This window comes from Dicentrarchus labrax, unplaced genomic scaffold, assembly GCF_905237075.1.
Source record: "Dicentrarchus labrax unplaced genomic scaffold, dlabrax2021, whole genome shotgun sequence".
Taxonomy (NCBI): domain Eukaryota; kingdom Metazoa; phylum Chordata; class Actinopteri; family Moronidae; genus Dicentrarchus; species Dicentrarchus labrax.
The window spans coordinates 22,677,750-22,821,928 of record NW_026136720.1 but is presented as its reverse complement, the minus strand read 5'-3'; the positions used below and the strand labels follow the sequence as shown (position 1 = coordinate 22,821,928).

The 144,179-nt window shown below is 38.7% G+C and overlaps 6 protein-coding genes and 1 non-coding gene across 15 annotated transcripts; 2 read left to right on the top strand and 5 right to left on the bottom strand.

The window, feature by feature from the left end:
• Positions 1 to 44,598: 44,598 nt before the first annotated feature.
• Positions 44,599 to 68,117, bottom strand: tmtc3 (transmembrane O-mannosyltransferase targeting cadherins 3). Of its 3 annotated transcripts, XM_051381174.1 has the most exons (15): positions 67,746 to 67,885; positions 66,801 to 67,014; positions 66,309 to 66,527; positions 62,381 to 62,480; positions 60,227 to 60,342; positions 59,847 to 60,019; positions 56,386 to 56,638; positions 53,367 to 53,515; positions 52,931 to 53,051; positions 52,597 to 52,708; positions 50,931 to 51,034; positions 50,094 to 50,263; positions 49,344 to 49,570; positions 46,838 to 47,620; positions 44,599 to 46,324 (listed from the first exon to the last, which is right to left on the bottom strand). In XM_051381174.1, the coding sequence occupies exons 2-15, from the start codon at positions 66,987 to 66,989 to the stop codon at positions 46,320 to 46,322; spliced, it is 2,721 nt and encodes a 906-aa protein (XP_051237134.1). In that variant the 5' UTR covers positions 66,990 to 67,014; positions 67,746 to 67,885; the 3' UTR covers positions 44,599 to 46,319. The 3 variants fall into 3 exon arrangements, with proteins under 3 accessions (XP_051237134.1, XP_051237133.1, XP_051237132.1); XM_051381173.1 differs by lacking the exon at positions 67,746 to 67,885 and adding an exon at positions 68,047 to 68,117 and having other exon boundaries at positions 44,599 to 47,620; XM_051381172.1 differs by having other exon boundaries at positions 44,599 to 47,620.
• On the top strand, positions 67,920 to 101,728 carry cep290 (centrosomal protein 290). 6 transcript variants are annotated; one of them, XM_051381165.1, is made up of 54 exons: positions 67,920 to 68,673; positions 69,132 to 69,209; positions 69,407 to 69,476; positions 69,580 to 69,626; positions 70,173 to 70,307; positions 70,769 to 70,822; positions 71,010 to 71,024; positions 72,242 to 72,388; positions 72,611 to 72,793; positions 73,007 to 73,096; positions 73,794 to 73,916; positions 74,847 to 74,970; positions 75,391 to 75,563; positions 75,909 to 76,071; positions 76,190 to 76,290; positions 76,386 to 76,449; positions 77,209 to 77,318; positions 77,867 to 77,942; positions 78,179 to 78,312; positions 80,507 to 80,671; positions 81,456 to 81,599; positions 81,700 to 81,815; positions 81,908 to 82,010; positions 82,923 to 83,153; positions 83,939 to 84,112; positions 84,231 to 84,342; positions 84,675 to 84,880; positions 85,276 to 85,427; positions 85,734 to 85,845; positions 86,127 to 86,582; positions 86,717 to 86,881; positions 87,181 to 87,288; positions 87,445 to 87,579; positions 87,671 to 87,940; positions 88,246 to 88,353; positions 88,643 to 88,842; positions 90,542 to 90,755; positions 91,334 to 91,471; positions 92,206 to 92,427; positions 93,219 to 93,341; positions 93,467 to 93,609; positions 93,842 to 93,997; positions 94,451 to 94,574; positions 95,185 to 95,238; positions 95,508 to 96,257; positions 96,571 to 96,705; positions 97,345 to 97,431; positions 97,820 to 97,984; positions 98,090 to 98,212; positions 98,450 to 98,619; positions 98,908 to 99,049; positions 99,517 to 99,590; positions 100,325 to 100,419; positions 100,755 to 101,728. In XM_051381165.1, exons 1-54 carry the CDS (start codon positions 68,560 to 68,562, stop codon positions 100,997 to 100,999), a joined length of 8,118 nt encoding a protein of 2,705 aa, XP_051237125.1. In that variant the 5' UTR covers positions 67,920 to 68,559; the 3' UTR covers positions 101,000 to 101,728. The 6 variants fall into 6 exon arrangements, with proteins under 6 accessions (XP_051237125.1, XP_051237126.1, XP_051237127.1 ...); XM_051381166.1 differs by lacking the exon at positions 71,010 to 71,024; XM_051381167.1 differs by lacking the exon at positions 95,508 to 96,257 and having other exon boundaries at positions 67,923 to 68,673.
• Positions 101,729 to 101,734: 6 nt separating this feature from the next.
• Positions 101,735 to 105,890, bottom strand: cunh12orf29 (chromosome unknown C12orf29 homolog). The gene is made up of 7 exons (XM_051381175.1): positions 105,679 to 105,890; positions 104,447 to 104,564; positions 104,208 to 104,303; positions 103,988 to 104,104; positions 103,135 to 103,332; positions 102,433 to 102,602; positions 101,735 to 102,195 (listed from the first exon to the last, which is right to left on the bottom strand). Exons 1-7 carry the CDS (start codon positions 105,766 to 105,768, stop codon positions 102,010 to 102,012), a joined length of 975 nt encoding a protein of 324 aa, XP_051237135.1. The 5' UTR covers positions 105,769 to 105,890; the 3' UTR covers positions 101,735 to 102,009.
• Positions 105,891 to 106,260: 370 nt separating this feature from the next.
• Positions 106,261 to 110,446, bottom strand: lyve1b (lymphatic vessel endothelial hyaluronic receptor 1b). 2 transcript variants are annotated; one of them, XM_051382931.1, is made up of 6 exons: positions 110,312 to 110,446; positions 109,563 to 109,725; positions 108,713 to 108,852; positions 108,148 to 108,555; positions 107,277 to 107,355; positions 106,261 to 106,863 (listed from the first exon to the last, which is right to left on the bottom strand). In XM_051382931.1, exons 1-6 carry the CDS (start codon positions 110,394 to 110,396, stop codon positions 106,671 to 106,673), a joined length of 1,068 nt encoding a protein of 355 aa, XP_051238891.1. In that variant the 5' UTR covers positions 110,397 to 110,446; the 3' UTR covers positions 106,261 to 106,670. The 2 variants fall into 2 exon arrangements, with proteins under 2 accessions (XP_051238891.1, XP_051238890.1); XM_051382930.1 differs by having other exon boundaries at positions 109,563 to 109,728; positions 110,312 to 110,442.
• A 3,012-nt stretch (positions 110,447 to 113,458) lies between these two features.
• LOC127352901 (uncharacterized) lies at positions 113,459 to 123,461 on the top strand. The gene is made up of 8 exons (XM_051381729.1): positions 113,459 to 113,817; positions 115,572 to 115,712; positions 117,815 to 118,015; positions 119,516 to 119,703; positions 121,657 to 121,870; positions 122,218 to 122,316; positions 122,399 to 122,466; positions 122,564 to 123,461. The coding sequence occupies exons 1-8, from the start codon at positions 113,551 to 113,553 to the stop codon at positions 122,721 to 122,723; spliced, it is 1,338 nt and encodes a 445-aa protein (XP_051237689.1). The 5' UTR covers positions 113,459 to 113,550; the 3' UTR covers positions 122,724 to 123,461.
• Positions 123,460 to 138,936, bottom strand: eif4g2b (eukaryotic translation initiation factor 4, gamma 2b). The gene is made up of 21 exons (XM_051383613.1): positions 138,852 to 138,936; positions 138,109 to 138,217; positions 136,128 to 136,193; positions 135,440 to 135,565; positions 131,581 to 131,683; positions 131,285 to 131,416; positions 131,048 to 131,114; positions 130,791 to 130,942; positions 130,484 to 130,594; positions 130,081 to 130,263; positions 129,543 to 129,684; positions 129,055 to 129,218; positions 128,825 to 128,938; positions 128,217 to 128,345; positions 127,899 to 128,003; positions 127,227 to 127,442; positions 126,622 to 126,880; positions 126,240 to 126,444; positions 125,784 to 125,992; positions 125,452 to 125,573; positions 123,460 to 124,967 (listed from the first exon to the last, which is right to left on the bottom strand). The coding sequence occupies exons 1-21, from the start codon at positions 138,934 to 138,936 to the stop codon at positions 124,902 to 124,904; spliced, it is 2,865 nt and encodes a 954-aa protein (XP_051239573.1). The 3' UTR covers positions 123,460 to 124,901.
• On the bottom strand, positions 128,432 to 128,599 carry LOC127353972 (small nucleolar RNA SNORD97). The gene has a single exon (XR_007881408.1). It is a non-coding gene; the product is annotated as a small nucleolar RNA SNORD97 (small nucleolar RNA).
• Positions 138,937 to 144,179: the final 5,243 nt, after the last annotated feature.

Here is a 144,179-nt window from a genome sequence, read left to right as displayed (position 1 = left end):
CTGAATAGCGTGTGGACAACTGTGGGATTAGTGAGAAAGTTGCTAAATGAAGATGAAAGCTATGAGTGTTTGAGCAGAAGTAAATGATGTATGTATAGCTGGGGTAGCCAGTCGCTGTAATTAAGAATATAACAAAATTAAATGGGTTGAGCTATAGCAGCAAAAATACACGGCCAGTGAGTTAAGCCCCAGCACCCGGAAATGAGAATTATTGGAGCACGTCCGAGAGGGTCACGTCTTTTGGTCAGATCAATGGTACGTTAAAAGGGAGGTATTATGCTTTTCCTTATAGTTTCTGTCATATATATATATTGTTACCATGTCAGATGTTGATATCAGACAAAGCCAAAATGTAAAATAATGAGATAAATGTATGTAATAGAAATCCCTGTAAGCAAAATTTAGACTGCTATGAATGCAACATAGTCTTTTGTCGTGGCTAGTCCCAGATTTCTTTATATAGTTATCTGCTCCAAGTAGAGCACAGCTGAGCATGCCTACGTAGTATAGGGATCTAGTGCCGGCCCATGGCGCAGGCAGTATAGGCAAACGCTAAGGGCGCCATCCATCTAGGGGGCGCCACAATGGGGGAAGAAAGAAAAAAAGGTGCAACTTTCCATATTTTTATACTAAAAGTAGTTGGTGCTATTATTTCTTAGTATGAAAAAAATAAGCCCACATTAATTTAACTGCATAGCAAAGCCTATTAAACAATAATAAGACTTTATTAACCCCCCCCTTCCTCTACCTGCTATCTAACAAACTATTAACAATGGCAAAACGACCAAAACTTCCCGGTGCCCAGGGAAGGACAAAAATAAAAGAAGAGGAGGAAAAACGTGACAAAGACAGAGTGAAGATAATGTGATGAAATGATTTGTCTGTTGCAGAACGATAGTAACCTTTAGCCTAACACGGTTTGTTAATCAGTAAATAGCGTTAGCTCGTTTTAACGTCAGTTCATGTGATGGAGGTCCTAACAGCTGTTATGGAAAAAAGTAATACTCCCACCTTATATTTCTCAGGGACATTTGTAAAGATTAGATCTATTCAGCAGGTGTTTACATTTGTCTACATTTTTATTTTTATTTATTATTGGTTAGCTAACGTTTGCTCTGCTTGTAACAGTCAAATGCTATTCCTTTCACACACCTTTATATATTAGAGTTGTAAGCCTTGTTGTTTGTTGTGTTACAGTGCAGTATTGTCTAAAGTGTGTTTATAGTGTTAAACTTTCCATCCATGTTAAAGTGCACATCATTAATGTTAATACATTCCCATATGTTATATTATACTGCAGTTTACATTCTGCTAATCAGCCTTTCACTGTAATGACAATAAGATTCAATCTAATCTAATTTGCATATCAGAAAAAATTGCACTTCATATCATTCATGTACAGTACAGTGAAAGTAATGTATCTCTTAGGTTTTTCATTTTTATTATTTAATTTTATTCTTGTTATCATTTCTTTTATTATTAGACTGTAACACCCAACGGTGTCACTCACTTACTGCGCTGTTGAAATATCTAAATCCACCTCCTGCAAATCCCGGGCCATCTACAGTCATCACCGCTTCAACAGCATCAAGTGGTCCTCCTGTCGCCTCCACCTCAGAAGAACCCAGTGATGCAGCATCAGGAATAAAGGCTGCATCAATAGAGCCTGCTGACTGGCCATCTCCTCTAACTGATGACGTACGAACAGGGTTAGTTCACAGAGGTCCATTTGTGTAGGCTATTTATATTACATTTTTTGTATTATTTATTTCTCATTTATTATTTTCTTGTTAACTGTTTTGACTGAGCAACTTGTTTCTCTAAAAATAAAATAAAATGTCAAAGACAAAGGTATTCAGTTTCTTGCGTGAGTATATGTATGTATATAACTGACAGTGGAATTTACTGCGATGCAAGGGGGGCAACACCTGAAATCTTGCCTAGGGCGCCAAATTGGTTAGGGCCGGGCTGTAGGGATCCGCTCAGTGTGTCTAATTTATCCGACTGTTTGGTTCAGGTGTCAGGATTAACCCCTCAAATGTCTGCATAAAGTGTTTTTTGGTTGTGAAGGAAACATATTTTTAGCGGCCCTGGAGCTTGAGGCACAAGCATTCCTGGTGGTCCAAAGTTCCGGTACTATAGATGTAATGTGAAAACCCAACACTAATTAGCAAATAAAGAGGTTGTATTCTGAGCTGAAGGTGACTGACATGATATCATGTAATATTTGAATTATAGGGCAAGAGCTGCTGTTATTATTTGTGATGACTGTAAGCCTCCAGTAGTTAATGTGCTTGGATATGTGCTTTGATCCAGACTGAATCAATGAGGAAAGAAAACAGAGTTTTTGAGGGAGGAGAGATATGAGGATAAACTCTTGTGTAAAGGCTTTGTGAAAGTAAACCTGTAAGGTTAGGTTCATAGGCCTCATCTCAGTGTCTTTTGCTAAACCCACTTTCTGCAATACACTCCAGAAAGACTTGTGGTTAACATATGTGGAATGGAGTTTGACTGCAAGAGACGGCAATGTGAAGGGATGTAACTTGCAGGCTGCAGATGGATTCTTTTGGTGCTTTGGCGTGAGAATTGTTTAGGTAGCATTAGAGCATGACAAGGAATGTGAAAGTGTGTCACATGCCAGAAGTATGAGTTCTGGCAGCCCTGCAGCTACTGCCCAGTAGCAGTGACAATGCTGACAGAGACGCTACTGTGGGGACCAGGGACCCTGCAGTGAACACCTTCCCATTGGCTGTATGGGCTGTAGCTGAATTTGTGGTGCTTTCAAGCACTATAAATGATATTATTTTCATGAACAAGCTTTAAAAACTGTGTAAAACAGCTATAAGCTATTTCCCTGAGCAGGAACGCTGCTCCCTGTTGTATTTTACTCTGCCGTTCGTGTTCACCATTTCCACCACTGACTATGGCTGTATGTACAGTATCTAGTGTAGAAAAACTGTAATGCAGTTGCTGTATACATGTGTCCACAAATGCAGAAACCTGAAGAACTTTTTCAGCATATGCTCCAGAAACTTTCATTGTATAGACTGGGGCGCCGTTTTGGAACATGACATCCAGTTCTCTATCTCATTACATCAATGTTTAAGATCTCAGTGAAGAGGCCTCTTTGTTTTTAAAAGATCTAAGACAAACTCATCAGGCAATTGAGCCTTTTCCTAACATTCCCGCTTTCTTTGGAATAAACCCCCCCCCCCACATCTCTTTTCTGACCTATTGCTGTCTGCAATGCACCCTGCAGGCATCCTCCCTGCTGGTTTGCGGCATAGCTGGACCTCCTCAACCTTTCAAGTTGCCCCACCCTTACTCCACCAAACTGCCCACCTTGACATTATCTGTTAAAAAATCTCTAAACTTCTCTGACTTAATCAAAGTACAATGAAACTGTGACCAACTGCTAAAAGACTTAATCACTGACTTCATTTTACATATTGGGAACAACACATTATGTAATAGCACCACATTATGTAATATTTATAGCTTGACTAAATTGAATAAGTGTTCACTTCATTATGTTGTAACAATCTGCCACATTTTGTAATACAATGAAAAGTAAATATTTCATGAAATGACTGCTTTTATGTGGCTATTTAGACTAAGATCAGAGGCAACTATAAAGCCAAGCCTCAGACGTCTAATTTAATATTTGGAAAGTTTAATTTTGGTAAATTGTTTGGACTGTGTTCCGAGCCTACAATGAGGAAAAGGCAGACTCTGTCTTTACACTGATGATGCTTGGTGCTCAAACGCAGTCAAAGCGTTTTTTTATCTGAAGGTGAAACCATATTGTCATCACTATCTTGTTGCTGCTGTTTACTTTCATTTAGATGCCGATTGAAAAAATGCACTGCAGAATTATTTTCTGGGAATATGTATATTAATAACTGTATATATTGTTTTATTTTATTTTTATTTTATTCCATTGTATTTATCTATTATGTTATTATATGAATTAGATTTTCTTTGTCTGTGTGTAGCATGAAGGAACTACAAACTTTCATTTCGTTATACAGCCTTGTGTTGTATAATGATAAATACATTTCCTGAATTCCTTAAATATTACATATTGAATTGAAATTATTTTCTTCCAGTGACCTGCCATGTTTCAGTGAAACATACCATGTAAATTCAGCTGTTCAGTCACAGCTGTTTGCATTTAGGTGGGTTGAGATTTCAAATGTATTCATATGAAGAAAGGTAATTTAATTTTACAGCTAAGGTAGAATTTATGTGTGGAATCTACTGTTTGATCAATTTATTACAGTGATTATCAACAAGGATCAATTAACAATGCAAAGAGCGATCCTGCGGGGCCAATAAATCATTGTGATAGCAGATTGACAGTAAGGACTAACAGCCTGAGGCATCAGGGGATCAAGAGATAACTGAAATGCTTCTTTCTTTACTTTTTTTCTTTTGCACATTTTCAAACAGCAAATGTTTACCATGGTGGTGTCTAGATGACGTTTAGACTAGACTAAAGGAATATGTCATGTAATACTGAAAAGCCCAGACAGAGACTGCACCACAAACTTTGAACTCCCACTTTCTGTGTTTGATCTGACTGACAACAGTTACATGCCTGTGCCTTGGGCATCAATTAATTAAAGCACTATGAGCTCCTTTTGTCTGCAATTAAATACGAACAGGAGCCAAACATATAAAAGCAACTGTTTAGCTCAAAACAAAAAGTAATTGTCTTGATAACTGATGCATAAAAGAAAAATCTATCTTATGCTGCACATTATAAATACCCCATTTTGCAGTTTTTAAATTAAGGAATAAATCTTATTCAGCAGTGGTACAACTAGTGTGACTCCTACGCCTGGTTTAGGTAAGTGTGGTTTATTGTGGATTACTCACACGTACATTTTCATAACCATATTGCCACTATACATGGATTAAAAATGTTTCTAATATTTATTGTGTTTTACATGGACAACCACAGGTTGGAGGATATAGATGGCTAGCTTGATCAATAGTACAGCTAAGGGACATGCTATATGTAGTGTTTTTCCTTTAACAAGTATTCCAGTTTCCTATTTTTTTACATAGAGAGTGCTTGTGCAGTATGCAGTCCATTCATCTGTTGATGCTGAGGCTGAGGTCAATGCTGGTCTGCTGTCTCCAGGCCCCTCACCACCTGAGGAGGATGCACACTTACAAACATGTACATACAAGTATGGAAAAATCAATAATTATGTAAACAGTTAAGATGCAGCTCCTACAATATTAAAGAGATTAGGTTTAGTGAAAGAAAAATATATATACATAAGTATATAAATATAAATATATATATACATTTATTTATTAGAGAAGTGTGTTATTAGCACTTCTAAAGTTCAACTTTGTCTATCAGACTTGAGTTTAAATGTGTTTAATATGTACACATTACTGCTGGTAGATTTTGGGACATTTTCAATGCTCCAGTGTTAATTCGGTGTTAATGTGTATACTGTATACTTTGATGGGTATCTGCGGTTGTCTAGAACATGTGCTATTATAACTTTTCAATTCAATTCAATTGTATTTGTATAGCGCCAATTCATAACAGAAGTTATCTTAGGACACTTTTCAAATAGAGCAGGTCTAGACCGAACTCTTTAAAACATTATTTACAGAGACCCACGAGTACCACCATGAGCAAGCACTTGGTGACAAGGGCAAAGAAAACCTGCCTGTTAAGAGGCAGAAACCTAGGATAGACCCTTCGGCTCTAGGTGGTAACTAGTACATGTTCAGTGTTTGAAAGCACCTGTGGGTTGATGCCAGATTTTTACTCATCTTTACCTGCAGGCACCTGTGGACAGCTGTGGAATGTGGAGTATTATACCTCATGCAATACGGTACTTATGTCAACCTGTTCGCCTCAGAAACATGCAGTATGAGATTTTATCTCTATCTGTCAAGAGAGGTCTGAGCTCTAGTTCCCCTAAAGACTGTCTTGAGGCACCATCCAGCATGCAAGGGAAGACTTAAAAATGTTATCCAGTTATTGATTGATTAAATCATGTTCTTTTGAACTTCAGAAAGTATTCATGTACTTGTACAGAGCACCATTTTTCAAACAAGAAGGCAGCGTGGTTACTACCATGAAATTCAGTAAAAAAAGTGACTTAAAAAATAAAAAATGCAAATAATCTGCCTCATGTGCAAAGAGTATAATAAATCTAAAGGCATGAAAACCAGTCAGGGGTGAAAAAGGTGATAAGGATATTACCCCTCTAGGGGGGTCCGGGGGCATGTTCCCCTGGAAGAAAACTTTGAATATTCCATATTTCAAAGCATCAATCTGATGTATTTTGAGATGCATTTTTTGCCAACCTGGGGAGAGCTGGAGAAACTTAACTTCAGCCATGAGTCAAAAATATTATGGCCTCCTTACTAAGTATTGTGTAAGCCATTGTCAGCCAGCCTGTCCCTGGGTCTAACATTTACAGTATCTGAGGCACAATGAGGCTTAATGCATAACCCCCACAAGAGATGGTGGACATGCTGTAACTTAACTTGTCTACTCTTCCATCATGATTGACAGCCAATACAATGTTATGTAATTCAGATTTTAATACATTTTATTATTTCTTTTTTGTGATTTACCATTATCTCACTATCTCAACAACTCTTAGATATACCAGAAAATATTAAAACATGAGCGAAGCGAACTGCTTGTAAACCAATCAGGTAATGGTATTCCACCCCACCTTCCCAGAGAAAGAAACTGGTGATGCAAGGCCCTTCGCGCTAATATTTCCATGCACTCGTGCTCCCGTCTGGCACGCGCACCTGTTCGCAGTTCACTGAATTTTCTGGTACCTACAGAGACGGGGGGCCCGTACCTACACCCCCCCTTAAACATTTTCTCATCGAGTCTACACGATTCACGTAGGTCACCTATTCTGGTTTCAAAACAGCGAATTTCGCCGAAAGGTGAGTGATTTTCATCTCACATAATTCTTTCCACGTTGGAAAAAGGACAACAAGTATAAACAAATTATATTCATACGTATTTGTCTTGATAACATAAATAATAACAGGTATAAAACAAAATCTACCTTCAGACATAAATAAACATTTCCATTTAGTTTCTACTATTATACAGAATTACAGTGGTTGAGCAGGTAAATATGTTACAATAGATAGTTTGCTACCCAGACAAAAAAATATGGACTTTTCTGACAAACAGGTACTTGTATTCTATGTACCCTATATTTTACAACTGTATTTTTCAATTTTCATCATCCATCCTGGGAAATGGCTTGGCTGGTTGTCATGTGGTGGGATGTACCTCCACTTCCAGTTGTCACTTTGGTTTCTGGTTGTGAGGTGTTTGCATGTGTGCCAGAGCTAGTGCTGGTAATGGTTAGTATGACAAAGTGAATGATGAAGCCTTGTTGTCCCTCACGGACTGTCCACTCTCTGTCCCTAATGCAGAGTTAGAAGCAAAACAGCCGGCTGATCTTTACATTAAATTAGTATTTGAACAACCTGTGAATGGTGAACCAGTTGAGCATTAACTTATCAACCTCTTGCCCTCTTTGTAGGTCTAGTGCAAAATTCCTTTTGTGTACTGGTCTGTTGGAACCTGATTTGTGTTTTGAGTCGTGTGTGATTTTAATGTGGAAATGATTCTTTTGTTGTGGAAAAAACATAAACTGTTGACAACGGCTGCACTGTACAAGAAAGCATAAAACAGGATCAAATCGGGTCAATATAGCTCAATATAGCTGATCAGCTAAAAAAGCTCATGATCGGTTAAAGCTATCCCTAGAACTTGAAATGGAAGTGGGAATACCAAATTTCTTAATACACCACAGGTGAAAAAAAAAATTAATTTTGTTTATTGTTGTAACTATGCAGCAGTGTTTAAATCTATAGAAATATATACACATTAATATTTTACATTCAGCAAGGCAAGGCTATTTTGTTTTAATAGCACAGTTTATTACAAATAAAAAGAATTGTATTGCCGGCAAATAATGACATTCAGTGGCCAAAAAAACAAACAAACTCAAAAATAGGGAATTCCATACTCCCTGTGTGTCTTTAATTAAATCTAAATTATCAATCAACACAGTCATAACAATGGTGGTAGAAAAATAGTGTATTAATTCAACTCTAGTAATGGGTTTTGAAGATTGAATTTACTCCAGCTGACTCACAAAGCACTCTCTTTTGGATCGTCAAAAAAAAACAATATTTTGATGATGAACATAAAGCCGATGGGGGTATGCTAACCCTCGCAACATTCCTTTTTCTGACCATACTTTGATCGCCTGATCAAACTCCTTGCGCTTTCGAAGAACCTCTGCTCATAAATCAGAAGCAGTTTGATTGTAGAATAAATTCTTTATCTCTGAAGGCTCGGGATATGGTTGTAGGGAGCAGCGAACTTACTCCAGCTCAACTGGTTTCACCAGGGGGAGTTTGAGGCAGCATTTGCCTTCCTTCCGGCTTTTCTGTTTTCTAGATTGTCAGTCTAAGAATCCAGAGTTTTTATCAGTTTTTCCGTTTGTATGATATTTAAGTCTTAATCCTCTCTTCTGCTTCATCCGTGCACTGCAGTTGGTTCTCAACTTACTTGGTTTGTTACACAGGACGTAGAGATCCTAGCTCAGATATTATCAGGGGAAGAATGGATTTTGCTCTCATGAGAGTCGGCCACAATAACTGTTTGGTCCTTGAGATTTTGGTCCTTGTGGCTTTGTTTGTTTCATTGGGTCTGTCCTTTTACACCAGGACTCTTTTCTAAAACCTTTACTGAAGGCTTAAATCCAAATGGAAATTTAAACTTCAGCTGAGTGGATGTAAAAACCCAAAAAACGAATCACAGATGCAGTGCCATCTTGTTTCCTCGGCCTATTGCAGTTCTGATGTAACTGATGCTAGCAGCCTCTTCACTACACTAACCCCTGTGCGCTGTAGACTACACTAACTGCTGTAGCTGCCAGTACTCCCTCAAAGGGTACTGATTGTTCCGCATATTGAAGCCTAGCAAGATGGATTCTCCTCCAATAACTTGTACACCCTTTCTCTACCTCATTGTATTCTAAAATTTTAAACTTCTTTGCACTCTCGTCTAATGTGTATCATATTTATATATATATATATATATATATATATATATATGATATATATATATATATTTATGGAGTCTTTATTGTATGCTGGAATCTGTACAGCATACAACATCCTCTATACTTCAACAGTACATTAAGGAAGTTTACAGCCTATTATACTGGAGGTATGGAACTGAACCAATCAATGTTTTTATGTACTTGCAAATTATTTTGTAGGTATTTATTGTATTCTTATTAGCTATTATTCTCACGTTGCAGCCAGTATAAAATACATTTTACATTTGTCAAGGTAAGGCAATTGCATTTTTATAGGCTACTTCATATCCTGACTGTAATGGCAGCAACTGACTTGGCTTGTGTGTTGGCATGTATCCAGCAGGTGTGTCTCATTATATACTAAACTAATCCGTGTTTTTAGAGCCACATCATCTTCCGCCAGGGCACTTTTTGATGTTGACAGTATTCATTTATTTACTTTTATATATATTCAAGAGAATTTTTTGCGGCTTATTAACAATTTATTGCTGTAACTATGCAGCAGTGTTTAGACGTAATAAATATTTTACATTCAGCAAGACAAGGGTATTTTGTTTTTATAGCACATTTTATTACACACCAATATTGTGCAACAACAGCCACCCTCCCATCTACCCAAAGACAGACATGAACTCACAGCCACCTCACAGGCATAAAGCACAAGTAGACTAACAAGAGCCTGACAAACAATCCTGCAAAGCAGTTTGTTCAGTTTCATTTTGAAAGTGACACAGTTGTGACAGATTGGTACAGCATTTAGCATTTTTTAACTTTGCCCCTGCACTACCAAACCAACTTGAGCACAAACACAGGCCAAAGTCTGTGGGCGGTTATTTTAATACCTGCTCCAAAATCAGCTCGAAAGGAATTGGAACATGTTTGTGGCCTCGGCTCATAATCTTTGGAACAATGTCCCTACAGGTATGAGAAACACAGATTTTGGTGGGTGGTAAAATCTCTAAAATTGCTTGCTGTCAATTTCAATGTTCCTTTGTATATGCTCTCTTTGTGTGTGCTCTTTTGTTGCTATAAAAGCTTTTTTTTATTTTTTTATTTGATACATTAAGAAAAGTGCTACATTTTCAAAGGTTCTTTGGTATGAACAAGGAAACCTATTAACCTTGAATTCTTTTGATTGTGCGCAGCATGTATTCACCTCAAAGTGATGTTGTCTGGGTGGCCCTAATTCTTCCATAATGGAACGAGTTGGGTTCATGAATAACCAAAATATGTTCTTGACTGGCAAACCTACAGAGACAAGGCAAGCCAGTAGTATGATTCTGCCACTGAAGCTCAGCTTTAAAAAAAATGAACCTTACAAACTGAATCTCTGCTGTATTTTTCTCACTTGTGACTGTCTCTTGAAAAAGGCCCCAATACAGTTTATAGCCCTCTTCCCATTACCTTTCCATAATCTGAACTTTAAAACAAGTTTTAAGCAATAAAATGTTGGCAAATATGCTTATTCACTTTCTTATTTGATACCACTTTCATATCTGTCCATTAAATGTGAAGCTATAACCAGCAGCCAATTAGCGTAGCTTAGCATAGAGAATGAAGACGGGGGGAAACAGCTTGCCTGGCTCTTAAAGGTTAAAAGCTCACCTAGCCGTACCGCTAGAGCTTCACTGATTAACATGTTGATTCTTGTTTGTTTAATCTGCGCAAAATGTCTTCCTGGTGTCTTGACATGATCGTGAAGTTGCCTGGCAACCAGCAGAAACTCTGGGAAGTCACTGCGCTAGACAAAGAAATAGTCACATAATCCCCCATGAAACAATGCATTCTTTTTACACTTTGTTTTTTTGATGGATTAAACAAAAGAAACATACTGCAAGAGAGACTGCTGTAGAGGTGCTGTCGGTGGATTTTTATTAACCCTTTCCATTCTTTATCCTAAAGTAACCTATCCGACTGCTGACAGTCGGATGACATGGATGGCTCTTTCAGAAACGACAGAGGTGTCAATGCTCTCGGCAAGGAAGTGTATAAATAACCTTACACATTTTGTCTTTAAAAAATCAACATCATGACTGATCATGCCATAAATACAACTTTTAGTAGTTGACAACAATTGTCATTGTGAAAAGTGATTATTGTTATTTGATTTTTTTCAAGTTTAATCCAGAGCATTGCTAGGGCTGACACAAGCTGGGCAGTGACCTAAAACAAAATCCAGCACATTTTTTTATTTTCTCTACTGTCTGTGTTGTGATTATTTTTCTATAATCTTGCTGAAATTATTCCCCGGCACTGTTTGGCTGTCTATTGTAACCCAATTTCTGCCATACCCTGAGAAATCTTCCAGTCTACCTTTTAGTTTCTAACCACTGACTCCAACTCCCTCTGAATGGCCTCTTCCCCCCCCCCCCAATGGAGGACCTAAAGAGGACCTAGACCTTTATTAGTCCAACAAGCATTCTCCATTGATCTTTTAGTAGGTCTATTGGTTGTTCTGGTTGATACAAATAGTAACATGATGGAGATGAAGCAAGATGAATCATTAAGAAGATTTTAGCTGTAATGAAAATCAAGTAAATAATCTTGCTATTGTTATGTGTTTGGAGCGATTAAGAAACAAAAAAAAGTTTGGGATTGAAAGAGAGCTGTACTCTCTTGGCCTCCTTTAAATCTTATCTGGGATTAAGGATAAATGTCTATCCAGCAGATTACATGATCTCTGTACTTTTTTTTTTTTTTTTACTGTTTCAGACCATCCCAGATTTAATCTACAAAGCAGAATTAACATTCTTCTGACTGAGGGGTTAATTGGATATAATAAAAACCTGAGGATGTGAGTAAAATCAAGTACTCTGCTTTAAATAATGGGTTGATTCATAAAGCCACCAGACTTGTGTGTCACAGTTTGCTGCTCAGTCCCTCTCTTCAGCCACAATCTCTCACCTGCAACTCATTCTCTCTTCAGCCACTCACCATGTAAGACAGTCAGCTTCCATTGTTGTTGTTACTGTGTGTGTCCTTTAGCATCTGTTGATCTGTTTCCTATGTTTTTATGAAAACCTGTTACCTGCCTGTTTTTGACCATTTGCCTATTTTGTTGACATTCGGATTCCTCCTTGCTCCTTCTGGATACATTTGCCTGTTTTCTGGTTTTGACCCAAAAAGGTTTGTTTTATTTTTATTTTTCATTTCTTCAAATAGCTTTTATTTATATAACTCCAGAGACAATGGTGTGCCTAGGCTATATTTCAGGCACTATGGACAATATAATCTGCATTCAAATGTCCAAATGTTCATTTGACACATACAGTTTATACAGTTCTATGCAGTTATGTATTAAAGCCACTAGGGATGGCTTTAGTGCACTATATATAAGGAATACACTGAAGTATTTGGAGTACTGTAGTAAAACAAATTACATACAGATGTTGAAATGCTAAATATACACATGTATCAGCCATAATGTCATAATAATGTGATACAAGCCCATAGTTTATGTGTCATTATACATTTTTAATACAGTCTATAATGGTTTCCCATTTAGACTGCCAGTGTACAACTTAGTTGGTTAGTATGGTATACTGATCAGTATACTAACAATGATTTATTATAACACCAAATATTGAAAAAAATGTTGATAAATAAATGACTAACTATGGCTGACTGAGCAACCTTAATGGTTGTCTTAATATCATAAAATGTAATGAGTTATAAAATGCAAGAATGTGTGGCAAAACGTCATGTTCAGTATTTGTTTTTTAAGATGGGAAAGTGTCCCAGAGACTCAACACAAACGGAGAGCTACTCAGTGTAGCTGAAATCACAGCTCAGGATTACAATCCCACACAGGAGAAAGTCACGTAGCCTCCGTCTCACTCCCACTGGACAAACTCCCAAATGGAAACACCAGCAGTTTTGCAGTAAGAAACGCAGACTGGTCCACTCAACTTCCAACTGTGTGCTTGTAGTTCGGGGAAGGACCTTTCCAGTCAAAAAATGAGAATGCCCTTGTGCACAAAGCCAGGTCTATAAAAACTTTTACTAGTTGCCTGTGAATGCACTAGCCGAGCATTCAATTATATTTGACAGCTACATCTATTGCTATTGTTCAGTGACAATGCAGGGCTCTGTCTGGGTGGCTCTGGACACAGCGTTATAATAATGTCCACCTTTGTATTAATTGTATCTATTATCTTGCCCATACCTTATCCAAGTGTGTTAATTGCCTACTCTTAACCATAGTTTATTTGCCATAATCACAATCCTTCCCTAAGCTTAATTGTACCAAAGTTGTGCCAGAAATTATAGAAAGCGAGAATCCTGCAAAAGCAGTCTCGCCTGGCGATAGGGTTGGGAAAAACTGAGGCTAAGGCCTGACCTCCATCGAATCCGACACCTTTGGGATGAACTGGAATGCCGACTGTGAGCCAGGCCTTATCACCCAACATCATTGGCTGACCTCAGTGACTAAATGGTTCCAAACTCTTGTAGAAAGCCTTACCAGAAGGATCTATGCTATTAAAGCAGCAGATTATGTAGTGTTTATCGAGGTTCAGTTGATAAGCATGAAAGGTAACAGCAGTCATACATTTTCTCTACAAGATCATTTTAGTTACATTACTGTGATAAATAATGAATTTACTACTTTACAATTGCTTTACAAGTGTGGGGTATGTCATTTAAATTCATGGTAATTTAATTGTTTATAAGTTAATAATAAACCCCATTATTTACAGACTTTGTGTTTAGTTACCACATCTCTACATTACATGTACTTCACAGCTGCCAACTCTCCCAAAGCACAAACACGGTCTTAAATCGGCAGGTGGAGTTTTTAAGACCTGTTCCAAACTCCAAATTCAAGACCAAAGCAGTTTGAACAATTGCGGTCTGGAACCCATTTATCTGAAGGCATTGGAACTCTAGTTGGTTAACATAAAACTAAATTGATTTCTATCAATGTCAGCGTTTAGATATTTTCCTCATTCTGCTGCTTGTTTTGGCTTTTCTCAAAACTGCATAAATGAAAATATGATTGTTATGTTGGACTATTCCTTTTTCCTCTCCAATGAATTGAGACTCTTTGCAGCATTAGTATCAACACCCTCAATGAAGTAGATGCCTTGAAAATATAGTGTTGAACGATTCCACTGCGACATGGTGTCCTATTGTGACATGTTCACAAGCAACAACACTGAAAATCTGGATCCAGCTTATTTTGACCTTTCAGTGCATTTTCAAAGCAACCACAGCTCTGTGTGTTGTTTGCCACTGGCATGGAGAAGGTTTTGTTTCGTGAGATTTACATCAAGAGTTCAAAATTTTTACTTTCTGCCATAAATAACGAACTCTTCTACTTTAAATAAGCCAAGCAGTATGAACCAAATACTGTTTCTCTCCTTCATACAACACTTCATCAATGATGAAGATTCATCACCATGCCTGCATCCTACACTGAATGCAGCACTTGATTCCTGTCATGTGAAAAGTTTAATGTAGTTAAGTCATGTGTTTCTGGAAAGGAACAGCCTTTATAATTATTGGATTAAGTGTTCAGTTGATGGTTTACTAAATAACATACCATACTAATAAGAGAAATTAAACGATCGTCTGCCGTTGTCAGTTTAGTTCTACTTCACATTATGCAAGATGTAGAAAAGGCCAACACAAAGTGGGTTGAATGAATCTGTAAAGAATGTTCAGGGTTTTGAACTTTGACTTTGAACTGAATTTGAGGTCCTTGTCTTACATTGGCCATATGGAATGCACTACTATATTGTTTATGGCTGAAGGCCAAATACCATTAAAACAAAGGAGAAAGAAATTCATTATTGATGGTTACTTCAGTGATTATTATTATATGGTCATGAAGACAGCATATTAATCAATCATAGGATTTCTTTTAGAAAAAATAAGTACGGTAGTCAATTGAGACCATTTTTTTATCCTGTCTGAATTGGTCCATGAATTAGAAGTATGATGTTTGTCAACGACAGGACATGCCACTTTATTGTCAGTGGTGAAATGTTGTGAGTATTTACTCAAGTTGTGTGCTTAAGTAAACTTTTATGGTACTTGTATGTATGTATGGTACTTTTCTTGCATATTGCAGGAAGGAATTCAGAGGACATTTGTTACATTTTCATGTTGACCTACTATGATTTGAGTTGTGCCCATTGGTTGCGCAGCTTATGTGCGCGTCCATAGAGGAAACCGTGGCAGCTTGCCTGGTCACACACAGTCTCGTATTACAGATAAACAGTATACCAAAATGTGTTTCTGAAAACATTTGAGGCAAGAAACAGGAAATGCAGTAACAAAATCTGCCTCATTTGGCAGTTTAAATGGGAGCATAATTTACAGAAAGAAGATCATGCTGTATGGAAGAAGACTTGGAACTAACGATTGAGAAAAATAAAATCAGTAGGAAACAGTTTTATTAGAACCATTTATAAGATTTATTATTATTATTATTATTTATTATTATTATTAGAAAGAATGCAGGTTTAAAACCCACGTTGGCCCACAAGCTCTGTCCACTAATTATAAATTGAAATGAGACAGAGAGAGATGCACAGCCACAATAATAGTAACAATAACAACTATAATAGTAGAAATATGACTAATAATAACAATAATAATGATGATGATGATGTCAGGGATAAGAGCCATAATAATGAGGATGATAACAATAATATTAGCAGTGGGAATCAAACAGTACCACGGCAGCAGGCCCAATCACAATCCCTGATTCCTTCTACCAATCCTGCTTTCTTACGCTCTTTGCAAGCAGGAAAGTGTTTCTTCCCATAATAGCTCACAATTAGACTGGAAGATTAAGCTATACTTGGCCCAAATAATCAGTGTTCTACACTCGAGGTGTTTAGGCATTTGTGGTTTTTTTAAATGTTTTAATCACAATATTCTATAAACTGAAATCAATCAGGAGTACACCAGTTTAGTTTAGGTTAAAACTGAGATATACTTATCATTAATTAATTCATAAGTAAGATTATAAATCTCAGGCATATGAATCTTGATTCTTTGCTTAGGCAGATAGTCCTCCCTGTGTTAAAAGATTATAAATATGTAATACATCTTGATCGTGAACATGTAAACCATCAGCAGCTGCGTAATGTGTGCCCATCTGTTGTGCAGAGATTACTGAGATTGAGATCGTCCATGTAGAATCAGTGTTATCCTGCTAAATTTAAATCACTGCTCTATATACCAGTGTCCAGCACATCAGTAGGATTGGCAAACGCTGCAACTTCCTCTTTCAAATGATCCCCTTGTGTGAGAAAAGCTATATTTAGCCACATGATCACTGGCCTAGTCTGAAACAAGAACAATTGTGGGAATTTAGTAAATAGAAGTTGGAGCAGAGAGGTCTGCACTCATAGCCAGAGGTCAAACTATTTCAGTGAGTGCTAGTTTTAAGTGTTTCGTAGTTATCTTTATTATACATGCAAATATGTACTTTAAGTATAATTACAGTAATTATTCAAATGTTATCTTTATCATACTGATCCATTTAGATAGTTTAGACCAATTTTGAAATAAACACTACCAATCAAATGACAAATTAAGCAAAGCAGGATAATAAGTCAATCTGTTTAAATATTTTCATTAACCAAAACAAAAACACCAAAATACTTATATACTCTTTGGAAATGAAATCTCTAAACTAGAAATCCCAACTCGACTTCACCTGAATTCACTCGCAAAGTCTGCACGAGTTTAAATGTTAAACGTTTTGAGCAAAAAAACAAGTGTATGTCCCGTGGCTTTATGATTCATGACCACACAAAGACTAGAGGGAAAAGGAGAGAGGAGAGAGGGGAAATAACAGAAAAAACTGGAGTCTTCACTTTGAATTATCAGAACAAGTTTTCAGCTATGATTTTACCAATTCCCCTGGTTAAGTACAAAAACATGGCCTCTTGTACTTATCTACACTTTCTTTGCTCCAATAAAATTATATAGATAGCCAATAGTTTCTCCAAAATGTACCCCTAAACCACCTAAAGGGTTTCTCTCTCACCATTTTAAGTCCATACAGTGGAAAAATATATTTGTGTAAAGAAAAAGACAAAAAGACAGCCGATGCTTTACTGCCAGCTTGTCTACTCACATCCATTCAGCTTTGGCTATCTCTCTCTGTGTGTGTGTTTGTGTGTGTGTGTGTGTGTGTGTGTGTGTGTGTGTGTGTGTGTGTGTGTGTGTGTGTGTGTGTTCTGCTGTGCATGAAAAATTACAAAGTAGGCCTAACACATATAACTGTCAGAATTGTAATGGATTGGCAATTAAATGTATTCAGGGTCAGAAAGTCAGAAAGGAGTGTGGTTGAGGAGGGCGAGCATAAAAGTGGACTCCCCAATCTTCTTTGATCTAACGATTTGGTTTGTAAATTAATTGCTGTGTAGAACTCCTCGGTGGCCTCTCTACTGTTCTCCTTCACTCCCTCTCTGGCTTCACATCATCCATCTCTCCTCCTCACTCAGTACTTCACCCTCTTATCCCACACATGTGCATCCCATAGAAACCTCAATTTGGCCTTTCACATTTCCTCTGGAACTGTCATCCATCTCTCCCTGAGTGAATCATATGACTGCTTCTCTTCTTGAATTGAGTAGAGCTGCACATTGACTTTCCATTAAAGCAGGGATGGGAATCAATCAAACTACTGGCTGCGCTAAAAAGGATTTCTAACTTGCCCTCTCATCTTGCTGAAGACAGCTCCCGACTGGGCGGCTGTGTGTTGAATTAGCTGTCACTTAGAAAATCGCTTATGCTTGGATGTCTCAGGATTATATTTAATGCGCTAAAAAAAAGAGCTGTCAGCTTTGTTGTTCATTCCCAAAGCCCATTATTGTGGATTGTTTTGCAGTGACCCTGCCAGTGAAAAGCAGTACATCAACATTCAGGTCAAAACAGCAGTTCGTGCAATCCATGTGATTAACCTGACTTTAAACCTCAAAAAAATATGAGCACAGTGAAATCCTATGTTTAAAAACTTCAACACTGCATTAAAAAAAAAAAAAAAAGGACTAGTACTATTTTAATGTCTGGTTTACTTTTATTTAACTAGTTCCTTCTTGGAAATCTAATGAGTCTACAAACATGCCAATAGGTATTTGGTGATAAATTCAAAAATAATTGACCTGATGACATTAGATGAAAGGTCAGAGGGTCAAAGTTATTACAATTCATTCTCTGGAAACCATGAATGTGTATACTGAATTTCACAGCAATCCCTCCAATAGTTGTCGAGATAGTTCAATGAACAGCAAAAATGTCAACCCCATTGTGGCACTAGCGGTAAAGTTAATGGTACAAGTCAGAGGGAAAAGTCAGAGGATCTCCAAAGTCATTAGGATACATTCTTGAATATCTGTACCAAATTTCATGGTAGTGTCTATAATAGTATTTTCACTCTGAACCATAAATATTTATCCTTATGCTTGGTGACGCTAACCACCAAAATCAGTAGGGTTCATTCTATGGGGACCATGAATAACTGTAAAATAATAATGGCAGTCCATAAAATTCTTGTTTAAATATCTGAGTATGAACCAAAGTGGTGGACAGATGGTACCTTAGTACCATGAAATGTGTCTAGAACCAATGAGTAGCACAAGAGGTGTTTTTTTGTTTGGTAAAAGCATTAAGCTCGTGCTCATATCTATTCTGCTATAAAATGTATTCAGCTATATAATTTAAGGGTCTTGCTGATTACTTATCAATGAATAGTGTAACCCATTCACATTTATGTTTATATCCATAATTCAGCAACCTTGGTTAGCCATAAAACTTTATTAACCACAATAACTAGAATAAGGAAGCGGGCAGCGTTATATATCCACAGTCTGTTGTGCCGACTGGATCCGATTGGTAGCTTCCTTATCAGACTAATCCAGTCTAAGAATAGTCAGTGAGCACTGCAGGATCCCTATGACAAGACCGTGGATAGACTATTGTCGGCCCTCAGAGATGAAACTACCGCTACTGCTGCAAAATTCTCCACTGCCACTGTCACTTTGTTCTCAAGCTTAAACACCCAACTGTAGGAACAAGAAGAGAAATATACTTTTGAGTGGATAGGAACTTTAATATTGAACAATTCTTGATAGCATGTCTGTGGCTAAGATTTATTATTGTTGAAGGTAGTGAAGGCTAACAAAATAATTATTTTATCTTTGATTTAACCAAATATTACTGTCCAGTTCAACTGTAGCTCATAACCCCCAGCATCAGATTTTCATTTGGAGGAACAGTCAGTTAGAAAATATGCTAAGCCAAGGAACAGAGGCTAAGAAGGATGTATGGGATGGGACTTTGGGCTTTACATGATAAAGAGTGTGGCTCTTTGCATGTGAGTGTATTATGATAACTTGAAAAAATCCAGACTTATCCTTAATAGCAGAGAAAACAAAATGTTTATCTTGCTCACATTTACTTAAACTTTCCCAGCTGTGAGCAGCTCTTGCATTTCCTGTTTTCTTTGAAATACAAACAAAATGTTCTTGCAAAACGAAAGGAAATTGTGGTACTATTTTTAGAGATAGCGTATAATTTCTGTCCATGTTTGACAAAAGTACAGTGTTTAACGAAACCAAAAACGTAAGATGTATGAATTGGTTATTTGTCTGTAATATGCAGCATTTGGAAGGCAGTGTAGAACAAAGTGTGGAATTTCTATTCTAGTATTGAATATGGTTTGATAAAAAAAAAAAAGGGTGACAGTTTTAAAGAACAAAATGAGGATTTTGCAATGACAGAAGACACACATCTGAATGTTTACAGGGAGTGAAGTGAAAACATGTTTATCTGTCTGTGACCTCATTCCCTGGTTACGGTTTAGCTGTTTGTATAACAATATAAAAAAGTGTTTCTCCACTGCAGCACCATTCAAACAATCTGTAATCCTTGAAGGACAGGTATGACTTTTTTTCTCATATTTACAATAAGAATATTATGAGTCAGATATTTGACTTTGTGTTTTATAAGAGTTCACCTTAAAGTAAGGCAAATAGTTTTGAAGTGACCAACACACCATCAGTGCCCTGATTCACACATCTTAAGACTGTGCTCTTTCCTCTGCAGGTTCAAACATAACTCAAAAACAGGTTATACTAAATCAACACTGCCTCTACTCACACAAAGTTTCAATGCAGAATGAGTAGGATTTGTGGGTTGAGGTTAGTAAACACAACATTCAAAGTTGGCCTCTCCTCCACAGGTCACCAGAAAAACACGCCTTGGAAGAATACTTGGCACCTGGGCCCTGTTTCAGAAAGCAGACTTAACAAACTATGACCCTGAACTCTGAGTTGATGAATAACAAAATGCAACTGAACTGAAGATGAAAATATGGATCAAACAGATAAGACACAGTTTACTTATGGACCCATGGTTGTAAAGTCATGGTTTTGGGGATTTGTAGTTGAAAATGTGTCTATAGGTTAATCTGATTGTTAGATGCTCAACAGCATTTATGACTATATTTCGACGTGCGTCAATATTATAGCATGGTCACTTAAATGCTGTTTATATGCAGCCTATATTCAAAAACTGACTTTTAAACTACATTTAGTCCAAGTCCTTTCAGCTGCAGCACAACCATCCTCACTCAGAAATATTCACATAATTTACAACATGACATGCTAACTAAGGAAGAAATGTTCTGTCAGTGCAACCAATCCGACAAATGGTTTATCATTGATTGGTCTCAGCTTTAGTTTTAACAGTGATTGCTACAGTAATGTAGGGTAAATGTTTTGGTGCAGGGGAACTGACTGACAATCTCACAGCTGCCTTATGTCCACAGACTCACACTGTTGTAAAGATGGACAATGTATAGAGTTTATTCTGAGGTGAGGTCCAGAGATTGCTGTCTCTGTCCTTGCATTGATGACAGTTTGATCATAAAAGAGGTTATGATAAAGACAGTACTTGGGAAATTAATTAATATCTAACCTGGATTTCAATGTTTAACGATGCTAATTCAGTATTTTTTACATTTTAAAGTTAAATGCATCAATCTGGTGCACTTTGAAAGCAAAATTAAGAGGCTAGATCCATGAAGAACTGTGTGCTCTTGTAAATAATTTAATCATAAACACATTGGTTGTATTGATACAAATGGTGTAAACACAAAATCAACTAGAGCATACATTTGAGCCATCAAAGAAATTAAGCAAAAGTGGTTACCTGTGTTGAACTAGTTTATTTTTTAGCAAAGAAAATAATAAATAATTAAACTGTAAACTAAATTGTAATATAAAATGAATTGGCTTCGGAGGGTACATCATCAGTTGGTCATTAGTTGCAGCCTTAAGGGGAGACATGGATGGCAAAAAACATTTGGGGTTATTTTGCTTCCATAACATGTCTTCTTTCAGACTAGTGGAAAGAAAACATCCAAAATACACAACTCTCCCTACATCCCTATTTGCAAACTTTGCACCCCGAATTTGGACATTTAATTTTCCTGGGCTTTGAAAAAAATCTAAAGCCCTTTGGTAGTTAAATTGATGGAGACCCTCAGACAGCCAGCCAGGTGCTCTCCTTGCAGCCTGTTACGAAGGTCTGATTTGACCTGAAAATGAAGGTAACTACAATTAACCAAATGAATGAAAATATTTTGAGCACACTGCTCTTTTAGTTAAGAAGAGTATGCAGAAGTGCAATGGGTTAAATGTTTGGCACACATCTCAGCAACATATTTATATGAAACTACTCTGACCTGCTGACCCTTTCTCTGCTGTTAAACTCACCTGCTGTCCCTCCCTCAGGGGAGGCCGTCTCCCCTGCTGTCCCTACGTGAACTACCTGCCCTGCTCTCTCAAAGTCTGTCCCTCTATGAGTCTTTTTTATGAGTCTTACTGAAAATACGTTATTTACAAGGCTTAACTTACGTTGTCAGAGCCGCTGGTAATATATACATTTATACTTTCTGAACCGTCTCTGGTAATAACATTAACGTTAGATGATTAGCTAACGTTAGCTAGCTAAATATAATGTTACATACTTTTTCACGGCAAGCAGCCGGATATATCAGTCGACATAATCGAGACTGACAGCTAACATCGCTAGCTAACGAACGTTAACGTTAATTATCAATAATAAACTTTTGCAGTAACGTTATCTGTTTGCTGTCGTACATTGATCAGGATAAAATTGTGTTTGAACTAGTGGATACTGTAAAGTTTGTTAACGTTTCTTACCTCAAACGATGTGGTGTCCTAAAATGCCTTGACGTCTCGGATGCTGTCAGGTAACGTTATATATTCCAGTGCGTGTGTGTGTGTGTGTATGAGTGTGCGCGCACCGCGTACAGCAACGGGGGGGGAGGGGCCGACTGACTGGGAGTGAGAGATGCTTTGCTGAAGCATCGGCGCGAAACATAAGTTACAGATCTTTAATGTTATTATGAGAAGTGTAAGAATTTTTTTCGGTTCATTCTGAGACTGTGGCGGGACAAATTAGACCGTGGCGGGCCGCCACAGTCTAAGTAATTAATGGGAAACACTGTAATCGAAACACATATATTTGTAACAGACAAATGAATGTGTTTAGATATTTAAACAGTCCTTCCTTTTTTTGTGATTGTTTCAGGCAAAAATCCTTGATTATGCGGCACGTTTTCTTAAAAAATGCGATGGAATATGCAGGATATTTATGCAATTTGATGCGATGAAATTGCGGGAACTTGCAAAAACTGCGGTTTGATGAAAAAGAGAAAAAAAAGTGATTCCCCCAAAACCCTGTTCTCACTAGGCTACTACCTTAATGTAAAGAGTCATTTCTTATTACTTCCTATGATAAGCAAGCATACTACATTACATAAAGTGCTGGGAATATTTAAGTTCTCATCTTGTTTTATTTCAGACCTTAACAAACACATGGCTCAAACTTACAAAACATTGATGAGTCAAACAAGTTCTGTAGCTTTACAAAATGAATATGCTATAACTTCTGTAAAAATGAATAAATAAAATATGAGACTGGTTTGCGGGCTTCATCATGGCTTTATCGCGGGGTTTGCAGCTTTTCAATGATGTTCACGTCGCGTAATTAAGTCACTTTTCTGGAGGGACTGTTTAAATCGACTGTATGAATAAGGAAACGAAACAGTTTGTCAGACAGCTCCTTTAGGCTCATCAGGAGGGGGAGTGGTCAGAGTCAAATTTAGAGTTTGTTGATGAAAACCTGCCAGTGAGCAGGTTAGATTCATATAGTCAGTTGCCATGGTAACTGACCCAGAGTTTGAGACAAGTCTCTTTCTTAAACAGGAAACCCAGAGTTTTACCTCATCTCAGGGTCAACAAACTTTCTGAAACAGGACCCTGGTCATCTACGTTTTTAAAGAGTCCTGCTCTTACACCCTGTGCACTTTAATTGGCTGAACACAGCAAAATAAGAAAATACAGGCAGAGGGAAGGCTGTAGATGGATTATGTTTGTAGTCTATACATAGTTTTTTAGGAAAATTGTACTCATTCTTTCACTCATGACAGCCTGCAAATGTTAAGAATGCACTTGGTTACAATGAAAAAAACCCTTATGTAGCTCCTTCAGCTGACTTTATTTTAGTCACAGTCTCATGAGTATAATGTCAAAAGGGTCAAAAACCTGACTCATAATATTCTTCCAAATTTGAGAAAGAGCCAGAGTTCCCTTTAGAGAATTACTGGCTATTTGAACTGCTGCACTAAACAAATAGTTTTTATAGAGACCATGTTTCATGATGGTACCTCAGCCAAGCATATCTTGCCAAGTGTAGTCACAGCAGTTTGAAATAGCTAATTTTAATAGTTTGAATTTAAACCAGTAACAGATGTACCACATGGGTAGGATGCCATAACGGCACTGAAAAAAAAAAAGATCAGTGATTCCACTGTGCAGAGGAGGCCTTTTGTGTCCATCCAGTCAGTTCTTTCATCATCCGTCCATCCATCAGATGATGAGATTTTGACAAAGCTTAAAAGAATTATATATCTCTCCACTGTACTCCAGCAATTTCAAAACACTAACTGGCTCAGGTGGTGTCGTAAAATCTATATGCAAAGCCTACAAACTGAAAGGTCACCAATTGTCACTATATAATAATAGTAGTTTAGTTATTCATTTTCATTTGTCCAATTGTTTTGTGAAAGAAAATAATCCATGCAAAGCATACAGCACACACACACCCACACTCACAGACCACCAACATACGCAGAAGAGAAGTTGATCAGTGAGTATTAACCAATGATGTAGTAATGCAATCGACCATTAAGCACATTTTAGCAGATGATCTAATACAGTAACCATTACGGGCTCGCTCACCACAGTCGTCAACTCTTTGGCAGGAATGGTGACTGGTCCCTGCAAGTTGCAACAGCTTCTGTGTCTGTGTTAGGTTTTATTTTTGGTGGATAGTTGACATATGTCATACTGGTTAATTCACTTTACTGTCGGTTGAATTGCCATGACATTCATGGTCCCCACTGAATCCCAGACTTTGGTGATCCCCTAACTTTTGAACTCTGACCTAGACCTTCCTGAAGTTGATGTTTGTAGTTTTAAATGAGTCTTCACAACTATTGGGTGAATTGTTATGGAATGTGATATAGACATTTATGTTCCCCTCAGATTTAATCAGACTAATTTTGGTGATCTCATTGGAATTCATATCAGCCTCAGTTGGAATATTTGCTAGATCATTTGCTAATTAGAACTAAAAATAAAATACACTAAGATGTGAGAATGGTAAAATATATATATATACATACGTAACAGTAACATCAGCATTGTCACTGTGAGCATGTTAGTATGACGTTAGCATTTAGCTCGCACTGCAAGTAGCCTCACAGAGCCAACTCCAGACTCTTAGTCTTGATTTTAAAGCCCCAGTCACACCAGTGTCAGGAACTGGCTCACGGTTCAGACAAAAAAAGGAGGAAGAAGACACACGCAATTTAAACAAAAAGTCAAATGAAGAATGGTATATGCGTAAAACAAAGCAAACTAAAGCAAAGACGACCACGCCGAAGCTGGGAGAGGGACTGGCCCAATCCCTGCCTGCACCCTAAGGCCAAAGCACTAAACCCTAATGCACTTAATTGGTGTCACCTGTGTGTGCAGCTGTAGTGCTTGAGATAATTTACATTAGAAAAGAAAGAAAGAAAGCCCGCCCGGTATGTATCTGACACCACTGCAGGACTTTCTAGTTTTTGTCTATTAATGAGACGATCAATGCGCCTATGAGACCAATGCAAATGCCAATTCTTAACATCATCCAGGCTTTTGCCTTGCAGAGTACATTTATTATTTCCTATTTGTTATGTCTATAACATAATTATATCACAATCATGGTTTGGGATATCATTTAGTAAGTCCTTATTTTTGGCTGGCACATAGGGTGTCTGGTGCCTTAATAAACTGATGTTCTACCTATCATACCACCACTCAGAATACTCTTTGAGGAACTCCACCACTTCATTCTTTCTTTTTCAGTCAGTGCTGTGGATGGCCCTTGGCTATTAAATTTAGAGGCCTTGTTGAGCCTCTCTGCCCCAGGGCGTCATGCATGAGCTGGAATTTGCACCTCCCCACTTTCTGTGCCTGAGCCTGTTTTAAGTATCAGTTCCTTTTTAGAAGGCAAAATGACTAGGGAGCAACGGGAATCAATGTCACTATGAGTGTAGAACCATCATTAGCCCACATGTGACCCAGTGGCCTGTATGCAAGAGCATACGAGAATAAAATAATTCAACTTTACAACTTATACATGTTTTTCTTTTGCTTTTCCCATTAAGTTTATGCATGCTGGCTTGTGCCATTTGAACCTGTCAATAAACTTTAGAGCTATGGCCTAAAGCAGCTTTAAGAGGGTCTGAAAATATGACATGTCAGGTTCTTGGGCCTGTTTGACAAAAAGTGAAAGTTCATTGGGTTAAGGTATATTTCTGTGACAGAGGTCCAAGCAGCTGCATTGGGGAACTCATTACTTCGTTTGGTTGTTTATTTTGTCATCAGGAAACTCTTCACTTCAGTTTCTTTGTCTCCATATTCAAGAAAGCCAACAGCATCAGCTGACATCAGTTGACATTTTCAAAGTTTTGATCCAAGTCTGTGCAAAAGAACTACCCTACTGAATCTTTCTCTTTTCTTTTCACCTACACTGGGTGCCACCCTATTTGACCTTTTTCTTTTAAATCATCCCTGTAATTTAGTTGATGAGCAACCAATTAAGCTCATAAAGCAAATCTTTTCATGAGGGACCACCCTTAAAAACATCATCACTTCTGACATTTCTTCCACAGCTGAATGACAGCTTTGTTCATGGTGGATTTATTGCACCAGTAAACCTGTATACTTTATGTTTAAAAGGAAGCTGCATGTGACCCGTAGAGCGTGTCAAGGTGAAGATAGCATGCTGAACTCACAGATGAAACAGTCAACTATTTTCACCAACAATAGGTGCCACCCTATTGAATCCTCTTGTGAATTATCCAAGTAATAAAGCTGATTAGTTGCCAGTTAAGCTCATTTTCAAGTTTTACATAAAGTATAACTTTTACAAACACATTTGACGTTTGTCCACATTGTGGATTCCCACAGCTCAATGACAGCTTAAATCTTGGTGGATTTATTGCATCTCTAAACCTGTAGTGTATTATGGAACCCAGCTGAGTATGACTTTTTTGCTTTCAATTGGCTATAATGGAGGTCGTGCAGCATTTAAACATGACTAAATGTCTGATTCTGAACAGAGAAGAGACTTCAACTCTGTAGCAACCACCTACGAAGGAATAACCAGCCTGCCGAAAAGCTTTGGTTTACTGCTGATTATTATTCATTCAATAGTTAAATGTGATATGTGTGAAGGACTACCAAAAGCACATTCATATGAAGTGTCTAATTCTTCTGATATAGTGAAGGATCTCTCCCAAATTTGTCCTTTAATTTCACATTTATCAATCTGTCTATCAGGTTTCTCTTTACATTTGCAAAAATCAGAATCAGAAGCAAACATTTCTGACTATTTGTTACACCTCCCCTCATTAAAGACTTCTAACTAAGCTTATTCACTAAAGCATTTTTAAAACTCTAGCATGTCTAAACTCTATAACATAATAGATTATTCCTTTGACCTAATAAGTGCTTCCCATTTGCTGGAAATAAGGATGTGAATCGAGAATCAGCAGAATCGTACACCTCTGAGCTTATCAGTTCCTTTCATCAATGCCAGCATGCTTTTCAGAAAAACAGTGACGTCAATCTCATGCGTCTACACAGCTAAAAACCTGTGTAGGCCCAGTGTTTTCCATACAGAAAATGTATCAGGAATCAGTAAGGGAATCAACAAAGAATCAGAGCTATAAACAGAATCAATAATGGTACTGGGATCAATATAATCTTATCTATTCTCATCACTAGCTGGAAGGATTTCACTTTTGACTGGATTTTCGAAATGTCATGTTTCTTTATCTTTTATCATGTTAACCTTGTGTATAAAAAGTTGTAAGTAATATCCATGTCTCCCAAGATCTACCTTAAGCTCAAGGCGTTTTATTTCTGACAGGCTGCTGGCTCACTCTGACATCTCAAAAAAACAAGGAATGCAGCACCCCTTCATTTCTATGAATCGTTATCAATAACATGCATTGACTTCTAAAAATCTAAACTGTCCATTAAATATCTTTAGGTAGAATTATTATTTGCTTTGGAATCTCAAAAAAGAAGTAAATGAAAGTAAGAATATCATTTTATTGATTTATCTAGTGGAGAATCAGGACCCAGTATGTCTGACGTATTATTTCCAAATCTGACCTTACTCCAGCACATTACTGCTCTTCTGCTTTGCTGTTTCTCTGCCGTAATTCTTATTTCTACCCTCTTCTGGGATATGTGGCCTCTGAGATCAGAGTGCCGTAATATTAACAAGACATGGCTCTGTTGTTGTTTGTTTTTCATCTTAATATAGTTTGATTAAATCAACATGTACCAAGTGAATAATAGTCACATCTGTATTGGTATCAGCTATCTTGTTTAAAAATTTAATCCAATCTGAGCATTTTGGTGATTAATAAACCAAATTTAAAAAAGCAGACACACAAATACTTGTTTTAAGAATCACTCTTGATGTCAGTGGAGCTGTTGAGAGAGGGGTTTGGAACTTGATTAGCAATAATTTGTGGATGCCAATTACGTCATCTGTCTTTGAGCACTAAACAACCACACAGCAAGTATTCCTGCTTAGTTCTAGTTTCCTGAAAAAATAAAAGTAAAGGCTGTAGAGATTAAGAGACAGTCTTTTGTAAGTTTGCCTTTGTTGCATAATATAAACACACTTCATTTCTTTTCTTTCTAAAAAAAAGAATATGTAGTGCATGTATTTTTCACATCGGTAACTAGCTTGTTTCATGCTACTCAAATGAAAAGCATCGGGATACTCAGGAAATTGCAATTAAGAGATTTTTTAACTCAATATAATCCCAAACAGACTTTGTTTTTGTTTTGCTGTTTTGGCATGAAAAGCATTAAAGGAAGCATTACTTGAGATATATGACAGTATGAAACACAAAGCAGGTGCTCCTGGTGCTGAAGTGAGAAAGAGAGGAAATGAATTTCCCAGGAAACTGGTCTACAGTCGACACAAATTGATTGCTTGCTTTTAATCATGTAACCATGTCAACAAAGACTTTTTTTTATATTTTAATCTAACAGCTTGTCTTGGATTTTGTGGGAAATTAATTTCCTCTTTCATACAAATGTTTGACATGATTTGTGCAAATGAAATCTGGCAGTATTTTGGGCTGATTGCATTGGGCTATAACAATATTGAGCCTTGTCGGTCCATTAATTCTAATGCAAAATTAGGTTTGATTAGCTGACGTTTTTTTTCAGATATCCAAGTCAGAGATTTCTGCTACCGCACCAATATAATGTAATATAATTTTGTTTGTAGTGCTTTAAGCAATGAATACAGCAATAAAAATAATGTTCTATGTAATCGATATAATCCACAGACCTCACTGTGAAGAGTTTTCACTGGAACCATTTACTCCTGAAGACACCGTTCCAAGGAAAACTCTTCACAGAAACGTTTATTTCCACTGGAAACTAAATTATCTTTATTCTTTTCACATATCTTGAGAAACAAAATAAGAGTTTAAGACTCAAGATAGAGTTTCCTTTTCCAACATAGAATCAAGATGGACAATATTTTCAGTGTATGAAACTACAAATATCTCACGACTCCTCATGTAGTTTCTCTTGGCAAGGATATTTTTAAAGTGTGAATTCAGAGTTTGATATTTTTTCAAAAAGTACTGTGTTGTTTTAGTTGATTTTCAGCTGAGTGCCAGTGTGTTTTTGTTGGTGTGGAACAGAGTCAAACGATCAAACACAAGAATTAGTTGTTTAGTTTTGAAGGTAATATGAACTGGCCTCCACCTTTCCACTCCCCATGGGCTCATTTAACTCTCAGGCTGGAAGTGAGCACCATCCTCCTCCTGGATCTGCTTTAAAACCTGACTGGGCAAGTTCATAAATTGTTATATTAAAACACATCTTCAATTTTAGTTTGTTTTTTCACCAAGTCCCCCTTGTTACCTTAGTGAAAGACACAACATCTTTTAAAGACTTTTTATGTTTCTTTGCTCTTCCCTGCGCTCCATGTGAAAGCAAAGGACACATCTGAACTTTAGTCTGAATTTTCTGCTGAACTGTTTACTTACACCTCATTCCAGTGATTCAGTTAGTTGGAATACTTTGATATAATGCAGTTGTTGTGCCTTCAAGCTTGGAGTGTCCTGAAGGGTTTACCATGACACTTTACCTTGAGTTCACATCTGCCAGGACCCTCAACGTAGTTGACACGGAGAGGCAGAAGATTTTCGCCTTAGAGCCAAATTCTTTGCATAATTCTCCAAAGAATACTTTTACACCAACATTCAAATATAGCCCACGTGACTCACTACTGTATGTCCAGATCTTCTCTGAACAAGTCTCCACGTGCAACAGTTAATGATTGAGTGTACAAAATAATGGACAAAATGGACGCAAACATTACCAAAGGTACAAATGCATCCACCGTTTATTAAACTTGGAGGGGTTTGGACATAAAGCTCTCTTTTATAAGAGGGACCTTGACAAGTCTCTCTCTATTTAATATGCTTTAATGGATGGCATGAATGTTAGAAACAAATATTGCTAAAGCATTAATACTTAAAACAACAACAAACAATAAACACAGTTCTAAAAAAAGTAAAAGTAAATACAAAATACAATTAATCAAGAATACATTTCATAAAATACTATTCATTAAATACAATACAATAAGTAGATGAATAGAAACAACAAGAACAATTTAAAATAAAACAGAAAATATGTGTGTGATATTATTTTAATGTCTGTCCCTCAGTTTTTTACATGATAGATATAGATAAGTAATTATTGTCAGTGAGCAGGTTAGAAAATTAATTATTGAATTAAATTATGAAAGTATTCCAATCTGATACTGTTTTCCACATTTTAAAAGAAAGTGCATCTCTGTCTCAACCTCACCTGTCTCCAGAGGTGTATAAAGTACTTGAAAAAAATAACTAAGTAAAATTACAAATACCATAACTGAAAATGACTTTGGTAAAAGTTAAAGTCACCCATAAGACAATCACTTGAGTAAAAGTCTTAAAGTAGCTCACATTAAATGCACTTAAGTATCAAAAGTATCTTGTGAAAAAAATATAGGCTCCTCAAGTATCAAAAGTACAAGTACAAGTAAAGTTTTATAGTACGCATAAAAAGAAGCAAAACAACCAAAAATGGTTCTCCCCTTGTTCTCTTTATTTCACTTTCAGGTGAACACGCCCATTCCAGATAATCCTTTGAGGATTCATTATATTTCTATTTTAATTTGTAATGAGTAACGAGGTGGCAAACGTCAAAGTAACGGAGTAAAAGTATGTTTTTTAACTTTTAAATATAGTAGAGTAAAAGTAAAAGTCTTGATTTAAAAAAAAACTCAAGTAAAGTACAGATCCTCAAAAAAACGACTTAAGTAGTGCAACGAAGTACATCTACTTCGTTACTATACACCTCTGCCTGTCTCCCTCTTTCTCCCTCTTTCTCTTTACTTCTTCTTAATCAGCTGACTATGGGTGTTTTCTTTTTCAGTTAAGTTTAATTTTACCAAGATCTCCATCAGCCACAATGGAGATCTAGTGAGGTGGAGGACATTTGTCTGTGGCCTCCGCTCCCGAGAGCAGCAGCATGCTTCAATCTAGTAATTCAAGTCCCTCAGCCAATCATATCGTTGCTGTAAAACTTTATATCTGTTCTCTTGTTTGTCGCTGTCCCTTCAACCCCACCAGTGTCAAGACTATATCGGGGGGGGTTTCTATACTAATCATGGTTTCAGCACCCCCTCAAAATATAATGACGTCACAAAAGACTATTCCCAATTCTCATCTCTCATCGTGTCTCTGACTGAAATGTTTTCTTCTGTGGAGTCTGATATTCATACAGTATATCAGCACAACTCACAATATAACTAATCACTAATCACACCAAAAAAAAAAAAGGGAGACTTTGCTTAAATCTTCATCCTGTGAGTATGTTTGCTGTCTTAAGGTTACAATATAACTTTTTTGTGTGTGTGAATTTAGGTTGCTTGTTTACATCTAATAATTCTCATCCTTTTCATACATTGCTTTCTCTTACTTTTTCTCCCTCTTTTCCTGTTAAGAACTTTATAAGTAACAAAATTATTATCTGTTTTGGATTCAGTAATTTAGAGGGACCCCAGGTTAAATTGCGTCCTTTCAAAAATAAATACTAACTGATGCCACCAGAAGACTGTGAACAAACAGGACAACTAACAACCTTTAGCAACATAATAGAATTAAAAATACCTGGAGTTAGCAAGCTTTTCAGTAATAATATTAGTTATAGGCTTGCACTTTTGTGAGACCAGTCAGTTAGCTGGTAGCCATAGAAGATAGAGACAAGTGTCCTGGCAGATTATATTACATGGATATAAACCACTTCGCCTCCATTGAGGTAAGAATAATGGGCCCTTCAAACAGCGTGACCCAAGTCTGTCTGTCTGCATCCGTGGCTCCTGAGGCTTAACTGATGGCTTAATGGCGGCTGTGACTTTGTCTAATGATTTACTGGCTGTGCAGTTGTTGATCTTATGTTAAAGTGTGCCTGGCTTGTCTGTACACTGAAGCTGCAGTTTTATTGCCTGCAGTCTTCCCATATAGACACAGTCAGCATGGACAGAGCCTGCTGGGGCTTTGAATAAATGTGGAATTTCCACAGTTTTGCTATTCTCTCTAGTCAAGACACCTATTCTTTATGTGTGATTTGTGGTTGTGCCTAACGTTAGCCTGTGCACAAAGCCTGTTTGCTTTTGTTTCTAAGCTGGACTGATACTGAATAGTTTTAATAAGTAACTGAATAATACTTAAATCACTTCATTGGCTTCCCATTCAATAGATAATTCACTCTAAAACCCCCCTATAGTTTTTTAAGGCAGTAAATGGTTCAGCTCCCCAGTGTATTTCTAACCTGCTCACCAACTATACATCCATCAGACCTCTCAGGTCTTCAGACAGAGCTTTCTAGTTGTACACAGAATAAAATCCAGAGCTGTTAAAGGTGCTTTTCATTTCCGTGGACCTTCCCTCTTTGCCTGATATTGTAATCCATAAAAACTGTATCTTCATTTAAAGCTAAAGTCAAAATCTTTCTGTTTTCCTTATGAGCAGTGTTAGTGTGGTTGTGTAGGTATGTCTTTTTATTGTCATTTCATTGCGTTGCATATGCTTGATGTTTCTTGGACAGTGGGTTTCTTTGTAATGCAATGGACTCCAAAATGAAGGCTGCCTTGCCTTTGCATTTTTATAAGGACACAAACGATAGATGAGAACAATGTATAAGTTATGTATTTGATACATGCATTCATATTTTTTCATGTGAATACAAAAAAAGAGTAGCCTTAAGCTTTGCAATAATGTAAACACACTCAGTTGCGTGTTGTTTTAGGGTTGGGTATAATTATGGTTATTTTGGAGGAATTGCACTGAGATTAATATTTTATGGGTAACCAAAATATTAGAATAAACTGGCAACTTGTGTATTTTTGTGTTGCAAGAAGATAGATAAGAGATGTATATTGTGAACAAAATTCTTCTTCTAAAAATGATCCTGTGGTTTACCAATTGATTGCTGTTTGGATTGTTGCATTAGACCACCTTGCAAAGTAATTCTGAACGTTACAAGTTGACTTAGTTGGTAAAATGACACCAGCAGTGTCCTACTTTACTACCTTATTTTGTTAAATGACCTGTCTCACTTGGCTTCCTTCCTTCCTTAAAACACTACTTTTAAAATGCAATGCTTACTTTTAGGCTTATCAGGCCACTTGTGACAGAAGAAAAAGGTAGATTGTGTTCATGTTGTCAAGGAAATTTATCATTAAGCAGAAGCATGTTGCCATGGTTACATGTAGTTTAATTAATATTGTTAACTGATTTTGGAGGCTTGAAGTGGCTTGATTTTAAGGCACCTCCCAATCAAAATACCAAAGCATTTTCCATTTGGCATGAATAGCAAGCCTTTAAGAAGTTATCAAAACAGTGAAATAGAGCAGGAAAACTAAAGATAAATTGCTGGATAATGTTTTCTGGGGAAATCCTCTGCAATTCATCCCAGTAAAAAAGGAAAGGGAGAAAAAAGTGAAAAACTTAGAACCTAAAAAAAGTTCATAAAGCAAAGGGCGAACCCTCAGTTATGGCGGACCAAAAAAAAAAGGGACTTTGACAGCTTGTGAAGTGAGAGAGTAAAACAGGCTCTGGCCTTCACTAAACATGACAAAGGAGCTAAATTAATGAAGATACTTTTTACAAACTGAGAAACAACAGACAAAATCAAATATTGCATTTATTAAAAATAATGTGGTTAATAAGACGTAAACATAAACAGGAGATTGCGGAAGAATTTACTGAGACAGTTATATAGTTCAGACAAAGAGGTAAATGAAACTCAGCTGAGAAGTTATAAGGTTTGAATCTGTCACAAGTGACTGATACACAGAGTCAAGGCCTCACTGCACCAATTACTATCGAAGAGATATCAAAAGTGAGACTAACGCCAGACAAGCGCCCAGGCAGCGATGCCTTTCTAGTCAACTCAAAGCGCTTTAACACTACACCATATTCACCAATTCACACACTGGTGGCAAAGCATAGCACAGCACTGGGAGAAATTTGGGGTTCGGTATCTTGCTCAAGGTTACTCAGACATACGGCGGGAGGAGCTTGGGACTGAAAACCGCCAACCTTCTGATTAATGGAGAACCCGCTCTACCTCTGACCCACAGGCCTGTAACTGTTAATTGTAGATCAAAATCTAATAAGTAGTATTAAGGAGTAAACTTATACCGTATATTATAGACTTAGACAGGATTCATTACAAATTAGACAATTATCAGATTATGTTAGACATATACAGGCTTTCATTTTTATCAAAGCTTTGGCTTTAGTAACATCTTTATTTCGTGGTAGTAGGGCCGTGTATGGAGTCTCAAAAGATCAAGTCAGAGTTAATGGAACACTATCAAGTCTCTTTGAGCTTAGACAAGACACAAGACAGGGGGATCCTGTACTGAACTACTGGCAATGAGTTCTGGGAAAAATTAGGAAATATAAGGGTCAGAGATGGCTTATGAAAGCAGTACAAGGTGAGCTGATTGTCACAGTTTGTGCTCACTGACTAATTATACTCTCCCCTCAAGTGCAGAAGCATGCCAGAACTAAGATGGCTGCTTCACATATATACCAATGACAGACTAGTCAGAGATTGTTTCCTGGAATTGTTTTGTTGAACTGTGGGCCTTAGAAGTCGGTGCATGATAAAAAGGAGTTTGTGTTAAAATGTGTCAGTGTATGTAAAAGGACATTGTCTGTGAGTGCATGGTCGTGTCCGTTTTGTGTGCCGAGAGAACTCACAGTGGCAGCATTAACTAGCAGTACCTGCAGACATTATACTATACTTAACACAACCAGAAAGTACTCTTCCAGATTCAATGAAGACTAAAAAAGAATGTAAGCACCATATCGGGGATACATTTAAAATGCAAAAATGTGAAGTGATCTTTACAGAACTAAACAATAATATCCATGGAAATGGCACAGAGAAAAAGTGATATCTCAGACATTTAAAGCCAATAGACTGCTTTTGAATTAGTTTGAATTGAATAGTTTTGGATGAGGCAACTAAATATGGGTAGCACATTCTTATATCCTTTTTTATTTTTATTTTTTATTTTTAAGTATGAATATGCTTATGTACTAATTCCTGTGATTTTTTTCTCTCCTTTCAGTTGTATTATGTTTATGAAATTAATTTTGATTATGTATAACTTGTACCTTAGCTTTTTATTTATTAGAATTCACCCTTCCCTAATGGTATTTCTAATTCAACTTGTTCTTATGATTGAGCAACTTGCTTTTGGTGGTGGGGTGGATGAGGGAAGTCATTATACTTGGGTGGAATGTTGTGGGATTTGGAAGGAATATAAAGGTGCATATGTTGCAGGTTATCTTTTTTTTATATATATAATATCTGTAAACTTTTAGGGTGTTTCATGTATTGAGGTTGTGTGTCCAGTTATTTTTTTTATTTTGTGTATTCCTTTATTTGCTATTTACCTTGGTTACATGTCATGATGCTGCCACACATCTCGAAAAAATTAAATTGTAAAAAAAAAAAAGTTTTTTGAGAAAAAGCGGGAATAAATCACATTACATTCCTTTTCAGTTGAACTGAATTTAATGGACAACAGATGAAAAAGCACGTAAAAAGTGGGTAGGCTGAGGTTTTTTAAACACACATGTTTGTACTTCTATGCTAGCCAGGACTCTCAGCCCGTAAGCCTAACCTTAACCCCAACCATTACTATTATGTTTGCCTTTTTCTAACCTTTGCCTTAATTCTAAAACCTCAAACAGCCCTTTGATGAAAAATCAATTATCAAGGTCATAAAAATATATGTACAAGAACAGTCACACAATGCAGATGCACTGTTATGTCTATAGTAGAGGAAGGATTTATCAGTCAGACAAAAGAAAGCAATATTGATTACATTTATAACATTATCTTATCAATTGCTGCGTGCATTGTAAATCCTTATCTGACAGCCTACCTGTGCCTTGTTGGCATGTGGCTAAAAATAAATCTGTCTGAAATTGTGGCATGTTTCAGTTACGATGATGAGATTTTCATGTGATTCAGTGAGACTATCGGGCACCATGCGTAATCACTGACATTCCATCATGTGACATTTTCAAGGACTTGAGACAGAAAGAAAAATCCCATAGTCAAGAAAAGTTGCTCCACAGTGACCGGAGGCATCAGTGTGGAAATCTTGATAAGTGTTAGTTGTCAACACAAAAAGGAGGATGAAAGAGCGGGAGTAAAACCTGGCTGACTCTTGTGTTCTGTCTCAAATAGATGTCACTTTCAAAAACGTTAAGTGAGGCATTTTTTGTGTTATAAGTAAAGTGTCTCTCAGCGTGAACCTCTATTATCCGTCATCTTTAGCCAGGTAACATCTCAGCGGATGTTCTTTGAAGTCACTCCTCTGCTAACATCTGCAAAGTGAGCAAAGGCACGGAAATCTGATAATATGGCGCCGTGAATAGCTGTGAGCATCTGTTTCTCTGATGGTCATGATCTTCTTAATCCTCAGTTGTCTTTCATTTGTGTAGGAACAATGCATATACTGCGCATGTCTGCATGTTTATTTGTGATGAATCTGCTCTTCTCTGAGCTGCTTGGATGTTTTTTATTAGTGTCATTCCTTTCTCTACTGTTATCTGATCTGCAATAGAACCAACTAATTTTCATTATTGGGTCAGCTGATTATTATTATTTTTTTATGCAACAATAAAAATATTTCCCATTACAATTTTCCGAGTTCGACTTGTGATGTCTCCTTCTGTTTATTTCCAGCCAACAGTCCAAAACCCAAAGATGGACTATGCATGTGTGTGTGTGTGTGTGTGTGTGTGTGTGGTCAATTCAAATAAACTGAAGATTAAGTTGAAGAAATCATCGCAGAAGCTGCAACCAGAAAAACATAATTTTAAATATACCTTTTAATCATTGATTTATTGTTTTATTTAAGTCATTTTTAAGCAAAAAATCACAAGTTAAAGTTTCCTAAGTTTGACAATCTGCTGTTTGTTTTTGTTCTTCTATATCTTTTGTTGGTCGGACAAAAAAAGCAGTTTGAACACATCATTATTCGACTGTTGGAACTTAGGATGGGAATTTTTCAGCCATATGATTAACTAATTGTTCATGACCTGAAGTGTTAATTGAAACCCCCACGTATATAGAAATAAAAATAAAAAGAATAATAATCAAAATAATAAGTAACTAAAAAATATAAAACATAAATGAATAAAGAATAAATACAATACAATTTAATAAATAGATCATTAAAACAAAATGTTTTCACTTGTATCCCTGGTATCACTGCTTTTCTTTGAGCCATCATATTAGATATGCAAACCAAATGTTGGTGTGCATTCCCCTGCCTCACACAGCAGGTTCAGAGATCTCTGTCTTTGCGTTGCAGTGTGAAGTTTACCACCTAGGGTCAGAAGGAGCCGAGCACCCAGGTGGCGAACTCAGCTTTAAAGAGCACGAGGTGAGGAGTCACGTTTGCTCAAGGACTTAAAAGTCCTTTTAGTTGGCAGGCTTCACTAACACTTGAATGATGTATTGTCTGCTGTCCAAAAATAAGCTTATCTGGCTTGTTTGCATGCGCCTCATCAATGAGCTACAAATGTACCGGGGTCAAAGGTACCAGGCCGAGTAAATAAACAGAGGTGACAACAGTGGCCTTTCACCATGCGAGCAGAACTACTGTTTGATGGTTGCTGGGAAACTGGACACCACCTCCAGAAGATAATACTTTTAGTTTGATCCTCTGGGCAGTGATGTCCATGTCATGGCAGGCTTGAATCAGTGTTTGAAATGACACAAAAGAGAAACACAGTGAAGCATAGAATCTTCATGCAATGGAGATCAATAAAGATGGTACAATAAAAAACAACATAAAAAACTGGAAAAAAACACAAAATTAAATTAAATTCAAGCAGTAGGCTACTTGAATTGAGTGTGAAAAGTGTGCAACTTGAAATATTTCTATCACCTCAGGAAGTTGCAGGGAAAAGGGAAACCGAAACCATTTGTGTTTACATTTGCAATAATGTACTGAGCAGCTGTGTAGATATTTTAGAAAAAATGCATACACATGCATGAAGAAAAGGTCATACAGAAAAAAGAGGATAAAATCAAAGAGAAATTATCAGAAACATTTAATCAGTGTGTAGTTAAAGTTAGAAGATCATCCAAAAGCCAAGGAATACAAGTGGGATTTACAGATGTTTGTGTTTTGACAATCTCTGAGACTTTGTAGGAGTCCCTTTAGATTTAATAAGCAATGACCTTCAGGTGTACGGAGGAAGCTCCCGTGTTTATAGAGTGGTTTGAAGAAGGCAGGAACAAAGCTAATTGGACACTTAAGGTTACACATAAAAGTTAAAATTGATAGTTATAAATGCCGGAGAGGCAAAAAATTCAGGAGGGAAGACTAACAATGTGAATTTGAGGGGAACAATGCAGAAACTGTCCTCAAGTTGATGTGTTAGAAGTAGGAAAAATGGGCAGCGTGAGGACAAGGGCCACATTGTGATGGTTAGACGATTGGGTCAGAGCATCTCCAGAACTGCAGCTCTTGTGGGGTGTTCCTGGTCTGCAGTGGTCAGTACATTTCAAAAGTGGTCCAAGGAGTGAAGGCTGGCCTGCGTGGTCCGATCCAACAGACGAGCTACTGTAGCTCAAACTGCTGAAACAGTTCATGCTGGTTCTGATAGAAAGGTATCAGAACACCTTTGTTGGTATGGGGCTGCAGAACATTGTGACCACCAGCGTGCCCAGGTGATATGATATGGTTGATCGGTGAACATTTGCTGTGTAGTTGTTCTGCATGTCACTCTCACAATGCTGTGTAGACCACACAGCAGTCATTTTGACATGAAATCGTAGGGTAAACACAGGTAACTAATACTACTAATTAAGGCGCCATTCCATTTAGCCTTTCCAGTGAGCCAACATGCACAGTAGCAGCACCCTGAGTCTGTTTGACCTAAATGTAACAGAGCCTTACTCAGTCTCACTGTCTAAAAGCCCTGGCAGTTTCCTAGATTTCAGCAGTTTCTTCTTTTTGACAGTTCAGTAAACAGTCCTGTATTCAAAGCTTTTAATACTTGTAATGAAGACAATAGTACTAATGCTAGTAATAATGTTTATTTGTTTTGTCTTTAACAGTTATTTGTTCAAAAGAAGTTACAACAGCTTCACAGTTAGAAATGCTGAACTGAACTGAAAGCCCGAAGTAATTAAAACAGCACACACACAAACATGTGGTTTGATCTGGAAAACAACCCTGTTCTTTGGTTTGAAGGACATGATGCAAATGCACAATCATCTTTAATCTTAGTACTAAAAGTATAACGATGCATTCTGTGCACATTCGTCGCCGTTTTTCTATGTTCTATGTCGCTTACTTCCAAATAAGGCAAATCTTAATGCCACAGCATAGGATACAATGATGTTTTAGACTATAATGTTCTTTCAAACTGTGTGCCAACTGTTTTGGGAAGGCCCTTCAACATGAAAACGCTTCTGTGCACTAACCCAGTCTGGTGTGGTAAAACCTGACTGGCCTACGCAGAACCCTGACCTCAACCCCATCCAACACCTTTGGGATGAACTGGCTGCAGCCAGTTCTAGTAGAGCATACCTTGAAAGTAATCTGTAGAAGAAGTCTTTTCAAGAATCAACTGAAAGCCAGTTCAAAAGGTATAAAAGGCAAGTCGCGTGATCTCTCTCATTTGTTCTGGTCTGCTGTTTGACTGCATTCTTTATCAGTTGGGTCTTTGTTGTTCAGACAGGTAAACAGAGAGCTTACAGTAATAAATTCTAGGAAAACTTTCTTCTTTTCAAAAAAATTCTAAAAAAAAAAAAAATCCCCTAATTTCTTAACAATTCTAATTTGATAAAGACATTACTTACTTAAATTGCTTGGCATAACATATTTATACTGAAGCAGTGCTTGATTTGGTCCAGTACCCACTGTTACAGAGCAGTGATGAACAAAATGTGACTGCTCAAATAAGTTGCAAGAAGACGCAAAAATAGATAGACGGCAAAGTGTAATTTTGTCCAGTGTTGTTACTCCTGCACATTTTTTCTAAATTAAGTCTCTTATTTTGAGGCGAAGCAGAGACAGTGACTTTGAAAAGACGCCAGTAAGTGTTGGTGTTTTTTTAAATAGCTCAAGGCTCATCATTAGACAGGCATGTACTTAAAAGCCATACAACCATCTATAGCAGATAACATCTTAGATAAATATTTCTCCGTAGTTAATACAAAATAGATTAACTATGCAAATTTATTGTTTCTCAGAAAATGATGCCTCATCTGCTGACACTTTCATGTGTGAGAGCTGCAAGGCGCAACCACTGATTTAATCTCAGGCTGCGTTGTGTTCTTCATCAAGGGCACACAGAAATTATTTACTCAGAGAAAGGGAGAGTCTAAAGATTCATCCAACTCAGTCTTCAAGCCCTTTTAGAAACAATTTAGAAAAAGAAAAGTATAAGCATTAAGCTGAAATTGGACCATTAGTTGTTCAAACTCTAGGGTAAGAGTAATTGCCTGGAGCGTTTTCTTCTGAGAGAATGCTTTGGTTGTTGATTGATCGACAGACCCCTTCAGCAGCGTGTGTCTCAACAGCACTACATACTGCAGGCTTACATTTCTCAAATTTAAAAAGACAAAAAGACAAAAGCAGATGGTCAGAACCTATAACTAGAGTCAGTCATTTATTCAGCGTCTGTTTTACCAGCATGCTTACACAGACACTGTGCACGTAGCCTATGTGTGTGTGTGTGGTTTTGTCATCAGACCTGTTTGTTTGTTTTTGGAAGACTGAAAATACAGTACATTTTAAAACACAAGATAGAGAATGCTGTCTATTTTCAGTCTAAAATAAATAATTGGTATTTGGATATTTGCATATTTTAAATATGACACATAATGGATTAATTAACCCTTTAAGGTACGCACCAAGAAAAAAGCAAAGGAAAAATTATTTCTTTGCATTTTTTATTCAATTATTATAACAACAACAATCAATAGGTTTTTTTTTAAATTAGACCCTACAGTATTTCAGATACAGTCCTCTACCAAACGGTTGAGATGTCTGTTCATAATAAAAGAACAACATTGAGAACAAGTCACTTTAAGTGCAATTTCTTGACCAATATTACTCACTCACAAATATTTTTGGGTGGTCGTGCAACAGCACAAATGGGTTTTGACCTGTTGTGCAACTGCACTAATGATTTTGGTCAGGGATGCAACTGCAGCGGTGCAACAGCACTTATTTTGCCTTTGGCCACTCATTTCTGATGGTATGCTGCAAAGTATTCCTGCTTTGCATTCATACACAGGAATACATCACATTTCTGTCATTTCCATCTCGACACTCCCTTTGGACAGAGGTTGCATTGCCCCCGATTGTTAGATTGAAGTGGAGGACACTTGAGGGCAGTTTAGCATGCGTTTTGGCTCCCAAGAGGGCACTTTAGCACACGTTTTTCAACAATTGGGCCCCCCCGTGCACACCACTGATTTGGCGTCCATCTATCATGTCTAAAACCATTTGTATTACAAACCATGTACTCTTACAATGCTAGTCATATGGTAATACACAAACATAGTCAATTTTAAATTATGAAATTAATAGTTACACCAGAATTGGTATTAATTCTTCAAATTTATTCTTGATATTTACCATATACAGCACAGAAATGGTAAAAAAAAAAAAGAAATATTGATAAAATATTTTTCTTTAAATATGTAATTGAATAACATTAAATTAATAATTTGAACAACACTAACCCTTTTGTTCATTGTAAATAGCTCATTTTACCAACATTAGCTAGCTTCTCTACCCGACAATTATAAGACTTATTTTTGTTGAATTAAGTTACATAATTCTGTTTAACAACTCCTCTGAAATGATAAAATGTCAACAAAATAGTCCTTTGAAAGTCCCGCTGATATGCGTCATCAAAGGACGGGTGAATTTTCGCTATGTCACTTCTGTTTGAAGGAACACTGAAAAGGCACACTGCTCACAGACACAGTGCCATCTAGTGGATTTTTTTAGCATTGCACAACTACGCCAAACGGTAGAGATGGCTCATTCAGGTTTTCGTTAAGCTTGATGCATTTTTCAATGAAATATAGTGACTTAAAGTGTGGTCTACCAAATGGTTGAGTAGTACCTTAAAGAGTAAAGTAACATAAAATCCTTGCCGAAAATCATATTGCTGACCACCAGGGGTTTAACTTAAAGAGGCGTACTCCAGGACACTGGGACATATGTGTTTGGTGTGGTTACACATGCAACCAAGCATACCTCTGACCACACCACTGACTATATATAATAAATACGTTTCTCAAATATCAGCATTTGCTGCTTCTCTGTTTTTTAAAATAGTTAATTGAATATTGGTTGTTGGTCAGACATTTTAACAGGTTTTTTGTCTGACAATATATAGACTAAATGATTAGTCAACAAAATCATCAATAATGAAAATAGTCCTTAGTTGCAGCCCTCATTTTTTCCACAGTAAAATGGCAGAAAATTCTAAATATCTGACAACCTTGAAGCAGATATGAGAGTCCAGCCTGCTGTTAGTGGCACGCAGGACAGATGCATAGGAGCATGCATAATAGTGTTAATATTTCAGTGCCATCAAATGTGACTCCTAACAGCTATATTTGAATGCCACAAACCTTTAACATCAAGGAAACCGTATAAATGTACAAATTTTTCCAGCACTTTATGGTGATTTATGGTCTCCATGTCTGTATAAACTAATGATTTCTCAAGGTTTTTTCTTTTTTAAGAAAGGAAGAATAACTGGAGCAGAGCCTGACCAGAATGTAATTTGTCTTAAAGTGCATGCAACATTACACATACCGTCTCCTGGCAAGAAAGCAACAGATGATAACAGCACAGCGGGTATGTGTGACAGCAAAAGCCCTTAAGCAAAGTGTTCCGGCCAATAGCATATCACGCTGCATGAAAGGCACATTGTGACTGACAGCTTGACAGTTACACTCTGCTCCAGTCAAGCAGACAAATCAGGTTCTGGCCTGGCTCATGGTGTTGACGAGTTCTCCCTTTGATTTCCTGTGATGCTTCGACACGTCTCCCACACTGCTCAGAAGTAATTACCAGAGTTTTTATGCATTGGAATTTTGTTAGACATTGACTCCCAAACCCTGTGTTCATAGTGGCTGCTACATGTTTCCTCTTTGTCCCAACAGAGGAGATACCCCGTCACCAGCCACTCAATACTGCAGACCGATCCGATACATGGGGGACAGCAAAAAAGGGTGTGACTTGATTCACTGATTCACGTTTTTAGAAGATGCAGTACATCTGCGTCTGTATTTCTTGTTCATTTGTGTGCCTGATCCTTCTATGGTAGATACTTAAAGGCTCAGTTCTTCTAGCCGTGCAGATTGTTTTATCTGTCCATGTGAAATACCCGGTTTCTGCATCCATCCCAATACAATTGAGATGAATGACATTTCATTTGTATTACAAAAATTAAATAAAAATAAGTCTTTCCAGGAACTGTGTTCTTCTACCTTGGATAATCAGTCACTGTGGACAACTTTCACAATTACTTTCTACTGAAAGAATAGACCCTACCCTACTTTCATCGTGTGTTCTGTGAATCGTCACGGTGATGGATTCTGATTCTTGAAACAGATGCTGCGGTTAAATGCTTTTTTAATGTAATTTTTCACTGTTAAGAGCAACTCAATTCTGTACATGTTCAGTTTAAGTGGAGTGGAAGCAGAAATCTCAGACAGATCTCCCAAATCAAATCACCTGCATACCACTTGAGGTACATGGAAAACTGACCTTTGAAAACTAAAGCAGTACTTTATTCCTACATCTTCAGCTTTATCCAATGCTGTAATTAGAGAATAGTAAACGCATTGTTACAAACAAAAAACCTTTAATTTATTATACATTTCCTCAGAAACACTGCATCATTGCAAGTAGTCAAATCATGTCATGGGACAGATCGTTGCATTAGATGCAGTATATTTATAAATGACATTACATCGAAAATTTAATTGGTCAGAGAGACTAACAACAGCATACTTTTGGAACATTGGATTTCAATTTGGAACTCAATTTGGGATTTCAAATTGGATTGGAACTGGGCTTGACATCCTGTGAGGGACGGCATGATGTGCCTGTGGTATGAAATGAACTACAGCACATGATGCAGAGCAACAGAACACTGCAAATAGACACAGCAGAACAAAAGTGATGAGTTTTCATTTCACTTTATTTAATAACCTAGACCCCCACCACCAAGGGCTATTGCATAAAAAAAAAAAAAAATCTTAAATCGTACAAAAATCTGTCACTGAGCGAAAACGAGGAAAATATTGCAAACTGGATGCTTTCTCATTCAAAGCTGTACCTACTTTTTGGGGCAGACAGTTGATTGGATATTTCATACATGTTAACACTGACATGGTCTCTGTTGTTTGAAAGTGAAAAACATCTATGGCATGTTTTACTAGTGACAGTAGACAGATTAAAAATTAGTAAACACAAAATAATGCACCATGAATTTAAAGCATACCGTCAGTGGCAAAAACAAAAACACCTACAGCATTTGCAGTGCATATAAAAATAAATAACACTGGATACGAGTACACTGTAAATATACTGTATGTACATACAATTTCAGGGATAAACAAGGTCAATGCATAGCAAGGCTCCCTAGTACCACCACAGTGCTCCTAACTTACAGTAATTAGTCTTTTTCCACTATCAAGAATTGCACTGAGCAGACAGTCATTGTACTGAAACAAATTATTGCACCATGAAGCGAAAACAGGAACATCATGGGAGCTGTGAAGACATTAACATCAGCTCACAAGGAAGAATATCAATGACAGTTCTACTTAATTTGTTAAATTGTGAAGAATTGAACACTGCTGACCTGCCTTCCAGCTACAATCACCGGTCTACTCATGTTAACTTCATGACTATCAGGGCTAACCATTTGTGCGGAAACAAAAGCGTTTTTTGATGATCAAATATTGGCCTTTTATTTTTTGGCAAGAGAATTGTTTAAATCATCAGACCTCTTGGAAACGAGCCAATCAAGCGGCAGCACTGGGCTGTATAGTGGTGCAGTGATAGAAGAGAAAGGCCTGAGGAAACAGGAGCAGTGGAGATTTGTGCATTTCGGATTTTCTTTTCAAGTTTTAATTTGTGTACTCGCCCGCAGCAGTTTTAAATGCTGGTAGGTACAGAGAGATGCAGAGTAATTTTGATTCAGTGATCACAGCTATAAATGCTGAAGAAAGCGAATACAAAGGGCTACTACACAAACTTGAAAATGTGGAACATCCCAATTATGTTTTAGTGCCAGTAAGCTAAAACAAGATAATCACTGTGGCGAAACATGAAGGAGATCGGTTTTCTGCAAATGTGCTGTGACAGTTCCCCCTGTGAAGTGGAAGGAACTTTGGAAAATGAAGAACACATGATGAAGCCTGACGCTGACGAAGAGTGTGCGTCATTGTTGACCGTCACATAAAACGGGTGTTGCCCGGGTCAAAGCGGTGTGTATGGGGTAGTTTACCGAGAAAGGCAGGGGAAAAAAAACAAAAAAGCATTCATCTCTAATGTGGCTGTAGTGTCTAAAGGATGGGAGACCGCCATGGAGATGTGCTGGGGTAATGTGACAAAGGGAGTGAGATAATAGTCTTCAGATGAGATCACAATGAAATTTTGAGGTGAAGGCAGCTGTGAAGCGCAGAGGCCAATGATGTAGTGGCAGGAAGAGCTGAGTGAGATCAATAGAGATTAGAAGACGTTGCTGCCACGGGAACATAAGCCTAGTGTTGATGTAGAGTTGAGGGTTATTCTGCTCCTGCTTTGGGTTATTCTGAGGCGCAAAGTCTGCAGATATCATCCTGCCTTGAGGAAATCTGGGGAACGCGTCATTTCCTTTAATTGTCCATGATACAATCATTCTGTTTTTAAAAACAATAACACAGGAGTGAGTCACATCTTAGTGAAAAAGAAATCCAGTGATAAACAATGACTACGCATGGAGAAAAAATATTTATAACTACTGCAGATCTACGATATGTGAAATCACATTCAGATGAAGCACACGCATTGGCATCTACAATCTGCCATACGCTTTAAATAGATTATCCCAAATTGGCTTTGTGCTTATTGTTACATGAGTTCCATGTGCAGATCAACATTTCCCTTCTTTACATGATTAGTGTTAAAACAGCAGGACCATGCAGACACATGAATAAATCAAAGGAAATAAATGACAACTGATTAAGAATACACATTTCTAGGGGGGGGAGAATGCAGTCTTATCCTGGAGCATTTAAGAACTCTATAAAAGTAGTCCAGCTATAAATTACAACAATGTCAATCACCACTTAATATGCGCTCAATCTCCTCTAGTCTCTTCAAGGCAGCTGCCCTTTTTTCCTCTATATCTTTAATCTCTTTAGTGGACTTACCCTTAGTCTGCTTGTCAGACTGGCTGCTGTCCAAAGACTCTGATTGGTCCACGCCCTTACCCCCGAGGCTTTCTGCAGAGGATTTCCGCACATTCTTCTCATCCCCAGCCCCCTTTCCAACAGCATCAGCACCCCTCCCTTCCTCCTCACCCTCAGCAATCTCCTCTGCCCCCTCCTTAACTCTCTTCGGCTTTTCCTCCTTAGCCGACATGGTGGCTCCCTCTGCTGAAGTAAGCGGTTGCCCTGCTGCGCTCATGGCAGCCATTTTACCGCGTACAATGCTCAAGTGACGGCGTACATACTCCTCGTTTGGTGCCAGGGCCAGTGTTTCCTCCAGACAGCGCTCGGCCCTCGGAAGGTCGCGCTCCTCAAAGTAGACCACGCACAAGTTGTGCTTGCCTTGCACATTGGTGGGGTCCATGTGCAAAATGCGCTCAAAACAGGCCTTAGCACCACGTGTGTCCTTCTTGTGGTTCATGAGGATGTCACCCTTCAGGATTAGGCCCTTGATGTGCTCTGGGTGGTGGCGCAGCAGCTCGTCCAACACAGGCAGCGCATCTATCTCTCGTTTGGACTGAGAGTAAAGCAATGCCAGGTTAAAGAGGGCGCTGCGGAAGCCGGCCTGCAAACCAATAGCTTTACGCATCCAGCGCTCAGCTGCAGGATTTTCATTGGCGTCCATGGCCAGCATGCCAAGGTTGAAGTAGCCGTTGGCATCTTCAGGCTCCTCCTCCACGTAGGTCAGGAAACGACGGTTGGCCTCCGGCCAGAACTTTGGCTCACCTGCCACAGAAAGAAGAGACATTTATTTTCATTATCCACTACTGACATTCGACAACATAGTATGCAGATATTTAAAGTCTGGGTTATGGGTAATGTTAGGAATTAATGTTTCAATTAAAGTCAGAGTTGGGGCCTAAAAAGACTCCAGGAACAGGTAACCTACATACTTGAAAAATACCTGACATATTTTATGACAAAAAGCTGGTAGTCATAGGGGAAGGGGGAATTACAAAGTAGAGTTTTGATACAAGAGGAAATACTGCATTCACACGTAGCACACACAGCTGCTTTTCCTGGTTTCCAGCTCTGCTAAAAACCTAGAGTGGAAGTTAAGAGAGAGTCCCACTTCTTGTTCAGAACCTGATTCTGTCTTTGGTTGAGAAATTTAAACTTCCCCAAAAGAAGGCAGACTCCACAATTGCTACAGGCAATTCATGTAACTGAGAAAGCTAAAGATGGACAGTAGTGGAAGTAGAAATGTAAGGAATGAGAAGAAAAGGATTAGCAGAATGCCTGGAGGTCAGCCTTTCAGCTTTCCAACCTGTGTGCCACTTGGCCACCTGCTGCGATGAAACCTGAGAAGAATCAGGTGAAACAGAACCCAGCTCAGACTTACTGCAAAGCATTTCTGGAAGAGCTTGTCCTGGCCGTTAGTGTCACACTCTGTAGTGCTGCAGTATACTGTCAGATGACCCTTTGTTGAACTTGTCACCTGATTTGTCATCTTTATATCTCAGATAGCTGAGAATAAACAATGGACTATAGAAAACTACTGGAGAATGTAGTGAAAATGTAAAAACAATACTATCACATGGGACGTTCTACATGTGTTATTTATCCACATTTAAAGTATGTAATTACGCACACAATGCTGTGTTTTATGTCCACACAACCTCATATGACAGTACTTAATGAGGAGGAAAAGATAATAAAATCTTTAGAATGGAGCTGACTGTATGTTACGTAATATAATTTAGAATGTGTTTTTTTTATTCTAGGTATGAATAATTTTAAGTGCAGATACCACTTTTTTTTAAATGGTGGAACAAGCTGCAATGAAAAACCTTTACACCTGTGATGACTTCATATCAAAGGTCACAGAGACACGCTGAAGTGAGCTTTTCCAGGAAAAGAAGAACGCACAAGAAATTACGCACAACGCACAAGAAATTCAATTATTCACAAGAAATATTGCTTCCTAAATGACTCACCTCTTTCTTGTTCATTTTTTTTCAACAAACGACTAAGAGACATGTCATCTGTGATGTTCATAACCTCAATTAATACATACCTTTATTTTTGTTTGCACTTGTCTTAACCTTCTGCAGGAATGTGCTGGTAGTAAAGAGTGCATGAACAACTGTGGTGAGGTTTACAAAAGCAAAGAAACGTGGGTGGAAAAGCTAACATGAAGTGCATAAATCTCCAGTCAAACCTGCTGCAAATGTACTGCTTATTAAAAGTTTTTATTGTCACAGAGTTGATGAAGCATGATCCTACGTGACTGGTTCACTGCAACAAAAAGTACCTTAAAAACCTGGCTACACCCTAAAGGTAATAACAGGTAATTTCCTTTGTTCATACCAGTTAGTGTGTAAAAATAAAAATAAAATAAATGCCAAGTAGTGCTTTCCATTAGCAAATGTGTTCTAGTGTTACGGAGAGACTGGATAAGATTTCGACTACTGACTTCCTCATTGCAGACCTGGCAGACCTCACTCACCAGACTCCTGCATGAGAAGTGCTGAGTTGAAGAGTGCCAGCTTGTGGCGTGGGTTGAGCTCGAGGGCGTGGTTGAAGTTTTTCAGGGCTTCTGATGGGTCCTTCATCTCAATGTTGACGATGGCCAGGTTGTACCACAAGTCAGCATTGGTGCGGTCCAGATCCAGGGCTCGGAGGTAGGCGTCCCGGGCTTCTGTGAGCTTGTTCATCTTCAGCAACAACTCCCCTCTAAGTCAAATAGAAAAATGTAATAAAAATCAATAAATTAAAAGCACACAAATAGAAGTCAGGAGTCAAAATGTGTTAATTGTATCTTTTACATATGAATAATTTACAGTAAAATCTAACTAACACCATTTAATTGAATTTGAATTAAAGAATTTGTGTGCTATTTTCAGGGTCATTTGGATTGATATGGGTGGAATTAATCCCTGTTGACCAAGTGAACTTTGGGGGGATTTTACCCCAATTTCTAAAATAAAAAGTGTCTACAGAAAATAGTAATAGAATAGTGCAACTACAATAGTTACATGGAACCTCCAACCCTAGAGTTCATCAAGTTTAATATTTTAATATTTGAGCCTGATATTTTAGTGATGTGTGACTCCAGAGGTTTGAAAACATATTTTAGAAAAAAGGCCCAATAAGGACAAAACAAACAAAAAAAACCATTTCTGATTGAAGTAACTGATTTCCTGATAAATCATGCTCGAAGACTAAAATCTGATGAGTACAAAGGGAAAAATCCTGCCTGCTGATATAGGCCTGTTTGAAGTCTGGTCTCATGCTGATTGCTTGTCGATAGAGCTGATCGGCCTCCTCCAGCCTTGATTCGTTGGCCCGGATCAGATTGGCCAGGTTTATGTAAACGTTCAGATGGTTAGGGGCCACACGTGTTGCATACTTCTTCCCAGGAATAACCTGATGAGTGATCAAGAGAGAAGTCATTGGTCTCACTGCTGTGATAACCTCTGACAAATACAGAGAATTCAAAAGAACCATGTTTGATGAAAATACGTGTGATCACAGTATTACAAAAAGTTCCTGTTTGAGAGTAACAATGCAACAAAAGGAGAGTCGCTTCTAGGGTATAGTAAAGTTTTGGGTGCTGACTCCATCTTGGCTCAATGTCCCTTGTCACTATATCTCACCACTCTCATTCTAGATGCTGTCTTGGTTGAGGTGGTGACATCTGGATGTTAAAATCAGCTCCAGCTGCTAAGTCAGTTAATGGATTGATGGGTGAACAAAACCAGGTGGGAGTTCCCTAAAAGGTCCGATTTGAATTCCAGTGGGTGCTTGCCAAAACTAACTCAGAGCCGGAGTCAGCTCTTGGTATTAAATTGCGGTGTCCCGTGGCATTTGCCAGTTGACCTGTTTGAACTTAGATGCCAAGACTGACAATACCAACACACACACACACACACACACACACACACACACACACACACACACACACACACACACACACACACACACACACACACACACACACACACACACACACACACACACACACACACACACACACACACACACACACACACACACACACACACACACACCATCTGTGGACTGTACGTGATACCTGTGGCATGAGGGATTTGGCAACCAAGTAGGCATCTTCTGCCTCTTTGGACTTGTTCAAGTTCTTGTAGGTTCTTCCAACATTCATGTGAGCGCCGATGTCATCTGCAGAGACATTGTGCATGTGTGTGTGTAAGAAAGGCAACAGAGACAGAAGTATGCATAGTCTGTGTGTTCTTTTCAAGTGAATTCTTACCTCACCCGACCCCTGATTATTTCCAATGTTTCTAATGTTAAGTATAAATGATGAGAAATAAAAACCTTAATGGTGTATTCAGGAGAAAAATGCAACTGTATTTTGAGGAGCCCAGAAGCAAAACAAAATAATTCTGAGCACTAGTAAGAAAAGTGAAGCGTTGAAAGGGGGTCAATCAGGACACCTGATGATTAGCATAGCAGGAAATCCTCATCGGGTGAATGTGTTTACATCATTAATCTTGGGGAAACACTCTTGGGTGGTGAACCTGCAAAAGTGTTGATGTATAAGGTGACGAAAGGCTTCTTGAAAACTAACCTGTGAAGCAAAACAGAAATGTTGCAAGAGGCTTAACTTACTCTAACTGCACATTTTATCCATTCAAATGAAATATCAAATGACAGTTTAGTATATGTTTGTTGGGTGCAAGCAGTCGTGGATTCTTGGAGTAGAATTAATTAAAGGATTCATCAAATAATAAGCTTGCGACTAACCATGTTAACTAGAAAGTGAAATTACATTAACTCCTGGAGAAAAACATTTTTTTTGTTGCATGGTCTATATTCAATGTGTCTTTGGTTTTAGTTTAGTTATTGAAATATTTCAGCCTTGACTGAGATTTTTTATGTCTTAATTTCCTTTTACTTTTGATGTATTTTATACTTTTCCTGTCCATTTTGTTTTTGTTCAATTGTTGACCATAGGAAAACTAGCATATGCATTAACAGAAGCCATTAGTGATCCTATGAACAACTGTTTTGTTTAACCTGTTTCGAGATTCACAAGGGATGAAAGCCTTAATTAACAGGGGGTTGTGCAATTTTGAGGTTTTAGAACAATGTGTAGTATTGTTAAGCAACTATAATATTTCAGTGTTTGTGACAGACGCTGCTATAAAGCAGACCGTGACTACCTGGCACCTTTTACTTTTGTAAGCTTCCTTGTGTTTCCGTGAGAACAAGAGGAAAATTAATCAATCCATGTTATTGCACTTGTGTAATTTACAGTAGTCGCTGCATGCATACTACATAAAAACATGAAAACCACACTGACAAACACAAGCAGACCCTGACAGAAACAATGACTAAGAAAAACCCCTAAAAGGGTACTTGCTTAAAAACTCAATCAACCTAGAGTTTTATAAGCACATTTGACAGTCTCAAAAAACAAATTAGTATTTTACAGCAGGGTCATTGTATTGCAAGATGTTTATTTTATGTGGTCTAGCTCCCAGGTGTCTGCACGTATGTTACAAAGAACTGGTAGGACAGATTCAAATCTGATTGTTTGACAGGTGATAAATTGCCAACATTACAAAACATTATGAGAAATCTCACAGTATGACCTTTAATGCAGTTAAAAAAATTGACAAGCCCTGGCAGAAGAATTTCCTTCACATTTGCGATACCATCGTTTCATTCACGAACATCAAAATCTTGGGATTTATGAATGACTGATTTATGTTTCTTACCTGGCTGGACACGAGTGGCCTGGAGAAAATACTGCAGTGCCTTTGCGTAATTGTTCTGATTCTCTAGAGCGTGGCCAACATTGTTCCACAACTTGGCATTGTTCTTGTTCACCTTAAGTGGCAGACAACATGGGAAATGTGACAACAAGCTTGTTTTGTTTTGTAAAGACCAATCCATCAACATCATCATCATTCAGAAAACATGATTTATTCAGGCCTTTTATCACAAGGTGAGAAAAGATGTGTTCTCACATTTGAAAACCACATGTACAAACAGGCATGGTGGGCCAAAATACGCTGGCAAAGCTGCCTTTAATTTTTCTTTCCAGCTTACCTTGAGGGCAGAGGTGAATAGAGTATATTCTGACTCCCAGTCCCAATTTCTTTTGAACGTTTTCACTGCATGTGTAGTTAACAGCACTCCAATTATCAACCAGGAAATCTTCTTCAAGTGTCTGCAAAGTAAAATTAAAACAGTTATTAAGTATATTGATTTGGCAATACAATAACCCAAATACTTACTTGTGTAAGAGAACCTGATTATTTTGTGAGTAATATTAGGGTGTAGTGTGTTCTTTAAATGAACAGCTATGACTTTGTACATTGTAGTAACAGTTGCTTCTTGAGCAAAATGTGCTCACAAAAATATAAATCATGTATTTTGCTATTTCTGTTTCCATGAAGCAGAGGGGTGTGAGTGATCTGATTATGTTTGGATCATAGACAGATTATAGTTCAAGGCAGTAACATCGTTTTGGACAAACACTCACCCTTTTTGTGAGACAATCTTGAATCCATGTGCAACAAGAACACAGAAGCCCATACTGGGCACATAAAGTACTCTCTCTGCCACAACAAAACCCACAGGGAAGAAGAGGTTGGATGCAGGAATAAAAGGCAGGACAATCAAAGACAGGGCCTGAAGGAGAAAGACAGATATTACCTCAGTCCATATGAGCCTTCTCATTTCAGTGCACTTGTAACTGCGGTTAAGTAAGTAAGTTCATGCTTAAACATGTGTAACAGACAGGCTAGGGCTGAAAAAATTTGTCAATGGTTGACTGATTGGCAATTAGTTTGAAAAATCTCTTGAACTGGTTCCAGGTCCTCAAATGTGAGGATTTGCAGCTGTTCTTTGTTGGACAAAACAAGCTATTTCTAATTTGATTTCACCTTGGGCTCTTGGCATTATTTAAAATATATTTTCTGATCCTGATTTCTTTTGTAGACAAAGGGATAATCGAAACAAATCTGTGGATGAATCAATAATAACAATAATTGTTAGTTGCAGTCCTACAATTTGCTTCTAAAATTGTTACTCACAATAAGTGTCTACATGAAAAATCCACTGATGTTCAGTGGTGAGGCAATAATCTGGTTATTATATAATGTCCTGTTGTGGGAGTTGCATGGTTTTTATATATGGGATAGTGGCAGTGGAAAATAATTACTTGTATTCTAATTACTTAGGTATCTTCTATCTTCTATTTCTAAAATATATATTGAGCAGTATCGTTGGCAATTTTCTCCCACCCCAAAACGTGCATGTAATAAAAACTCCTGCCATCCCTCTCAACAAAAGGCACTGTTCTCAGAACTGGAGATGGTCCCTGCGTGTGTGCTGACTGCCCCCTAAAAGGTGGGATAGTTCAAAAGCATGGGTGAAAATGTACCCACAAGGATCAATGCAGTACAACTCAAATACAACCCACTGAAAGTTTAACTTCTGTATTGTCGGTTACAGTGGTGGGAAAACTCACAGACTTCTGTCCCTGTCTGGGTTACAATGTCAAGTATACTGATGAGTCCATAACTCAGCATAAAATAAATGAGAGTTTAAATATCCAACTGTGAAAGAAACTAAAAATGAGGCACTTCAGAGCCTCTTCAGTTGAAAACTGTTCTCTAAAACTATTTAATGTGTCTCATATTGAGACAGCTGGCAGCCTTGCAGTGAAGCTTTGATATGGTACAATATTGTTATGAAACATATTCCACAAAGCTCTTAGCAAACCAGGGTAAACACCACAAAGGTCATAAATAGTTTATTTTGTGCTGATTTGTGGTCCCCTTTTCTAAACTGAAGCTAAGAGCAATACTGTAAGAAAGTTTACTGACCTTCAAGTAAGAGAGCCATGGGCCTGTTGCACAACAAATGCTAATTTGTTTCTGTGTGCCACAATGAACAATCATTCATTCATTCCTTCCTTCAAAGCTTAAGTAAGAGCTTATGTTGTATCTCTCTTCGTTTGTGCTGGATATATATATATTTTTTTAATGATAAAGCTGATAAGACTGTTCTGCATTACTGATTTTGTCTCAGTGATTCAACAATGAAATGTAACATACATCACAGGAGCTATATTATCAATAAAAACCAGAATGTGAAGAACAAATAATGGTACACTCGTCCTACGCTAACAAAAGTATCATTTGCTAAGATGCTCTGATCAAATATACAGCTTAGAAGGATAAAATATAATCTGCAGTTTCTGTAAAACAGTGGATGTGGCTGGTGAATACAAGAAACCACTTAAACTGAACCACTTGCCCTTATATGGCATGATCTTTTTATAAGGGTTAAAAAAACACAAAAGGAGTTCTTTCATTTCTGAGCTATTTATATCCAATGCAGCTATTCAGCCCAATCTCAGTAGTTCAGGGTGATTATACCCATGATAGTAAGGGACTGAAAAACCATGTGAAAGTTCCAGACGGTAAGAAACAATAAAAAAAAATCCTCATTCCTCATTTGATTCACAAGGAAGGAAAATACGACAGATGTTTACAAAATAGAACAATGTACCTCTAATTATATTATGCTCTGCAACCTTGATACAGGTGCTGCTGTTGCTCCTTGAGTCAGGTATACACAGTTGATGGTGGACTGAGCAATGTTGTACTTTTCTCAATTCAACGTGTCATGTGCGGTCATGTGTCACTTGTCACAGTGTGGCATTGTTTCATCTTCCCATAACATCCTGTGAAGCACTGGCCAATTCCCCTTGACATCAACAAGTACGCACACGGTGTCACGACTACAGCATACCAAGTAATGCAGCAGCCTGACCTCTGAACTTTGTTGACGATATGTAAATTGTGACCACGCGGATTATATCCAGTGTTGGTAGTTACAAATGAACGCGTTGCTGTAATTCCACTACTTTTTGGTGCTAATTAATAATGAAATTACTTTTTGTAAAATTGTAAATAAATAGCGTGATTACAGTTACTGAAATCTAAATGGGCTTGTTACTTGTTACAAGACAGCAAACATAGCCAAGCATATCCCCTATATTTTCCAGTTTATGATCTAAAGTCACCCTGCCCGACCTTCGGTGGCCCAAGCTTTCTGTTCATCAAATATTATTGTTTGTTAACCAACTATGGTAGCAAAGTTCAGTTAATGTGTACATCCGCATTAGTCTTCTTCTATTAAATCTTCCTGTTTACTAACCAAGACAATAAGTGTAGCTTACAGGCAGGAACACTACTCGTTGCTGTCCTCTGCTGGTCGGGAGTGTTAATAACAAGATACATTTGTCCCAGAGCAACACTAAAATAATATGGCTGACAGTTGTGTGCATAAATAAGAGAATTCAGGCAGACATTTAAAAGTAATGCAAAGGTTACTAATTACTTTTACATGCAGTCATTTCTAAAGTAATTTAATTACTTTTTAAAGAAGTAACCAGTGACTGTAACTAATAACTCATTTTAAGTAACTAACCCAAAAGTGATTATTATTATTAAAAGGCATTGGAATAATTTGACCAAACTTCCTCTCACCATGATGACAGTCCTGGCAGAGCTGTGTCTATAGCGCAGGCTGTGGTAAGCTAGCAGGCCCAGGGTGGTGTAGAACACCAGCGTGGCCAGGTTACGAAGGTCTAGGAGTGACTCCACCAGAGGGATGGTGCCCATAGTCCAATCGCAGCAGAGCTCAGAGGGATTCAGCAGAAGCCATGCATTCACAGGAAGAAGGTAGTTGAAAGTCAGTTGTCTAGTGGGAGTGGGGCTGACTGCCGCTGGGTTATCAAATCTAGAAGAGAGGACACAGAGAAGAAGAAGTTAATCTGATAAAGCATAGCACAGTTTATATATGCAGGGAAACACTGCAGTGTGTGATGTATTTGAAAATGGACCTTTGTCATGTAAACTGAGCAGAACTAAAGGAACACATTGATTGGATCTGGTCAGTTGAGGGGCTAGGTTCAAGGAGGCAAAACCTAAACATGCAGTGTCAGGAAAGCACAAGTCACAATGTACTGACAACTCCCCATAAAACACATCGGACATTGTTACCCTTGATTCTCTTTTGGGAGAAGGAGATTTGGGATTTTCAACTTTAGAAGCGTTTAGAAGGTGCAGTGTGTAACAATAAGGAGGATCTATTTGCATAAATGGAATACAATATTCAAAACTATGTTTTTTAGTGTATAATCACCTGAATATAAGAATCATTAGGTTTTTGTTACCTTAGAATGAGCTGTTTTTATATACAGATGCCGTGGGTCTGTTTTCTACAGTAGCCCACGAGGTACACACCAAACAATGGGACTAGATCGGGCCATGTGCGTCTTTCGTATGTTTTGTGGCCAACGTAGATTTTCCCTTGCGAAAAGGGAGGGTGAAGCAAGGGAGTTGCAATTTGCAATTACAACGCTAGATGCCACTAATTTCCGACACACTGGCCCTTTAATGTAATCAAGCGTAGTTGGTTAATTCAGAATGGCTTTTTACCCAGACTATGGCATAGTGCATGTAACTGTAAAAACAGTGTAAATGCACTAGCAGTCCAATGAAATAGAAATAATATTTCATCATGGTAGTGGAATGTGTTGAGGCACCAAATTTGATTAAACATGACTGATTGGTTTATGATCTAAGTAGATATAGTCTTATTTTACAGTAACATTAGGTCTGATAAGTATATAGGTCTACAAAATATCAAATACAGTGATATGAATAAAATGAATACATATTTTATGTATTCATTGATAATAGTATCTTTATCTTTTGCACAACCTGAACTGCTGTCTTCACACTCATCCATCTCAAATAACGAGAAGTCATAAAATTAGTTATTTGGTCGGAGAAACCGACCAAATCCGACCCTGTGTAAGGCAATAAGAAATAGAATAGTCAATCTTATATCTTGTATCTATATATCCATCTGTCCTTATCAACATCTTATAAAGTTATACTAGGTTTCTTACAGACGTTCACGTCCGGTGTGACGGACTGACGCATTTAACTGTTTACATTTTTTATATTAAATCTGGTACAGGATACCCTCACACTCTCTTTCATCATGGTGAGGATCCAAAGCCCCTCATAACAACCATAATCCCAACATCACCAGTTGGGAGATGAAATCTCATTGTTTAGCCTTTTTTAAAACCCTGCAGCTTGGCTACAAGGCTAAGCCAGCACTGTTTTTCTCTTTAGTAATGTCAAAGGAAAGGCTAAATTGAAAATTTAGATGGAAAAATTAAATTAAAAGAAATGGAGATTTTGGCTTTCTGGACAGTAGTTGTGGACAATCAACCAACTAACCAATTATTGACGATGTTACTAGTACGGCACAAAAACATTTGAAAATAAATGGAGCTGTAATCACATAAATATATGACCCACCCGATGAGGGCTGTGACAAAGAAAACATTTAATCTTAGAAAAAAAGGCAGCATTCTAAAATATGTTTGTCCTCCATGAACATGTTGTGTCTATACAGCCTTACGTCTTTAACTCATGATCTGTCTCTCTTTGGTGTTTAAGGTAAGAACCCCCACTCTGTATTTGTATCTAAACTGCTTAGTTACACCAGGTAGTCCAGACGTCTTTTAGTTTCCAAGTGCTCCTCCTCTTTGGAAATCTAATCGCAACCGGGATGGTGATAATCTAAATATGCAATATTGTTATGGTTTGACACAGAAATTCTCTCAGACAATCCGGAGACATCTTTAGGATTACGGCTAGAGGATTAGCACATCTAGGCTAATTGTCTGGAATTTTATCTTTGCGATCAAAAGGCCATTAGGTTGAGTCTGTGTGGAATCCTGTACAGGGAATTTCAAAATAGTCTAGACCCAATAAATACTTAATCCAATAGAACTATTAACATTTGGCCATTGGCATAGTGTTCTCACTAGTCATGTACTGAATTTCTCCTTTGAAACTATTACCTATGGCAGGTATGCCTCCATATGAGCAGATATGTGTCTTTTAAGCCCTTTGAGGTGTACACACAGCACAGATCTGGTTACACACAGGGTCTGTGTGGAGATCCAGAAAAGGGTTGCACTGACCTCCATGCAAAGGACAGCAGGTACATGTCATGAGCAAGAAGAGATCCTGTGCCCTCCACAAGCTCTGTGAACCTATCTTGTTAATTATAAAATGTCTCTGCAGTTATAATAATCTTACCGTCAATTCCACCAACACCATAAACATCACATAACAACATACATATTAAACAACACATATATTTGCCTTACAGTATCAGCATGCATTAAGGGGGCACGGTATCAAAAGTTAAAAAAAGCCCACCAGCTTTTCTCTTCTTAAATTCACTCTCATGTAAGAGGATTACAGGGAGTATTTTTAGTTGTTTTCAGGTTTGAACTCTGTTGAACTCCTAACAACTGTTAGGAATTAGAGCTATACTGAAGAGCAACTAGAATGCAAATGTATCTGTAACTGATTTTCAGGCAGAGCTCTATGCACTACAGAATAGATGTAGGCCTGTTAGTCCCATCCATCAGCTGCAGGAAGTCAGAAGCCATGGGAAGACTTTCTACTTTAATCGAATAAATAAAGACATTATGTAAACTATTACATAATCGGAAATAAACAAAGAACCAGATTAGTATAATGTGTTTATAATCCTGCAATCCATTTACATTCGAACCATGACTCTGACTGTATTGCACTGCCCTTTAGTATTTACAAATGTCTTTTCCTTTTGTGAAGATAAGACTCAGCAGCTGTAGAGCTAGACTTTTTAAAAACTGGACCAACTTGACGTTTTAACTACAACGCACAGCAAACTAACTGAAATTTCCTTAAAATAATCACATCACGTTGTTTGGAGCATTAATAATTACAGTGAAAAGTAAGTAATTAGTATATCTGATTTGTAAAATCAATTCTCAATACACTAATAAAAACGACATGCAGTCAACAAACTGCAAAGCAATTTACTGTAAGCAGAACTGTGTTGCAGCTGACAGGATAATGCTGCCTACCTGGTGAAGACAGGAAGCTGAGACTGGATGACTTGGACCCTGATGATGACGAGCAACAGGGTGCTGATGACGAGGACGATGAGCTTCAGCAGAGTTTGTAGGACAGCGTAGGGGAAACCGTCTTTACCCTGAAGGACTTGCCGCAGTGTGTCCAACAGCATAGGCAAGGTAAACTGAGAGTGACAACAGGAGACAGACAGGACAAATGAACATTACAGTGCACAACTTTAGATTTAATTCAAGAATGCAAGAATGCAACTGTGTGCAAAGACAACCTTTCAACATATGCTTAAGAAAAACTCTATGGCAAAAAGCCAGCCATGCCTTGATGATGCAGGCGTGACTGATAGGAACAAAGAGTCACCAGTTTTCCCACTTACCCCTTGCGCAACAAACACTTCATGGACACAGCAGATGCCGACGACAGTGATTCCCTGCTCCTTACACAGGGTTGCTGCAGCCACTAGAACAACTGTCAGAGCAATGGGAGCCCAAACTGAAAGAAAAAAAAATTAATATATATAAATAACAGACAACCTTTTTGATATACAAAGTTATAGATAAAGACCTGTTTAATCCAAATGATATCCCTCAGTTTTCCAAAATCCATTGTTTAATGGAATCCACATCAACACGTGGAGTCAGAAAGTATCACATATTCAAACATCTGCACATAGCCGGCCATCAATCACTCTCAGACAACTTGAACTTTATTAGACCAATAAAAAATAGGTGAAAATAAAAGCAGTCAGGCATTAAACTTGTGTGTTTTCTCAGTACAAAGTAAGTCATATGGATAGATTTTGCATTAGCCCAGCACGCTATTTGCCAGTCATCCATCATCCTATTAAAACTTGTACCTGTAAAACTTAGAAATGCCAACATTGTAATTCTTTGTTGACTAATTCAGGGCAACATCTTGGTCATAAACTTTGAAATATTTGACTTAATGAGACCTGACTCAAGTGACAATTGATTTAGTCTGAGACAGGACCATGTAATTTGGGAAGGAAGAGCAGATTTCAGCCTTCAGGTCTTCTTCAGAAGATTCCTCCTCTGAATTATAACAAAACTTAAAAGAGCTGTCAAGTGCTGACAAAACAGTGTTAACAGACATTTGGCAGGCGATTGCGACACAACAACTCGCACTAGTAGAAGCCAAGCTACAGAATGAAAACACTGCTGTATGAAATACTCCATAGATCCATAGTCTGTACTGTATTATCTACAGTAGATGGTGGCCAGCACACCCCGAGTTTGCAGAAACAGACAGTAAAATTAACAACAATGTTAACAATATAGCCGCAAGAGGCAGTTATCAGGGTCCAAGTGGGTTGCGACAACAGGCACTTGAAAACACACAGGTTACACATGTATGTACACATTGGCAACCTAACCAAATCAGTGTTATGTTGTTTTGCTTGTTTGTATTTGTGAAATAAAGGCAAGTTTGAACTGTGAAAAAAACCTGAAAGTTTAATTGTCTCATATAATCAGGTAAATCATACTGAAGCGTTCACATTATTTAGGCTCTGTAGGACATACGAGTGATTTATATACATTTTTTGTTTGTAATATGATTTGTCGTAATGCCCACTTCATTTAATTATTACTACCGATGTTACAATCCGATCTCAATGTTCAGTATTTTTATCTGATCAGTATCAGCTATTTTAAGCTTTATTGATCTGATCCGATCTTTTGTTTTACGTTAGCTGTCACACAGCGGTTTTTAGCTGTCATGCACTGTGCAGCCACCATCAACTCTCTCTGTTTCTTTCCTCCACGCGGCTCTGTGTGAGAGAGAGAGCAGGAGCAGCTCTGCCCGCTGCCGAGTTCCACCGTGAGCGGGGCTGCCTGCGCTTGGAGGAGAGAGCGGTAGAGATCCAACACAACCACACTCAAGCTAGTGCAACAAAAGCACCAATTAGAGTAAAAATATGTAGAAACGCTCAACAGAATACAGACAGTTCATTCAGGTAACTCAGAAAAAGCTGCACTGAAGCACCAAACACTGGAGAGAGAAACTCCCTCCAGACAGCAACAAGGCCAAAAGACGGTTTGTTAATTTATACTTTTTTGTGTAAAAAAAAAAAAAAAATGCAGAGCCTGTGTTAAGTGACTCGGATCGGATTGGGGGCTAAGAAACCTTGATCAGGACGTCCCTAATAATTACCAAATGTCATTCATTGACTGAGTCATGACCCTAGATCATGCAAACTGAATTTCATACAAATCCATTCTGCCGATTAAGAGATAAAAACCTTTTCGCATTTGGGGCGCCCCCTAGAGGCAACGCACCATGTGCTTCAATACGTGAGCTTAGTGAACGTTCCTGAACACGTGTCTTGAGTTTCAGGTTGATATCTCAATGCGTTATTGCAAAAATGTTGTCAAACTGAGGGATTGAGAACATTTTGGTTTTGTTTCCCGCCTCTGTCTTGAAAGTTTGCAATAATGTCTTAATAGCTGACAGGACAAGAATCTAGAACATCTTGCGAAATAAACAGACTGGTGAGGTACGTTAGACTTACCAATGGAGTGGTCTGCACCTGTGGATTTAGTGTAGGCCAGGAAAGCAGCCAGGAGGAAGATTGAAGAGAGAAGTTCAGCTCTGCCAACCACACCAGTGACCTGATGTTAACAAATGACAGCAGTCAGAACTGCACTCAATCCATACTGTTTTACATTCATCATTTTGTTCATTTTAAGTCTAATTGGGCTGCAGGTTAAACTGTAAATTAATTCAAAAGTCAAAATAGAGCATGTTCATTCATACAGACTGAAAAAATTACTTTCCTGATAAGACAACACTTTATGGATGCCATGGTATTTTGCCATGGACTCTCAAGTGTCAAATGTGTCCAAGCTTCCCACCAGCACATGACCCTCCCTCCCCAGGGGTCACGACCACCACAAATAAATCCTCAATGTGTGGGAAACTATCAGTGACAGAAATGCAGTAGCAGATCCCACAACAGGATGTTCCTGATACACCTTAGGTTAAGAAATAAAGACAGCAACGCTATGTTCTAATCTCTTTGAGAACATTACACACGTGTTTACAATTGGGAGTAACCAGAGTCCACATGTCTAAGCCATAGAATCCAGCTGTGAAAACAAGTAAATCATCTCTGCATATGGCAAGCAGATATACATCTCGGTAAAGCAGCTTCTCTGACAGCAGCGTCTGTCATTTGTGTAAATGATGACTGCCCTCGTGTGGAAGAAATAACATTCTTACTACTACCATAAGCAAAGACCTGAGTTTTTAGTAATAGACATACCCTAAAACCACACATAAGGTCCCACAAAGGGTTCTACAAAGGACTTTACAAAAGAAGAGTTGTGTTGTTGTTGTGTCTGGCGTGTATCCCTTAAGAATCACACTTAGGATTACAAGAGGGTTACACCCCCCCTTTTGAAAATCGTGTTAGTCTTCGCCCCACTTTTAAAATGGTTCTATTATTTTATTGTTTTTAAACCACAAACAGTTGTGTTTAAACACTACTGTTTGTTTGAAAATGTGAACTGAGTTGCTAATGTGATGAGTAGCGGACACGGACAGTCTGCCTGTGCGGTTCTACAGTACATGTTGGTGTCTGTGGACCAGCTGTGGATGCAGAAGTGTTCCACGCCTGCACACTTGAAAAACGGCTCACTGAATAAGCAAGCAACAGCTCATAAAAAATTAAAAAATTAAACGCCAAAAGCAGTAGTTAAATTTAAGGTCTTTCTTTGGAAAGGGGATAAAAAGAAAGGAAATGTGAGTTGGTTGATTACAAGGCCCTTCTGTAATCTAGCCCAGGATCTTGAGCTGGGGTTGAATGGAGAGATGAATGTTATTTATATTAAAAGTTTGATTAATCGACTGTCTTAAAAGGTGAACGTTAAGTGTGGATACACAACGGTAAGAAGTTCTTGAATGATCGTAAAAGAGGGGATTACAAAAGGCATGCATTTTGAGTGACAATGTGAGGGGGTAGAACCATCTAATCTCAGGGATAACCAATACTCATAAAGATTACTTCACAATAGACTTAAATAAAAAAGCAAACACATTCCTTGACAGTGCTCTTGCATACAAGTATCGACTTCTCAAAGAGAGGTTTATATTGTTTGATAAATTGTGTAAGTTTGTTGATGATGAAATAACAAATGCCACAGATTGGTTAGTCCTATTCTTCTTTGAAGAAACAAAAATGTGGGGGAGGATCTTTGATTTTACATCTGCTTACAGTCTTAAAATTGCCTTGTCATTCCATCAAATAATATTTTAGAAAAGCTGCCAACAGTTAGCTCAATTTGGCTGAATTATTCTGACTTTTCTGTATGTGTCTGTCTGTACAGTGTTCGGGGGACAGCCTTTCAATGAGTGTTTTCCCCTAATTGCCTTTTAGACCCTTAAGATACTGTTGTTGAGTACACTAAATAATTTGTATTTTAAGATGCTTGGAGATACAAAAAAAAAAAGAGAGACATAACCAAAAAAGACACTGAGAAAGACATGGGGACACACAAGGACTCTTTGTATGCACTTATCATGAAGGGACCTTCAGTGCTTGGAGCATAACTCAAAAACAAATGATCCGTTCAGAGAGAGATTCCAGACGGCGATAACATGAAGGGCATTCGCTGGACTAACTCTAAGGGCTCATTTGTGAGGCAAATTGTTTCCATTCAAGAAGTCTGAGAGACTCTGCATAGATTAGAGAACACCACGAGGAAGATTGGCGCAGTGGTGCATGCTGTGTAACAGTAGCACTCCACCCCAAGAAGCAGAATGTTTTCTTTGTTTTTCTACTCTGGTCAGGGCCTGTCTGGTCATCAGTTCAGCTATGTTGAATAGGATGAATTACAAGTCCTAATTGGGGAAGAGGCTTTTCAGGCAGGCTCTATAGAAGACAACGAGATCAAGTTTAAATGATAAACAATAAGCAAAAGGGTTTTGGTTTCCGATCAAGTTCAATAAACAGTGTGGTCCCGATAGTATTCACGATAAACAGCTGTAACAACTAACTTTCAGTTTAAAAAAATAAATAGTTTTGAAAGATTAAAATGCAGCACAAAGAAATGTCCATAGTCAGAAGAAGAAGACTGACAACCAATGCTCTACAAACAGAAATAATTTAAATGACAGTAACTGGAACTGCCCTAATCTTTTTATAAGTCCCTTAAGCATCCACGTAAACACAGCCCACAAAGAGGGGAGGGGATATGTTGGATAAGGTATGGCCACACCCACAGCAGGCCATAAGGGCAGGATCTAACAATATGCTATGTGGACAGTTCTACAGTGTCATGTAATTTAAAGAAAAAAAACACACATTGATTTTGATGTGGTTTCTAATGGTAGGTAGGGAATTTTTTTTTGTATTGATCCTAGTATTGATCCATGTAGATGATAGATTAGATAATAAATACAGCCACCTGTTGAGAAGCGGAAAAGGTGAGGCAATGTCTGACTATGATGCTCCACCCTTCAGAGAGAGCTGGTGGGCATGTTGGAGCAATGCTGAGGCTGTTATGTTAGAACAGTATTTTAAGCAAGCAAATTATTTCCTAATCCCTCTGCCATGTTCAGTGAGGACATATACACATAGCTAATACTGCACACTACAGGCTTTCTTTTACACCTAATGTACATGTAAAATTTAGACTTCAAAACTATGTTTGCTTTTCCTGTCAAAAGGAGTATCACTGAGTTCTCACCTGGTGTATTGGCTCTCCAAGTTTGTGTAAAGACTTCAGCTTGAACTACTGAAAAAAAATCGACTTCTTAGAAAACTGTCTATCTTCAGTGGTGACCTCAAGCTGCACTAGTGGCTGTTCATTCCAACCAATAAACATCACAAATTCACTTTTATCTATAACTAATGGCCATTTGACTAAACTTCAAATGTATGCCTTACTGATCTGATTGTTTCAACAGGAAATACAGCAGCAATAGTCACTGTCATTTGAGATTGCAATTTCAATCTTGCCCTAGTGTTTAATGTAAGGTTGTTAAAAGTATCAATCCTTTGTCGATACAACATATCTAAAATAATACAATACTTTCATTTGATAGTATTGAAAGTACCAAAGCTATAAAAAAAACAGATCTACAATCAGATTTTCCAGCCAAGGCTGCACAGATGGAGCAATGTGGAAGAAAATCAACTGGTTCTCAATATGTGTTCTGTGACTTTTTCTGTGCCAGCACTGTGCATAAGTCTTTCTTACTTTTTGCTTGTGGTACTGAAAGAGGGATCAGATATCTTTTTTTAATACTAGTATTATATCAAAGTTTAAATTCTGGTATTATGACAACCTTAGCTTTGTTATTTTAGCTATTTTTTGCTTGACTTTCCCTTGGGATAAATAAAGTATCTATCTATCTATCTATCTATCTATCTATCTATCTATCTATCTTTAACATACATTACATAACTTGCCTTCACCCAGCAAATGTACACTTACGGCTTCAGTGTGGATGGGATGCACAGCAAACAGCAACGCTGCCACCAAGCTGGAAGTCTTGTCCAGGAACAATCGGCACACTCGCAGGAAAAGCACACATACTACAGCATGTAAAACAACATTGAGCAGGTGGTAGGAAGATGCGCTCAGCTCACTGAAGAGGTAGTTCAGTCGGAAGGTGAGTACTGTCAAGGGTCGGTAAGATTTATGGCTCCGCTCCTGTAGTTGGACATACACAATATACATGCTGTCAGATACAGGTCAATTGACTGACTGAGAGACATAAAAGAGTAACAAATGTTTACTGAATTCAGAGTAACGTAAAGGTCAAGTTAATCTGAGGAGGTTGCAATTGATTTTCTTAAAAGTTTCACTCAACCTACAAACATTTCATTGAAATAAATAAAACTGCCCCTTGATACCACTTTTACTTTTAGCAATAATAAGCCCGTACTGATAAAGCACAGAGGTGTGTCATGGACCATGACTAACCTCAGCCATGGGTGTTCCCCAGAAGTCATTGAGGAATAGGTTGCGGAGAGGGGTTGAGGGCCGTAGGTCCTTGTTGTCAAGGATGGCGGAGACATCATCAAACACAAATCCACATGACAGACTGTTCCAGTAACATCCCACCACCAGTCCAGTCAAAAGTAAAATCTCCTTCCATGACACAGCAGCCATGGCTCAACAGAGCCGTCATTGATCACTGCACAAGAAGACAAAGAGGTTTTATTTACAACAACATTAGCTGCCACCAAGATATAAAAAACAAGTAGCTTTTCATACAGATTAATTGGACATTTTCAAAGCAACCACTCACTCGTACTAACAATGCCGGAGGTGGTTTGATACGTTTGTAAAACAACCTCACACAGTAAGAAAGTTAAGATAAGATTTATGAACAATTGTGTTTCTTCTGATTTTCTTTTACTTCCTTGTCACAGGTCACACTACTCACTCAGCTCTTTTAACCCGCCACCCTGTTTTATTGATTGGGATGTGGATTATACTACACTAACACTTAAATTACCATACAAGTAAGAGTACGGGTGGGAATATTAGCTCAGATGTTGAAAAATCAACCGGTACAGTAACCGCTGGGTGCAAAAGAGCAGAAGCGATGAAGGGCGGACCTTAACAGAAAACTAAAATCATTCATAGTAAATACTGGCCGCTTTAAACAGTTGTCGAGTGGCAAGCTTTGGTTAAATGAATGAAATCAACATTACTATTGCAAGATCGTGGCGATATAAAAGTACAACAAGCCCCAAATAGCATGTTCTGACAATTTCAGACAGGCAGTTGCAACATAACGTTGGGTAGCGATAAAGCTAATTTAGCAGCTAACGTTAATGCTAACTAGAATGGTACGAGTCTTTAGACCAAATAAGGTGGATGCAGATGTATTTTTAGGTATTCCCTGAACGTCCTACCTACCGTGTCTATAACAGGGCAGACGGTGACAGCAGAGGTGATATCAAAAACTGGGAATGGTTACACATACGGAATATACAATTCAGCAAGCGGCATTCCACTTGTGGAAGCTAGCTTCAACACATCAGGACAATCACTTCCGGTGCAGGGGTGACCGCGCAAGTGAGCTAACCGTTACAGTGAGCTAAGCTACACTCGGTGCTGTTTGACAAACTCAAGTGTATGCAGTCAATACCAAATGCAATATATTGGTACTTTGTGATAGTCTGATAGCCGCCATGTCTCTACAGTTGGGTAAAGTTACCTGCAAAGGTCCACTCGCCGCTTTTGTTACTAGTTTTATTTTCTTGTGGACTATCTTAATCAGCTAACTGGCGCTGTTGTTGTCAGTGGTAACCTAGCAGCCAAAGCATCCCATCATGGAAACCTCTGGATGACTGTTTACTGTCATTATAACTTACCTGTAGCCTATATTGTTAATCTTACTGAGCGGTGTTAAATAATATCAAATATTTGTTTTGAACGTTCAACTTATAAGTCACAGCGTCTTGCTAGCTAATTTATATAAACGAGTGAAGTTTATTTTTGTTTTTAATTTTGTGGAGACCGGTTAACGCACAACATAACGCTAGTTACCAAAACAAAATCTCAAATGTAGTTAGCGTTAAAGCGAAACAATGCCAATTTTGAGGAGCACATCGACGTTTAGCCATAGCTTCCTAACTATAATGAGCTAGCTAGCTAACACTAACTAACGTTAGCTAGTTACCACTGCACTGTCTGCTCAATTCCTGGTTAAGTCTTTAAAAAACACGCTATGGCCAAGATGCCTGCTGCTCTTGAGTGGGATAAAGTGATGAAAATTAACCCAGTGAGCCTCCAGGACTGTGAAAAAGACCAACTGGACGAGCTCGTCGGCATGTTCATTTCGGTAACTGTCCACACTACACACCAGTATTAATTACAGCTCATATTTCTGCTCAGTAGCCCAACCACCAATCCTTCTCTGGTTTTAAATTACAAGTTGAATACAGTGGTGCTGTGTATACTTAGCCATGGTTATGGCTACTTGCATAAAGACAGATTACTGTCCTGCTGATCTGAGATTATTGTTCGGGGTATTAGGACTCCTTGCTCAATGGCTTTGTCAGCAAAATGTATTAATCACATTGTATTGCTTTGATCTCTCACATAGTAGCCATACATCTGCTTAAAGTCCTTGTTGAACTTAATGCAGATGTAAAGTGAGTGCTGTCATCTGAACTTTGAACAGTCCAAGGAAAACTTACAATTTAATGTAGCAGGGGAATATTATTATTATGAATTATTATGAGATTGAATGACTATGGATTTTATTATTTTTCATAATAAATCATGTTTTCAATGCAGACAGAAGAATGGCTGTTGAAGGATAAAGCTCCGGAGAACATTGTTCAAGTCCTCAGAGTGTTTCAGGCTCTGCTGAAGGTTTTCAATCTTGTTATTGTCATATTATAATCTCTTCCATGCACCATCTGTTCGAATGTATTCCAATAAGCAATAATTATTATTATATAATTCACATGATACTGTTTTTGTGGCATATGCTTTTTGAAATATTGCAATTCAAATCATTTAGGTTTGTCATTTTGTACATAATCTTCTTCTCTCCCTCTGTCTGTTAGATGAAGGAACTGGAACTTGATCTTTCCTTCAACTTCATCGACGACATTGGCGTAAAGCATGCTAAAATTGGTTAGTGCCCAGATAAAATGTAGTTGTCAAAATGTGTCATATGTTTAAGTTTTGCAAACAAACTGTGGCGTTAACATTGTTGATCATGTCTTCTGTACTGTAGAAAAGGAACTCCTCGCTAAGGTATCAAGGCTGGAACAAGAGTGCAAGGTAACACTTTTCAGGGGTTAGGGGTTATATTGGTCTGTTATTTCGTCCAGCACTTATGTCACATGTTACTCATTGAGCTAATGAGGTGTTCTGGTTTGTCACTGGGATGACTGCCATTACCTTTATCAGTGTGAAAAAAACATTACTGTGTCTGACTGGAAATCATCTTCCGTGCTGCTTTACTTCCGGCAACAGTGCCAAATCTTTCAGCCAATCATAGAGTGTAACCCCAGCTAGAAAGGGATTGGTTGTGGTGACCACTGAACAGCACCTAAGAAGATTACAGCTAATTCCTTGCATGCTCACATCCATTACGTCTAGTTTCAACTTGATTATTATTTTCATTTTTTAAGTTTTGTATGTAATCAGAACATGCACTCCCACAGTTTTTCCTGCAAAGAGAATGCTAATCCTTGTTTAAGGACTCGTTAATGTAAGTGTATGCATATATTGGTGTTGTGAACAGATGGAGGTGATGGGAGACTAAGAGGTTTCTTGATGGGGGTTGTTTGGGTGTTTGTTTTGTTTCCGGTCCATACGGCTCAGCACTCCGGCACAGGGCCAGATACCCGCTTTCTGAGAGATGAGATTCGGCAGCTCGAGAACCAGCTGGAGCAGAGGGAGAAGGAGTTGACCCAGTTAAAGAAAGAAATGGAGAAAGTGAAGAAAACAAAAGGGGAGGTATGAGCACGTTACCCATAATTCACATGCACAGCGTAGGACTATGGATTCAGTATTGAGTCCTTGGTTGACCTACAAATATTAATTCATTACTTGGCACACACTGTGTTGACATTGTGCTGGTATGTCCTTAGTACACGCTATAGAAGATTTAAATTTATTTATATTTATATTGAATATTAAGTAACAGATATTCCTTAAAAAACAAACATTTTGTTAAATTCAGAGGTTCATTAGGAGTATGACATTTTTCAGTTCTTTGACTAATCTTTAGCTGCACTCATCTCTTTAGTCATTGTCTACTTTAAAGCCACTTTCCATTGATTAATACACAGGTCAGTACACTGGAGCAAGGCTGCTGCCAAGAGGCTACTGCAGATGTAACATGTTTATTGTGTATCGGGTGTGGTTAAATTCACACTGTGTTTCTGCATTTTGTACTCTCTGTTTGGTTTTCCTAGTTGGTCGTTCGGGCAGAGGAGGCTGAGGAAAAGGTCAAGAAGCTGAAAAGAGAGGTATGTGGCAGCTGGCACGACATCATGCAATATCTCTTCATTCATCGCTTCATCTTCCGTCAGTATATCTTTCTTGATTGACTTCGGTAGTCTCCTGTGCTCTGCCATCATTTTCTCATATGAATGCTTTCTCAAATTGCATCATCTCTTTTCATCTCTATCTCTTCCACTGCCTTGGATAAAAAAGCTTAAGAAGAAGAAAGTAAGAAATATAGGTAGTAAAGTAAAATGTTTCAGTTTATCTAAATAAGTATGAGTTTGATGTGCTTCAGTAATGTTTGTAGTTATAAAGATTAAAGTGAGTACTATACTAGTATTTTAAAATGTCTCTACAGCTGGTCACAGAGGCTACGTTCATACTGTAGGCACTAGTGGCCCAAATCTGACGTTTTTGCTCATATGTGACTTTTTTCATGACAGTACAACAGCACAAATCACATGGAATCAGATCTTTTCAATTCTGATTTGGGCCACTGTCATATGTGGTCCAAAACACATACAAGTCTCATTTTTTGCAGTTTGAGCAGTGTGAACAGTCGAATCAAAATTCATGCAACAGAATTCACTCTAGATCAACATTTGTCTTACGGGTCACTTCAGAACGGTGACCTGTTCACCCTGGAATCTGATATGAGTCACATTTAAAAAATGTGAACTGCCAAAATATTTGATCTGAGCAAAAAATCAGAACTGAGCACTAAGGCTTGCAGTGTGAACGTAGCCTTATTGTACATGTGTTACTGCTGTAGAATCACTAATATGTTACTTGGACACAACTTTTTATGGGACTACATAAAAGCAGAGACATTGTGAGAGACTGAAAATATGAACAAGTGTAAGATAACATACAGAGCAGGTAGATAGATGCAAATAACAAATAAATAAGCATTATACAGTGTAAACCAAAGAGTGTATATAAGTGAGTTATCCCACTGTTATCATCCAACAGTTTCTGGCCTGTGTAGCATGGATCCTAGCTGATGGACCTGCCACAGAGAAGTTTTTCTAGTATTTGGACATTGATGGCTATTAACTTAAGTGTGGGTGTTACCTAAGAGTGAACAATATGTTGGGGAACCTATGATTATTTTTATTATCTATTAACATGGGAAGTGTTTTCTTGATTGATAGATAATTGGTAATTTTTTTTAAATAATTTTTTTTAACCAAATTTGTCAAACGAATAGTACCCAGACAAAACCCAAAAATATTCAGTTTACTATCGTATATAACAAATGGTGGGAAATCCTAATATCCTCATGGAAGCAGAAGGTAATCTATTAGTTTACTAATAGTTTCAGATCCAAAGAGATAATCAATTGTTATCAAATTTAGTGTGTCTAGATTAGTGTATGACCACAGGACATTGGATCCACTTCCTTTTCTGAGACTAATTCTGCCCTTCCTGCACCACAACAGAATGAGCAGCTTCAGCAGGATGTGGACTTCTATCGCGGAGAGCTGGACCAGAAACAGCCGGCGCAATCCAGAGATGAAAATGCTGAGATCCAGAGGAAGCTCAGCCTGGCCAACCGCCAGCTCTACCAGTGCTTGGAAGACCTTCAGGTATTTGGAAATCCATTTGTCTACTATTAGGTAACAGACCATTGTAGTACTATGCTGTAGATTTTGAAAAACACAGAACAACCAAGGCCTTTGGTGGAGGGAAAAACCTAAGTTCTGTGCTGCCAAAAACATGCACGATCAGTTTTGCATTCAACATTTACTGCTTATTTTATGGCATCTGTATTTATCACCTGCTCTTTATCGCCCATTTGTGTCCATTAGCGAGCCGAGGATGAAAACTTACACTTGAAGACACAGAATGAACAGATGCAAAAAAGTCTGGAGGAGTCGGTGAAGGAGATGGAAAAGATGACAGATGAGTACAACAAAATGAAGATTGTTGTACGGCAGACTGACTCCATTATGGACCAGCTCAGGAAAGAGAGGGATCATGCAAAGCTACAAGTAAGGACACTCCTCAACAAACTACTTTTCGATTCTGTATTCTTTTCACACCTGTGGGTGGTTTGTGAAAAACATTTTTGTGCTGAATTACTTTTATACCATTTATCTTTCAACTGCAAGCTTATGACATACATGAACTCTGTTATCATTACCAAAAAGGACTGCAATGTTGAAGCTGTGAATCACAGCTCCGTCTGTGTGTTTAATGTGCAGGTCAGAGAGTTAACGGATAAGATTCATAACATGACTGAGGAGGAAGACCCAATAATGGCAGCAGTCAATGCCAAAGTGGAGGAGTGGAAGGTGGGTATTCATCAAATGTCTATAACTCAACAAAGCCAGATGTACTTAAAGTATACATTTTATTGCAGGAACTCATCCGATAACCCGTAATAATAAATACCTATAATAAACAGATTTTTAAATGAACTTTTTATGAAACCTAACCTGCCCTTTGACCAGAGAAACTGGACTCTAGATGTAGTTCCTGCCTACAAAAGGTTCCTTATCTGGGGGGTGTACTTACTAAAGGGTGAGTGAAGTTTGCTGTACTGGGTGTCACTGATTAATGAAAGACTGCCTGGGGCACTCGAGGCAATTTAAAAAAAAAACTTCATAGAGTAAGCATCACTTGTTGCCAGTAGAAGTGGAAATTTCTTTTGGTTTTACTGTCGTCAGAACCATACTATGTAGTGAATTTAACAAGTACTCGAACAATAGAAAGAGAGGGCCAATTGTATCAATCAACTACAAAGATGTCTTAATGTTGTTCGAACAACCTCCACTTTTTTATTTGGCTATTTAACTAATTTGCCAAGTTGTAAGGAGGTCGTAGAACCACAAATGGCATTGCGTGTAAGGGATTTACTTCCTTGATTTAGCTCCTGTTGTTCATTCTGCTACTTTACCATCGTCAATGAGTTTGGCTCTCTGTTGAATTATTCTAGGAGACCATAATGAGCCTTTCATTGTGCTGACATGATCTTTTTCTCACACACAGAGAGTGCTCTTTGGGAAGGATGAAGAAATTTTGGTGTACCAGCAGATGATCCGCGATATGAGGGAAAAGCTGCGTTCAGCCCAGTTGGACTTGGACAAAAGCAACACTATTGCCTTGCAGCAGGTTGGTCCCAAAAGAGGGGAGGAATTAATGTTCTTGATCTATGTACTATGACTTCTCATCTGTCATTGCGGTGCGCAGAATGTGGGCCATTATGTTACCATGGAGGTGCCTGTTGATGTGTTGATACATTTTTGGGAACACAAAAACTCAAGCACTGCACATGAAAGATACACTTACACCAAAGGCAACAATGTAGGAATTGTTGAGTTTTTGTTGGCTTAGAATGAGCTTCTTTTTTAACTACAAGGAGGGGGTCCCTCCACAGAAGCCACCATCTTAAACCACCATGTTTCTGCAGTAGCCAAGATGAAACAAACCAAATACTGTCTCTAGATAGGGGCGTTTCACGTTTTTAGTGAGTTTCGTGGCCACCTACAGCATTTTAAGGTTCAGTGGTAGTCAGATGGTTGCAATCTGAAACTACACCACTAGATGCCACTATATCCTACACACTGGTCCTTTAATATATCAGTAATTGCTGCAAGACATTATTATGTTCAAGAATTTAAATGCTTTCTAAAGCAGTATTAGTTCTTCCACTGCCTGCATACTTAAATATGCAAGATAAAAATCCTAATTTCAACGTGGAAAGCCATTGTTTATGCATGCCTTTATTTGTATTCTTTGGACCGGGGAATCCTGACTTGGATTAGATTGTCATTGCATGTCCTTTGATCTATCTATCTTTTCCTACTTTTGGCTTTCTCTCTTTGCCTTGCCATGTCATTTCATCAACCTGTCCTCCCTTCCATCTCTATCGCTGCCCTGGGCCAGGTCATATATGAGCTTTGCAGTGTAAGTTTCATCTGTCATATGCCTCTTATCCTCAGTCTCCCTTAGTTTTCATTTCATAAATTTCCTTGATGATGAAAGTTCAGATAATTGAGTATGTTGCAGCTGTGCTCGGTCTTACACATAAATTATTTTCAGGCTGTCCAAGAAAGAGATAATCAAATCAAGATGCTGAGTGAGCAGGTGGAGCAGTATACCGGGGAAATGGAGAAACACACCCAGCTCATCGAGGAGCTAAAGACGTCCACAAAGAAAGACAGAGGTGGGCGGATGACTGCTTAATATTCCTAACTGTTATGAACTTAAGGTCAGACAATGATTACTATAACACACTTTCATCAGCTTTTCTTCTCTCACTTGTGGACTGCAAGTATTTGTAGTAATAATGGCGAGGCAAAGAAATTAGCCCCAGTCACCAGTACTAGAAGAACTTTGCACACTCAGCTGTCGTGACATTTTGTGCTAAATGTGCTGTGTGGCGATGTGATTATTGCATTATTGCACTATTGTATTTAACATATTTGTGGCTGTTAAATACAGGTGAACTTGAATTAAGTATGTAAGTTTAGTCATGCTTGTTATCAAGTGAACTAGAGGAACTGGAAAGTACATTCAAATATCCTACAAACACGAGTCACTTTTGTCTGCAGTTAAAGAAATCTTTTCTTTTAAATTGTCCAAGGCCAACCATTGACCATACAGCAGAGAAAGATGGAAGAGCTGAAGTCCAAGCTGGAAGCTGCAGAGACCAGAGCCTTGGAAGCAGAGCAGGCGGTAAAGTTTGCAGAAGCTCATGCTGAGGAAAAAGACAAAGCACTCATTGAGGCTTCAAACCGCTTGAGCCAGTACGAGTCTGTAAGTCTACAAATACCCTCTCTTTCCCCTTTGTGTTTTACTCTTGGCTTACATCAATTTTCTTTTAATCCAAATCGAATTAATTGAGACCTCAATTCCCAGAAGCAAAGTTTGTTTTTTCCTGTCCATCCTCACTTTTAATAGAGGCATTGAAATGACTATGTGACTATGGTGTGATCAACATGCTTTTTGCGTCTACAAGCTAAGTGTTTGTCTTTCACTATGTCTAATTACATCCTGATTTCCCCAGAAAGCGTACAAGTTGAAAAACAAGGAAATAAAGAAAGTGAGACAAAACATGCTTTATAATAGACGAGTAACCAATGCTCTGTTTCTGCATTACAGGGCACTTATGGCCTGGAAGCAGCCATCGTGGAGATCAAAGAGTGTAAAAATCAAATTAGAGTGAGAGATCGTGAGACAGAGGCCATGACCAAAGAGATCAACCAGCTTGAGATGAGAATCAATGACCTCATGGACGAAAATGAGGATTTCCGAGAAAAACTAGGTCAGATTTTTTTTCTTTTTTAACGTTACTGTTCCCTTCTCTCAGTCACACAGACTGACCTGGAGTTGGGAAATGAATTTTACTTTTGTTTATTTCTGTCTTTTTCATGACTCCCAAGGTCTGGAACCAAAGCAGGAAGTGGATCTGACAGAGTTCAGGCGAGCCAGAGATCTCAGACAACGCCAGTACAAAGCAGAAAACCAAGTCCTCACTAAAGAGGTAGAGTGGGATTACAAAGGCTATAACCACTTATTTTATAATTGCTATGTTTTCTGAGCGCCTTTCACCTCACCTGCTTGATTTTTTCTTTCTAGATTGAACGGCTTGAAGAGGAGAGACTGGAGCTAAAGAAACAAATCAGATCCATGGTGAAGAGAGGTGACGCAAAAATCTAATTATTAACATTCTTTTGCAATGTTTTCCCCCCTATGAGATAAAATATTACTTCAGGGTGTTTTCAATTGTCTGTTTGATATTGCATCTCTACTGATATCTCAGACAAAACTTTTTGGTGTTTTAATTAGCGTGATGTGTGGGCAGAATAGTTGCAGGGCAGAATATGTAAATCAAAGAATCATTCCTGATTTTGTCTGAGCCCCTAGGGATATTTGCCATTACTGATTAATACAAAAGAGTCCCGCCTATTCCCTTTATATTTCAAGTACCTCCGGTGATATCTTATCGTGCTTATATTTGTGGCTGTATTTGCACATCTTTTGAGATATCAATCTTTGACACTTTTGCCTCTGCCCCTTATGTTTGTGGCGTTCACGGCATCATAAAATCACTTTTCAATGTTGCAATGCAATGATTGATTCAAAACACTCAGCGACAACATGTCTTTCCATAAAGGGTGTTATTGGAAATATTTTGACACTCAGTGTAACCCTGAGTAAGAAATTAAACTCCAATCACCTCTATAGTGTTAGGTAGGAGACAGAAATGTAAGAGGCAGATATCTCGAAACTTGATCTCGCACTTGTTTAACGTGCAAAATTTGAGTGAACCCACCTGGTTTTCTTATACTTTATTACTCATTTGTAGTCTTTTTAGCTTTTTGTTACTCTTCTGAAAATGATTCAATATTCAGGTTGTGCTGTTTCTTAAGTCTTAGTATCAAATCACCTGTGTCTATAGGGATCCCACAGTCAAGATTGCTGCAGGAGGAGGACGTCGGACCCAACAGAACTGCACAGCTGCCACTTAAGCAAAGCAGCATGTACACAGATGAAGAGATCCGACACAAAGTAAGCTCCCAGCTAATGATGTAATTTTTTGTATTGGGACTTCAATCCTTGCCCAGTGTTTCAAAGAAGCGCAATCTCATGATTACAATTTTAGAGCTGATTGTAATTGCTATCACAGCACAACGGTTTGTTGTTTTGTAACCAAAAATATGATTTGTCATGGTTTAGTGTTGTTTTTTGTTTCTAATTTATCTGGGGTGTCCAGGGTAGTCCGGTTTGGATGTCCCGAAAATGTCCCTTTTCTGGAGAGACTTGGTTCATGCAACATGATTTATGCACCACACAAAAGAAAGCAAATGCCATAAAAATGTAGAAGAATTTAAGGAAGAAGTGGAAAAAGTAAAGTTAGAAGAGAGAGAAAGCAGGGGAAGTAATACATGGATATTTCACAAGTTCATCGTTACGTGACACATTTGAATCATTTGTGATTTCGCATTTAAACACTACATCAAACTTTTTTTTTTTCTATGGAATGTCTATACACCCCAACGTGCATTTTTTACCTTTAGATGAAAGGTTAAAAGGTTTTCATTTACTTTTCTTTGCAGAATGAGTACCTGGAAAAAGAACTGAGCAAGAAGGAGAGAGAGCTGGAACTTCACAAGACACAGTTTCACATTAAATGTAAGAACAGCCCTGCTGTCCGTCTGATTTGCATTCAAAGTTCACATGCAGATTTTTTACAGTTGAGTCAGTTCCATGGGTGGAGGATTTTGGCCTTAACTTTAAAGTAGGGGAATATGTAATGCAGGTATCATTATTATTGTTGTTTTTCACAATATGATACTTTTTAAGTGAATTAAATACATCAGAGGCCACAGCTTCTCTGATACTGTTGGCTCTTGTGTGTTAAATCATAGTGGATGAACTGTCAAAAGTGAAAAGTGACCTGGAGGCTGCATTGAAAGATGTTCTTCGAGCCATGAGGATTAACCGAGAAGCCACTCCATCTGAAGCTGCCATCAATTTTCCCAGTCTGGAAAGGCTGGCTAATGTAAGTGTATCCCATGCGCAGGATTGTATGTAAAACGCTCTTTTTTTTTTTCTTTTTAAGATAGCTGTATCATTTATAGCCACAGTGTTGTTGTTTTTTTAGCCATGTCAGTAACATATCGGTTAAACCTTCAAGTTAAATATAGAGATTACAAAAAGCATAGACAGCTTAAACAGTGTCTCCTGCAGGAAGAAGATTTGTGTCCATCCACAAACAAAACAACAATGAAAATGCTTTTCCAGCACATAGTGGTAAATATAACCAGGGTAGATATTGATCCAGCAGCTTATTTTTCTTAAAGAAGAAGGAATTGGTTGTAAGTATTTGATTCTACAGTATCTTTTCTGAGACTACTGGCTTTAATTATAACAAATGCCACTAAAATGTATTACTGAATGCAAGTCTAACTTTGAACAATAATAACAATGATGATAGATCAATGAGGAAATCTGTCTCCGCATTATGTCCCCCAAGAATTCACCTCACAGTGAATTATCAGATGTATACTTAGACTTTCAGCATTTCAACATACCATTAATAATGGTCTATTTGCACAGCAGACATTTTGACGTGTCATACCAGGAACAGGTATATTAATGATTGCTGCATTCCGCTGAGGGGGAGGCCAGGCCGTAGACATTTTGACAGGAATCCTTTTGACATGAACTAGCAGGGCAAACACAGGTGTTACCAATTATGCTAAGTCTGGCTGAGGTCCATTCAGGTCAGACAGAGACAGGGTGCTGCTATTGTGCATGTTGCCCCACTGAAAAGGCTCTGCTACACTAAATGGGACAAAACCTTAATCAGCATCATCTGTAACACCTGTGTTTACCCTACTAAAAGGTCTATTGTGCATGCTGGTTCACTCTTCACTATTACTGGGACATTTAAAGGAACTGGGCTGTCATTACGGTTATTAAGTCCACCTGTGTTTTTCCTGCTGTGACACGTCATAGTGTCTGCTGTGCAAGACATGAGTCGAGTGCATTAGTTGAGCTGTCAGGAAAGTGAATGTGTTTTCACTGTAATCAATCAAGATCAAAGATCTTATGAGTTTTGGCAAATCTCTAGTAAGATATTCCTGGTCCAAAGCTGTTTAAGGTTTAAAGCTGAAGGAAAACAAAAGCCTGTTTTGTTGTCTGATCCTGTAATAGCTGAGCTGTTATATAACAAAACGTCACACAAGAACATAAATGCATTTAACTTAATTGAATTTGAATACAATTTAGGATAACACAGACACAAAGGGTACTTTCCCTGAAGGTAATTCATGTAATAGGATGAGCAGTAGTACCAGCAGTAGATGAAGCAGTGGCAGTTTTAGGTCATATTTCTGTAGTCAAACGACTGTTTTATTATATTAACTTAACAGATGTAGTCAGTATGCTTCTAGATTGACATTGGATATATTTTTTGATTTAATGTTTTTATAGTTTTTATTTACATGATGTTATATAGTTTATATTTTTAACAAATTCATTATATATAAAGCTTCACATAAGCAGCTCTGGTCCACAGAGTGCCTTTTATGGCATGTTGAGCCTAATACAGCCAGTATAACCTCAAACATATCCATTTAGGCAATGAATGATGAGCTCTCCTCACTAACTGATTGAGTGAATATGTCATGCTTCAATTCAATCTGTGATCACATGTTTTTGTGTATGTTTTCCTAGAAAGTTACAACATGTTTCTCACAGTCTCAGCTTGCACCGTATTGAGTGATTTTGGATTTGCTGTGCTGAAAACCAAGGGCATACTCCCCTAGTAGATATTTCATTGTTTTTTGTCAGTTGAGGAAGCAGAGGGCTTGTCTCATAGCAACTTAATAAACAACAAATGCGGTGAGCTAGAAAAAAAAGTGGAGAGCAGTCAAACTTTTGGTGGATCATCCCGTGCTGTCGTCCAGCATTAGATAATCCAAATAGCAGGGCAAATTGGAGACGAATGAAGAAGATGTTTGTTTGGCTTTGACGTCACACTGGTGCGGTCAACATCAGACATGTCCAGTTCTAGAGGAAGTAACAGGAAGTACCAGGTTCAAGCCATAGTAGTAAATATAATATTATCTTTACTAGGGTGTTAACAGTGTCATTTTGAAAGATTAAGTGACAGGTCTTTTACTTATCATCTAACTTTTTTGTTGTTTTTTATGGGTTTGTTTTTACTGTGCTCATCCCCCATATCACAGGCTATAGATGTCAGCAACACAAGTGGGCAGTCTGAGTCAGCCCTGCACCTCAAGTCCCAAATACATCAGCTGGTGGGAAGAAATGAAGAACTAAGGCAGGAATTGAAATCGTCCCGGGAGGAAGCTACCAGCAGCTTCAGTCAGCTTGCCAGAGCCAAAGAAAAGGTATATCCAAATTGTGTTATGTCAAGATAAAGAGATGATGTTGTTGACTGAAAATGACAGAGAACATGACTGTTGTTGTTTTTTTTTATCATGATACAACCCGTGTAGCTAATCTCTTATCTTTGTATCCCATCCTTTAGCAAGACAACAAAGCAGTGTTGTTAGGGTTTGTCTAAATTTGATTTGTCAAGTCACTTAAAGTCAAGCAGCTATTAAACTGTGGTTAATCAAGGCCAACTTCAAATGCTTACAGCTGTGTGTCACAACCATGTTTTCCAAAACAATGCATAAATGTCTCACATAAAAGTAATTAACAAGACAAATTGACATAATGGGAGGATTTATAGATACAACAGCAATGCCTGACATGCTTTGTGTCTCTGAGAGTAATAAGCATGACTGGAACACTTCTTTGAACAATCTGTCTGCTGTGTTTTCAGCATGTGTTGCACCTGTTTCATATAACAGGTGAAATGAGGTAAACAAAGTCTCAACTTTTCAGCTTACATTCTTTTCAATATTTAAACCAATGCAACATCTCTGATAAATGTTGTTTAACAGAAACCAGAGCCAGGGGAAAGCCTTGTTTTATATCAACAAATTTCCTCCAGAAAGCTATCACAACTTATCTTTCAGTTCTCCAGTGTTATTTTGATAGACTGCTTTCTCTTTTTTATGTTTTTTTTTCTCCTTTTTTCGCCTTAGCAGTCTGGATCAATGCTCGATGTCCTAAACAATTATTCAGAATAAACCTCTGATAGTAGAAGTGCACTTTATCTGTCAGGTGAGCCAACTGGAAGGTGAATTGGAGCTGCTAAGGAAGTCAGGCAGCAGTGGAGTCATCCTCCGATCTCTCCCCGAGGGCCTGGGGCCCAGCAGTACTGAGGTCATCAGTTCTCTGAATGAGTACGCTGTTCGACTGCTTCAGGTCAGTGTCACTGTCCTCTTAAGACCTCAGCAAAAAAAAAATTTATTCAACAACATGTCTTCATTGTATATTAAAAATGTATAATATTCATTTTTATTAGGAGCTCAAAAACAAGGAGGAAAAAAGCAAGAAACTTGTGGGAACACTGGAAGAATACAAAGAGAAGTTTTCTGTTATTAGTCACCAACAGGGACTCCTCTATAAAGAATACCTAAGGTGGGTTAACAAGTAAGTTAATCACAGTTATAGCTGGTTTGCAACCTAAAGTGCTAAATTTTAAACTATTTTTATTGTGTTTTTTTGCTCAGTGAGAAGGCGGAGTGGCAAAAGAAGAAAGAGACATTTACAGAGATGAAGAACAAGCTGGAGGAGCAAAAGCAGGTGGATGCTGTTAAAATCCAAGAGTTCAAAGTAAGTCAGACAAATAAATATTTAAATGGTTAATGATACTTAAATGCTGCAAGATGGACTGCATTTATGTAGCACGTTAACACAAAGCACAGGAAAATGTGCCTTTCATTCACCCCCACTCACATATACCAATACTTTAAGATGGTTTTATCTTCAGAACATAGAATATGAACCTGGATGTACACTAACACAGATACATCTCACCACAACTCTTCTTTGTGCGTATTGTGGTGTGTCTGTCCATTACCTAACTGAATAAATGTGAAACACACATAAAGGGAATACACCACTCACTGTCATGCAGTTTGAGATAGTGAAACCCTTAAGAGTCTTGGACTCACAGAAAGAAGGACCTGTGCCCAGTTGCATAAAACCACTTAGGCTAAGGTTTTCCTTAAAGGTTTTTGTCTAAGGATGCCTTAGACAATGGATTTTCTTCCAATTTTATAAGCGAAAACGTGTTTGCCCTAAGCTACTTAAGTATTTTGTTATGCATTGCCAGAAGGTCCTTAGTTAAAATGTTCCTCAGAAAAGGAACCCCTTGCCAGTCTCTTAAAAGTGCACTTTGCACATGTTCTGTATTATGACAGTAACTACCGTGAAAGCTTTCTGAACACAAAGACACAACCTAATAGGCTTTATGCAACACTCCTAAGTGAACCCCTCAGCCACACCCCTTGTGTCTGCGCATGTTAAAATCTAACATGTGTAAATCCCCCCTCAGTGCCTTTTATGAATAAATGGGTACATAAAATGAAAATGGATGAGTCAATGAATATGAGATACATTGGAAAAGAAGTCAAATTGTAATGTGTATCCTTCACTGTACCTATTAGTGAGTTGGGGTTTTTTTCCTAAAGAATTTAATTAAAGATGAGTTTTGAGTAAGCCCTTTTCCATTTCATCCATAAGGAGCTGCTTGACACCCTTCAGAAAGACCCAGATGAAATCAAGAGACAGTTGAGCGAAGTATTGCGCAAGTTGACAGTGCTGAAGGTTAATGAGAAGAAACTGACACGGCGCTACACCACCCTGCTGGAGCAAGAAGAGCATCTCCGCAAGGAAAACAGCAAGCTGAGGGATGAGAGCATTCAAATGCAGGCATCTGTTACCCAGAGGATAGGCTACCTGCAGAGATACAAGGTACAAAATGTTCAACTCCACCAACAGACTCTGGAGCAAAACTAATCCTAATATTTGTTTTCCTGAACTGAGAAGTTTAGGGTTAGAGTAAATCAGCTAGGTCTCTCCAAAGATCATACATAAAATGAAATTTGGTGGTGCTTTTCTTAAATCATTTGAGTGGAAAAACAAAAGACACCTCACTATCAGCTGAAAGTTTTCTATTTTACACTTATCTTGATATATAGTGACAGAAGCTGGTATATCTTTTCAGGGGTAGAAAGTATGTGCCAGTTTTAGAATCTGAAGCAGCAGCAGATATAAAAACAAGAAAAATATGTACAAGGGCAATATATACATCCGTAAAAGGCCAATAAAAAAATGGACTTGTTGCATTTGTCCCAGTTGACTGATCCTTATTCTATTTTCATTCATTAAATTATGAAGGACTACTGTTTCACGGATATTCTGGTATTTGTCAACTTGGGTCTTATTCCCCTACTTTTATTAGAGACCATTGTAACTATTGGCCATGATAACATTTTAGTCACCACCTTAATTGTAGAGATTTGAGAAAGTATGACATCGACTCGGGTTAAAGTTGAGTTAAAATTAACACATAAAGTTGTCCCCTGAAAATCACTGTACCTATTGTAGCAAACATGGATCAAAATGAATAACATCCAGATTGCCAAACGCCGTAATTTCCTTTTAAAAAATCGCAAATAAAAGTCGCATGAGCCACTATTACCACTATACATTGGCCTCCTAACTGTGCTGTCTTTTCCTTTTTCTTTTTTCTTAAGGGAATGGCTGCATATAAGATAGCAGCACTGCAGAAAGCTTTGGATGACAGTGTGCCCTCATCAGAGCTGGAGAAGGCTAACAGACAGTATACAGAGCTAACAGTCAAATACAGAGACATGCTACAGAGGGACAGCCGTCTGATACAGAGAACCACCAACCTCGAGCATTTGGAGGTATGAAAACACATTAACTCTCCAAGTTTATCCATTGCACCTCCAATACGCACCTTTTATAATTTCTGGCTGTTAACTGACCACACTATACTATTCCCTGTTTTTTCTTACCTTTCAGAGTGAGAATGAGTCTCTTCGGGAGCAAATCTCTGCCATGAGTAAAGAACTGGAGATCACAAAGGAGAAACTGAATACTTTAGAGCAAGCATGGGACAACATTAATACAATTGGTATTCATTCAGTTATATTCATCTTATTTTGAATGTAAATACTAAAATTATAAACTGCCAGTAGTCTGTAATGTTTTTTTAAAATGAGTTGTAATAATACAAGGCTACAAAGCAGCTAAACCAGCGACCCGATCTGATCAGACAGTCATCAGAACTTCAGTTCTGGCCATCAGTCTTATCAACATAACATTGCTGGGATGTGCTGACACCAATAGGTGCGGCATAGGTCACAGGCTGCCCACAGGGCCAAAAGTCTCCTAGTTTGCGGGTCCCGCCATAAATACTGAATATTTCATGCCAAATTGTTTTTTTGTTTTTTTTATATATATCAGGAGGTGAAACCAGCATGGGAAAGGCAGACAAGGTATTGGCCAACAACGAGATGGTGTCTGCCGCCAGGCAGATTACCACTCTTGAGATGAAGGAGCTGAATGAGAGGCAAAGAGCTGAGCATGCGCACAAAATGTATGAACAATTGAGGAACTCCCTCAGGCAGGTGGAAGAACGGAACTTAGAATTGGAGTCCAAGTTTGCAGAGGTAGGAGGCCAAGGAAAACAGCAGACTGGTTTTTGTCTGTCATGCACTTGAGATTTACTGTTGTTTGGGGCGTCTATGTGATGTGACTACGTGACAGATTTTTTATTCATTGTGCCAAGTGTAAAAGGCCATTTGGATTTACCTGGCAGATGTACAGTCTTACAGTAAAGAAGTAAATTAATTTGTATTGTTGAAATGCAGATTAGTTTTTGATGCTATACAGAGCCTGTTTTTAATTTTTTTCAATTCCTCTCTCTCTCAACATTTTGGTTCATGACCCCTAAAAACAGCAATACAACTCAGCTACATGAGTGTTTTAACGCTTGTACGTTTAGGCTAGTTTTCCATTTATCTAAAGAATCTTATCAAGCAGTGTTACCTCTGGTTTTTTTCAGTTGACCAAGATGAATGTAGAAGCCCAGAGTGTGGAGCGGGAGCTGAGAGATGAGCTGGCAGACAGCATCAGCAAAGCTGTGAGCGACGCTGACAGAGCCAGGATTGCAGAGTTGGAGAAGGCCGAGGCTGAGCTTCGCATCGAGGTTTCTAAGTATGTGACAGTGTGCAGGCCTGAGATCATTTATGCTCTTATCATGATATATACGTTTTGTTAAAGATTGCATTTGCAGTCCTAGAATAACTTTGGAAATAAATGATAAAAACATGACAGAGATTACAGCCGTTAATCAAGAAGTTATCTGTTAAGAAAATTTTCAAATGATTGTGAAAGAAAAACTTGTCATTCCTGTTATGCATGAGCATTCCTTAGCTTTTATTTTATATATTGGTTGTGAGCTGGGACACTCAACCAAAAGAAAAAAAAGAATGTAATGTGTATCTTATTTTTTTTGTGCAGGCTTCAAGAGGTTTCGGATGTGGCCATGATGCAGGCTTCTGCTCTACAGGCCAGACAACAGTCCAAAGAGAAGGAAGTAGAGGCTTTAAGGAGACAAATACTCGACTACCAGGTAATTAGGTGTTGCTTTATTTTATTTATTGTTATTATTTGTTTCTTAAACTTTATTGAATCTCGGAAGAGTTCATTAATAACTTTAATAAGACTGACAACTGACCCATATTAATTTCATTAATCACCATCCTCTCAATATTGCTGTGGTATAAATTATATTGAAATGTATTAATCAAAACACAAACAACCCTGGCTGTGTAGCAGTCACTTACATACATTGGTGAGTTGAGTAAAAAAGTTTTAAGTGTGTGTCTTCACTGTGTCGTCTCTCACCCTCAGTCGCAGTCAGATGAGAAGGCCCTCGTTGCGAAGCTCCACCAGCACATTGTGGCTCTGCAACTCAGTGAGTCAGCTGCTTTGGCCAAACTGGAGGCAGCCAACTCTCACGTCCAACAGCTGGAGGCCTACAAGCTGCGTGCTGAACAGCGGCTGGACGCCAGTGAGAGCACTCTGTTCCTCGCCCGCCAAGAGGGCAGAAATCGGGCCAAGCACCTACGGCAGACCATCCAGTCGCTACGTAGGCAGTTTGCCGGAGCGCTGCCTCTTCCCCAGCAGGAAAAGTTCTCTGTGACCATGGTGAGCCTCCAGGAGGACAGAGCAAAAGCAAAGGAAGAGAAGAAGAAGGCTGAGGAAGAGAGGAGGAGGGCAGAGGGCAGGGCGGAGGAACTGGAACTGAGACTTCGAGGCCTGGAGGATCTCATCTCAACACTGAAGGATGTGAAAGGAGCCCAGAAGGTCATTCAACTTGATTGGCAGATAAAACTTTTTTTTAAATCGTAGAATAACTCATTGTGATCTCATTTGTTTGTGTGACATCTTGCCCATAAGCTGCAATTGCTGAAAACACTCCACTGTAAAACTTTAAACAGGTAACTGAGTGGCACAAGAAGATGGAAGAAGCTCGTTTGCAGGAGCTGAGGAAAGGCAGGGAGCTAGTGGTTCAGAAGGAGGAGATCAGGTACCTGAAGAACCTTGTGGAAGAACAGGAGCGAACCATCCGTTTGCTGGAAGAAGATACCGTGCAGCAAGACATGGTGAGAGACATTTTTTTAACTATCTATAAACATGCTAAAACATTTTCTAATATGCAGAGAGAAATTCATAAATATGTGTGTCAACATCACATCTGACAAACACATTATGAAAGGATTATTGTGATGTGACTCAAAACAGTGGAGAGAAGTGTAGTTATGAAAACCTCAAAATTTTCACTACCTCACTTTTTAAGGAGCTTTTAAGTACAGTAACGTGTCAGTGGTTTTGGAGTATAAGAGAAGAAGGTATAAATCAAGGTTGAAGTAATGCAGAAAACTCTTCTCTTTATCATGTTAAGCTTAAAGATGAATGCCAACTTTCATGGGATCAGCGAGAGGTGGAGCTGGAGCGCCAACTGGATCAGTACGAGAAGCACCAGAATGAAATTCTAAGCAGTGCGGAAAAGGTCAACTGATGTTTACAATCAGTGATGATGTATATATCATATATAGCTCAAATTAACGTCAAGTAAAACATGATTCTTCTTCTTTTTTTTTTAAATGTAGTCATCAATTTTAGGATTGAGCTTAGTCTTACTATATTTTTCCATCCTATATTTCAGTATGAGGATGGAACAGGATCCCTACCAGACCAGAATCTACCTCTTGCTCATCAGTTAGAGTTTGCTTTGGGTAAAATCAGAGAGCATGTCCGCACCATCTTGGACACACAGGCTACCTGCAAATGTTTGGATGAGGTATAGTATTCCGTCCCTGGTCATACATTTAGTATTCCTCATAACTGAAATGCATAGCATATTGTTTGTATTCTAATTCCTTCATATGCAGAAGTTGAAAGAGAAAGAAGCAGCTCTGTGGAAGGCGGAGCAGAACATCGTGTCCAGGGATAAAGTGATCAATGAGCTGCGTCTTCGGCTCCCAGCTGCAGCTAACAGAGAACGCCTGCTTGCTGACCTTGCCAAGCACGAAGAGGGCCAGTCAGACAGTCAGCCTGCCCTCAAGCTGGCTCACCAGACCATCAAAGACCTCCAGGGTCGACTTGACAAAAAGGAGGATGTGTTAAAGAAATACCAAAACCAGTTGGCTCAAGCCAGAAAGGTACAGTGATACAAGGAAGAATAATGGACACACAATTCTCAATGCATCAAGTTGTCTTTAGAAGGCATTTTCTGGTTTGTGAATAACATTTAATCAGTAATTAGTTGCAGTATCTGTTGGAGTTAGGATTTATGAATACCTTGAATCTCCAATGGGTGGGAAGCCTGGAAATTGTAAAAGTATCACTCATTTCCTCTTCTATTTAGAAACCTGGCTTTGTCGTTAGAGTAAAAGCAATACAACTTTTAGAAGGTAAACTTTTTATGTCCAAAGTGTTTCATTTAACTAAACCTTGTTGATCCCAGGACCAAGAGGAGATGATAAAGAGACACCAGGAGGAGCTGAGAACGTTGCATCAGAAGTTGGACATGCAGACGGACACCTCCCTGGACCGCTTTAAACAGACAGCAATGGTGCGCATGTATCCATGTCTCTCTTTGTGTGCTGATTTTTTTTCTGCTTACGTAACTTTGGCTTTTTTGAGTTAAAGCTCACAACAACAATAATGCAAAGTCTAGTCCATCAGATTCATATTAATATCCAGAGATGTCTCCTTTCAATACGTATTGTATTAAGTAGTAAGTATGTTACAGTAACATTTCACAATAATGGTAATATTGCACGCGCTGCTGCTGAAGGTTTCGGCTTTGTATGAAGCAGCATTAAGTGTTTAGTTGAATGATCCCTCCATCCTTTGTCCAGGAACTGATGAAGAAGCCCACTATCATGGTGCCAACCACCAAGCATCTGGAGCGTCTGGCTGAGTTGGAGCAGACGGTGGCTGAACAGGACATTTCGCTCTCCTCTGTCACAATGAAGCTGAATCTGACCACTTCTGAGCTGGAGCGACAGAAGGCCGCCATGGACACGCTGGCTAAGAAACACGCAGACGAGAAGTCAAAGTGAATATCCCATCATTAAACCACATTCCCTGACTCAGTGGTCACCTGTGAAGATTACATTAAAGCAAAGTCAGAATTCTTTATGTTTCCTTTAACTTAGTTGTTTACATTAACATAGTAATTTAAATTTTTATACATTTGATAACCTCAAACTAAACCTATTGGGTTTTTTGTACAATTTAAGGTATATTTATTTAGTTTATTTATTGTAATTTGTTTTTTATTGTTTTTATTTTTTTTTGGTTTTAATATGTTATTTTTATTTTTGTAATTTGAGTGAACCCCAGATTAACATAGGAATAATCACACATTCAAGTGTGAGTTACCCAGAAGACAACTGCAAATACTGTGTAGTGAGGTAGCCTTTAAAAGTCCCTGAATACATCTTCTATCTTTAAGCCTGTAATGATTTAAAACATTCAAGCTTTTAAGATTTCACTATGCAACAACACCAACCCTTTCTAAATGATTGTGCATGCTGTATGACAGGTCATAATACGGTTCCACAGACAGGAATAAGGTATTAACAACCTTAAAGTGACTTAATGGGCAGTTGAAGGAAGGATGTTGTGTAGTGTGTATCATTTAGGAGGATCTATTGGCAGACTGGGAATATAATATTCATAGGTATGTTTTCATTAGTGTATAACTTTGAAAATAAGAATAGTTGTGTTTTTGTTACCTTAGAGTGAACTGTTTAAGTTTAGCTAGGTTTAGCTAGATTTAGCTAGATAGGTAGGTACCTAATAAACTGGCAACTCTGTGTCTCAGTTTGACGTTCTATTGCAGCAGAAATCAGGTACCTTTCCGGACCTCACTGCTGATTGGCAATGATGGATTAATGTGAAAAAGGAATAGACAATTACTCATGGATGTTTTGTCACCAACCATGTTGAATCTGCAGTATTACCCTACATTTGTCGAAACAAATTGATAACTAATTAGTTTAGTCCTAGTTTAGTTTTAGTCTTTGTAACAAAACTATCACTTACACCTGCCAACAGTGAAGAATAAAGCTGCATGCCAGAAATATCTCACTGCTTGATCGATATATTGCCTTACATGTGGTAAAAATGACTTGCCAAATAGGCAATATTGCCTGGCCTTAATAGATATGGGTGTTAAAATGACCTTCCAAACCCCTGCTGCCCTACCTGTTACTGCCAAATGAATGAAATTTAATCTAAAAAGCGACTTTCCAAAATGGCAGAATGTGTAAATGAAAGTTAAGTGTTCCACATTAGACATTGTGTTCCCTGTCAAAAAGTCATTAACCTGTGTGTATAATAGCTGTCTACTACACATGTTGCAACTGTCCTGTCTGAAGAAAGACCCCACCTCAACTTTCAGTTTCAGGAACACCCTGGGTATTCAGGAACAGCTTTATTTTTTATCCCTTTTTCCCTATTTTTCTATGTTTGCTACAAGCTGACTTGGATTTGGTATGTTCCCTTATGCTTATCATAATTACGCCCCCTGCAAACCATATTAGCTACAGAACACAAGAGACACATGTTGGTCACATTTTGTTCAGTGTAAAATGGCGCCCCAACTTTATGGAGTGAGTAATAATGCGCTGGAGCAAGTTTTTCCCTACTGTCAGATATAAATTAAACTCTGTCTTAAAAGGATTTCAAATTATGTAATAACACAAAATCTGTATGTTATAAAACAAATTAACAAAGGGGATATGTTGCAGGCTGGAGGAGCATTATGCTGCCCAGGTGAAAGCTTTGACTGGCGAGACTGAGGATCAGAGGAGCCAGATGGCCCAGATGGAGAAGGAGATAAACTACCTGCAAACTGAGTTGGCAGCACAGAAGGAGGCCAACGTCCGCTCCCCCAGCAACACCATGAAAAAGCTGGTGGAACGACTGAAAGCGCAGCTCACCCAGAAAGAGAAACAGCTCAAGGTTGTTCTTTTATCTTGAACGTTTATCTGTACTTTGTTCTTCTTTAAACAGCATAGAGTGGTTAGTCATGTTGCCTTACAAAAGAACCCAGATAAATTTTTTGGGGAATGAGTAAATGCTGTCTGTTGTTGGCACGTTGCACTTGGGTGGGTCTGTTTCTTCCCAGTCCAAAGATGTGCCTCACAGGTGAAAGGGTGCTGTCAATTCTTAAAACAAAGGAATCTGGAGTGAGTGTCTCTGTAGGCTGTGTGATGGATTGGTAGCCTCACCTGGATATTCTCCAGCTTCTGTCCAGTGTGTGCTGGTACTGAAACTTGAATGAAGTTTGATTTAATACTGCTTTTCAGCCTTTAAGCTGCACATCCAGATATCTGGATCTGTTTTATCTGTTAAAACTGCTGCCAAGTTCTGTAATTGTTCTGTATTCCCCCCATGCAGAAAAAATGTTGTATGTCAAGTTTGTACCAGTCCATGCAGAAATGGATGATGGTGCATTAACTGTAAAATGAGGACTGACTCCTTCTCCAATCCCTTCATATTTATCATAGCTGGCATCTCTGTGCTCCCTGTTCCCTCAGTCTCTCAGTAAGGCTCTGTTGGGGCTGCGGGCAGAGATGACATCTGCTGCAGAGCAGCAAATTATAGTCAGCGCTGCACAAAAAGAGGAGAGTCTCAATGTACAGATGCTGGTTGACAGACACACCAAGGACCTAAAGGTGGGATCCACTTATTACACTACTGTTTTTCATGCATGTTGTATGTCATTACTAACATATCTTAATATCTGTTGAGCTAAATAACTAACACAGAGAAAGCATCAGGGGTAAGTTAATTATTGTTCAGCTTACTCTTAACAAATATTTTCTATAAAATAGGAACATTCCATAAAGCAACAGAAATATCTACTCACACATTTATACTCATTAGCAACCTTTAGTAGATGCTTCTGGTCTATATTGATTTACAGTCATAGCCTGTCTGTCTCCAGTGTCTCTGAACAGTAGCTAACCATAAGGTGAAGTTGGCACGTGCCAGCCTCCTTGCACAGACGGCATGTTTAACATCTGGTCGACTCCCTTTCATGGCCCTTTCATTAATCACAGTTTACAGCCAGTAGTAAATGTATCACAATTTATTTTCACTCAGTTGCACGATTAGTCTGTGTAGCATAACTTGACAGATGTGAATACGTTGCAATGTTACAGCAAATTAAGTTAAATACTAACAGACTGATTTTTTTTGGAGATACTGGTATTTATAGAATGCCTGTAGCCAATTATATTCCATGGGCATCACTAACTAGTATAATAAGCAAGTAGTCATGGTAACATTAAAGGATAAGTCTGGCTATAGTCTTTTACACAGACGCATACATTCTTCTTGTCAATAAGAAGACAACAGAATATCATCAGACATATCCTTTAATTTGAAGAATCCCTCTTCTCCAAAGGTGCGGGTGCAAGAACTCAATGAAGAACTTCAAGCTGCAAAGGAGTCTGTCAAAGCAGCCAGAGGCCGGGAGAACACCCTGAAAGAGGAAGTGGACAGTCTGAACCAGGACTTCCAGAGGAGTCAAAAAACCCAGAGACGCCTGCAGGCTGAAAAGGAGGAGAGAGAGCAGGAAATCCAGGAGCTCAAGCAGCAAATCAAGAGGCTCAGCAGCGCCCTTCAGGTTAGTAACTGTAAGGACTGTGACTGGGACTGTGATCTGGAGCTTATTGTTGTTGCTGCTGTTGTTATTACATAAGCCTTGGAGTGATGCACTCAACAACAGCCACATGACACACACCAGTGTCAGCATAACATCATGTGGACAAATGACTGGGATCTCCTGACTTAGGCAAGACACACAAACCCTGTCAGGTTCTTTAGCGGCAAATTTAAAATAAGTTGAGGAATGCGTCGACAATGTAATCACACATTCTTCTAAGATTTAAAATCAACTCCTCTAGTGGATATCACAGTTTATTTCATTATTTGGGTCTTCTTGTGGATTAGCTCCAGCGTGTATTATTAAAGTCGGGGTTTGGTTTTTTCTCAGGACCCTGGCTGCATTTCTTACAGCCGTCAGACGACTAAATGTCAGAAATACCCTGATAATTCACATAGAAACATAAATTAGCTGGAAAGCTTTGTTTATTTTTCAATTGACTGAAAAAATGTTTTTGATCAACTTGTTTATAATGTAAGAAGTTTGTCAAGCAAATGTGCCAAACATGCAGCTTCAGCTTCTCAAATAAGAAGTTTCAGTGTTCTGTTTTATAGAGCTTTCAGTATTTAACAAGAATCAATTTGAAAGCGTCACCACTGGCTCTTGGAATTTGTGATGTGTACTTTTCACCTTTTTGACCTTTGCAGGGTGATTCTTCTCATGCCGTGTTGGAGTGCTGTCAGTATTTACTGTACTCTTTCTGAGAAAAGTGAGGTGCTATGAAAATCTTTTTCTCCGTATTTGCCGATTAGAATCAACCAGAACCAGATGGGCAGGGGCTGACCATTGAGAATCTGCAGAAGAAGATCAGGAGGCTGGAGTATGACTTGGAGAAGAGAACAGAAATGAAAAATGTCAAAGATGATCATGGAAAGGTTTGGACATCAATTCAGTCAACATCAGACATTATATCACAGCTCTTTTACTGTATAATTATTGTTATCAGCATTGTTGTCGTTCGTCGCATGTTCACTTGATGTACGCCTTGTTTGTCTGACAGAATAGAGATGAAATTGTGCGTTGGGAGGAGGGAAAGAAATGGCAGGCCAGGATGGAAAAGGTGAAGAATTCACTGAAGGAGAAGGAACGAGAGAATGAATCACTGTCAAAACAGCTCAGCACTCTTAAAGACCTCTATGCCAGGTCAGTGTGCACCTCATACTGAACGGTTTACAAAGCATTCTTTGATCTTGATATTTTTATTCTTTGCTTTTTGTGCACATGACAGGATTACTTACTGCTTAAAGCTGCATTAGGCAAATGACAGCTAGAGGGACTGAAGGTGTGATTCTGGAATGTAGTGTAATGAAATCATCTGAATGATCATTATAAATAAAGCTGCGTGTAAGGATTACTTTCTATATTATATATACAGATTGGAGCAAGAGAGGAGTGCAATGCAGCAAAAGCTGAAGGCTCGAGGAGTCACTGCTGATCAGGTGATGGGAGTGCGATCCACTGAAATGGAGAGGGAGATGGAGGAGCTGAAGAAGAAGAACTTAGACCTGGAGAGACAGATCTTCACCATAAAGTAACTCGCAGTCTTTCCTATTGTTCAAAATGCCCCAATTTTTGTTACGTGTTTTGGTTTATTTTAAAGATCTTGTGCATGATGATTCAGTATATTTGTGCATTGTGTTATCATATTTTCCATTGCAATATATACATAACCTAAAAACACACTGATGAACAGGAGGTCCAGGAGTTTAATAACAAAACGAATTGACAAAAAAGTTGCAAAACATGGCTTCACAAAATATAAATTCAACTTCTTCTATTTATACAGAGTCTAAATTTAGAAAGAACTAAGACTTTTTAGGTGTTACTGTTGCATTTAGCGAATTATAACCTTGAGGCTACACTGAAAGCCCTACAGAATAATCCAAATAACTGGATATGGCTCCAATCTGAGTTTTGACAACAGAGGTTTTGACCATTGAAGTAAAATGTCATTAACCTCTGCATGAACTTCTTGAACTTGCAGACAGCACCAGGCTTTACCCCGTGATGACGCCATGGAGAATCTGAGCCTGAGGAACCGCTACCTGGAGGAGAGACTCCATTCCTTAGAGAGCCAGATATCAAAAGAGCCTCTATCAAGACCCTCTGTAAGTACTCAACATTGAGAACATGATGACTGTAATAAATGTCAGAAATACCCTGATAATTCACATAGAAACATATATTAGCTGGAAAGCTTTGTTTATTTTTCAATTGACTGAAAAAATGTTTTTGATCAACTAGTTTATAATGTAAGAAGTTTGTCAAGCAAATGTGCCAAACATGCAGCTTCAGCTTCTCAAATAAGAACTTTCAGAGTTTCTGTTTTATAGAGCTTTCAGTATTTAACAAGAATCCATTTTAAAGCGTCACCACTGGCTCTTGGAATTTGTGATGTGTATTTTTCACCTTTTTGCCATTTTATAGGCTTTATCAATTAATTGCAAAAACAATCTTGGTTAATTAACATTAATTAACATTAAAAATTTAAAGTTTCTCTCTTATACCGAACCTTGTTAAGCAATCGTAAAACACACTTCATTTAAAGTCGACAAAAACAAAATAAAACTCATCAAACCATTTTATCAATCAGCTCTGGTGTCGAACCATCTAACAGAGTTAGGTGTGAAAATATTCGGCCTCTAAATAAACCCTTAATTCACTGCTGTTTGATGTGAAAATAAACGGGCTCTACAGCTGTTTTTCTCGTCTTCTTAGTGTGTGTACTGCGCCGCTCAACGTCTGTCACTGAGCAGTTCCCATTCTTCAAAGGTAGGCCATTAAATTAGCTAATAAATTAAAAATCACCCTATATATCACCCCCCCCCAAAAAAAAAAACCCCCAAAAAAACAGCAATGGGTATATTTGTCCAATCACCCTACCCTAGTACTAAGTAAATCATTTTTTCCTCTCTCTGTGACATGTCCCTGTTTTACTGCCAAATATGTTTTCCTTTTATCTCTCTGTTCATCATTCTTTACTATCTTTTTTTATTTATCTCCTTCTCCTCTGGATTTATTATGATTTATTACCTGTGAAGGGAAAAAGGTCCCCCTCCCGTGCTTGGAGAGGGATTTGTTCTGTAACTTTTGATGTTGAGGATGGGCCACGCGAAGGGAATGCAGCACTTCGTCCTGTTAACTCCTACAGCCGCTCTGTTAGCCAAACCCCAGCTGACCAACAGAGGGAACCCAACCCAAGCCAGATCAAGAGAAAAACTCAAACCAGCTTTGTGGGAGCAGGGGATGTTCGCAATAAACGGGACCAATCAAGTCCTGATGTTGCACAAAACGCAGCAGCAGGCAAAACAGATGTGACCAGAGAAGATGATGTTTCAGAAAATGAGACAGAAACAGAAGCAGATGTTTTAGAAAGTACACAAGACATCCCAGTTGGTTCTGAAGTTCATGTGGGCGAAGAAAAGGAAGAATCACAGACCACAAAAGGAAGTGAGCCAGGTGATCTGTCAGAAAGACCAGGATCAGACATGTCATCCCCTGAGCCAGCCACGGGAGCAACAGGCAGGCGGCTGAGTGAAACAGTGAATAAACAGGGTACTGGGGAACTAGCTGATCAAGATACAGATGATGATGAATTGGGAATCAAGAAGGAAATGCCAGAAGAGGCTGAGACTACAAAGGAGTCAACAGAGGAAGATAATCCAGGAAAGTTGTGCTTAGCAGAACCAGATGTGGACTCCATACGGTGCAAATACCCAGAGAGGTTTATCAGTAAAAAAAAGGATGAGCGTGTACGAAAACGAGAAAGCAGATCTCTTAGCTATCTGAAGGTACTTCAGGCTTCTTTAATCACCCAGGTGAAGTGGTAGTACTGTGCGATAGATGTAGTAGAGCAAACCCAAGGCAGTAAAAGTGATTAGTAAGTTTGTTTGTTATTGTGTAGGTGTTTTTCTCCTCTGCATTGTCCGTTATGGACTAAAGGTTCCTGTGGTTGTGTTTGGGTAGAGACTGTTTCATTTCAAATTAAGCTGTTGTTCTACACTCCCTTAGAGCTTTTGCTTTTCCTTCACAGCAGTGTTATATACCCATCATGCCTTTGAATTAATTTCCTGTGGGTGATTTTGTGTCTTTGACTTGCTGCAGACTTCAGGACGAGGCACTGGCACTCCCTCACAGAGAGATCAGGACCTCCAAAAAGAAAACCTCAAGCTGGCCTCTGAGAACCTGGAGCTGCGCTTTCAGTTGGAGCAGACCAACAAAGACTTACCAAGACTCAAGGTACGCGTAAACTAAACTGACAAGTAGTTGTTATGTGCTATGCCATTGTTATAATAGTGCTGATATTCCGGGAATATGCTTATTTACTTTCTTGCCAAGACACAGTACAGCAAATGAAGGTGGGTCCCAATCATCAGTTTTGGTGCACATAAAAAAGAACGTTATAAAGTTTTAATTAGTGAAGCTTCAGAGGGGTTGGTTGTTATAGTTTATGATCTTTCAACAGAGCTTGGCTAGCTGTTTTCCAGTGTTTCTTGTCTTTGTGCTAAACTAAGGTAATCGGCTACAAGCTGAAGCTTCATATTTAGACATGAGTGGGATCAATCCTCTCATCTAACTCTTGGCATGAAAGCGAAGAGTATTTCCCAAAAACCTGTCAGTGAAAGCTGGATTTTTCTTCCTCTTTATTGATGCCATTTTTATCTTAAGTAAATTGTGTATCTTCTTAAGCTGCAATGTAAATACCATCTTTATTTCAGTGTCATAACTGTACAAACAATTCAATAAAATAGTGTATAACCCCTACCACACATTAACTAGTAACTGTAAGATCTGTAAGATAGGATAATATTGATTTAGGTAGGAGCAAATGTAAGATGTATGTGAGATTTCATCCAATTTCTCTTTGTTGTTTTACAGAATCAAGTTGCAGACCTGAAGGAAATGTGCAGCGTGCTGAAAAAGGAAAAGGCAGAGGTGGAGAAAAAGCTGGCACAGCTACGTGGAGTATGTTAACCTAAAGTCAGCTATGCATATCTATTCACAAGTCTTTTTCCCAAAACACAAAACACAGAAATTACAAGAAGTATAACTATATGTTTCTATATATGAGGTAAACAAAACATCTAATGGGAAAAAATAGCAAAAAACTGAATCTGACTGCAGCAAGTCCACAGATGTGCTCCTTGGAAATTTAATGGAAATGTAGCTCACCTGGTAGAGCATGCACCCCCATGTATAAAGGCTCCTTTAAGTGTCCTTACCATAACCAACTTCAATTCCTGTCGCTCTTCAGCTGCTACTATCTAATAAAGCAATAGAAAGCACGAAAAGAAATTGAATTCACCAAACTCTTGTTCTAGTAGATCATGATAATGAATGTGTTCCTCTTCAGGCTGGCCACAGCGGTAAAACAGTACCTGAACTTGAGAAGACCATTGGGTTGATGAAGAGGGTGGTGGAGAGGGTGCAGAGGGAAAATGAGACGCTAAAGAAATCCAGTGCACCTACAAATCAAGAAAAGGTTGCTGCCTTGGAGCAAGAAAACGTAAAACTAAAGGTCGTTGACCACATTGTCATATACATTCTGTCGAACAAGTTTAAGTTACAAGTTTAAGGCTGTTACTACAGCTGACATTAACTGATTGGTTTTTTTTTTATCTAGGCTGACTATGAGAAACTGAAGAGTCAAAGTGAAGCTGAGCTGACTTCCAAACTTGAATCTAAAACTAAAGGACTGGAGAAAATAGTCATGGAAAATGAACGTCTACGCAAGGAGAACAAAAGGGTAACAACATATCTTTGTCCACAATAAAACTGAAATGTTCAAAAGCACTTTCTGAAGACAGACATTGTAATAAAAATTGGTATTTAGTCACTAGATTCAGAGAACACTTTCAAGATTTTGATTCTGTATTCTAAAGGCTTTTCCTTTTTTACCTGGATGTCTCTTAAAATAACACCTTCTGAACACGTTTTCATCTCTGTTCTCCCACCTGCTTATGCATGTTTCATATTGTGACAGGAAATTGAAGCTGCAGAGAGGCTGAGAGTGACCAAGACGAGTCTGGAGGTGACGAATGAGAAGCTCGAGGCAGAGCTGGAAGAAACCAAGCACAGACTGCGGGCAGCTCTATCCAGACCCATCACAGAACGAGCGGACAGTAAGGCCTGGAAGGCATCTGTGGTGACGAGGTCAGCAAATTGTTGTTTTTTCAGATCCGTTAGGGTCTTATTTTAGTGGATTTAAAGTTTAAAAGCTTTCTGAGCTTCAATGGATGGGTGTACCATAGGTTAAATCAGTATGAACCTACAGTAGAAAGAAATTCAGGACAGGCACGAAGAACCCAGTCTCCATTACCTCCTTGCTACTCAGGCTTTCACAGGTGGCTGAATTCAAAACCTTTACCACATGTAGTAGCTCCAGGGTACAAGTACAGTGTACAGAGTGTGAGCCAGTGGCTGTTTAACTTCCATCCGCAGAATGTTTGAGAACAAGATGAATGAGCTTGAGAAAGAGCTCTCCCAGAAGACCTCCAATCTCACTGAGCTCAAACAGCAGCTGAAGGAGGTCAAAGAGCGGGAGGAGAGAGCTCAGATAAATGTTCGGCAACTTGAAGATCAGGTACTGAAACAGATTTTTACACTTTGATTTTAAAGGTATAATTATGGTATGTAACTATTTATGTTACATTTTGTCCGGTTTTTACAAGTGTCAGTGCTCTAACAGTAACGACTAATGGGTTTATAAGTGCTTTGTTCAATCATGTCATTTCAAGAGGGTTACCCACATCTGTCAAACTCCACAACCCCAGTTTGTCACACAGGCTTTCTTTTCAAATTTAAAGCCTCCAAGTCCACGCTGAGATAACCCTGATTATCCAACTGAAGTCAATCTACTAGTCATAGGAGTCCATTGACCTTGACGAGTAAAATTGGTGGTTAAAAGGAAATATTTTACTTTAAAGTCTGGCATTTCCATTGTATAGCTGGTCTTACTGTACAGCTTGTGTTTGTGACAGAAGAGTAGTCAATATAAAATGTGCTGTATAAATGTATTTAAATTGTAATTATGGGTTTGTCATTTCTTAGGTTGACATGTTGAAAAGATTTCCTACCGCTGCAAAGACAGGAGGAGGACTAACCAAGGAGCTGCAGTCAATGAGGTTTGTCAAACTGTGTGCACTGTCAGTACTTAATAGAGATAATACAGTAATATAATCAGGCCCTCCAGGATTTGGCAGGGATTGTTGTGGCCATTTAACAGCAGCTTTTCTCAAAAATTGCAACGCATGTGGCGATGTTTAAAGGCCATTTTTTGTAATGAAATTGCGGGAGCAAGTTAAAATAGTTGCTGTTATTATTATTTGTATAATTCATTAAAAATCAGAAGCAGCTTGTTCCAGTGAGAACAAAATCACACTGTGTGCATAGGGTATCCATATATATCACAATATGGCAAAGAAATGCACAAACACACACAGTATAATCAAGTAGATTTTAAATGCAGGGTTTTATACATATGCAGTACATAACATACACTGTTATGTATTGCATTAAGCAAAGCGTTAAAATACATAAAATATGTGTTAAAATACCGTAGTGGTTCTGTCAGCTGTATATTGCAGTTTGCTTCATTCGTCTTCAGTTTAGACGTCATCACAATATAATTCCACTGAGATGAAAAATAACAATATTGATTTATTGCCAAGCCAATCATAATATACTGCATGACCTCAAGGAGAAATTTACCTTGAATGCTCTGTAAGTCACAATGATTGGAAGTGTTTATCAAGCAACAGTCTGATTCAAATTAGTGTAAGCAAAACTACAAGGTTTATCAATGCTTAGATGGTGGACAGCAATACCTCCCATCCTGATCTTGTATGTTTACCTTCAGATTGGTGAACACTGAGCTGCAGAGGGAGAACACAGAGCTGAAACAAAAGCTGAACGAGTACAGTGAGCGTTATGGTGAGACATCTTCTAAACTAGGTAAGACTTCCAAACACACTACTGTTTCTTTAATGAACTAAGCTGCATGATTTATTTGGCTTTTGTAGTAGTGTTTTTATATTTTAGTTTTTTTAATTTTGTTATCAAGTAAAAAAAGAAGCATGCCAAGTCCAAGCAAAGCATGCCACATACTTATGATTGTAACCTGACACTGAAGAGCCATGATTTTCTATTTTATTTTAATTTTAATATCAAAATATGCGACGTGTTTTTGTGTATACGTAATTGAGTCTCAGTCTAATTAACCAGACTACTCAGCTTAATATACGAGATGTAAACTGTCACCTCAGTCGTCTCTCTCGTTGTATTCTCAGACTACGGGAAGCTCAAAAACCTTCTGCACGCAGCCGAAACGGAGAAAACTAGACTTCAAACTGAGGTTAAAAAGCTGAAGAAAGAACTGGAGAGCTTCGACCCGACATTTTTTGAAGAGATTGAAGATTTGAAATATAATTACAATTTAGAGGTCAAGAAGAACATTCTGCTGGAGGAACAGCTCAAGAAGGTGTGCGATCAGTTTGGTGTAAAGGTTGAACTGCCAAGCTCGTCCATCAGTTAGCTCAGGGTTACTGTGCCTTTTAATGAAGCCAGGACTGTTAAAACTACACCTGAATGTCATTCTATGCTTGTCGGTCCTTAAAAGTGGACATTATTGTCTCTATTACCTCTGCAGGTACATTCCTATTTAGATCTGTGGGGCTGGGTATCAACGTTCAATACAATGTTGGTAGTGAGTAGTGAAAACTGTCTGATCGGCAGAGATGCTACGACGGGGAATTTCAGGGCCAATAGTCAATAATTATGTTTGTTGTGGCTGGTGAAGACAGTAGTTATTTATGGACTGACGTTTATTTTTCTAAAATGACAGTGATTTTTAGAGAGCCTTTATCCACCCTAGAATGTAAGATTAATTTATTACAAACTTGTTTATAGGAGGTTTATTATTTTTTATATGTACACTAATATCAGACTGTATCCTTGTTTACTTATTTTTTGCCATTTATTCTTTGATAGTTCCTGATTTCAATCAGAATGTTGCCAATTCTCAAGCAAATAGCTTTACTTTGCTAGAAAATGTCTCTTTACAGGAACTAAGAGTAAAGTTGACCGTCTGTCAGTGAACTGATGTAACTCTTACTTTCTTCCATAAGGCAGCTGTTTATTGTTCATACTAAACCCTGGCTTTGGTGATGTAACTCATTATGTTGCATATTTATTTCTTTATATTTGTACATTTCTGACACACTGTGCTTCTATGTATTTGTCAATAAAGCAGCTTTCATATTAATCAAGCTTTTCGGATTCATTAAGTTTTATAGAAAAGAATTTCACACTTGTCTTCCTTCAGCTGTAACATACAGTATTTACAGTAGTTTAATCTTTTAACAACTTCAGTTGGTCATTTTTACACATTTCTGCAAAGCAATGTCTCCAGGCTGTAATACACTCTGTACTCATCTGGAATTACTGCTGAACACATCTGGCAGCTATCACCAAAGTGCTAAATCCTTACAGCGTCACAGCAGCAGCTTAAAAAAACAAAAGGAATGTTTGTGGTTCTCTGGCTGTTTACGAGTCAAACTGGATGTCCTTCAGTCGGCTGATATGGTGTCCATTTAGTCTGGAGAAGGATGTGAACAAGTCCTTGCTGTTGTTGTATTCATTAACCGTCCCATCAACATGAACGACCACCGACCTGTCACCCAGGGAGGTTTCCCCGTCTGGCCACTTCAGTCCCAGGTGATGACGATGGACCTATGGACATAATAGTAATATCATAATAGTAATTTCATGCGTTTAATACTGTAAAGTTTGGAATTCAAAAAACATTTTTAATTTAAATAATATTAAGAAAACTATTTTCCAAGTAAGAAGTCTGTCTATGGATTGCTGTACTGTATGTCAAACAAACACTCACTTGTGTAACTAATAGTTTTTTTATTTAATCAGTCATCAAGTAGAATTTGCACACTGTGTGTTAACTTTTCTTACCTTAAAGAGTGTGCCGTTGTTGCAGTGCCAGACAATTCCCTCAACCCGGCCCTCTGGACTTTCCTGGAACCAGGAGCACAGCCGCTGGAAGTCCACTGGTGGAGGGTTACTGATTTGAATGCTCCCGTGTGACACCAGGCAGTGGACAGGCTGCTTCTTACTCCCCAATCCTGTTAGGACAATAAAACTTTGTTACAAATAAACAGTTTTTATTATTTATTATGGTAATTATATATTTTAGTATCCTTTTTTCCCTAATATGTCCTGATAAGTTTTGATTTAATTGTGCACATGGATGCAATACACATTGCTGATGACTGCATTATTCTGTTATCATTGTCGACCAGTGGCAGTAACATGCAAAGAAACGTAGCAATGTACCAACAAAGGTAGGGAAGAGGAAAACTGCTAGCTTCTTTGTGAAATGTTTGTGAGGAAGGAAATGCATTTGACACACAATGTGTTTTGTTCATATGTTTATAAAAACAACTCTTCAGAGCACCTCTGATTATTGTCTCAGAAAAATATAGATATGATGAATACTGTCAACAGGAGAAAATAAACTAGATTAAAAAAAACAACATAACCATTTTTAAGCAACTTGTATTGTTGAAATTGACAAACATAAGGTTGTGTTAACTATTTGCTGCCCAGACACAACTTCAAATGATCATTGAAAGGAAAAATGCAATCTCACATTACCATAAGGGTTTCCGTTGACGTTGGTTCCAATGAGCTCCAGTGTTTGCTCCAGGAGGTCGGCCAACGGGACCGCTGCAATTTCTAGCCCGTCCTCATTGTCGGCGCTGGGCCTGAGAACGAGAGCCGCCCGGACTTCATAATCCACCACAGAGGAGTGCCAGCAGTACTGCTTGTTGTCCTTCTCCACTGGAACCCAGCCTGAACATTCACGGGAACCAAATCACCATTTCTGCAGGCAGCATCATGCACACTGACAGAAAAAGCATTTCCACCATCTTCTACATCAGAAATGTAACTGGTTGACTTCCTGAATGGAATCCAGGGACGCAGGTCTCATTATTTCATCTATGTGTACCAAACTTGAGACATCTTTGAGATAATTTCAAAGCAAATTCAACATAAGCCAGTGCTGGGATTTGTTGTAATTTTACTGTCTGTACTATCTTGTGTACTCTGTATCTCTGCATAAACACACACAGTTATGAGCTCCCTCATACATGTAACTGTATTTGTGTTGATACTCTGATACTCAGACTGCAAACTGAGAGCTTCTCGTAACATTTTCTCTATCTGTTTATTCTGTTCTGGGCTGCAGGGTGAGGTCTTTGTCTTTTACGAACATTACACACAACTATTATCTTTAATGGTGTTGCTGTTTGGGATGTTTATGTCCCGCGCTGGTACACCATAATGACCACTTTAGATGTGGTCTACCATGAAGCAGATGGGGCCTGCAGCGGCACATATGCAGTAAAGGCTCTGTGAAGCAACTACCTGCTGGCCACGTCTAAATGATTTAAAAGATTATTTTAGGATTTATTTTACTTGAAGATTAATGGTTTCACTTTGGCACCTGGAATGTGTCCATGCTCATCGGGCACTGGGTGGCCATTGTGGTGTTTGACTCTGTGGGCTGGGATCCACGTCTCTGGCACCGTCTTAAAATCTTCCTCTACGTTCCACGTGAAACCTAAGAGAGAACAGTGACACTGGTCCAACCTCCCAGTAGAAATAAAGCAACTGTTCCCCAACATTCGTATTTACATGTACTTAATTAACTGAAGCTAAGATACCTTTACAGGTCCTGTGAGAATGCTGATACTTTTTGAACCTCTTCTCTGCCTGTTTGTTGGGTTTCCTGTCGAGTCGAGCCCAGAGGTAAGGTTGCCCTGCAGAAAAAAAATAAACCACCATATTTCCAATATAAAGCAGAAAAGGCAGCAACTCCTCACATCTGTCGAGTTTGAAATAGTATCTTTGGTGTATTTTTACATGATAAAAGATGTAGCATACTGGGGCCACGGATACCCACCTTTATAAACTGCAACATAACAGCAAGTGCCATCCAGTTTTTCTGTGGCGAGCGCGCAATCAACGTTGGCTTCCAGAGCGATGGGGTTCACGTTTTCTGTGGCAGCAACCTGAAACACCTGGAGAGACACACAGATGGTTCACTATTATAGACTTAAGAGAAACAAAAAACAACAAAAAATACATTGCCATTGTTATTCATATATCCATTCATCTTAACATTAGTGAAAAATATATTAAAGAGGCACGAAAATGCACAATATTTACAGATAAACCGTCCTCATATTGTACATTATTATATAGTAGTGGGGATGTTTCATAACTTTTACCCTGTGGCAACTAATGGCACTACACTGACACATCAGACATTTTACAAGGATACACAGTAATTTAATTGTCAGTTTACAACACAGGGTTGTGTAATTAAATTCAGGTTGTACTTCCCTTCATGTTACTCTTAAAACAAAATACATACATACATATTATTAATAAGTCAAAAAATATGTATTGGCTGGTGATTATTATTATTTTCAGTGATTATTTTGATCAATTAGTCAGTCAAGAGAATCTTTTGAAACGCTTTTGATAATTGTATTAATTGTATGTTAATTATTAATATTTGCTGCTTCCAGCTTTTCAAATGTGAGGATTTGCTGCTTTTAAACTTTTTATTATTTATTGTTTTTACTGTTGAAATTCAGTTTCACAAATACAATCATTCAAACACATCTGCCCATGCTGTGTACACTGCATATACTGTGTGTACTGCCTTATCCACCAAACCACAACATGCCAAGAAAGCTGCATGTAAATAAACATTTCAGCATCCTTTGCACTACTGTCTGTTTACAACTGTTAGTACACAGTAGTTTATGTCCATCTCATCAACAACGCTGTGTGCCAGAGTCCTCACTTATTTTCACATTTTAGCACCTTACTGTTAACCTGCTTTATATCCGTGCCACTGTGTCTATTTGGGATTTTGGATATATTTTTATTCATCTTTTATATTTGGTACAACAACTGCAGCAGCAGCAGCACAATCCCCCTCAGAGACAGAGAACAATGAGCCACAGCTTCATGACGGCCGAGAGAAAAATGCGTCACCGTTGAAGCCATCAGCGGCAGGATAGAAAGGACCCACATACTCTGAGTTACAGTGCAGCTGGTCGTTACTGCTCGCCGCCATCATCATCATCATCATCAGTCTGCTGTGTCTGCAGCTGCACTCACCTGACAGTCTCGTTTTCTAGACTGTTCTTCCTTCACCTCCGTCACAAAGACACACACTATCTTCTGCTGAACTGAGCCCAGACGGCGCATTTTTGTATATATTTATGTTTTCTGTCCAACGTTATCGCCGAGCAGAGCAGTAAACAGCGCTGACGGTGTTTCAGCCATGGAGGTTTCAGCGTGGATGTGGATGGCTCCTCACGTGACCGTCTCCTTCTTCTTCTTCTGTGTGTTTTTTTTTTTGTCGGTTGGGAAACAATGAATGGCTCATTAGCGCCACTGTGCTGTGTGGATGGATTTATTAACTCAACTCAAGACAAATGCAGTAATCATGTCCAACACAGCAGGAGAACTGGCCTATATTAACACAGAATGCTTAACTTAACTTTTAAATATTATTGAAATATTAATGTAATTGTACAGTGAAATTATTGACTGACTACTGAGCTTCCTTTTTAAAACATCTTGTTAAAAACTCACATTTTTTAGGATTTCACTGATATTTGGACAAAGCTGTATTTTGGACAGTAAAGAGTTACATATTAAAATGTAAATTTATATTCATCACAACAGTCCCATGTGTTGTGCGTTGATGTTCTCTTTATTGCAGTCTGCTCAAGTCCGTGGCAAAAGAGTAGCTAAACAAAAAATAAAATGTATTTTTTTAAATCCATTCAACATTTAAAAACTCATTACAGAAACGATTTTCAATGTAATCAAATGCTTTATATGGTGTTTTCTAATGGTACTAATCAAGTAGGCTAATTATAATTAACCAATGATAAAAAAAAAACAGTGAATTGTACTGCTGACAAACCTCAGTCTTCAAAATAATAAACAAGATATTTAGGAGGCATATGATCATGCAACTGAATAACTGATGCTATTTTAATCTCCTCAGTAAGTAAGGAGAAAATGCTGTTATCAGGTAACACTGCAGTTGTAATTCATTCAATCCACTTTAGAAAAAAATCCACATATAAATCGTAAAGCTACTCTGACGAGTTTGTCTTCATGTCTGGATTCACACACAGCGTGATATCACTGGAGTACTTCCTGTCTAATTCTTCTTCTTCATCATCTTCATGTTGACAGTGCAGGTCCATCTCACTGTCAGTGTGCTTCCACATCTCTGTCTCTATGTCGTCCTTCTGCTGCCCCTGAGGCCAAAAGGTGAAAATATTCCTTTTCCAAAAGGAGAGGGGGAAAAAATCATATTAGAAACACAATACACATGGATAAGCATATTCAATTCATTAGAAATTAGGTCCTAAGATCATTCTCTCTGGTATCCGTTTGTAAACTGCCTCTTGCAACAGCTACATAATAAAAGTTGTACACATGGAGTAAGTATGAGTATGAAGCTTGTGTATTAAGAACTAAACATAGCAGTGCTTGAGTTGCTTCTAGTCAGTCACAATTGATGACAATAAAGCTCTACAGAGACAGAAGAGCCATTCATGGTTTCAAACTATCTCTCTCCTCCAAGATGAAATCAAATTATAATTCTTTTTATTCATTATTATACATGTTTTTTTCCAAGGAGAAATATGCTTCTGTGGTTTAAGCAATGCAGGACATCTGACAGTATGACTCACAGTTTGTAATACCACACAACGCCTGCTGCTGTTAGGAGCAGAAGGATGATGCCAAAAATGATGAGTGCTGTTGGTACGTCTGGAAAATAAACAAAAGAATTAGGAATGATTACCACAATTTCTTTATATTATGTTGCTACATGCAACCAATTCAAATCCAAATTGAATTCATCAACAAAATTCAACAAATTCATCCATGTTATCCTGTATTTAATTGTGTGATTTCTTCTCCATTGGGCACAAATGATACCAATGATACACATAAAACTACTAAAAATAACATGAAAAAATATATTTACATGTGGCAAAACTTGTTATTATGATAGTTGGTTGCTGACCATAGTAATTCCACCACCTACCACAATCTATCTTGATCAATATTTATTATAGTCTAAAACCTTATTAAGACTTTCTATTGGTATTTTGTGTTTTGTTTAGTTTTAGTGTGTTTTTACATGAATTGGTAATGGCCTCAATCCAATTCAGACATAGTAGGCTATTTAAATCAAACTTTTAAAGGTTTACACTCACTTTTTTGTGAATATATTTCAGCTTTTGTGGTGTTTTTCTGCCCCCTAGTGGCTAAGATTTGATTAATGCAGCTTTAAGGCATATATTTTAATTCTGGTAAAACAGGAAAATGTACTTTTTGTTAATACAGTTACTTTTCGAGAGTTGCAGAAAATTTGAACAATATCACATTGGATTATAAGCAACTATGATTTTGATAAACATAAAATCACCCATATGTGTCACTCAAATTGATCACTACTTGTCAAAAAATAATAAAAAGGCTACTTAGAATTGATAATTTTGCCCCATTTTTGGAAAACAGGAAAATCTAAAAATAAAGAAGAAGACAGGGGCCTACCTCCTAGAGGCGGTTTTACGGGGCTCACCGATGTTGGCATCACTAACTCAGAGGAAACAGGGAAATTAGAGACATGAGCAGAAGTAGAAAAGGCATAACTGATGACGGTGGGCTTTGAGGTGATCCGGTGAGAAAGAGAAGTAGGATGGGTGGAGAAAGTCTTAGGAGCTGTGAAGGTGGAGGAAATCCTGGTTGACTGTGTTCTCTTGACTAGGACAGAAGAAGTTGAAATGAAAGATGTCTTCTCAGGGACTTTTGTTGTTGTTGGCTGTGTTGAAGGTGGAGCCTTGGTTGTTGATTTGAGCAGAGGTGTGGCAGGCGTTGAGGTTCGGGTCAGTGTTGTCCGAGTGGTCGAGAATATTGAGCTTTGTGGGCTGGTTGTTGATCTGTTTGGAGTTCCTTCTAAATCTGCAAGTGGTGAGTAAAACAGGTTAATATTTATTCATTTAGAGGATGCTCAGAATACACCTTGGTACATTTTTATATAAATTATTGAGTATTACAATTGTAGAGTGTACAAGGGAATGCACAGTATACATTCAATTAATGAATTAATAAATTGTACCTGAGGCATTGAAGCAGAAGACACCAAACGGTTTTGTTGCACTTGCATGCCATGTCACCACTCCAATTTTGCCCATTCCGCATTTTACATCAGATGTAAGTCGTGGAATAATTGCAATCTTTTCAGCTGTCCAGCCAAATCTGTTAAAATAGTAAATAGTGCTGATAATAAGATTAATGGATAAAAAATTGGTTCACCTTAGTTTGTAATGAGTGTGTAGACCATTACTTTACAGGTCTTGTGAAGTATTACTGCATGTGTGAAAAACGCACAAAAGCTTTTGTGGCTTTAGAGGGAGCTGCACAAAATTTTATCAACTGCCTCAAGTATGTAGCCTTATGACTAACAGCTGGAGGCTAGGTTAGTCATTACTAGCATAACACACCCAAATCTCCAACTGAACTGTTGAGGGTCAAGTTGCATTGTGGGTAATAATAGGCATCAGGTTTTTACTAGGGAGGAAAACGCATTGGATAAAAATACAATCGTCAAGGAGCGGAGAGAACAGCAACCAAGCTGCAATCTCCATGGCTGGCAAATGAAGCCAACACGGATATAACAAAAATTGCAGTTCCTTGAACGGCCACTTGAGTCTGGCTGCAGAATGGGCAAAGTCAAGGATTGCCAAGATTGCAACAGCCACACCGGCTCTTCAGAAAAGTTCAAATCAGAAATCGGCTGGTATTGGTGGGCCTGATATGATGCACAGGGTTCAATAACAACAAATCAACATAAGCATAATTGATTAATATTGGACATTTTTTACCATTTAAAACCTGTCAGCAGAAACAGACACTGCACAACAGGTATCCTACCCCACCAGAACAGTCACCACATGCTTTCAGCCTACTTGCATGTCTCCAGTCCATGCTGCAATGCTCGTTCCATCTGGGCTCTGGTCGCCATGGTGACGTTCAGAAATAGGCAGGCATCTCTGGCAGCAGTGAAGTTGAAGGTGTATTCTTCTCCTTCAATAAGCAGAAACACTCCAGCAGCCCTTTGACTCTGAGGCACTGCTGACATTTTGTAAAAATACACACTTCAAAAAGCATTCAGCCCCATCAGCACGTTGCGAGCTGATCAAGAGTTCTGCTACTAACAAACATATTCATTCTGGACTAAATATGAAACTTACCATTACATCTGTCAAAGTTACAGTTTATAAAAGAGTTACTGTCCTTTTAAAAACCCTATTATTTGTGTTAAATATTTCAGTTAGATCACTTTAACCTACATTATACACTGTACTATATACTGAAACTTCTCTGGGTACAAAAACAACAACAAAACATAATATTTCCACTTTTAACTCATTACAATATTGGATGATTTGATGTATTCTTGACGCTTATATCTGACTACTATTAGAATTAATTTGGATGGTCACATGAAAAGCAAAAAAGGGTGCAGAAGTTAGAGCCAGAGAGTCCTGAAAATATTCCTTTCACCGTCTTCGGGAAACATCTGAAAACTGTTTTTCAATGTTATAGCCAACATTCATGACTTCAAATGTACTTACAAAATAAACAATTGTAAATAGAATAAATGTTCCTGTATTTGGTCTAAATGGTGCACCTACGTCAGAAACAAACAGCTTACCTTTAATAAGACTGGAATCAGAGACCAACAAAAAAGCTGCAAAGGACAAAAGTAAGAACTGAGTAAAAAACCCAAATCTTGCCATGTTTTCTAAAATACATACACTGAAGTGGTTGAAAGTGAAGAACCAAATAAAGCAGACGCAAAGGGAACAAATGTGATATAGATGGGATGAGGAAACAGGAAACAGAGGTCAAATCTGCTTGATGCCCCTTTATGAGATAACACAGAGCATAGGACAACATATAGGAGAAAGACCTTGACAATAACTCTGTTTGATCCAGATGTTGGATGGTTTACCAAATCACAGATATATGTCACATACAGTATATTTAACACAGAGCTATTTTATAAATTGAGGATTTCCAGGAAATATTAAAGAAGGAAGGCAGGTCACGTTCTTCAAACTGGTGCTTTCTCTGCCAAATATGGATAAAGCAATATGTTTGAAAAAGGTTTTTTTTTTGTTAAAGTTTGTCAGTGGTTTGTATTTTTTCCGCTTTGTCAGCATTTATCTTCCAGAGGTGTGTTTACTCTGACAGGCTGGTCGGAAAGGGAACTTCCAGACACAATGTGGGATTGTCCCTGCTTGTGTCTTTTCTTTTTTCTGTTTGTATTTCTATTCGCTTGTACTCTTCTACCATTAGTCAACAGCTCTTCTGTTCTAACATTTTCTGATGCACCACATTAATTTATAGGGGTCCTACAGAGCCCAATGCTATAGGTTTAATACTACTACTACTACTACTACTACAAAAATTACTATTGCTACTTCTACTACTACTACTACAACTAACAACAACAGTTTATTTATTATTAATAATAATTTCCCTGAACATTTTTTTTTTTATTTGACTTTACCCATATTCCCAATGTGTGTATGCGCTATGTATGAACAAATTCACCCATCCTGTGTAAAAAGTAGCCACTGTCAGCTTTTTCAGAGTAGAAACGTGTTCATCAGTTCATGTTTATGAAGCAATTCTTATAAAATTAGGACAGCCATGAAATGTGAAGGTGTTAAAGAGGGCCAGAAGTCTCTGGGGCCCCAATATAACAGTAGGGTTAAAGGGACACTGACATTTTGCAATGTTTTGCATTTCACAAAAGTAATTCATGTGTTCCTTCCTGTGTAGTAGACAGCTGATGATTACAGCAAACAATCTGTCTTGCTTAGCTCAGGTTACAGTGAAATGAGTCATGTTTTGACTCATTCAGCTCATTTAGTATGCAGAATGAGCAAGCCTCCAGTAGCAACAGGGCAACATGGGCAATTGCTCCAGCGCTCCACTGACCACAGGATTATTCATTGGAATCTGATACATTTTTATTTTGTCATATCTTGGGGCTTTTGGCCTTTATTTGTCTGATTACTTTTAATTCTAAAATAAATTAACAGGTAATAGATTGAAGCTCTATATAAAGGGAAAGGGTCTGAAGGAGTTTCCTCTGCCTATACATCATGTTGAAACCCCGCCTTAGAGGGGACGCCTTTAGTTTTAAATCAATAGTTTGACATGATATTTGTTTTCTTGACCAAAGTCAGGCTAGAAGATCGATACCACTTTCATATCTGCTGGCTAAATATGAAGCTACTGTCAGCAACCAGTTAGCTTAGCTTAGTATAAAGACTGGAAACAGCTAATGGGGCTCTATCCAACAGAAAGTAGCTCCACCTACTGTGCCAGTACCTCAAAAGCTCACAGATATAGTCTTACCTCGTTTGTTTAATGAACAAAATTTGAGGTTTCAGAGGGACTTTTATGAAAGGGTTCTATACAATTTTTACAACTTAATTATTCACGTATTGATTAACTTTTGAAGCATTTGTAGCATAAGATAAGCAATATTAAATATTAACAATATTACAAGCTTTTCTAATCTCTTTAACCCAGCATTTGGAAACCTGAACATGGGAGTGATAGAAGCCTGTGAGCATGAAGAGTGATCCCTTCTGTTGGTCCAATGTATTTACACACACCTGCTGACAGTTTTAATGTACAGTGGTGCAGAAGGCGAGAGAGTTCAACACGTCTTACTTTCATGACTCTGTGAATATTGCGTGAATAATGGAGCTTCCTGCCTGCCTCAGGCTGCCGCATGGATGACTGGATGGCTGGGCTGTAAGGGATACAGTGCTGTAGCACAGATAGGAGCCGGAGGAAAAGCTAATTGGTCATACTTCTCTGGACAGGGAGAGTGTAATTCTTCATCCAATGGAAATAAAAGCATAATTCAGTGATTAAAATGTGACAATTTCCTTCATGCAGCATTTTTTCTGAGGGCACAGATCCAAAGCTTGTTACAGACTCTTTTTTTTCTCAGAATTGTCGAATAATATACAGTTTCTACAGTAAACGTCTTTTTCTGTTTCTTTTAGTCATACTGTATATGGAAATCTTTAGGAATTACTTGATTCATACTTGCATTCATATTTACTCAGTACAGCAGTCTCATCTCTGTCTGTCTCTGAGCAGCTCAACCACAGCAGTTGGGGCTCAAGTGCCTTGCTCGTTGGCACCTAAACAGTGGCATGAGGGATGAGCAAGCACCCTGCCGGTCTGGGAGGCCAGACTAGGGGGGTAAGCGCAAAAGAGCTGTTTGTACGGAAGGTCATGGAGGCCATATATGTTTCCTTGTGATTATGGAAAAACAAATGAATTATTTGAAGAAAACTAAAATATGAAATATGATGTTTGTTGTTGCTTTTAAAAGCAACCCATATGAGGTGCTCTTGTCGATGGGACAATGTCATTTGTCAGTGCCTTTTAAAATCTTTGAATATGACCGTTACAAACTTCATATGATCTTCTAACTCTGTGGTTAGATTTGGTTAGGCTTAGGCCCAAAAACCACTTAGCTACGTTTATGGAAAGACTGATGATGATGAAAAGTGGTCCTCCATGCCAAAGTGAAGCAACTAAATAATAACACCTTTGGCTTTCTGTACTTTTCAGTAGCAATTCCTATTTTGTCTTTAAGGGAACAGCAACAAACATTTTCCAGAGTCTCAGTAACCACTAGCCCTGCCCCGGCCCTCTCATGTTACTTTATGAATAATAAATGATGCTCATTTGGTGATAGGATCCACCCAGTGAACTCGACGAGAAACTGAGAACTTCATTCACATCACACGCCTATATTCTGAGCACCAACCGGGAGCTCCCTGTGCATCATAGCACCATCACAATTACCGCAAAGTGACATTTTTCACTAAACTGCACTGTTCTGGCTTTGAAATGTCACTCAGAGCCAAATCCCACACAGACCTGCAGATGGCTAGGGAGTCTTCGTTAGATGACAGTCTGTACAAGTCTTTCTCCATGAGCAGCAGCAACGTTAACAGAGGAAGCCGGTTCGGGAATGGGACAGCAGAAGAGGTCAAAGGTTTCTCCAGACCGTCCAGGAGGCCTGTGAGGGTGGTTAGGCCGGTCAGCGCCATCAGCTCCAATGGCTCCTTCGTCCAGATCAACCATCTGCAAGGAGAGCTGGTCAGAAAGAGGAAGGTAAGGAGGAAGAGAGGGTGAGTGGAGGTGTGTTGGATCAGTCTTCGGGCTATACAAGCATCATCAGACTTTAAAGAATCCAGTTTCCCAATTCTGACTTCATTCACACGATTATTATTAATTTCTTTAAAATGATGAGGATAGTGTCAGAAGTCATGTAAGACTGTTGCACACAGGACACAGTGCTAACATTATTTCATAAACATAACTGCGAAACAGGTATAACAGACTGAGTGCTAAAGAATTTATAAAATATAGGTTACTCGACTCCACTGTCGCCAGAAAGCTGGAAATGTCAAATAAATATTAACAGTTGTAGCTGTGAGCACCGATGCAGATTGTTTTCATTATTATTCTGTTATGTTATTCTCTAAAGAAACTGATAGCTTGCTACAGGCAGGTGAGCAGAAACAATTTGCAGCCTCCTTGTCTCCTAAAGTACTTAAACAAGGACACATGGGCCAGATTTATAAGGCTATGTTTTTCAAGCGCAGATGTGATGCATTCAGCCCCAAACACATGCAGTGTAGTTATCAAGCATACGTTCCAGACTGGTTTTATGTATTCTGCAGGATTTACTGTGGTCATGCTACTTGCAACTGTCAGTTTTGTCGGGAAACTTCACAGCCTCGGCAAAGGAGTCGTAAACGTGGCGTTTTGGAATTTGAACTTAACCATCAATGTGTAAAATCACTACAGATAGCAACTGAGAGTTTCTTTGTTTTTCTTCTTTTTGTTTTTGACATGGAAGTGAGCGTTTAGCTGCATTTGCTTAAGTATTACCATCCATAGCTCCACCTTCACCTGCTCCACTCTGAATTGCTGGACCTGTATATTTTGTGTGTTATTATATAATTAATCTCCCTTTTATTTGCCATTCATGCGTTTAGTGCCTCCTCATGTATTAATATTAACCTATACAATCATACACAGTACGACGTATAGATAAATTTGTCCTCTGCATTCACCCCATCCAAAGAACTAGGAGTAGTGTGTGTAGTGTGCAGCCACTTTACAGCGCCCAAGAACCAACTCCAGATCTAAATCAGTGGAGGAAGTGGAGTCAGGAAACCCATGCAAACAGCAATCCCATTGAACCCAGGACCTTCTTGCTGTGGGGCAACAGTGCTAACCACTGAGCCACCTTGCTCCTAGCCCATAGCGTTTCTGATATGAAGCACTACACTCACATTAAACTCCTGCTGTTGTGGATGTTAAGTGTTTACAACATGGAGGCCATTCTGTTTTTAACGGCAGCGTTGGGGCGGCTTTATTGTAGGCAGTCGTTCTCTGTATCCTAGGATGTTGTGGCGAGACTATTTTTCTAAACTACCAAAATTATTTAAACTGCTGTTTCTATGGTCAAGAGCCTTAGCTTAGTTAGGTTACGAATTTAAATGTTCATCAAAATATAACATAACCTAAAATGGTAAAAGTGATGGTGAGACATTAAAAATGTATTATTTGCAATAAATGTGAAGACAAGTTTTATTGATGGTTGGAATGATGGATTTCTTACTGGCACTGGTGTCCTGAAGTCTGAACTTTTTGATGTCACAAAACTGTTCTGTTTCAAAGCACTGTATTCACTTTAAAAGAGGTTGTCCTTTATGTCATAAAAGTCATCAACAAAAGGTCATCCTTGGAGGTTTTTGGTTAATTTTGTGTAATCCATCACTGTATGAGTTTGTGTCCTTTGGAATGAGTCTCTTGTGTTTTTCACACATGTCAATGATAATGTAAACCTTCCTCAGGAATGTGAGGATCTGAGAAAGGAAAACAAGTACCTATCAAATGAGATCCACATGGAGCGGATCATGATGCGCACAGAGAATGAGCTGACCATGAGGAACCTCCGGAACTTGAACCAGGAGCTACAGGCACAAGTCAAAGAGGTACACTGGACATAGTTTACAACAGTGCATCAGTAAAGAGATAAAAAAGGTCTGCATCCCCTGAGGTCTAATAAAAGAAGATGTAGGTTTTCATAAAACATCCACCCACCAACCAACATAAGAAATGATCTGTGAGCTAGGCAGTCAAAGATGTTCTTTCAGTATTAATTAAACTCTATTTTGTAAATTCAAACATGAGTTTTGGAGGTTTCATTTTTTCTGCATTTTTGGAATTATCAATACAGTACATAAAAATGGAGGTAACATTACTATAAACAAATGAGAAGACCACTTGGCAGCTGTTTGTGTGAAAACAGTACAGATTTGACCGAAAATCTGCCCTCACAATGCATGTAGATGCACAGCTATGCAGAGAGCCATACACACGTCCATTAAAGGTTGAAGACTGTAGTTTTAACTGGAAGCAATTATGAAACTGTAAATAGTACAGTGACAGCAAATTATACATGAAAAATGTGATATCATGAACAAGAGTTTTAGAAGCTTCAGTGGACGTTTAAGTGATTTCAACTGTACTGTATCATATTTTGCTTTGAACAACTCACTGACATTTAAATCTCAGCCAAGCATGAAAAAATTGTTGCAATATTCTGAGGTTTTTATCAAATTGTCACCATTTCCACTTTGTTATATGCACACATTGAAAATGTGAACGAGAACAGGTGGATGGAAACGCACATAACGTGGGGTAGAAATCTTAATTGTGTTCTTATTTGTTTGCTGTAATTACATGAAAAAAGGTTAAACAACAGTGGGATGTTACTGATATGAGGCTGAGTGCTAGCAAAACTAAAATACCTCCATATCAATATACCAGTATGAGAATATTTTGATGATGCTGTTGCTGCTTTCAAAAACTGGTAGTTATATGGCTAGTCATTAATTGTTTGTTTCATGAAGATATGTCTAATAATTAATTTTGCGGGTTGTTTGCCTTTAATCGATATCATTATAAAAATTACAATAAAGAATACTAGGTAAAAATATTATAAAAGATATAATAGAAAATAAAAATAAATATATATATATTTCAGATATAAACATATATACACTATGTGCAGTATGCAAGCAAGCGATATGGAGTGCAAACATATTTAAACAGTGTTAACTAAACCGTACATGTGCAAATTGTTGAAAGTTGGAGTTTGTGCAAGAGTTGTGCAAAGAAGGTTAAAGTTAAAACAGTCTTAATCAGTGCAGGTTGGAGGTACTGGGTGCTGTGGCGTTGTGGAGTCAGATGGCTGATCGTACAAATGAGCCTCCAAAGCGCTTTGAGGCTCGGGGCTGGATCAGTCTGTGGCTGAAAGTGCTCCTGAGCTGCCTCAGCTCTGTGTAGAGAGGATGAGATGCAACGAATAGCATCTTTGCCATTCCTTGTAAATTCCAGTGTCTCCACACTAACAGTTTATAACACAAGCGTCTGTTATAAATTTGCAGCCCAAGCTGAGATAACCCTGATGACATCACCATGACATCAACAGGGATGATTTTTCATGGACTTGCAAAGCTCCTCCACAGCCCCAGAGGACATGTATACAACTGTTTTCAGAGGTTGAGCAGAACATGACTAGTAAACTGACTTTGTGAAAAATGGATGTGCCTCTTTAATACTAGAAGGAGACAGCATTTGAGTTATATCAATAATAATAATAATGATATCAATAAAAATAGCTTTTTTTATATGATTTAAAAGGTACTCAAAGGCACTTTATATGGTAACAAAAAGACAATGATATAAACAGCAAAGGCAATATCAGTATAGAAACTTTAAACAGGAGAAGCCAAACAGCATTAAAAAAAAGGTGCAGCAATAAAATAAGCAGGAAAATATATATAATGGGTATACATTTTAGGATTATATTTGTCTCATGATGGTAGTGATCTTACATGAATTTATAAAGGAGTTTCATGTACTACCATTAACCTACATTCATTCATGCCACATAGCAGCTTGCTGCTGACCCCTATTCTGACTTTGAGTGGTGGGGGTCATATTACATCTAGAAAGAAAGGCAGGGCTCTACTGTTTCCTGACCAAGTCACCACAGCATACACCCACCTCTCACTCTGATCCCCATCAGCTGAAGCAGAAGCTGTATCAGAGCCAGCAGAGGGCAACGTTGTGCTCACGAGCTGCAGATGAGGCAGAGGAGTCCAGAGGGGATGCAGAGAAGAGCAGGGCCCTAGCTGAGGCTCGGGCCCTCGGATGTCAGCGGGACAGGGAGGTAGCAGAGGCTGACAGGAGCCACCTGAGTGAAGAACTGCAGCAGCTCAAAAAAGAGGTACACACACACACACACACACAGTCTGACACAGATATTGTCAGCTGATCTTAATGCCTTTGAGTGACAGAACGGAGATAATTAGAGGCAGCAATTAGTAACTATAGTACAACATGTAATGTACTCCTTGGGTGCTCCATCATTCCAGTCCATCAGGGTGGGTTACACCTTCAGCAGTTCACTGACGTAAAAGTCCTTAGTGATAAAAAGTTTGCATAAGAATTAATTCTGGTTGAATGGAATTTTGATCAATTACACCTTAAACAAACAGTCACACAGTAAATATCAGTAAATCAAGTCACTTTGTAAAGTGCATTTAAAGGATAAGGCTGGTAATAATAATTCTGTTTTTTTTTTCTTATTCTCAACAAATCTTATGAAAAAGAAACAAAACCAACAATTAACTAATCCTACTAACAAGTATTGTCTATCCAACGCCTGATATATTCTATTCCTCTGTGCGAGTTCCATTGTTGTCCAAAAGCTACACATCAGTGAGCCACACTGTTGCACTAAGCGACATGTTCCTTCATTATGATGACACTGGGCAAAGCTTTTTGAGTCAGTCCCACATACACTATCTTGCTGGAGATGCTCAGTGGAGCACCAATTTTGAATCAATCCACTGCTGAAAATACTTCCAAAACAAATTTCAAAAACACTATTTCCTGCTGTTTGAGTACTGTTTTCCACAAACTAAAGTGCCCAGCTCTTTCAGGAAATTACTTTGCCTATTTTAAAAATAAAACTATATTTATATATCTTTGTGATTTGTTTTTAAAAAAACCCTCCTCAGTAGGAACAAATCGGTTTGAGTGCCACAGACAGAACTGTACGATTTTTAAAGCAGGTACAAGTGTAAAAACATGCAACAAAGGTATGGTGCATACACAGGGACATAACGGGTAAATATGCTAAAGCTAAAAAAATACAAATGGCCATAAAGGCGGGACTGAAAGGTTTAAATTGTGAGGGCACTCCACTCTCCAAATGGTAGACTGTTCATTATCACAACCAGGGAACCCCTTTGTATTTCAGAAGTGTAACCACTAACAGATTTAGGACCTCAAAGACCTGGATGAGACCTAGATGAAAGGTTTAAAATGTAACACATGGCCATACTATTGAAAATCTTAAGAACAAACAGTAAGATTTCTTTGGTAATCTTGAAGCCAGTTAAGGAACAGAAAACATTTTCTCCAGATCATGGGGTGAGAGGAAATAGGGAAAAAATAATTAATGAAATGATGGTAAATCTTCATCATTTCCTTAATTATGTGTTGATGAGCAGAGCAATGAACTGCGGATGACATCTCTTTAACCAAAATGGATGACAAATATTTTTAGCACAGTGTTCCAATAGAGTCCCCTCTCTTTATTACCAGCATCAATATCCCCGAATCAGCCAGGGCATAAACAGGATATAACATTATCAGTGGACTGAATCGATTCAATTATGACCCATGACATTCATTTTGCATCCTCCTTTTCTTTCTGTAGCACACTGATCTGCAGCTTTCCCTAGCACAAACAGAGAAGAGTTACTTTGAAACCAAGCTGAAGCTGGATCGAGTGTCTGGGGAGAAACAGGCCCTGCTGCAGGAGAACAGGAGCCTGGAGGGAGACAGGAATGACCTCCGACACAAGCTGAGGCAGATCACAGAGGAAAATGTGCAACTGAAAGAGAGGTGGGTATATATCATGGGTTTGTGTACCAAAAGTAAGTTTTTGGACATTAAAGCTGCACTAGGCAGGAATCTCACATAAAAATACCATTACTTAGGCCTGCAACATCCCATCCCCACTAACTGAGATGTTACAGATGCACTTTAGTTCTCTCATTCTGTAACTCTGTCTTGGTATGGTGTACTCATTAGTAAATTTATAAGTAAATCAGGTAGCAGAGAAACTGAAGATGGTTAAAAGGCGTGAGAAAGTGAGAAAAAGACTAAAACATAAATTAATTGTTTGCAGAGTAAGAAAAGACAAACAAGACTGAAAAAGAAAAGACTTAAAATGTATCTTAATTCAAAATAAACTGTAATTAAAATTGTTGCTCATAAAAGGTCTTTCACACTTTTCAGGTTTCATAGTTCAAGTTAAAGCTGAATTGATAAATTTTTGGTCAAGAGGGGGCAGGAATATATTAGGAAATGCTGACACAGTTGTTATGGCTAACAACATACAACTGTTTTCTACAATGATAACAAATACCCTTGAAGTGACACTTCAGAGAGTACGCATGTGGTGTATAAGGGAAACTACACAGGACCAAGGACAGAGCCCTGGTGTACACCAAATCTCAGCTGGTTATGAGAGATTTCCAACTCTTCACTACAGCAATGTATGTAGCACTTAAAGCTACTCAGAGTCTACAAATAAAAGTGGAGTAGTCCGTCTTTCTAATAAACATTAATAAACTTAATTTATGCAGTACCTTTCTTGCAGGGTTACAAATTGGAACAATGTCAAGGGCACCAGATGAGGGAGGTTTTGTCTCCCACCACTTCTTGTATAAAAATTTAAGGAAATACGCAGCAAGGTTGAATGTCAAACCTGATTGCAGCCCCTAATTAACAAAGACCATAGTGGGAATGTACTCATCCCATAGGAAGCAATATATCAAATTACATCAAACTATATAACTGTATCACCATAAAAAGAAATTGCATTAATGAGATTTTAGTCAGAGGATAGGGAGGGTCCAGCCTCATCTAACTCTAAGTGATTTATTGTTTTAAATTCTTTCAGTTTGGTTATAATACATCTTGTGCTACAATTTTGGCCCACCCAGTGCTGCGTCATACATCAACTGTATAAGTATTTAATGTCTAATTTTTCAACAAGCAGAACGGACATATTTTCTCCTGCTGAGTGTAAATCCAGGAGCATAAATTGTAACACTAGAAGAACATCAGAGCTGATGAATTGCTGCACGTCTATTCTAAACAGTGCTGCTCACCAAAAACCTGAAGAATCAAAGCAGATGATGCTGTTAAAAATGTATTTTTTTGCATTTTTTGTGTATGTTCAATTTTGTCAATTTTCGGTGCCTAGTTTGTAGCCACACGGTAAACATAACTGAAAACCAAAAACCATTCATCTTCGAATGATGAGGGCAAGGTTACACAAGGTAAAGCCTCATTAAATCACACTTCCTCGCCTTCATTCGGACATGAGTATAGGTGGTCTCTGTGCTGTGTCAGTGAACTTGTGTGATTCTTCAAAGGAAAAATCGGGAATCCAGATGTGCTTATATATATTTATCTTATGTACATCAAAGAGTTTTAAATTTCCATCTTAAATAGTTTTGTTGCTTTGATTTACTGCCTGATATGTTTCTTGTTTTTGTATCTACATGAAAGCTAAATGAATAATTTATCATTTCCATTTCAGGCAAGCAAGTGCAGTAAAGACGTACATATCGCTTTAAAAACACAAGACTGAAGTTGCACTGAAGTTCTTTAAGAAACAGAAGTCAGGTGACTGGAAAAAGGAGAATAAAAATGGAAAGGAAATGAATACAGTTGAGGCCAATGTAATAGCAAAAAAGAGTGAGAAATGGAATCAAAACAACTTCTCTGCAGTCCGGCTGAGAAAATAAGATTTTTTGGAATGTAACTTCAGCATTGTGTTAACAGTGAGGTGAATTCGAGGCGCAGAGCGATGGCGTCGGAGGAGGAGAGCAAGAAGGCCAACCAGGCTCGGCGGGAGGCTGAGGCCGAGAGGCGTCTGGCGGAGAAGGAGAGGCAGGAGAGAACGGCTGAGTGTCTCAGCTGGAGGGAGAAGCACCAGGAGCTCGCCGACAGGTTGAGAGCTCAGGAGGACCTGAAAGCTCTAAGGCAGAACAAAGCAGTGAGAAAAATGACCCAGACATCCATTACTGTTCATCACATCTCCCTACTACCGAACATCACACACTCATGTTCTTTGAAAGAGACAAAAAAGAAGTCATCCAACTGGTTAACTCGGATTGATTTGGATTTTAGTCTGATTCACACCAAAGTCTAGTGAAATATGCCTGAAGGGCTTCACTGTCATTACACACTTGCAAACACTGCTACTCATGAATGACATGCTTTCATTAAAACAGTCTGTACCAATGGACATTTCTTCCTTTCCTTCTTTACATTTTTAAAGCTTATTTCCAAGTCTGTGGTTAATACATTTCTAAGCAACATCTTATGTTTGTTTTCCAATAGTGTCAGGCCAACATCAAGAGTTATTTCCTCTGTATGACAGAAAGCGATCAAAGGGTGAAAATCCTCAAAAATCAAGATGGCAACCCAAGAAATTTTACGGTGAGATGCCTCTACAGCTGTGTTTATGAAGATATCTAACAATTTGAGGTTTAGGTTGTTGATAAAGAAAGATTTTGTTCAGGAGGGAGACCCTGTGTACATCTCCACCTCAGAGTCCAGTCCCGAAGAGCCTGAAAGAAGTTCATCCAGGTAATGCTGTGCAAGAAGCTGAAAACTTCACTAACCATGTGCTCAGGTGGTATCTCCAAACTCCAACTCACTCATTTTTTAATTTCTCCTTTCTCAGGACCATGTTAAGGGTCTCTGCCCCACACATGGGGAGGGATCTGGGTCCGAGTCACTTCGATGAGCTACCCGCCTTCGGAGGAGAGCGACCCGACTCTGCCCCTCAACGCAGAAGCAGGAAGGTGGTGGACTACTTCTGGATCCCAACTGACCAGGAATAGTCAACAATTAACAATTTGTCATAGCGACGAAGGGTGAAACCTGCCTTGTTTGATCATGATAGCAGGAAGAGATTTTTCACAGAGCAGATTGTGACTGAGGAAAATGCTGAGATGACACGGCACACACGCAAACCTCCAGGCCCAGGTCCACCTTGTCCAACATGTCTATCACTACAGAGCCCGAATCAACTTCTCCTGCCTCCACTCACACAGTGGGACGTCTTCCTCATTCTTCAAACTCAGCTGAAGAACATCTCAAAAACTAGCCATCTGCTTCTTATTCAACTTGCTCTTTACCATTTTTACCAGTGGTAACACTTCCAAAACACAGGTTGCTTTGTATGTTACACATTTGTTTCTGTGGCTGACTAAAATGAGCGACTGTAACTGCATTCGCAAACTCATTTGAATGTCAATTTCAAGTACTTTTAAATTACTTTCAGGATTTTGTGTGATGACATTCAAGGATATAGTTAGGAACTAATTTGAATAATGATTAAAGAGATATATGGTACTGGTAAATTAATACACTTGTCCCCATCTCCACTACTTTCCACAAGCTCTTCAGCAAGGCATTTAAAGTCCAGGCGCTTCCATGGAGCCGCTCAGACTGGCAGTTTGATCAATGATCAGATTGTGCTCGTTCCAGATGTGAATGTGTGTAACAGGGTGTGATCATTTTGATGCAGAGTTTGAATATGTGCGGGAAAGTAATGTAAATAAAAGTGACAAACAGTTTTGGTGCTCATGTACTGGACTTTATTGACATTAAAGCAATAGAGGTGCACAATAATTTTGAATACCTTACAATTTGATCCAAATCCATTGCCTTACAATTCTTGGCTAAAAGTTGTTTCTTAGCGTTGCTTATTATTTATTTAGCTGTTAGACTTATTTTAGTGGGGGGGGGGATAACTTATGTAAAGGCTTTTCTTTTGCCAATTTAAGAAAAACAAAATGTACTCGTTTCTTTTTCCTAACAGGCCACATTTGCACCGTCACTGGGCGAGAGGAAACCCCCTACATCTTTCAGCAAGTACATTTTTCAAAGAGGATGCTGAGCTGTCGAATTAATAAAAATAAGCTTTTTTGTTCTCAAACAATATTTGTAAACCGTGTGAAGCTTTGTAGGAAAAGACTGCTTCAGTGAATTTATCGTGCAATTAGGCCAGGACTAAATCAAATACTTCAGCATGTGCTTGGGATCTAGGTTCTTCTTAGTAGATTTCATTATCCCAGCACAAAAACAAACAAACAAAAGCCCATCTAACTAAGAGGTAGAAACACAGGCAACTTTGAAACGTTTACGGCGGCACACCAATGATTACAACTTTTAAAATATTGTAACATTTGGAGGATAATGAGTATTGCAACCACTCATGTAATAAAAGACAACAAAAAGGGGACAGTTCACAAAAAAAAGGGATTGGTTTGTAGGTCGACTTAACACGCACCTTAATTCATTTAGTCTTGCCAGCTTATGCTTCACTCTCACTTCAGTGGGCCCCCTTGCCATTCATTATACTTTCTAAATCAAAGGCTGAATATCACTTAGTCTTTGATTTTTTAAGGATCACATGAGCATGATGGAAAGAAATCCAGGCCGGGCCCTTACAGAAGATCACAAAGCATGTCACTGACAAAAACCTTTTTGTTAATGGTCTTGTGTCTTTAACTAGCATTAGTGAAGAGGAGCACTTGTTTCACTTATTTGGGGGGGGGAATCCTACACTTTCTTAAATAAAGCAGTTTCCTAGTGGGAAATGTTCAAATCAGTAAGAATTGAGTGGAAATGGAAAACATGTAATACAGTGGGGGAAAAAAAAAGTAAAACGTTACAAACTCAACACAGTCAGAGCAAAAAGAAAAAAAAAAAACACATGGTTGAGCCACTCCAGACTTCAGAATTCATGTAGCTGATCAGGACACAGATCCAAAATCAAACTTCCATTAGGCAACAGGTCAAATGATGCTTCTCATCCTATCGTCATGGTACGGGTGGTAACACATGAGGCCCTACTGGTAACAAGCTTTCGGTTTATATTTGCAAGACAGAAGCAGCTGATTGCCACGTGGTAGTGGTTAAATTAAGCATGGAGTTTAATAATAAAGGAAAGGCGACTGTAATAATAAAGATGAGGTCGATCTTTTACGTCGGGATGCTTCTGCTTGGTTTCCTCAATCGGCTTCATCTTCTGACTCCTCCTCCTCCGCCGTCTCCAGCCAGGTGAGCCACTGGTTGACCTGAAGGCGGGAAAACAAAAAGTGAAAAACTGAAAAAATCAATTTGTACATCACTAAAATGACTGCCCCACAGCTGTATGCCTTCACCGGCCGGTCAAGTTGCAGTTTACAGCCAGGTCGGTCCAGACTCACAAAAAAAAAAAAAGTATTTAGTGTATTTGTTAGCTAAATGGAAGTTATCACTATATTGATGGTAGATATGAATTCAGTGAACTGATTAATAATGAATTCTCTTCTTAATGTGCTTGATTCATTTATAAAGATGGTACACCTATACAAAATATGCTGCTTATATGTTTTCTCCTGACATTTTTAGATGTGACGCCTCTCTAGGAGGTGTCAATGACACTCAGTCGAAGGATCACCATTAGCCAGGAGCGCTCCAATACGCTGACAGGCAGAATGGATGAGATGGAAGGATGAAAGACTGTCCTGTGCTAGTTATTGTTATGATCTTTGAATCTGTGTGATGTCATTACTGTACCTGGAATAAGGCCTTTCCTTTTCCAGGGAATTCTTGGGTAATGTCTTCTTTCCATGCAAGGAAGGCTTCTTCTTCAATTATCTCCATGTCGTAGAAGTTGACAAAATAGCGCAGCAGCATGCCTTTGAGTGAAAAAAAAAAAAAAAAACGTTAAATAATGTTTGCACTAAAAACAAGCCATTTGTTCTACTAGCAACAAAAGCTAACAAATAATTCTGACCAAATTATTTGTTATGATCTATGGTGGCGCTGTCAGCACCCTCTGGTGGACAAACTATGTCTAACATCTATATTTTGCAGACTGTCCATCATTTGGGGGGGGGTTATTGTACCTTTAGGGAACGCGCTGGCGTTGCAATGCACCTGCAGGGCGTACAAAGCGCTGACCTGCAGCTCAGTATGGTCGTGCAGGAACTTCTGCATGACGGGCTTGAAGGCCAGCAGCAGCTGTTTCTCCTGCTCCAGCTGCTCTTTGGAGGGAGCCGCAAGCTGCTCGTCGCTCTCCGCCATGCACAGCTCCAGGGAGATGTACTGGAGGAAACTGGGGAGACATCAGAAGACAATGGTCAATTACATGAAAGGCCCATTTCTTTGAATTTATACACCTTTCCAGTAAATAAAAACAGCCATGGCTGTTTTTATTTACCTGTATACCTAAATTTCAGGGTTCCCACTCTTTAAGAGTGTAATTGTAAACTGAATATCTTTAAAAATGAGAAAATACAACTTTTTTTCTTTTGTATTATGCTCATCAAAATGAACTTGAAAGATATCTGGTGTATATTTACCTGGTCATGAGGATGTTGACAAAGCCTTTGTCAGTGTGAAGCTTGGGAGAGATGTTGTCTTTAATCCACTTGTAGATGGACTGTGGAGAGGGGTCTGCCTTTATCTGCTTCAGCAGCTCCTTCTCCAGCTTCAGCAGCGGGAACAGGAAGCTCAGGCCCTTCCCCTCCAGGATCTCCAGCATGCGGTCCTTGTTCTGATCGATTTCTGCCGTGGAGAACAGGTCAGTTATTCAGAGGGGGTCACAACAGCCTCAGTGTAATGTGTTTGGGCAGAGGAGTAGGTATTTTATCTGCTGGATGTGGTGTTGGAATAGTTATGCCTGTAGCGACTTCATCAATGGCTAAGTGAACAACGGGTAGAGGCAGAAAGTATTGGGAGTACCTGGGAGCATCTTCTGCATGTTGACCTTGCTCTGCTGGAAGAGGTCTGTGAGCCACTCTCGGTCCTTCAGCTTGGCCGTCTGCTGCAGGCAAAGCAGGAAGAGGGGGAAGTGGGTGCCGTTCTCCAGGGGGTGAGCCAGCTCCGCCACGCTCAACAGCTCTGCAATGATGGCCCGAGCTGCAAACTGGGCCAGGTAGGACTTCACCAAGGGCACGTCCAGCTCGATCTTAGGGCACTGGTCCAGGACGTTGAGGAAAGCCTGAATGGCACAAGTGGGAGGAAATAGCAGAGCGTGAATAATGATGCAGCCCCCCTTCTGGCCTCATCAGTGACATGTATGTTAAGACTGATTACAGCAGCCTCTAGGGGCATTTCATTGTAATTTAAAAAATGTCACAATTAATTAGTGAGATGGTTGTTTTCCTCCCCTTTTAAGCAAACCCCTGATATTTAATAGATGTAATTATTGCTAGAGGAGACCATTAGCGGCTACTGTAACCAAGGACCACTATGTCTTTGTCATTTATAAATTTTACTTCCAAACAATAACGGTTTACTCGTTTCACTCTAATCTGAGTGTGCTATAAAATGTTGGATGTGCGTACCTGCATGAAGTTCTCTCCAGTGATGAGGCCCTCGGTGCGAAGTGTGTGGATCAGAGTGCTCGCGTGCTCCTTATCCTCATCAGGACGGTCCAGGGAACACACGATGATCTTACTCAGCATCTCTGGCAGGAAGTGCTTGGGAGCCCTCATCTCGCGCACACCGCTTACAGCCTCAGTCAGGTTCTTACTGTTGAAGTACTCAGTCATGATCGCCTCCTGAAATGAACATGTAAGCGTGTAGAAATGAGCCGTGGCCGGTTTACACACGGAGTAGGAAACCTGCAAATTGATTTGTGCTCTCAACCGCTGTGACTACTCAGATATGGAGGTCATGTTTCTGGTTCTAATTGTTTTAGGTAGCACCACAATCATGTGTCACAATCAGAGGTGCTCCTTTTTACAAATAAGCAGTCAATAATTCTCTAGTCTCTGACTTAACGTCTTAGTACACAGCACAATCTTCAAGATGTATTTGGGAAGATTTGTTGATCATTCTCTAGTCTAACTGACTGCTGCTATCAGCAGGAAGTGTACGATGTGGCAACAGGTTTTATTGCATTGCTGATTCCTCCTTATTTCACTTTGCCGTACTCAATCATTGTTTATTATTTATATATTACAGCTACTCTAGACTGAAAACAGTGGAAGGTATAATTTCTCTTTTGTGCCTACAGTCATTTTAAGCAGCTCCTCCCTGGCAGGAGGTGGTTTCTTGCTCGTCTTCTGAGGTTTCTCTTGGATGGGCGGAGGGTTGGTCTTCAGGCCAAGCTGTGGAGGCTGAGGCAAAAGGTCAAGCGAATATAATACAGAGATTAGTTGCACCATGAAACCATAACATTTTATGATGATTTGGGTTTGGCCAGGTTTTTTTTCCCCCTTTCACATAAAATGATTTTCGTTCAATACTTTTCCTTTAACACATTTTTGTATCTGTGTTTATGTTAGTTAAACTACCCTAGTGGGAAACTGTGAGAAGGGATTGTCTTTTACCTGTCCCAGAGGTGGGGTTTGAGTTCGAGGAGGCTGGGCGCTGGGAGGCATCATGGTGGGGATCTGGGGCTGGAGCTTGGGTACCTGGTTCTTGTTGAGGAGGAATGACTGAGCAGGCCTGAGGCTGATCTGTGGGGCCAGGAGTCATGAACACAGAACATCCAATAGGATTAGTCGTGTTCTTTTTCAATCAAATCTGTGTATTAGCTAAATTCATGCCCTCATATCTCATAATCGCATTCAGCGGACCAGCTACCAGTTTGAAAAAAAGAGAGAGGGAGTGGAGGAAGATAAGAGATCAAAGACAGAGTAAAAGACAGAAGAAAGACTGGTGGCAGGTTTTGTTCCTCAGAATAACGCGTCTTTTTATAATCACTGGGCATGAAGACAAAGACAAGCAGGCAGAACTGCACGATATAGCCAGTAATGCTACTGTGATTAGGCCTTCTGCAATATCTCAACTGCAAAAGATCTGTGTTGGTCCACCACAGATGTATGTGTGTATATAAGTGTATATATTGTTTAGTAGCCTACACTTCACATCAAAATAACTGCTAGGATGTTATTGGCCATATCCTGCAAACCCAGATACAACTAGTTCTGGTTACCTCATCTGCATTTAGCTGTCCTTTCTTGCTGAAACGTGGAGGCATGTCCTTGGACTGGACCTGCTGCTGGGCCATATGGTTCTGGTTCTGGTTGAGGAAATGCTGGTTCTGAACCTATTGAAGAGCCACGTGGGCATATCTGATCATTTTTTGTGACTTGTGACTTCATGATTTGCAGAGAAATATCATTCGCAGATAGCCTGACCAGTATTCATGTCCACTGGGATTACCTGGTTGGACTTAACAAAAGACTTTGGCCCCATGTCGAACTGTGACTGTGGTTGAGGGGCGATGTGGCCACCGTGGCCGTTGAAGAGCGGGTTGGTGCGATGGCGTCCCATAGTGGGCGAGTACCTATCCTGAATAACCCCCGGACCAGTTCCAATCCCACTGCCTAAGAAAACAAAGTACAAAACATGATGTTAAGTACAGATTTTACACAAAGTGGATGGAAATAAGAGAAACACTGAAGTATTATATGAAATGGGTCATAAGAAAAACAGATCAAAACATTTTGTTTCACTTTAAGCTCACCACCACCCCAACAACTTCAAAAAGGAGTTCTTCTTACGGTAAATTAAACATTTTAAAGAGCTTTATAATGACAGCTGGAATTAAAAAGTGAGCCCAGTTGTCATAACTAACAACATGCAAATGCAGTGAAAACACGATGAGATGTGGCTTCAAGGGTCATGGCACCAAGGAACACAGCCCATACCTGGCATCTGTCCAAACATGTCGGCCAATCCCCCGAGAGTCTCCCTGTCCAGTTTCACTCTGTTGGGTATGAAGGGGCTTTCCAGGAAGAAGTCCATCCTCATCCCCTGAGACATGGGTGCTGGGATGAAAACACCCAAATCCTTCAGGAAGACACAGAACGGAGCTGGTGTCATTAAGCTGTCCAATAACATGCTTACAGGTCTAATCCAGAACTCAACTTGAATTTTTAACATTAACTTAAGCTCTTAAGGACATACTCAACTACATCATTATTATATAACCGTAAACTTAATTGCATCCTGTGCATACTTTATTGTCAGGACAATGTCTTGCTGACTCACACTCCTCACATACGATTGCTTGCTGATGTAAAGAAACAGTTTTTTTTGTAAAGGAGAGAGGGTTATAATTTTAACTTTATTTATGGAGCCCTTTCACGCATGCATGGCCTCAACCTCGGCTTCTGATTCTAATTATTAATCATCACAAAATGTGGGCGGCCTAAACAATGAGCACCATAATTTCACCTGACTCACTTTCACTGCATCCTGACGGATCTGGTTAATCGTCTTTGGTCCGTTGTCAATGAAAGCCTTGCGGGGGACCCAGTTGTTTTCTCGAAGTTCCACTGTGTCTTGCAGCAGGAAGCGGATCCTAGCAGGCAACTCCTTGTTGTTCATTAAGGATCGCATACGGCCAAAGTACTGATCCATTAAAGACTGGAGAAAGAGTGGAGAGACATATAGCGGTTAACGTTAGAGACCTTTTACAAGATGTCTAGAAGTTCTTTAGTCAAGCTTTTGCATTTCACTTCAGCATGCAACAGAACTGGTTGGTAAGTTATGCATACGTTTTTGCGAAGACTGTGTTGAATGTGACATAAAGCCATATACAGCCACTGCAGATGGTTATGGTGCAATGAAAGGCTGGAGCTGTTACCTTTGCTTTCTCATGGTCGAGTCTCGGCCCCACTGTTCTCATTATCTGACAGAGGCACTCCAGATCCTCCCCCATATCCTTGAGCTGAACTCTCTTCTTCTTTTCCAGAAGCTTAAAAAAAAAAAAAAAGATTGAGGAAAAGGAATGCAGGGGGTCATATGAGGTACTGTACTCTGGTTTTTAATGAATTTATGTAGTTTTTCCTTCTTCTTCTTGTGCAGTCTTACAAAATGAGAAACCATGTCTTCAAAAAAATTTAAAGGATGTGAATTTCAAACACACAAAAAAAACAAGAGAATGCACGTACTGTTTTGATGCACTTATGAAGGATAGATTCATGGATGAGGTCAAGCTTGCCAAGTTCCCCGATGAATTTAATGTTGCCAAGCATCTTGATCTTGGCAATGGCACGCTGCTCCTCCTCTTCAGAAGTAAGAGGGTTGTCATGTTTGTCATAGACTGGAGTGAAAGGAAGAACAGACGTTAGCTGTAGATAGGCTATGGTGAAATGAGCTGAAAAAGAGTCTGAACCTCTTACAAGATAAAACAAAAGCACAAACTTACTTTCAACATTTCTGGTGCGGTTTTCAAATTCATCTTGAAGTTTGGAAATCAGCAGTCTTCTGAAGGTCTACAATAAGCAAGAACATCATTACCAAATGGTTGGATGTAGTTCAACAAGAAATATCAAAGCAAAGCACATCAAAGCAAGCGTGTTCCCTATAAAAGGAAGGGAACAAATATACCCGAGGCTTAAAAATTTATTTAACTGTCCAGCAGGATGTGAACAGCCACACTTACTGTGCTCTGCTTTTGGGATGTTTGGATCTCAGATGAAGGGCCATCAAAGTTTGGTGCGTCCTCTGCCAAGCGCAGACATAGCTGAGCATAGAGCGAGCTATACTTCGGCTCTTCTAGGGCTTTGTCTACAATCTAAGCCACAGCAAGGGAAGAGAGAAGGCAGAGACAAGAGAGGGACCACTCAGGTCATCAAAACATGTAGTGTAGGGGTATGAGTCACTCAGCACAGCCTGCCAAGAATGGATGAAAAATCTCCAGGGTACTAAAGAAAAAAAACAAGCCAAGCATACGCTTACCAGCAAGATGATTCCTTTAAGGACGAGTTTTGAATCTACGCCCACGTTCAGGAGCTCAAGGCATAGCTTGTCAAACTTCTCAGGCGTGAGTTTGTTGAGTATGCTAGAAAAATAAAAACAAGAGGCGAAGGGAGAGGAGGCAAGATGAGCAGGTTAGTATGACTATGCAAGATCAAGATCTTTTAATGACATAATGCTGTCCAGAAGGTTTCCTCCATATGTGATAAAGTGCCTGAGTGTGAACAAATTAAATCCAGTTAAAAAAAACATCTCACTCTGCAACCGTCCCACTAATATGGGTGTAGGAAATCAAAACAATGTAGTATCGCAATATTTTGTTTTATGATATTGTATCAATTCTAAGAAACACCACCAGACAGCAGTGTTGTAATCGTAAACTGAGGGCCATGATGTTGGATGTTACACACTGACTCTGATAAATACAAATCACACAAAGTTTTTTTCCTCCGATTTTATGCGTATGGTGGTGTGTTCTTTATACAATGACAGATTTTATTTTCTTTAAATACATATATCGCCTTGCTTACAGTATTGCAATATATCACAATATATTGAATCGTAACCCCTGTAAAGTGATGTGTATTGAATTGCCACATTTTTGCAAATACATAGCCGTACCCACCAACAGCAGGTTGCTTTCACAAATAACCCTTAAACATCAAAATCATAAACCAAACAATTACATCGGCAAGACAAAAAGTGGTCAGTTCAGTGCTCACTCTGGAGATTCTACATAAGGTTGCTGGAAAAGTGGATTGACAGAACAGTTCTTCTGTTCTCTACATCCATCATCACCTTTCTCTTTAGCACTGATAACACAGGTATGCCATTTGTCACAGAAAACTACATTTTCCCTTGAAAAAGCTGAGCAGCATCTGACAGGGGTATTAGACACACCAAGTACCAAGACAGCTTCTTACAAGCTTAGTGTTTGTTTTAAGTCAAGCTCAATCAATTATTGTTTTATATTGCATTACATCTTAGCTGTAGTCTTTAAAAAAAGTATCCATTAAACCATTTTTAAAATTCTTCAGCACCTAAGCAGTCATACACACGCTGCAGCATCACTTGCTTTGTTGTGCAACAGGGCAAATTAGTAATGACTTATAAAACCACAGGCTTTGTTTACTAAATCTCATTATCCACATTAGCATTTTCATTCTTTTTACTGAGAGCGCAGCATTCTGTCAGTGTGTGAGTTCATGTTAGACTCTTTGATTTTCTGAAATGAATTGTGTTGTTAATAGAAAGGCGTGTCAGCAACAAGAGAAATCATGTCCGAGATGATAATGAGAGAGAACCAGACATTGCAGCTCAGCATAAATCATAGTGTTTATTGCCGGTGTATATGTTCTGGAGGGCTCTTTTTTCCTATGTTATTTGGATATATAATACATATATTATATATTATTATATACATTTTTAAAATTATTTTTAAGTATTATTTTTTTGGCTTGTGCCTTTATTTGACAAAGATAGATGGAGACTGAAAGGGGGGCAGAGAGAGAGAGGGGATTGACATGCAGCAAAGGGTCGCAGGTAGGACTCGAACCCGGGCCGCTGTGTATATGGGTCGCCAGCTCTACCGACTGAGCTAACCTGGCGCCCGGAACACTACATTTTAATCTAAATCTGGCTTAATTATTGGAAATAGAGTACACATGCAGTGGTTCATTTCATTAATCTAAACTCAGATTAGGGTCTAACATCTGCCCGCTGTGGTGTTCACCAGCCTACATTCCTGAAGGAATCTCTCATCTCCTCAGCTTTTGTATTTGTAAACATCACCTGACACAGCGGAACAGCGCTTAAGTGCCTTTAGCAAAGCACATGCCATTTTAATGACTGCAGAACCATGTAATTCAACACTCACGTCTCTATTGAACTCACAAAATCAAATCAACTGTGTATGAACTAATGCATCAAACTGTATATGAAGAAATGTATCAAAAATACATCAGTGGCAGACAATCAAGCGAGATCTGGGCTGGGTCGGTTTCTGGCTCTGGTTGTACGAGCTTGAACAGACTGAGCCAGCACTTGTCACTGTAAAAAGAGGCAAGATGTCGACCCTTTAGTGACCTGCTGGGACACGAACTGGGACACCAAAAGCTCTAAAATAACCCTGTCCCTGACAAACGTCATGTCAAGTCCCTCATGATAATCACATCTGTTTGCTATGTTAGCGAGGTGGCTAGCCAGCTATAGTTTGTCAGTAGTCAGTAATGCAACAGAATGAAAGCTAAGTAAAAAGCCAACAATCATTTATTTTGCTACCATTTTTGGAGACTTTATTGCTAAATTTTATAACTGGTAGCACCAGTGTGACTTGCAAACACGCTCGTTTTATTTTAAATTATCATCTAATTATTTTGTGTGTTAGTAGTATAAGTAGTTCATCTGTGAGGATTCCTTAGTCCAGCGTGCACGTGAACTCAAAATTTAACCCTCACAGTGTGAAATACATGTTTACTAACCCTTCTACTTTTTAAAAGTAATAATTCCCTAAATCTCGATGCAGAGTTGCAGCGACAAGACAGACAAGACAGATGAGCTGTTTTTTACTCTGAAGCAAAATGATTGGGTTAAGGAAGACTGACCAAATTAGAAGTCAACGCTCATTGAGTGAAATTCCGCAGGCTTTGACGTGAGGTATTTTCCGTGGTGTAACTGGGAAACTGAGTGTGCTTGTCATCATAGAAATAGATCACAAGATTGCTCACAGGAGCAGCTCCAGTCTCCTTGCCTGTTTGTGGCACAGTAGCTTTCATTGTTGACAGGCTATTACTCGTGTCATGTAACAGATAGTGTTGAGAGTGGGACGTTGAGTGAGACTACAGAGTATAATATTATTATTATATAGTGTATAATGGTAGGCAATTGTGTCTATGTGTAATAAGTAAGTTTCAAATTAAAGGCTGTCCAGCATTTCAGTGAACAGAAACCCTTTAACAAGGCTTTTATAGTGAAACACTCGACTTGTAACTCCACTCTCACTCAAGAATGGTATTACCGCACCAGTCCAATATTTGGTTTAATATCAAACCTATTTGAATATTTTTACATAGGTGCAACCAAGACATGATTGATAAACTTCCTAACCGTCTGATAAGATGAGCTTTTTCTGATCCCCAGAGGAGAAATTGAGGAATCTGATCTGTGTCTTTGATAACTTCAGCATAAGACTGAACAAAAGGAGCATTTAGGGGAGGCTGAAATTAGATTTTCTGACAGCTAGGACCAGTGTGTACAATTTAGTGGCATCTAGCCGTGAGGCTGCAGACTGCAACCAACTGAATATCCCCCACTTCTCCCTCCCCTTCCAAGTGTGTAGGAGAACCTATGGTAGACATGAAAGGCCCCATTTAGAGTCAGTCTTTGGTTTGTCCATTCTGGGCTACTGTAGAAACACTGTAGTTCCACATGAAGAACTCTGTGGAAGAGGACCCGCTCACTCTCTAGATAAAAACAGCTCATTTTAACATAATGAACAAACGCTTCTTTTTTTCAAGTGTTACTGATGAATACACCATATTCTGTCAATAGATCCCTAAATCTTACACACTGGTCCTTTAAAATCAACCTGACCTCAAATCCAGTCACCTTTGTCCAAAACAATGTTTCAAATAACTGTTCAAACATTTACTGGCATTTTCTTCAGAAGACCTATACTGGCAGTCCCAAAAGAAATGTTCTAAGCCAGACCACACTCACTGTTGATCAGATGGGTTTTAGTAAATTCTTGCATCCCAAGGAAATAACAAAAGAGGTGCCTCTTGTCACTGGGGATAGATAATTAAGTAATTCAAATAAATACGCATACAGCCTTGAACCTTACCCCCTCACTTTCCTGAAGATTGCATCATGTCGCTCTTTTTCGTTGCTGGAGTTGACATCTCGTCTAGTGCTTCGTGAAGGAACCCATCTCTGAACGCTTTGCCCTGGGGTTTTCCCCAGGAACTCGCTACAGAAGAACAGACAGAGAGACTGAGTACCACACAATCAGACATCATCACAGCTGGAACAAACAAATACACAAATGCCCTTGCAATACAGGTATTGCTCGAGCACAAAACCGCTTACAATACACATTTTACATGTGAATGCACTTTCATACTACAACTGCTGCACTGCCAGCTCTGTCTGTCGTACCAGTCCAACTCACAATAAGAACCTCCTTTTTTCATCCTCTTATTCATTTAAATAAAACTCAGTTGTTATCATCGCAAGCAGTGAAACTAATATTTGTCTGTTCCTCACAAGTTTGAGTGCTTTGTTGCCAATGTTAAGCCTCTAAACACTTTCCTACTTTGTTACCCTTTGTTGCAAAATGATCATAGATTGCCCAGTTGGTAAACATGCAGTTGACTGACATGTTACCGGACTTCTGGAAATGGAAATCAAAGTTTCCTGGTATTCAGGGCCTCTCCCTGTCCACTTTTTTTTACTGCAGTGGGGGGGTGGGGGGTGGGGGGGGCAACTATACATTTAGTCTTGAATGAAATGAAAAATGCTAAATGACAAACCTGTTGCCGACAGTCTTGGGATAGTGCTGAGGTGCACCCCTACCACCTCCTCCCCCCGAAGAAGCACTGTAGAAGCAAACACAAGGAAGGGAACACATTAGGTACACGCAACAATGCGCGAGATGGAATGAGCCTTTAGCTTTACCTCATTAGAAAACAAGATTAATTGTATTGCTTATTAATTCATTCAAACTGTATTTACACTATTTACACTGAAGACCCATAGGGACAAACAACAAAAAATTAGAAGCCTAACCTATAATATAAAAAAATACAAATAGACAAATGGATATACAATGTCTTCATTAAACATATTATAACAGTTATAACACTGTATTTAAAAAGATTGAAGTTACAACTGTCAGTTACCAGAAAAAAACTATAAACCAATCACTTTACAAAATAACTTGAAACTAGAAACTAAGCAGTTAAAATGGCTTGGCCTGGCCAACAGCTTCATGGATAAACATTGTATGATGTGTTTTCGAGTGTCACAATCGGTTGCAGGAGAGCCATAGATGCAGTTTCAAGAACAATGCACGTGTTTATAAAGAGCAACACCAAATGCAGTACATCTAAGGTAATTGCATGTGCATTAATGCACAATTCAGTCAACTGAGTGAAACAAAGCCAAGGAGTCTGCATGTAGCCTTCCACATAACCAAAGCTACACTCTTTATATTGAACTGTTTCACATTTCACACTGTGTTTGCGCTGGGTATTTGCTTAGCACATTCATTTGTGTTATGTCAATTACAAGTTGTGATACTTCCACCTTTTATTAAGTAGTGGGGCAGTTTAATTAGCTCATGGTTTATTTTCTTTTAACAGGTTGTCGTTAGTTTTCAAAACAATTCATTTCAAACAATTTTTTTTACTTTCCTTCAATATCCTTTTTGCTGCTTCATTTTTCTATTTTACCAGGGCTTTTTTCGGCTTAAGTGGTTGCGCAAATTTGTTGTGTTATTGCAGTATTTTAGTACTGCCTGTTACAGCTTACACACTACCTTACTTTGGTCTATTTCCTGTGTTCCGGGTTTACACTGGAATCCAAAATGACTCCAAACGTCTGCTTTTAAAGTTGAAGCCGCTGGTTTAACACTGCTGCTACCTGCTTCGGTCGCCATGTTGTTGTTGTTGTTGTGTGATCAAGTGCGGCCTCTGTCCATACAACGCAAATCACACAAAGGTGTTGCTCACCGCGCCCCCACTGGCCGGGGGCTTGAATCGATTCAGAGGATTTAATGAATCGATATTGAATTGGGAAAAAATATATTGCAATGCAATGATGAATCAATATTTTTACCCACCCCTAGTGGAAAAGCAGAACAAGTTATTTTTCACACTGAATGCTCTGCTGCTGCTATTTGTTCACAGACATGGTCTACTAATGCTCACATTTTCACAACAATGGGTTGCACCTAAAGTCAAAACAGCCTAATGGCTCGTGACTGGGACTGATTATTGTAAATCCAGGGCCCCTGTGAGCCTCGTGAGGTTATATTCAAGGCATTTTTTAAACATTTGCATAATCAACACAACAGACTACCTTATGACATGAAAATAGAAATTTCTGGAACCCTGTAGGTGCACTATAAAACTACAACCTTAAAGCCCCAAACTGACTTTTACATCTAACATACAGTATCACCAAGCATTTGAAGCCTAATTTAGACATTTTTATCCAGGATGTGAGACATCCTGTTTACAGTGACTGTGTATACTGTGAACTAGGTGTGTGCCGACTCCAACAACATACAACCAACAGGACAGAAACCTTCTTAAGGCTCATTATGTGTACCCAAACCCCACTTTTCAAAAGGTTTCACAAAGAGAAGGGTTTGACAGCCATTTTGAGCTTTCCCACATCCTGCTTTGTTCTTAAGGCCGGAAGTCCCTGCCAAAAATGTTAGCAGAGGGCTAACCGTGAAGAAAAAAAAAATCCATTTAAGTATTTACTGTACAGACTTTGGTTTATTACCTGAAACGAGAAGCACCCCCTTCTGCAATCACACTCTCCACTTTGGCGGCTTGACAATGAAGAATACTCAAAAGAATAAGAATAATAGGAAGGGATGGGGAAAACGGTGCTGAGGAAGAGAAAAAGGGAGTGCAATTAGTAACTGTCAGACATTTAAACACTAGCTACATCATCAGCCGGAACCATATTAACCAGACATTTAACATGTCACTATGAGTTAACCAACTTAACGTTAGCTATCAGATAAACAGTTCAGGTCTTTGTTACAGGCCTACCAACCAACGAAAACCCCCCTATTATCAAAGCAACACCCTTATTGAGGTGCATTATAAAACACAATGGGTTACACACTACAAACAGTGAGTGTTGGTGGTCGTGCTTGGTCCAATGACATCAAATGCCAAACCGTAGAAACCTGTGCTCGCCTTCGCTCTGCTGTAACAAAGCAAAGCTGCGCCAGCTAACGCTAACGTTAACAAATGAGCTAACTTAGCTAGGTTGCTAAATCCATACGTTATCTACGTCACGACATAAGTATGATATTTACCACGTTTGCGTACAATTATTTTATACAACTCACAGTGGGTTCAATCGGCGGTGTAAACCTTAATATGAAGAGGACATGTTTGCGGTTACATCGGAGCAGTGTGGGTGTCTAATCCGAGACGCAAGCAGCTGGTTTGCCATTTATTCCGGAGGGAGGACTAGCGTTAGTTAGCCCGCACACCTAGCGTAGACGGTACCGTTGGAGCGGTGGAAATGGGGCAGGGCAGCGTGGTTAGCCGCTAGTGTTTCTGGTCGATTGTGCTTGTGTCGCCATCCCACCATGGCTGAGACTTAACGTAAGGATTCAAGGCCAGGTTTGATGTGGTCGTGCCCTGAATCCCGTTAAATAAATACTCGTCGTTTTAAACGGCGGTTGGAGGATGCACTGCTGAGTTTGTCTTTCCGTTAATAATAATTGAGCGTAGCTAGGCGACGAAGCCGTTTTCTACTTGACTGTAAATCAGCTGAGCCATCGGTAAGCTAACAGGCTATCTGCCGGCTCCGGAGCTAATATGCTATAGTTAGCAAACTGATGTTAGACATTAGTATTAGCTTGCTAGCTAGCAGAAGCCATTTTGGAAGAGCCGGTGCGGTTTTGTAAGGGGGGGGAAAAATCTGCCTTACCTTTACCAAAGCAACTTCAGTTTTATATTGTTGTGTGACTACCAAAGAAGAAATAAGACAGATGTAAAGAAAAGCGGGTTTTGCGACGGATATCAGGTGATCAAAAAGCAGAAAAGTGACCGCTCTAACACACACATCAATCCCCTGCCTGCCGCCTGGCTTGTTGCGTTAGCTAGCTGGTAGAGTGCTCGGAAGCTTGATGGGGACAGAAAAGTCACCAATATTTGCATTGGTCACGTATTTTGTTGCCATGTCAATCCTGGCCAATCATAAGAAAGATCTGTTATTAAGGCGTTTCCAGTAGCACATTTCGTCCAATGAGAGGCATCTTGACACAAAAGAGGCCGCCTCCTTTAGTTGATTGACACACAATTTAACATCTGCAGTGCAGGAAAGGATATAATGTATAATCGAGATAAAGCAATTATATTATAAAGAACACACTCCGTTATTTCCCTTCCCAGCCAATCATTAAAAGAAGACGCATTCTTAATAAAGACATGTGGGCAATAGTGCTTATATGTCAACATCCTGCTTATATTTATCATATAAACTGAGAATGTGGTGGGGAAAAAATAAGCCCTATTATTAATGAGCATTATATACCTTTAAATATTCTAACTTTCATTTTGCATTTGACACTTGTTTGAATCATATTATTTGATTGTCTCACTATTTTTCTGATGTTAAGGTTGGCTATATCCTCCTTACCAGACCCTAGCTGTGAAGGACCAGAAGTTTCAATAATGGTAACAGTCCTGTGTTGTTTTTTTTCCACTGTACATACTTTTATTTGGCCATGTAGCACAAAAACATTTCACTTCTGTCTGGAGAAGTCACTCCATCCGTCTTTATATAGTCCAAAATTGATAATTGGCTCTCTATCAAGTGACTGTCATTCAAAACCAGTCTATTGCTTTTCAGTGTTTGTGTTAATCTTCAGCCAGCAATCAGTTCAGAAAAGGTAACTGGAGTGGGTCACAGCAACTTCTGTGCTTATATTTTATTGTCCTTGCACAGGAACTATTGGTATACACAGTAAATATATATATATATATATATATATATATATATATATATATATATATTCAAATCAGTAAGATGCCCACTATATAGCCCCATTCTATGGTTGTGTATACTATGTGTGTGAGTAACATTTATACAGATATAACTGTCTACCATATCTGTGTTTCCAGAAGTCAATTTTTGCATTTTCATCCCTTAAAGGGAAGCATATCAGAATAGGCTGCAAAAAACATTTCCTTGTCTTGTCTTATTCTGGAGTTAATTTAACTTGTTCCCAGTCCCTATTTCCCTTAATTCAGGAATCATCTGGGAATGAGTGTCTGCATGGTGTAACGAAACAACGGATTACTGCACTATCATCTGAAAAACTACAGTAAAAATTCTTAAAACAAGTAGATATGTAGTGATACAATGTAAAAGACTACTCCTGGTAGATTTTTCACTCTTTTAAAGAAAAATGGTTGACCTAAAAACAGGCTATACACGCCATATTCACTATATATTCAGAAAAGTCCGCAAAATGCCATAAATAACCCACCCTGAGTTTCCGTAAGGCATCAGGAGGCTTGAACGGCTGACCTTTTGCTCATGCCCTGCTAGCTCGGTGTTGAAATAAATCTACTGTCCACTACCAATCACAGTCCAGTCTTGAACAGTTAGCCTATAACCGACTTCATTTTTACTTTATCCACAACTGCTAGGTTTGGAGTCGAAATCAGTCTAGGCCAAGGGCAAATTGCAGCACATCCCTCTGTCTGCTGAGAAGAGCATGGGTCATGACCTCCTCTTATGCAGCCAGGAAAATAATTTGGGACCTCCATCACCCCAGACCTACCCAAAACTCTCCCTGGCACTTCCACGCTAATCAACCCTCCACCTCCTCACCTTTCCTGTTGCCGTGTTGCCAAGAAAACATCCATTCCCACAAAAGGACAAGAAGCAAGAAATAAAATGGTTTTGTGGAGAACATAACACTTAATATTATTATTATTATTATTATTATTACTATATGATATTAGTTACTTTTGAGCTCACATGTGTCTACAAAGGCAGTGTAGTACTGTAGTAGGGTCTTTGGAAATTGGATTCAAATCCAAATTTTAATAGACAAAATTGATACATCAGTTAAGTTCACAGGTAATTACTGAAATGTAAGCGAAATATGACTAATCCATAGCAGTATATCTTTTGTTCACTAAGAGTGTACGCAGGTTTTCACTCCAAACCAACAGTACAAAGTACTGTACAACAGATACGAGCGATTAATCCCCCCACAATCCCCATCTTGTGATACAAGCTGGTTGAAGTGAGCCAGTGAAACGTTTGGTTGAAAGGAACCCCGCAGTCATGTTCCCAGTGGGACTGTCCCAGTCTTGAAGGGTGGAGAGAAAAACACAGCAAGCGCTGAGATGAAGGGAAATAACAAAACATGACGAAGAAAGGTGACTTGTGACAGTGGACGAGTGGGGCAACCTAACAGAGCAATAACTTGTGACAAGATACAAGGGATGAAGAAAAACGGTCTGCACAGCATGTTTGTAACACCTATATTAGAATGCAGGCAAAACACCAGAACTGTTCTGGCAATCAACTGTAACATAATGTGTATAACATCAACAAATCTTACATGCAGGTATTCACACAGCATCCAAACCGGCCAGAATGTGCAAGTAAACGCAGATTGATAACGAAGAAACAATTAATATAGCAACAGTCAAACGCATGCATGCAAATGATCACACACACACACACACACACACACACACACACACACACACACACACACACACACACACACACACACACACACACACACACACACACACACACACACACATTCATTCAAGGACAAAAAGAGGAAGCCTTTTTCTTGCATGGAGGACTGTGTTATGGTGGATAAGAGTTGGATCACAGATTTCTGTAAGCATGGACCAATCAGGTTAGACCTGGAAGGACATTTGAACAGAAGAAGAGTGATCATACCAGGATGAGGTGCCATGGCCTGTAACTATGCAGCTAAAGACTCTATTCCAATATAGGGGTTGGGCACAAAAACATGAATACTTGTTCAAAATAATGCAATCAATACAAAAGCTCTGCAGCTAATACTCCGCAATAATACTCTGCAATAAGCTAATACTTTGTAAGCAAACTCTAGCCACTGAAGACCATGAGATTTGGTTGAAAGCTCTGTTTTGACTCAACTCTAGTGTAATTTAAGTGAGTAATGTGCAGGTGTTTTTTTGTGCACCTACTGTCTATAATATGCACAAAGGTGGCATTTAAAGGCTTAACAGTACAGAAAGAATATGGATGTCAAGGAAACCTGCAGGGTAGGCTGCAGATGTTCAGGGTCTGCTTCTACCTTTCCTTTAATTTAGTCATTTAATTGACGACAGGGATGCTGTGTGAGACAGAAATGAAAATTGTGCTTAAAAGTAGTTCATTCAAGTTTCCACTAGAGGGCAGAATGAACCTTCCAGTCGAGAGAAAAGACATCAAAAGAGTTCATGGACTTGTGATGCACTCTGGGCCCAGATCTCTCCTCAATCCTATCATCATCCCCTATATCATAACCACTAACTTCAAACCCCACAGACAAAACAAAACACCTGTGTGCCGTTCCCTTGACAACACTATCTTGTTGTTCTCTCCATCTCTCTCACTCTCTCTTTTCATTGTTCCCCATGCTTCCTCCAGGAAAACTTTCATCATGCAGGTCTGCAGCAACCCTTCTTATTGCTTCATGAGGATAAAGATCTCTGACCCAATTAGCTGTCTAATAACAGTCCACTGGCCCTCATTTAAACCACCAGCCAACCCTCACACCAGCCTGAACCCCCTCCTTTTGTGTTTTTAAAGTACAAAGTGATTACAGATTTAATTAGCTGAGGACCTAGCTTCCATATCCATACTGATGTTTGTGCAGAGTTTGGAGATAGAAGCCTCGGCTGTGTGATTGGGCTCTAGTTAACTGAGACTGATGTTCGCACTTTTAGGCCTTTTTCTATAAAAACACTCATCAATAGGACAGCCGCTAAATCTGTTAGTCCTCTTTCAGTCAGAAAACTACAAAAGTGTGCATCCTCTGTTGAGACTCAGCTCTGTCCCTCCAGCTCTCCATCACATGCTACGACTCATTGATTCAGTTATTTTCTTTTACATATTTTTCTGTATCAGTTGTCAAAGAATAGACCTCAGCCATGCACAATAGCAGCACTGTGATTCTGTTTGAATGGAACACAACCCTATTTAACACATGTGTTTAACCCTACTTCAAAATGGCTGCTGTGAAAAAGGTCTATTGAATTGAATAGAAAATAGTGACATCATCTGGGGTTATAACGTTGCTGCACTAAGAATCACTATTCAATCATCAGTTTAAGTCAACAAAATAAAAAATATACTTGTACTGTATATGCAGCTGTATTGATTTATTATTATATTGAGTTATTAGGGAGAAGGTTGCAGTTGAAAGAAAATTATCCCAATTCTACTGACACAGATCTCCCCAATGTATCTGAGTTGTTTTTTCCTCCAAAAGCCCTGTTCTCCTGAGGCCACGAGCTGCTCTATATGGGAATATATTCAGAAAGCATAGATAAATACAATGAAAACACGCACTGCCTATACTGTTTGATTTTCCACCCAGGTGATAATTTTTCTGCAGCAGGATTACACTTAAGCATTACACACAGACATGGGAGTAATCATTCTTTTATACTTTCTTCTGCTTAATAAAAAATAGCCATCATTACAGCAAATGTTGTGCTGCCATAAATAAATGCCACCAGCTAAGGCAATGATTTACAATAAAGTGAGAAGAAAATATGCACGTACTGTAAAAGCTGACGAATGAGGTTATCTCTTTAGTC

Excerpts from the sequence above, each read along its gene's own strand:
- cunh12orf29 (XM_051381175.1), bottom strand. The coding sequence starts at position 105,768 with ATGCGCCGTCTGGGCTCAGTTCAGCAGAAGATAGTGTGTGTCTTTGTG. Across the intron at positions 104,105-104,207 it reads TTCTCACAGGACCTGTAAAG|GTTTCACGTGGAACGTAGAG; the intron begins GTATCTTAGCTT and ends GTTCTCTCTTAG. Across the intron at positions 103,333-103,987 it reads TGAGCATGGACACATTCCAG|GCTGGGTTCCAGTGGAGAAG; the intron begins GTGCCAAAGTGA and ends GTGAATGTTCAG.
- LOC127352901 (XM_051381729.1), top strand. The coding sequence starts at position 113,551 with ATGTCACTCAGAGCCAAATCCCACACAGACCTGCAGATGGCTAGGGAG. Across the intron at positions 115,713-117,814 it reads TACAGGCACAAGTCAAAGAG|CTGAAGCAGAAGCTGTATCA; the intron begins GTACACTGGACA and ends GATCCCCATCAG. Across the intron at positions 118,016-119,515 it reads TGCAGCAGCTCAAAAAAGAG|CACACTGATCTGCAGCTTTC; the intron begins GTACACACACAC and ends TTCTTTCTGTAG.
- lyve1b (XM_051382930.1), bottom strand. The coding sequence starts at position 110,396 with ATGGCAAGATTTGGGTTTTTTACTCAGTTCTTACTTTTGTCCTTTGCA. Across the intron at positions 108,853-109,562 it reads CATGGACTGGAGACATGCAA|ATTTGGCTGGACAGCTGAAA; the intron begins GTAGGCTGAAAG and ends CTATTTTAACAG. Across the intron at positions 106,864-107,276 it reads GTTGTGTGGTATTACAAACT|GAATATTTTCACCTTTTGGC; the intron begins GTGAGTCATACT and ends CTTTTGGAAAAG.
- tmtc3 (XM_051381173.1), bottom strand. The coding sequence starts at position 66,989 with ATGGCTGCTGTGTCATGGAAGGAGATTTTACTTTTGACTGGACTGGTG. Across the intron at positions 52,709-52,930 it reads TATTCACCTCTGCCCTCAAG|GTGAACAAGAACAATGCCAA; the intron begins GTAAGCTGGAAA and ends CTGCCACTTAAG. Across the intron at positions 51,035-52,596 it reads GGCCACTCGTGTCCAGCCAG|ATGACATCGGCGCTCACATG; the intron begins GTAAGAAACATA and ends ATGTCTCTGCAG.
- eif4g2b (XM_051383613.1), bottom strand. The coding sequence starts at position 138,936 with ATGGTGGGATGGCGACACAAGCACAATCGACCAGAAACACTAGCGGCT. Across the intron at positions 136,194-138,108 it reads GGGGGTGCTTCTCGTTTCAG|TGCTTCTTCGGGGGGAGGAG; the intron begins GTAATAAACCAA and ends TTGCTTCTACAG. Across the intron at positions 131,417-131,580 it reads TTAAAGGAATCATCTTGCTG|ATTGTAGACAAAGCCCTAGA; the intron begins GTAAGCGTATGC and ends GCTGTGGCTTAG.
- cep290 (XM_051381165.1), top strand. The coding sequence starts at position 68,560 with ATGGCCAAGATGCCTGCTGCTCTTGAGTGGGATAAAGTGATGAAAATT. Across the intron at positions 77,943-78,178 it reads GACACAGTTTCACATTAAAT|TGGATGAACTGTCAAAAGTG; the intron begins GTAAGAACAGCC and ends GTTAAATCATAG. Across the intron at positions 93,342-93,466 it reads TCAAAGATGATCATGGAAAG|AATAGAGATGAAATTGTGCG; the intron begins GTTTGGACATCA and ends TTTGTCTGACAG.